Source organism: Podarcis tiliguerta (assembly GCF_965153285.1).
Source record: "Podarcis tiliguerta genome assembly, chromosome: 8".
Taxonomy (NCBI): Eukaryota; Metazoa; Chordata; class Lepidosauria; order Squamata; family Lacertidae; genus Podarcis; species Podarcis tiliguerta.
In genome coordinates, this window is record NC_139541.1 from 36,660,391 (window position 1) to 36,803,948 (window position 143,558).

Here is a 143,558-nt window from a genome sequence, read left to right on the forward strand (position 1 = left end):
TGAGGAGGAGAGGGTGAATTTCCTCTTCTTTGATTCTCCATGGCAAACCCTTCCAGCCCCCACATAAGCAGCCCCATCCAACAATATTTTCAGCCTAAAAAACACAACAGTTGTTTCCAAGGTTCCTTGCCCATCTACTCCTGTATCCTGTTCTCCCTGTGGCCAGCCAGATACCTATGGTCAAACCAGCAAGCAGAACCTGAGCACAAGAGCAACACTCTTCCACTTGTATTTCCCAGCCGCTAACATTCATAGAATCATAGAATTGTAGAGTTGGAAGGGGCCTCCAGGGGCCTCTAGTCCATGCTGCCTCTGAAAGGAGAGGCAAACCATTCATTCATCAAGACTTTAGCTATTCCACTTGACTGCGTTTAAGGTTTGGTGGCTAGGAACTGTGATCTCTTTCGACAGTGGGTTGTTTCATTGATATTGTAGGTGGATCCAGGACAAATCTGGATTTTTCTGGGCAAGGTTGACTCCACTGATGGCCCCATCCTGAAAACGCTGCTAGAACACATATCATCACTAGAACCAATCCCCCGACTGAGCTCCATCTTCTAGCCTGTACAGGGGACAGTTCACACAAACCAGCTTCCTAATGGGGATTTTTGGCTAGTCCATTATTATATACATAAATAGGTCTCTCGTGTGGGGTAGTGTTGGGTTGCCATGACAATGGTTGTCAAGATCTCTTGCAATAAATTGGTTGTAGGGTAGTGAGTAAGAGAATTGTAAATATTTCTGTGTTTAATTGGGAAGTGTTAGGAATTTTCTGTTATGAGAAAGCAGCTGCTACATCCTTGCAAGAGGTCATGTCCCCTGCAGGTTACCAATAACTCTGGAACTGATAGCAGTTTCAGGAGGGTGAGGATTTTCTTCAACACAAGCAAACACATTGTTTTAAAGGAAAAACAGGCAGATTAAATGCATTTAACATATCATCCAGGAATTTGACCTTAAGAAGTTTGGCCTTCTGAAAGCTTTGCTAGGGTTCAGCTCCAGGTCAGGAAGTAAGAGGTGGCACAGTGGTCTGATTTGGATCTCTCTTTTCGGGCTACCTGACCTACCTGTTCACCGGTGGAAGTCCACTGAGGTCATTTCCAGGTGACCTGTTTATGGAGCATTCATCCTGCTTTGTAAGCACAATGTTTATTGGTGGGTTATACAACACCCACAGGCTACTGATCATTCACTCTGGTTTGCTTGTGTTAGCATATAGAGTTTACACACAGCGGCAAAGGTTAATTGAATCCTTGCTTGCAGCACACCTTTAGCTGAAAGGAATTCCAACTGAGATTTTGTATAAAATAAGAAAGCTTGTGTACACTAAGAGGTGTACATTCTTGATAGGAAAGACTTCTGTAACTCCCAGCTAACCATCTAGATGGAGAAACAAAAAAATATGCCTGCCAATTCCTTCTCAGAAGATGGCTCCCGATGACCTCTCGCCTGGAGGTTCCGAGAAAGAATGCGAGGAGGGGCAGGAAGTTGTAAACTAGATGCAACCTAAGAGTATCACTCTAAACTTCAAAGAAATAGATGGAAGTCAGCATAGAGATAAAGTTGCAAGGGTAGTCTGGGAAGCTGGAGGTCCCCCACTCTTTTTGCCTTAACCCTTGCAACCCCTCTCAGCAAGCTGACCTGTACCTAAACTTCCAACAATTTGCAAGGAAGTTATATGATGTCGTTATCCCACACTTTCTGGTGCATCTTCCGGTGCGCTTCCCTGTCTGCATAAAATCAGTGCTTTGATGCTGGGGTTTTTGGAAGTTTCACAAGAGTGCCTAATCTACTTTAATTGCATGACCTGAATTTGCCGGTTTGCCATTGAATCCCACCCACAAAAGAGCAAAAAATCTGGAAGCTTTAACCTTTATGCTTTAATTGCTGAAAGAAAGAAAGCATCATCAACCACATTGCACTATGATTGCAAAATTCCCTGAGAGGCAGTGCACAGCATTTCACAATATACATTTCAACACCTACTTTGTGCCATTGACTTCACGCTTAAAGCATCGAACCACTTCGCAGCAACGCATATCTCTGTAACCCAGATAATGGCGATGATGAGCGTTACTCAACTGCTTCCAAGATGCAGATCCCAAATTCTGGGGGCGAGATTTGGGCAAAGCTTAACAGCTCTCAGCAACGCTGCCTACTGAGTTCAGAGAGCAGATCGAGAATAGCATCCAATGGAAACAGCTGGCAGGATTTAGGTCAGTTGAATGTAATTACCCAAGTTGGAGTGTGGCCAGGATACCTGAGCTTCTATTTCCAAGTAAATTGCCGTGGGATTCACAACACGAGGAGCTGAACTCTGCCTGGGGACAGATACTTAACCGCCCAAAGGAGACTTTAAATCCCTAATGCAGCTTGCTCAGTTGTGCTTGGTGGTTATGGAAAATCTCTCACTTGATTAAATTCAAGCGGATGACAAACACTACTGAGAAGAAAAGTCCTAGACTGAACTGTCTTATTATTGATGGTTTTGTAACATTGAAAAAATAGAAGGGTTCCCTTCAATATAGGAATGGATGCATCCGTTTGTTTCACGTTTTCTGTGTTTCTCCATTTCCCCATATTAAGGTCAGGTCTCTGCATTTCCACATCAGTTTGCAAATTATTCCTTTTTTAAAAAAAGTCCTCGTTTGTTTATTTATTTAAGACATTTCTATACTGTTTAATTATTCACATTTCTAAGCAGAGTACATAAAGCAATCCACTGAAAACGGGAGAATAAAACAATCACAGTTTATCATCAAACCAAACATAAAACCAAAATGAAAATTTATCTGCACTTTAGTTCATATTGCTCCTAAAATACTGTACACCTTTTTTATGCAATCTACACATTTTTGCAGAGCAATTATTTGTTGCATTTATGGCCTACCTTTCCTCCAGGGAGCTCAAGATGGTATACCTGGTTCCCTTCCTTCCCATTTTATCCTCCACCACAAACCTGTGAGGTAGGTTAGGCTGAGAGACTGGTCCATGATCACCCCATGAAGCTTGGTGGCTGAGTGAGGATTTGAACTCTGGTCTCCCAGGTCCTAGTCCAACACTCTAACCACTACACCATGCTGGCTCCCATGCATTTTGCATGTTATTTTCACTAATATATGCATTTCTATGCACATTTTCCCTCTAGCATATGCATTTTTGTACACATTGCTTGGTTGTAGAATTGTATTGCAAAATTCAGAGAACTGTGAATTTTGAAGGATGGCTGTGTTTCAATTTGCATACTGTTGCAGAAAGTGTGCATTTTTATGATGAGAGAATTTTTTTGTTACTCATCACTGATATGGAGTACAATCACCTCTTTTTGTGGTTTGTGGCAGTCATTTTGTGCTGGCACCCCTGGCTTCCCATTATGCTTGGAACTGCTATCCAGAACACCTATCTGCAGTTGTGGACTTTGGGCTCTCAAATGTCAGCGGTGCCATGTGTGATGCTAAAATTTGGCAAAACAACGCCCCGCCGCCGCCTCTTGCACTCTGCTCTACATCATTGTTGCAGCACACTGTGCGATGGGACACCCAGTACAGCCGAACTGGTCATCCTACTCTAATGCCACCTCTGCTTACATGATGACATCTCTATCACTTCCTTCAAATCTTTTGCCAAACCCCTCCTTTTCCATAAAGCCTTTGACCACAGAGATGAGGAGCCTGATGGCCCCAGAAGTTGCTGGGCTACAACTCCTAGATTCCTGCATTGCAGGGGGTTGGACTAGATGACCCTCGGGATCCCTTCAAATCCTACAATTCTATGACCATTCGCTATGCTGCCTGGGGCTGATGGGAGTCCAACAGCAGCATCTAGAGGGCCTCAGACTGGTGACCCCTGCGCTATGCACTACACAACACTGGATCCAGGGGTCATCCAATGAAGCTGAAAGGTGGGAGGTCCAAGACAGGCCAAAGAGAGTGCATCTCCATGCAGCCCACGTTGTTGACCTATGGAATTCACCGCCACAAGATATACCAGTGGCCAGCAACTTGGATGGCTTTTAAAAGGGAGATGAGGCACATTTGTGGAGAATCAGGTTATCAGTGACTACTAGCCACAATGGCTATATTCTCTCTCCACTCTGAATACCAAGTGTTGGGAATCGCAAGCTGGGAGAGTAGTGTTTTGCTTATCTCCTACCTGTGGGCTTCCCATAGGCATCTAGTTGGCCGCTGTGAGAACAGGATGCTCAGCTAGATGAGCCAGCTAGTGAGGGCTAGGATCCTGCTAACTCCAAGGCTCTTCCCCCATCATCTCTGTGGGAGGAGGTCTCTCCTAAGTATAATGATTTCTAGCAGGAGTAGAGAAGCTTTTTCAGCTGGAGGGCCACATTAACTTCTGGACAACCTTCCAAGGGCCACACGCCAGCAGTGGGTGGGGCTGGTAGCAAAAGTGAGTGGAGCAATGAATGCGAATGTTTCAAGAATAGTCTAGTTTCTGCACACACACATCCCTTTCCATTCTCCATCCAGGGAAGTCAGAGACATTATCAGTTCAAGGGCAAATTCCAGCCCAGCACAAAAAAACTCAAGCAGGTTATGAAGGAGTGCTGGTTAGGTGATGGTGGTGGTGGGGTGTCTGGAAAGAGTTCCAAGGGCCGGATAGAGAAACCTGGAGAGCCACATTCAGCCCCTGGGCTTGAGGTTTCCCACCCCTGATTTACTGCCACAAGACCGGTCGGCTGCCCTACATCGTCTTTGCCATTTAATAATATGGAGAGATGAGGACAGTAAACCTTTTATGGCCTGGGGGATTTATAGCTCAGACGTAAACTGTGCCATTCCAGAAGGTCACGGGAAAGTTTTTTCCTTCAATCATTCAGCCGTCGCGCTCGAATTAGTTTTGCAGCGGCTGTGCTTTCCTGCAAGGGGCGAGCATTTTGCATGGAAGGCACCAGGAGCACATGCTGGAGGAGAAAAGGCCCTTCAGAACATGCCAGAACTTGAGAATGGAACGACCAGCCAAATGCGTGACATGCCGCCACATGTTAGCAATGTATTGCAGTCGGAGAGAAAACCATTCCCAGCTTTCTTTATATATAATATTGCTGGAGCAGCTCACTTCTGGCTGACTCCAACTCCCATCATCCCCAGCCAGCAGAGGCAGTGGTCAGGGATGCTGGGAATTGTTGTGCAGCAATGTCTGGAGGGCTAAGGCTAGCATCCCCTGTGATCATTTGTATTGCAATTTCCCCAACCATTGGGAAAAGCCCTGGCTCATTGGTAGAGCATCTGCTCTGCATGCAGAAAGCCCCAGATTCAATCTCCAGGTCAGGCTGGTCCCTGTTTGTACAACATGAATGTCAGGGCTGGAGTCAGACTCAGGTCAGCATGAAAGACGCAGGGCTTTGTTGTCAGTGAAGTTAACTCTTTATTCAAGGAAATGACATGCAACTCAGCAACACTTCCCAGTAGGTCTTGTTCTTATGGAGCAGTTGCCAGAACTGGAGGTCCTTGCCTTCCAACCTTTCTATAGTTTCTCCTCTCCTGGATGTTTCCCAAGCAGTCTCAAACAGTGCCTGAGCACCTCTGGCCTCTGTTCTGCTCTGCTCATTATTCTGCGTGTTCCTGGAGACAAAGCGGGAAGGGAGCTTGTTGCAGCAGGAGAGGTAGACTCCCTGGATTTTTCAGCAGTCCCTTGACCTCCCCTCTCTTCTGCTTCTGCTTCTGCCTCAGAGTCTGAACTGCTACCTGCCACCAGCTCTTCCTGCTCACTAGACCCTGTTGCCCTTTCTGCATCTAGCTCCTCCCACCCCCCACCTCTCCTCAGTGTCCCACCACAAATCCCCAGGGTCTGAGCCTTCCTCCTCTGGGGTTTTCCTTCGGGGTTCCCCAGCCAGTGCCTCCCACCGCTCCTCTTTGTCCCTGACAATAATTGACACTAAGCTAGGGGGACCTACAGCTCTAGATGGGGAAAACTGAAAGCAGGGATGTGGGATTTTTTTAAGTCACAGGTTTTAAAATGTCTAAATAAAATAAAATTTAAATCACTCTGAAAGAAATTGGAGCACTCCAAATCATTTGCCCATGCAAGTACACAGAAAATAGATCTAGCTGAAAGCCAAGATGTGGAGATCTGAAATGATTGCTGCAATGCACCCCTAATTGTTATTCTTGCACAGTTATAAGATTATTGTGTGATCTTAGAGGGTTGTATATCCTTGGAAGGGGCTGTGAAGGGGGCGTGACTGTGAGTATCACGAAGGGACCCTGCACTCTTGAATTTGTCAGTATACGACTCCACATACACACACTGCTTTTCCAGGTGATCTGGGGGAAAGCTCCAGTAGAATTAACTGGAGCCTTGAAAAGCACACAGAAAAGCAGCCAGAGCAAATAGAATAATTACCAAGGAATTGCCATCCACCTACTTGCATGTTAAGTACCCTTGACGCTTAAGAGGAGGAAAGATTAGGAGCATCTCCATGGGGTTCCAGGGCGTTATGTCCTGCTTTGCCACCAACCATTAATCCAGCTTAATGTGTTCCCAGTCTCCAGGGTGTCGAAAAAACCGTATGTGGGTCAGGGGCTGTTATTCCATAGATTGCAAGGAGTCTTCAGTCGAAATCTGAGAATCATAGGGCAAAGTGTTAGCAGGTAGCCTTTTGCACAGGGCCCCTAATTCCTGGCATTTCTTTTCTTGTTTTAAAGAAGCTACAGCAGCATCCTAACCATGTCTAGTCACAAGTAGGGGGACAGGCTCAGTGGTAAAGGCCACGTTTTGCATACAGAAGGTCCCGGGTTCAATCCCCAGCGTCTCCAGGTAGGGTTAGGAAAGACTCCCTGTCTGAAACCCTGGACAGCCTCTGGCGGTCAGTGTAGACAATACTCAGCTTAATGGGCCAATGGTCTGATTCAGTATAGGGCAGCTCCCTATGCTAGGCCACCTCCAGGACTGAGGATTAGTGCCTTTGATGCTATCAGAAGTCACCCGCTTTAAATATTACTTGTGCCTGCAAAGGTTTTCGGGTGGTCACCCTGCTTCATTTCCAGTCTGTGCATTTCCTGCAACTTTGTGGTGAAATCCTGTAAATTTGTGGGACAACAAATGTTCTGGTTTATTTTCATTTCGCTTTTCTTGCATTACAGCCCCTCTGGGCAGCAGAAATGTGGGAAAGCATGGCAGAACAAACTAAAACAGAATAAATCCACTGCAAATGCAGTTATTGTGTCAATATCATGTTGCAAAAACCTGAAGTTCTAGTGAATCCACTGGGGTTTACACCCAAGTAAATGAGGTTAGGACTTCACCCTCAGTTATTTGCTCTGAAAGCTGGCCCAAGTTTGATTCCTTACATATACATAATGTGGTGTATTGGTTAGACTATTGGACGACCTGGGAGACCAGGGTTCAAACCCCCACTCTGCTGTGAAGCTCACTGGGTCACTGTGGGCCAGTCACTGCCTCTCAGCCTAACCTACCCCATGGGGTTGTTGGGAGAACAATCTATGCAACTTTGAGCTTCCCTGAAGGAAAAGGAGGGATATAAATGTAATAATAGATGGAATTAATGTGTGCACATTTCATGCAGAATCATAAAAAGTTGTTTTTTAAAAAAGCATCTAGGAACACCTCTGCTAGGGCAGATAATTGCAAAAGTTGAGAATGTGGCTCCTCTCCTCCAATCCTTTCACAATCATTAATGTATTCTTTTTAAAAAGAATCCCATTGGGGATGAGAACCAAAGGCTGCAAATACGCCATATAGTTAAATCGCATCTCCCCCTAAGGACTGTAGTTTACGTTCACAGAGCTGCAATTCCCAGCACCCTTAACAAACTAAACTTTTCAGGATTATTATTTTTCTTTTGGAAGGTTGGGTGAAGATGCGCTTTAAAAGTAGTGTGTACACAGCCAAGGCCTTTTCTCAGTTCATCCGATGGCCAGGCATCTGCTCAGCACCCCTGAACACCGGAGGAGTTGCACTGATGAGTTCATGGTGCACTGGCACATAGATGCTTAGCAAGAGGAATGCAGGAAGCGAAGCGTCTCAGCAGCCAGGCACGCAGGGTTCCCTCCAGCATTTAATTCCTTGAAGAAAGAAGCCCTAGAGCACACATGGCAGCCAAGTGCCCATGAAAGTTCTTGCAGGGGTAAGGCTGCCCATAGATGAGAGTAGATGTCGTTTGGCTGACTCTGAAAGGGACACATCAGTGGCCAACCCTGAAAGGCTGTTGTGTGAATGAGGTAAAGGCAGCAGTAATAATGCACTTGTGGAGAAGTCCTGGAAGACTTTGTTCTGAGTTAAACATACATAGGGTTCTGATGAAACTTTGCAAAAAGATAGTGACCCAAGGGAGGGTAAAGTCATCACTTCAATTGTCCTTCCATTGCTCCCCACTTCTTGATCGTTCCCCCTTTCCCAAGTCCCCAACCCCCACTGTCAACTTTTAGAATATAAGGTTCTCAAGGGCAGGGGTCTCTCTCCTCCTTTTCCTTGTTTTTGCTGCTTTCATTGCTTTATGCCACAGAGGACACAATTTCCACCATTTTGGATCAGTGTGACTTTTTCCACAACTCTGAAATTCCCGAGAGACACAACCGCCCTGGGGACACCTTACTGATGGAGGGCAAAGAAGGGGGAAATTGTATAACCCAGAAGAATCTCTTTCCAGAACTGCATTGATGTGGCTCCTAACTTCTTTCTCTGGTTACTACTTAAGGATTGTAAGAATTCAGACAGAGAGAGAGAGAGAGAGAGAGAGAGAGAGAGGTGTCTAAAGCTCTATGGTTTGTTTCATGAATGAGGAACAAGGGCCTGAATCCGACCCACCTGGCCTCTTGACTGGGCTCTCATACCTCTTCCCAGGCCACACACCCTTGCCCCGCACTGGCTCTGCTTGGCCCCCCAAGTGTTTCTGCCTGGCTTATATGAGACCCTGAACTTTGATAACTCTGCCTGGCTTGTATGAGACCCTAAACTCTTGCTTGTCTAAAAGGAAGGCAGGGTTGAGAGTGTGCAGAAACCAGTTACCTTTGTTTTGCCACCCACTTTTGCTGCTGGTCCTACTCACCACTGCAAGCATCCCTCAGAAAGTTGCCTTGCAGGAAATGTGGCTCTCAAGTGGAAAGGGATTCCCTATTCCTGATAAAAATCATCCTATGCATGACTACTTGGAAGTGAGTCCTATCGAATTCAACTAAACTTGTGGCACCTAAAAGACTAACAAACATAAATGTAATTTTCTTCGTCTTCCAGGTACCACAAGGTGCTTTGTTGTTTTTGCTGCAAGAGACTATCATAGGTTTGGAAATGTTTCCATTGAATTCATTGGTATTTACTCCCAGGTTGTATAAATGTGTAAATAAACCATATATCATAAAGACACCACACTCTGAGCTGTCCCTCATTCCAAAGAAAACACAAACCCTGGAACCCCCTGGAATCCTGCACCACTCAGAGATTGGGGTGGCTTGCAACACTTAAACAGAGTGGCACCTTCAAACAAATGTTGCCAATGCCATTGCATATTTTGTCTTATATGCAACAGTATCCAAAATGCAAATGCATAATTAACACACAGAGAGAGATACAAAACAGTACAATCAAAAGAGGAGATATTTTACTTCTTCCTTGTTTACTGCTATTATAGCAAACCTTTAAAAAAAATCCAATAAAAACAAAGCACTTTGTTTAAAAGAGAGGGAGAACCCATATATAGCACAGAGCCAAGCAATTTTGTTAAGGCAAATTATATTTCTTCTTGTTCCTTTAAAAGCTGAAATATAGATTTATGTCTTCTTATGACTAGAACTCAACACTTCTGGATATTTCGATTCAACATGTGATTTTGACTGGCATTGGCTTGAGTTGATCTCAGACTTGGGGAACAAAATGTACTTTAAAAACAAAAAAACACCAACCTCCTAACTTGCTTTTGTTTATCCCAAAGTAAGTCCTGCTGTGTCTTGGGGCTTTCTTCCAGGTAAATTAAGTGTGCATAGGATTGCTGCCTAAAGCTGAGGTCCGGTACACACGGGCCTAGGAATAAGTCGTCTTGAATTCAGAGGAAGTTACTTTTGAATAAACATGTTTAGGTTTGTGCTGTAAGGTTGCAATCGTTTGCAAACTTGCTTGGGAGTAAAACCCACTGAACTCAGTAGAACATGTTCCATATAGGACAGTAAAGGCTGCAATTGTATTCACCCGAACCGAAGTCTCGCTGATTTCACTAGAGCTTACTCCCCATAAAGTTTGCTTAGACTTGCTGCCTATATCTACTTTCCTGCTTAGGATTTTGTGCTGATAATGGCAAGGTTGCAAGTTTGATCCCTGTACGGGACAGCTGCATATTCCTGCATTGCAGGGGAATGGATTAGATGATCCTCAGGGTTCCTTCCAACTCTACAATTCTACTTTCCTAAGAGTAAGACCCACTGTACTCATTGGGACTTACTTCTGAGCAGACAATTGCACTGCAAGTCCCACTGAGCACAATGAGATTTACTTCCGAGTAAGTGTGCATATGATCAGACTGTGCTTAACTGACTGCATGCACTGCTCCTGGGAACACTTCTGTCCGGGAGTTGGAAGGTCAAGTGCGAATTCACTAAAAATGCATATTTCCCCCCTATGCTGCAACTGCAGGCTTCCCAGAGCAACAGCAGATCTGCCAAAATATTGAGATTGGAACACGTCAACATGCTCTGTTGTCAAGAAAGTCTCAGAGCCAATGTGTTATGGAGCCCAGTACCCATGTAGCATTTGTTAGAAGCAAAAGATAAGCAATAATAATAATAATAATAATTTCTTTTTTAAAAAAAAAAATCAAAACACCCGATAATGTAAAAAGGAGAGATCATGTATGAAGGAGATGTTTCACTGGATGGAATGAAAAATCAATGTCCACTTTGGGAGGCAGGAAGGGACTCTGAAGGTGCAGAAGACGAAGGAGGCTGGTCCTCCCACTTGGCCTCTGTTCATCTCCCGGTGTTGATTTTGAAGATACATTGTGCTTTTCCCCCCTCCCTCCCCTTCTGGATGCAGGCAGGTGGCTGTGAGAGGCACAGTGCATCCCCCCCCCCCCAAATTACTCTGCCTGAGCATCGTAATTGGCACCCCCAGCTTTCTTCAGCTCGCTCTTGATATAATCCTCATCCAGCTCCTTGTGGTCACTGATGACAAACTCTTTGGCAAAATTCTGCAAGATACAAAAGCAAAGCATGAGGCTCATCAAAGGAGGCAGTGCAAGCGTTTCAGTGATAGGAATCGTTCTGTGCCTGAGATTAGGGTAAGGGTCCCCACCCCTACCCTTAACTCAGTGGCAAGGAATGTGCATTGCAAGCAAAAGGTCCCAGGTCCAATCCCTGCCATCTCCAGGTAGAGCTAGGAGTGTCCCTTGCCTGAAACCCTGGAGAGCTGCTGCCAGTCAGTGTAGACCAGTGTAGGCCACATGAACCATTGGTCTGATCTGGTATAAGGCAGCTTCCTATTTTCCTATGATGTTGCTGGACTGCAACTCCGATACTGGGAGCATTCTCTGTAGTGGCACGATGACTGAAAAATGCTCTTCCCTGGCCGATGTGGCCTGATGGGTATCTGGTGCCAGTTAAAACTGGATCCTAGTATTTATAATTTATTTTCTTATAAATAAACTGCTTAGTTTTTTTTTAAAAAAAATCTCTTAAGCAGTTGTACAACATTTCAGGTATGCTGATTTTCACTGCCTGATTAAAACATTGTTTTATCTCCTCCCACTCTTCCTCATCTGGACCCCCAACCACCACAATGTCCTCACAGGACTTACGACACTTGTCTATATTGACTAGCAGTGACTCTCCAGGGTTTCAGACAGGGATTTCTCCCTGCCCTACCAGGAGATGCTGGTGATTGAACCTGGAACCTTCTGCATGCAAAGCAGTTGCTGTACCACTGAGCTATGGCCCTTGCCTCTTGCTGACATTGCTGCATGTCATGTGGTTTCTTGCCTACAAGCCCTGCCAAAGACCTCTGATTGGCTACCATGGGAAGCAGCATGTGGGTCTAGTTGGGACATTTGATTGGATCCAGCAGGGCTCCGTTCTCATGTTCATTGGAGCATCAGAAGCTACAAGGACACCAGGCAGGTGGTCATGTCAGTTTCCCTGGACCATCGCTCACAGCTTCTTGTGAAATCCTTCTCCTCTGTTTGATGCACAGACATTGTTTCTAGCTCCTCTTAAATTCCAGGCATGAGACACGCATTCTGAGGACAAGAGCCTCTCAGCTCGCCTCTCTGCCCCCACCTCTCTGTCCTCCCATCCTGACCTCGGCTGTGCCCCAGGAATGAATTGCCGTCTTTGTGTTTGTTCCAGAGCGTATGGGCACCACAAACAAGCATGGCCATTTATTTTAGGCCAGGAGGCCGGGACGCAGCAACAACCTGAATCGCTTCACAAAGACAACAGTGGCAGCAGGCAAAGTCTGTGCAATGAAGTGGAGAAGCCGACAGCAAATGTTCCATCTGAATTTCTCATTTGATCCATTGACTGCTGCAATGAATCAGAATTGCTAAGGGACGCCTTAATCTGGAAGTCTTGGGTTTTTTTGGGGGGGGGGCTATTAAGAACATGTGCAAATGCCACATTCTGAATTAGAAAGGGGTCTGTCCTGTGTACACAAGTACAGCTTCGCTGGACTTCCTCTATTTCCTTCATTCCGTCGAAACAACAGCTATGTAAAACAAGCTCTGGTGGCATCACCAGTAGCAAAAGCGGGTGGCATCAAGTGTGTAGAAACCTGTGGCTTTTGCATGGCTGGAATATCATCTGCTGGACAGATGATTATTGTGCCTACTTTTCTTCTGGCCTCATCCACCACTAACAAGCACCTCCTGGAAAGTTGCCTTTTGGGCTAAAAGAGGTTCCCCCATTCCTTCTCTAGGGAGATTTCCATAGGGATGGTGTGCTTTGACTATTCCAAATAAATAAATACAAGTTCTTGGGCACTCTGCAGCTCTTTGGCTGAAGTTGCTGAAGGGCCCTTAAGATACTGTATTCTGTTTTTACCACTTGTCCCATAAGTAGTTGAGTGGCAAATGGAAACAGGGCCTTGTCAGTGGTGGTGCCCTGGCTGTAGAATGTTCTCAACCAGCACTGACTCTTTAGATCTTTTCAGCACTATCTCAAGAATAGGAACATAGTATCTGCCTGATACAGAGACATTCATCTAGTTCAGTACTGCCAACACTGACTGACAGCAGCTCTCCAGGATTTCAGATGGGAGAAGGGTTTCTCCCAGCCCTACTGGGAGATGCTGGGAACCGAAACTGGGACCTTTTGCATGAAAAGTAGGTGCTCTAACCACTGAGCTACAGCCCTTCCCCTTACATGTTTATCGCTCCAGACTTTTAACAGATATTATGATGGTTTCTTGTTTTATTGCTACAGTCTGCTGTTTTGCAGCTGGTTTCACTTTAGTCATATTGTTGCTTTATTGTTACACTTGATTTTACTTTCTTTTAAATGGTTGGGGTATTTAATGCCACTGTTGTTTTTTGGAAATATATATATATTAAGTTTCTTTACCTCCCTTCACCCTTGGATCACAAGGGTGGTTTACAAACATATACTGTTAATTCCAAAATATTGGCAGCTTTGGCTGAAAGTTGCCCCTGATGTGTTTAAAAGAAATAATGACAAGTTGTCTTGTGATTATTAGCAACTGCAGCTGATTCTGGGGGAGGATGAACTCCCATCAGGAAAGGATTAGGCACACACACCACTGTTTTCCTGTTTCCGTCCAACGTCAAACAGGAGGCCGTTCCTATATCCTAGTTAACTATTAAAAGCTGCTCGCTTGTTAATTAGTTTGGACTGGAAGAACAGCCCCTGGAGCCTGCACACAGTCAGATAAAATTATCTGGGGTGTTTCCAGTCTTCTGGAATCAAAGGGCCATGACTCAGTGGTAAAGAAAGAGGGAAGCCTGGTTACCTTGCAATTTACTCAGAGGCACCAGATTTAACTTCAGATCAGATGGACCTTTGGGTGGCTGCAGGGACACAGCCAACCTGGCTCCCTCCAAATGTTCAGGACTATGGCTCCCATAATCCCTGACCACTGGGCTAGGGTTGATGGAAGTTCTCCCAGGACTGGGAGAAAGACTCCTGCCTGAGACCTGGGAGAGCTGCTGCCAGTCAGGGCAAACAACACTGAGTTATATAGATCAATGGCTTGACTCCGTGTAAGACAGCTTCCTGTGTTCATATGACAGCAAAAGATTGGCCAAGTGACACTCACTGGTTTGCCCAGAACAATCCAGGAAAGATGGAATTGTGTGCTGTCATGTTAAATATATAGTAAGGAGATCTGTCTTTTGAAATCTGAATTTATCTTTTAAAAATTGCATCCTGGGGAAAAATGCATCCAAAAAATACAAACATACAACAACAACACCACACAATAAAATGACATAAGACAATAAAATGACATAAGACAATAAAATACAATAAAACAAACTGTGTTCACTTGTAACACCAAGCCATGGTTTAGCCAACAAATTATCCTTCGGATGTAATTGACTACAAATCCCATCATCTCTGTCCGAGGCTGGTGGGAGTTATAATTCACAACATCTTGACGTCACCACATTCACTACCCATGGTTTAGCAATGTTAGAAATGTTACAGTGGGTCTGCACCTTTCTTCCTCCTCTGGTGTGGTCACAAGCTTATCATGATATATGAACTGGGAGAAGTATTAAATGAGGTTAGTGGAAGCAAGCCAACCACAGTTTGTGAGGCTGGATTGTTTTCACTAACTGTAGCTAAGATTAGCCACAGTTTAGGGTCCGGTCGTCACATTAAACTGTGGTTAATCCGAAACAGAAGTAGCAGCACTTGATCTCCTTCTCATGGACCTGGTAGAAAAGGGGGAAAGGAGGGAAGTATGCATTCCTGTGACTTAATGCTAAACCATGGTTTGCCATTATGCACATTACCAAGCCATGGTAAGAAGCAGCAGATAAAGTAACTTAAATACATTTTGGAGACTAAAGGAGAATGACCAGGAGATGTAAAATTCAACATTGTCAAATGCAAGATACTCCGAGTTGCCAGTATAGCTCTAGCCTCCTCAATTTCACTGTCAAGCCAAATGCTTCCCACAAAGCATGGAGACAGGAGAAAGGGGAAATGGATACACTTCCAGGACCTGGAGATCCAGGGGGCCCATTACTAAGTGGAGGGGGAACATCAAAGCTAATATGTAGAACATGCATGAGGATGTTCATGCAAACTTATCCTCTTACACATATGTAAATACAGGCTGCTGTGAAAGGCACACGAGTAGGGATACTACTACTACTACTACTATTATTTTTTTTTGTTAAATTTATATACCGCCCCCTTCATCCAAGGGTCACAGGGTGGTTTACGGTATAGAAACACAACAATACAATGACTAATATTAGTAATAGTTAAACTTGCCTGTACTACTTCTTTAACCAAAGTCTTGTCTGTCCCAGTTTTGGCTCTCTGCAAACCACTGACACTCTCACCGATCCATGTGATCAGGGCAAACTTGACTCTCTTGCTCATGGCATCGCCAGTGGTGAATCGGACGAAGCCAAACAACCGAATGTCATCTGGATGGGGAGAAAAAAATGAAAGAAAGGTTACAAAGCTGGTGGGGTAAAATAAGACTAGCTGAGAATGCGTAACCAAACAGCTTGCAGATGCAATGAGCCTGAACCTAGGATACCTTAAGGCAGGAACGGGGGGAGGTGACCTGTGGCCCTCCAGATGTCAGACTCCAACTCCCATCAGCCCCAGCCAACATGGCCAACAGCCTGGGATGATGGGAGCTGGAGTCCAACAGGCCGCAGATTCCCCAACCCTTCCTTAAGGATTGCCTATTGCTCTATGAATCTATCAGAGTGCTAAGCTCCTCTTTGGAGGATCTGTTTCCTGGCTCTGACACCATCTGAATACAGTACATGTTGTCAGGGACGTCTTTGCCTGGGGGTGCGAGGGGCACCCGGGCGCCGAATTCTGGGGGGTGCTAGATGCCCACCACTGAAGCCACCCAAGCTCTTAGCTATCTACCTGTTATGAAATAATAAATAATTTTGCTCAAGCTAGAAAAACAAAACACATATATACCTCGGTATTAACAAAATGTATACCTACTGTTTCACTAAAGGACTTTCGACCTTGTGCGCTCATTGACCAAAGATTCGCTGGCACCACGCCATTCACAATGGTGCACTTTAATTTCATCACTTACAGTTTGAAGTCGTTTAGAGAAATCGTTAAAAAAATAATATTTGTTTTTGCTAACTGTCAGCATTTTCTTTGACTAACTACTTAGAACCTTGCCAACAAAGGTCCATATAGTTAAAGCTATGGTTTTCCCAGTAGTGATGTATGGAAGTGAGAGCTGGACCATAAAGAAGGCTGACTGCCGAAGAATTGATGCTTTTGAATTATGGTGCTGGAGGAGACTCTTGAGAGTCCCATGGACTGCAAGAAGATCAAACCTATCCATTCTTAAGGAAATCAGCCCTGAGTGCTCACTGGAAGGACAGATCGTGAAGCTGAGACTCCAATATTTTGGCCACCTCATGAGAAGAGAAGACTCCCGGGAAAAGACCCTGATGTTGGGCAAGATGCAGGACGCAAGGAGAAGGGGATGACAGAGGATGAGATGGTTGGACAGTGTTCTCGAAGCTACCAGCATGAGTTTGAGCAAACTGCGGGAGGCCGTGGAAGACAGGAGGGCCTGGCGTGCTCTGGTCCATGGGGTCATGAAGAGTCGGACACGAATAAACAACTAAACAACAACTTAGGTCTCTACTACACATGACATAAGCATAATAAAAGTTAATTTGGGAGCTAAACTAAATTTGGGGGCGCTGGGTGGATCTTTGCACCCCGGCGGCGCATATGCTAAAGATGGCCCTGCATGATGTGTCACAAGTGGAACTGTAGCTCCGAGAGGGACATTAAGAGTTCCCAGGATTCTTTGGGTCGGTGGGAGCAACGAGCATTGAATGTGCTTTCAATGCACAATGCAGTTGTGCACTTGTGTGCAGTGTAGCCTACAAAGAGCCACATCTTTTTTCCTCTAGCCACACCTACCAGCAACATGCGGCCCCCGGAAAGCTTCCCACAAGGGAATGTGGCCCTCGGGGTGAAAATGATTCCCCACCCCTTTCCCAGAAGGTTAGAAAACCAAAGGTTTGTGCGACAGGCTCTTGCAGAAACATAATATACAGACACACTTCACATATTTGAAGGATGCTGCAGCCCTGCTACCACCTCTCAGTGCCATCATATGCAAGTCTGCTTAGCATTAAGTTCCATTGGTTTCAATGGAGCAGGACTGCAGTCTCAACCTTCTTCTTAAACTCACTCTAAATTCCTAATGGAAGCCTCTCCCCCCCCCCAACCTGCCCCAAACACCCTGTGCCAGCCTCCTCCCCACCAGCCCTTAAAGGAGTTTAATTCACTCTTCCACAGTTGGCTGGCATTTCTGCAATGCTTGCAACAAAGTATTTTTGTAAGAAAGCAACTTCCCTTTGAAGGAGGAAACGCCACTGTCATCATGCAAAAATAAAAAGCAGGCGGGGTGAGGGGAGGTAAGCCACTTTCCTTGCCAGGTAGCTGAAAATATATTGCTGAGGTCAAAAAAAAAAAAAAAAATTAAAATGGGAAGTCTCACAGATAATGCCAGGATGAGTGGACCCAATGCAGGCTGCCTTCCCACAGCAGTATTCACTTTTCAAGATGTTTACCTAACTCTGAATTTCCGTATTCTTTTTGAGCTACCAGAGAACATAATGGGCACTTCTAGCAACATAGCGAACTATAGCACAAGTTTAGCACTCATTTATGTGTTCTTTGCACACAGATTTTATTTGGGAACAAACAACAGAGAAATGAGCATTAAACTAGCATGATATGCTACTGTGTTTCTGGAATTTGGGGGAGCTCGAATTAGGGAAACATTGTGAAAATGGGGGAGACCTGCTGTGTGACTGCAGCCATAGAAGACACCCCCCACCCTAGATTCCTTTTAGAAGTTTTTTTAAAAAATATCACACAACAAACCTGCAAGGTGGGTTAGGCGTTGGTTGTGCTTTAAATGTTTGGTGTGTGTGGAACAGCCCTAAGACTCATCAACAAAAGGCACTTTTGCTACTAATGAGCAGGCATTGTTCACATCCACACACCCCTCACAGAGCTACAATTCACTTAACAAACTACAGTGGTACCTCGGGTTACATACGCTTCAGGCTACAGACTCCGCTAACCCAGAAATAGTACCTTGGGTTAAGAACTTTGCTTCAGGATGAGAACAGAAATCGTGCTGTGACAGCGTGAGGCCCCATTAGCTAAAGTGGTGCTTCAGGTTACGAACAGTTTCAGGTTAATAACGGACCTCTGGAACAAATTAAGTACTTAACCAGAGGTACCACTGTATAGTTCCCAAGATTCTTTTGCAGAAGCCATGCACTTTAAATGTATGGTGGTGATGTGACCAGGAGACTTAGAGCGCAATGTGTCTTTACTCAGAAGTAAGTCCCACTGAGTCAGTGATGCTTACTTAGTCCCTAGCAGATGTATTGAGGATTGCAGACTAGCGACATCTAAGCAGACTCTGGGGCTGCTTTGCACATGAGTAACCATGCAATTCACACCTAAAAGACACACAACTTAATCAGCTCTTCCAAAGTTCATTCCTCACTTATCAGTAGGTGGCTTTTTTCTTCTTCACCAAACTGGTTTCCTGAGTGGGCAGGTCAATTTTCAACCACCCAGAGTCACAATTTATTTCAATAAACCTGAAATATTCTAGTGCAGATGTAGCCAATGTGGTACCCGCTGGACCACAGTTTCCATAATCTCTGAACGCTGGTTATGCTGCCTGGTACAAGTTGGAGTCCAACATCTGGAGGACATCAGCTGGGCTACCCCTGTTCTAGCGCAAGGACAGATTTTTTAAAAATAGTGCCGTCTTAAGGTGGTTTACTTGGAAGTAAGTGCCACTATGTTAAATGGAGCTTACTGCCAAGTAAGAGTAGCTAAGATTGCCAGCCTGGTGATTTACAGAAGATCAGGCAAGTATTTCTCACTCTAAAATGTTAGCAAAGGCAATAACTAATACTGTACAGTACTAATAAATCTAACTGCTAAAAGAAAGGTTGGAGGAAAACCAGGAGTGGACTTTTTGTGTGAAAGCACTGAGAGGTAGTTCAGAAGTATATTGATGGTTCATTGTAAGTGTATGCACCTCCCATCCACACCAGCCTCTATTTTACACTGGTTCTGGTTGGTGGAGGGTGGGTCCTAGTAAAAACACAAATTAGCTGCCCACCTCTGATATGGTATCATCCTGTACTATTGCTTGGAAGGGCTGTACTTCTTTTTACAGGCATAAGATTATATTGTTGCAGCCTGCCCTGGGACCTCGTAGTGAAAGGCAAGTTAAGAAATCTTACTAAGAAATAAATGTTTTAAATAAAGCGTGTGCGTGCGTGCCTTTACGTTTGCGTGTTCGTGGAAACAACAACGTGCCTGAGAAGAAGGCCTTGCAATGAGAGATTTTGCATTTGACGAAGAATCAAAACCCAATTCCAGATGGCCACTGGGGAAGCAGAGGAACAAGTGAAATGGCATCTGCCTGACAGCCTAGGGAGGTGCATTTTGCAAAGGCAGAGAGAAAAGGAGGGGGTGGAGGTGGGAAATGATTTGCAGGCAGACAGGAACAGCCTGTCAATGAGAAACGCAACCACAATCATTGCCATAAGGAGGGTTCATCTTGCTGCTGCTTCTTCTTCCTTCTTTCTTTCTTACAGGCTTACCCTTTAAAGTAAACATGAAAGAGAGAGGCTGGCAGTAGAAGCAGAAGTTGGGAGAAGATTAGAAACTGAAGGGTAAACCATTAACCCTTGCATGTTTTCCTCCTGCCAAAAGCTTTCCGCTGCAGACCTTAGGAGTGGGAGAGGATCCTCATCAAGCCACACAGCCAAAGATCTTAGCTAGTCATTTCGGAGTGATTGAGGTCTGCTGGGCTTCTTGAGCATCAAGGGCACCACTAGACCCTGAGAAGACCCGAGGGCACACGTCCATGGCATGAATTTGCATACAATTTGCACAGGTTTTTTTTATATATACACAGAGACTAAGTTTAGATTGACTTTCCGAAGAAGCCCTGTAAGCAAAGCTTTTTAAAAATAAAAATAAAAAGGAGGGGAAAGTGCCAGGAGTTCCAGGGCCCACATGCCACACCTTAACAACATCCCTGACCTTCTGCTGAACTGGCCCACTTGGCTGGCAGCAGCTGAATATCCCCTAAATGGTATGGCCCAAGTTACTTGATAGACCAGCACCTCTCCCAGTACTTGCCAGTCCACCAGTTCAGTTCTGTGGAGGGAGCCCTCTTTGTGGTCACAGTCCTGGGCAGTGAAGGCTTTTTTGGTTGTGGCACCCTCTTTGTGGCAATGTATTGCTGGAGGTACAGCTCTTCACTCAGGGCTTTGGGTCACTGTGCTGGTGTGGCAGAAATCATAGAATTGTGGAGTTGGAAGGGACCCTGAGGATCATCTAGTCCAACCCCCTACAATGCAGGAATATGTAGCTGTCCCATACAGGGATTGAACCTGCAACCATGGCATTATCAGCACCACTCACCAACCAACTGAGCAATCCAGTACCTAAGGAGGTCACGAAGACCACTGATTGAATGGTCTACGAAACGCAATATATACGTGTTCTTTGATTATTATTATTATTATTATTATTATTATTATTACTCTCAGCTAGGCTGGTTTTAGTTGTGTGTATTATCTATTTTATGCTATTATTTGTGAACCATTTCACTTTTCTTTTTTCTTTTTTTCAAGAGCAGTACAGAAATGAAATAATTAACAAGCAAACTTCTGTATGGGACTCTTCTTCCAATGCCCCATCGAGTTAAAACCTTTAGTTCCCTGCTGGATCAGACCAATAGCCCATCTCGTTCAGCACTCTGTTCTCACAGTAGCCAACCAGATGCCCCTGTGGGAAGCCCATGACTAGGACATAAGTGCCTATCACTCTCTCCCATCCACGCTTCCCAGTATAGAACAGGTATTCAGAACATAATACTTTTGATAGTGCAGGCACTACACAGTAATCATGACTAATAGCCATTGATAGCCTTATCCTCCAGGAGGTTGTCCAATCTCCTTTTAATGCCATCCAATTCGTAGCCATCACAACATCCAATAGGAGCAAATGCCATAATTTAACTATGCCCTGTATGAAGAAGTATTTTCTTTTGTCTGTCTGGAATCTTCCAACATTCAGCTTCATTGAATGTCTCTAAGTCCTAGTATTAAGTAATACATGACTTAGTGCCTGCTGAAATCAATGAGTTGACTTAAGGTCAACTGAGTTAATCTGGATCCAATGCAATGAGTCTCACTCCCAGGTAGGTGAGGGAAGGTGTGGCAGGATAACTTTTTTAAAAAATGAATGAATTTTTTCAGTCATTTGAAAAGCTTTTAATCAAATGAGCCTTGCAACCAGGCCAACCTCCCACTCAAACAGAGAGCCATAACAATCTGCTATATCTCAATAAAGTTGGCCAAAAAATATGCCTTGTATAAGAATACGGCTTGAATCTGGAGATGTCAAGTGATGGCTAATCCCTGTCCTTTCTTTTCTTTTCTTTTTTAAAATGTGCCCTATAAAATCAGATCTTTTCCCACTTAGTGACCTCATTTTTAACCTCAATTATAAGTGCATTAAAGTGTTATTTTTACAAAAAGTGGATGATGGAAAGGCATTGAAGGTTATCGCAGACGTTTCTGAAATGCACCCTTCCCTAGTTTCAAAGTGGATTGATGGCTCACAGATGCCCATTATTAATGCTGCCTCTGGAGGGATGCCATCCCTCATGGACCAAAGGGAGCAGGCTCAAAAGCCTTGAATTAAATCCTTAGTTAAGGCTCAAGGAGCCCACAGAGAGCCATCCAGGCCCTGCAAGAGGAGTTCTTGAAACAGGATGGGGTTGGTTGCACACATTCTAGCCATTTCCTTTATTTTTCGGGGGAGGAGGGGGAGGGAACCCATCTGAAAGCCACCAGAAAGACAGATGCTGTGCATGAGAGGCATGGATGTAACATGCTCTGAGAAGGAGAATGTGAGAGCCATCTTCAAATATCTAAAGGGCTGTCACATGGAGCAAGCTTGTTTTCTGCTGCTCCAGAGGGTAGGACCTGAACCAATGGATTCAAAGTACAAGAAAGGAAATCCTAACTAAAGATTAGAAAGCTTGCAGGAAGAGCTGTTTGGCAGTGCTCTGGGCTACCTCAGAAGAGGGTGGACACTCCTTCACCGGAGGTTTTTAAACAGAGATTGGATGACCATCTGTCAGGGATTCTTCAGCTGTACTTCCTGCATTGTGGGGTTTGGAATAGGCATCCCTTAGGGTCCCTTCCAACTCTGCAATCCTATGAGTCTATGATTTTTCATTGTAGCACATGCTATACCTAATGGCCTGACCCAGGAGTGCCTAACTTTCAGTTTGGGGGCCTACTTTGACCACCACCCCAATTCCCTCCAAAGAAAAAAAGTGCAGTAGGTGCAGGACAGTACCCAATGATTTTTGGCTGTGCCATGGGGAACTTCCTCACTCTCTCCTCATGTATGTTTGAGTGTGTGTTGAAACTACCCTCCTGCACCATGGCAAAATTGGCATCTGTTACTCTACCCCATGGGTAGGCAAACTAAGGCACGGGGGCCGGATCCAGCCCAATTGCCCTCTCGATCCGGCCCACGGATGGTCCGGGAATCCATGTGTTTTTACATGAATAGAATGTGTGCTTTTATTTAAAATGCATCTCTGGGTTATTTGTGGGCCATAGGAATTTGTTCATTTTTTTCTTCAAAATATTGTCTGGCCCTCCACAAGATCTGAGGGACAGTGGACCGGCCCCCTGCTGAAAAAGTTTGCTGACCCCTGCTCTACCCACTTTGCCACTTGCTCCACCCACCACCAGCATGTGGCCCACGGCAGGTTATCTAGAATTGAATGTGGCCCTCGGAATGAAAACATTTCCTCACAGCAAACACACAGCATTTGGGAGGCAAATTCTCCTTGCAAGGTTGTGCTGTTTGTCTCTGTTCATGTGAACTGATGCCCCATAAGAAGGAGGTGACACCCCTTCCAAAGGTTATTGGCTGGGGAAAGGAGGGGGAAACCCAACCGCCTGCCTGAATAAACAGATGCACATGAAGCCATTCCTCAAAAGATTCATACAAAGTCATTCATTCTCTGACAAAGCCACACACATCTTTTCTGCTTTCCTGCTGAGCCATTCTGCTTCTGCTTTGTTATTCTAAATCTAAAGACAAGCAGGAACCACTGACTGCCTCCCAGATGGGGAAAAAACAGGGCCAAACACAATGTACAGCTCTGCAAATAAACAGAGGAAGTTAATAAGGAAATTGTTCAGGCTCAAGATGCAATACTTGGAGGTTGGGATAATTTTGTGGGCAAGTTTGCTTCATGGTGCAAGTGTTCCCCCCTTCTGCAAGCAATATGAAGTTCTGTGCAGACTTTGGAAAAGAGAGAACACTGGAGAGTGAACATCTCTTTTGCAATATTGGGTTGTATTCCAACTAAGTTTTGACTCAGAGTGGACCCATTGAAACTGATTGACCTCAGGTCCCTTCCAGACAACCTGTTTATTGAATATGCATTCTGATTTGTGTGCAGGGAGGTTAGACAATGTTGCATTCCATGCTTTCCAGTACAAAAAAAGGAAGCAGGTTTCTTGTGCAACACCACCCAAATCACCTATATGATTGACTATCCCACCTGAAAAAGTCACAATCTGGAAGTGCCCTACATTAAGTCTCATGCCCATGAATTTCAGTGGGTCTGCTCTGAGTACAAGCATCGTATACAACTCCATCTTCCTACAAACATGTAAGCTGAGTAGGTATTATGATACTGTAGAAGGAAGCACACAGTTGAGACATGGGGCTCCCAAGACCACATCAGCTCTGTTGCCCAACCTGCAAATCCAAATCAGTTTTCTCCCAGGCAAATCAAAGATGCTGTGACTCAGTGATCCTTACGTGTGTGTGACTCAAACAAAACAGCTCACTCCTCCTTGCAGATTGATGTGTGACTGTTACAAAATCCCTATTCTGGTGTTCACAAATGTTCTGGCTCCACCCGCGTTGTCCTTCACAAGTTGGAGGGTGGCTGCAGTGGAGAAGCCTCCTGTCACTCATGGTGTCTCCCTGCACATTTTTGAGCCCCAGTTCTTATAAAATGAGTAGGGGGAGCCTCCGCAAGTACAGGCTGTTCCCTGTTTCACCTCGCTGCCCTCCAAGTTGTGTAGGAGGACTGGAACAGCAGGTGGGGAGCAGAGCTAGCAGGCACACACCCGCTCTCTCCCCAGCACTCTGAGCCACACATGAACAGTGCATAGGGCTCTATCTAGATAAGGAATCCTCTGGACTGTCTGTTCCAATTTCACTTTCCTCTGCAAAGCAAGACGTTATTCTTTCTTTCCATTTTAGAGGTCCTGCTGCAATGTGTCTTGGTATCTAGCCAATATTGCAGGGCTGAATGTGCCCCACTAGGCCTCTTTCCCTGGTCCTCAGAAATGCCCCCAGGCCACACCCCTCGCAGCCCCCCTATGGCTTCTGCATGGTGGAATGTGTCCTTGAACTCTGATGATGTCTCTTGCTTACCTGGATGGAGGAGGAAGAGAGGTGTGTTGCATGTGCCTAGAAACCAGCCTACTAAACAATTTCCATTGGTTGATGTACTCACATTTGCTTCTGGCCCCGCCCACCCCGGCATGTGGCCCTTAGAAGGTTGCCCAAAAGGCTGTGAGGCCCTCCGTTTCACAGCCACATTTATATATAAAAAGCCCCCTGGAAGCAGGTGACCCAAAAGTTAATAGAAGTGCAATTGACATGCTCTCTAAGACTACATCCAGCTGTATTTTAAGACACAAGTCTTTCGATCTGAATTGCATGCAAAGCCACTTGTCTGAATCACTTCCCCAATATCTTGTGGACCCAACATTCCAGCTAGCTCTAAATGGTATCTGAAGGACTGCCTTCTCTTCTATACACTCTAGGTACCCTGGAGTAACTAAATAAACCAAATTAATAACACTAATATTAATACAAGTGCATCTGCGGAAGAGCAGGGGCAGGGCCTTTTCCATGTGGTGCCCTGGTCATGCAATAGCTGCCCAGAAATATTCATTTAGCATTGACCGATCTATCGTTTATATGCCAACTCAAAATTGACAAAGGACTCGTCCACACTTCCGCTTGTCCCAGCGCTTTCCTCCAGGAAAACCCGCTCTTTACTGCTGAATTGGAGGAAATGTCAATGGGGTTTTCAGCGGATTGACGTTTGCTCAGATTCAGCAGTAAAGAGCAGTTTTCCTGGAGGAAAGCAGTGGGACAAGCGGAAAACCTCTCAGGTTCTAGACACAGGACAAGCAGAAGTGTGGACAATCCACTGGTTTCTTGAGCATCTTAGAGATAATTGTGTTACCCTAATTGCTATCCCGTTGCATCTGCAATTTCTTTTACTGGATTGTGTAGCTGGATAGATTTTAGGTTTTTTGTTTTTTTAATTAAAGAAATATTATAAATATTTTATAAATAAACTATTTTATTTCTTTTATAAACAGTTCCTTATTTCTTTTATAAATAGTTTCTTGTTTATTTTATACATGTTTACTCAGAAGGAAGTTCCATTGCACCTAGTGGGCTCTGCTCCTTAGCACTGCAGCAATATGCTGGTTTTATAAGCTTACATGGAGGCGTGGTAACAGGAAGTTGGCGTATAAATGTATGAAATTATTTTTATTTTAAAAAAGTTGCAGTGTCTTTCATTTTCAGAGCTTTCTATTGCTCCAGAACCCACCACTGCCACAAAATATTCACACAGAGCTCCATGTATGCACAGATGCACAAAGAGAGGGAATGTGTGCTTAGGACTTTGGTGGTGTTCTCAACAGAGGGAGCTGCTCCATAAGCACACAAGGGATGCAAACAAAAAGGTATAACCTCCTGTAAAAAAACAACAACAGCCCAAAACGAAAAAGCCCACCATCCTCCAGCCTCTTGTAACAAAGCTTATTTCCTTCTCCTTCCCAACTCATTTTCCTTTTATGGCATGTCTTCTTAGATTGTAAGCCTGAAGGCATCACTGTGATTCATAAGATTCTGGGAGACGCACACACTCTCTCTCTTTGTGGGGGGGAGATGATCAGGGTTTTTTTTAAAAAATAATCAAATAAATAAATAAAATGGGTGGATTGCTGAATTAATTAATACAACAATTTTTGGATTCTACATTCATTGCCTTTTCATCCCCAAAAGATTGCTGGTTCTTGGGTGAAAGTTTATAACTTTAAAAAGACCAAAAAGAGAGAGAGATAGGAGGGGGTCACCAATGGAAAAAAGTAATGAAAGCTGCCATCATTAGTTTGAAGTTTTTTTTGGGGGGGGGGAGGTTTAAAACAAAACTCTATTTGCTTTACACTTTAATTGCATTATCTTTTAAGATGTTTTCCCCTACAAGAAAAAGATGCCCCTAGTAAAGAGAATTCACCATTTACACTCCAGCAATGAAAAGGAGAACATTTCCTGAAGAAAGGAAGAAATTGTTCTTGGGGGGTGGGGGAGAGGAATCCCCTCCCCAACTTAAGCCAAGGGTGAAACAAAAGAGGGATTAGCTGAATGAGATCATTCCACTGGGCTGCTTAGACATCCAGGGTGAGATCATGTAAAAAGCCAGACATTCAAACTATCTTGGAGGAATGAGACATTTGGGGGATGTAAAAACCATTTGCAATCCACAGCTCACCTCTCATTCAGCCTTTTGTATTCCTTTCCCCACCCCCAATCCTATGAGGTCATCTTCGGAAGAAAGTACCGTACATTTGCTCTCTTCTTACCTGTGCATTGCCTGATGAACTCCTCATAATCGGCTCCATGGTGCCCTGGGACGATGGTGGATCCTTCGTACTTAAACGTCACCCTTGGAGAAGTGGGAGGAGGAGAGAGCATAGTAAAATATGTGGGGGAGGTCTTTGCATTTTGACTATGAAAAAAAATTCCTACACACACACAATGGACCCCACACTGGAGACGGGGGGGGGGGGATGAGTAATGTGATTCCCAACGTCCAATCTTCCCCCATCAGTGTATAAGCGGCCTAATGCTAACCTCTGGGGCATTCATCATAACTGCATGCTTTTTGCCAGTGATTATATCCACCGGTCAAGGATATGGGCACATGGAACAAGACTGAAGTCCACGGGCGTCTGATTCAGTCTTTAAGCCAAGGGGTGTGGTACTGCTGGGTTTTAAAGCTTAAGAGATCGCTCGCCCCCCCCCCCCGCCCCCATGATACCTTTCTTTTGTCTCTCTGTTATATTTGCACTGGTCTTTCATCGTCATTATTATTTTCACCCCAAGTCTAACGCTGCGCCTTACCAGTTGACATCCGTGCCGTCGTCCCTCACGAGATTGTACGCTTCTCTGCACGCCTCTTTGTCGATTTTCGTTGCCATTTCTGTTGAGGAAAAACTTCTTTATGAAGAGTGGGGCGCGGGGTGCGGGGAGGCTCCTCTCTCACGATTCCAGGGATGGTGGGCAAATGCAAAGATGGGATCCGGACGAATAATAATATATTTATATATATTTATATTTAATAGTAATACCGATAATGCTCCCCCTCACCGATATAGGCTTAAGATACTTGAAAAGAACCCCAAGGAGACGACCCTCTCATGCAGAGCGGCTGCTCGGATCCGCTCCCAGGAGCCGATTGGTAAAAGTCCAAAGGAAAGAGAAAGGAAAAGGTTTGCTGCTGATGTAGCCGGTTGCTGCTGCTGCTGCTGCAGTTGCTCATGCGGTCCTGCTCGCACAGCTTCGCTGAAAATGATCAGTCAGAGCAGATCCTGCTTTTAACCCCTTCGCTGCCTGGCGGAGAAGAAAGGAAGAAAAAGAAAAGCTCAGCCTACGTCTGGCGCGACTCTATTGGTCCCTTTGTCACGAGGAGGCGGGGGGGGTGCCCTTTCCCTCCCACCTTCTGCTCCTTTACGAAACACCCCCTCCCTCTCTCTGAAACCGAGTGGTCTTTTCCTTACCGCCTACTCCAGCCGACTGTGTCTTTTCTGTTCTGCAAAGCATTGCTAGGATTTCTGTGCGGTGATGCAATAGGTTGGGGTGTGTGTGTGTCTGTGTTGCAAAAGACGTAGGAAGTCTTTGAAACGCGTGCATATATATATATATAATGTACGTGCGTATAATATTCACCGACTTGTCTAAGTAGACCTGATGTGTTTATGTGGGTCTATAAAATTATATCCACTGACTTGGAATTTGCCTAAGTAGACCCTGATGGTTCTTAGAGCTGTCCTTTGGATGTCGTGCAGAGGTTGCTATGGCAACTAACCAATCTCTGGCTGGAGCACAAAGTGTGACAAGAGTTGGGGGGAGAGGATATGTGCTCTGGCGCAAGCTGGGGCAGGGGTGTCCCTTGACTGTACGGGAGCCCGTTAAGCCAATCCTTAAACACATCCCCTCCCCCTAATTTTTTTCCATAATGAATTGAACGCTAGACCAGTTTTCTGTACTGTTCACACAAGGGCTGCATCCATTCAACGAAGACCCGTTGAAAGTCATATCCCTTAACTTCAGTGTGTCTACTATGAATAGCACTGAATGCGACCTTTGCACATTGTCAAGAGACAAGAAGGCTTAACAATGTTTGGAATACTGACAACAACAAAAGAACAAAAGGCTGAAGGTATGATAAATGGCTGGTAGTTCACAGGGAGAGAGAATAGGCAAATAAACAGTGCCCTTTATCAGGAGTTGAATTTATTATAATATAATTCTCACGCAGCAGCTGCAGAAGTTATCTGAAGTAGTGGGTCTTTGTTCTGGAAAGGCTGGCCTAACCCTATGCATGTTTCCCCCCAAAGGAAGTCCCACTGTGATCAACAAGCCTTTTTTCACAGGAAAGAAGAAGAAAGTTGCTAGAACAATTTCCTTACTCCAGCTTCTTGACCGCTTCCTTGCTGCGAACTTGACTGCTGTGTATCTGTGAGAGAGACCTTGGCCTGTTACTAAACTTTTTTTACTCTTGATGCCCTCCCCCAAACCTCTTGACATCAGACCTTATCCCCTGAAATGTTATATTTGTTTTTATACTAAGTCTACCAGAACCTGATGCAAAATTGGGCCTGTGGGCCACAACATTCTTAATATTTCTACAGCATCCTTCAAAGCCATAGCTTTGGATTCAGGCCAGCCGAGGTTCAAGACAAAACCAGCTCCTGGTCTGTTGTTTTCTGATAATGACATCACCTCTAGTCAGGGGAGGGGCAGAGGAGGCATGCCTTCTGTTAGCATCTCCAGTTAGTAATTGCTGTATTATTTAGTCCTGCAAAGAGATATTTATCAGTCCCAGCTATTGCCTTTAACTTAACAAAGGCTGTGTACACGCTCATGTTTGCTCTGCATCCAATGTGCCCCCGCTGCTGATTTGGGGAGCGATGTACACATGACATTAACCACAATCCACATCTATCCTGTATCCTGTTTTAGAATTGTTTAATGAAATGCTTCATGTGGATGTGTTTCCTACCTCCAAGCCAGCTTTGAATTGAAGAAAAGAAGTTTGAAGCTGCTAATGTGTATAACCAGCCAAAGTCTGACCACTGCCTCTTCTTAACACGCTTTCAGACTGTCACATTTTAGGGTGGGACTCAATCACATATCAGCAATCTCTGGTCATGCAATTACAGTCTGCAGAGAGGTCTTGCCTACAAACCTGCATCCCCCATAAGGCTGGACTTTTTGTGATATGGAAAGTGATGGGGAAAACGCACTGGAAAATTTAGGGTGACACGCAACATCAGCTAACACATGTTCTCACAAACATCATCTAATCTCCCTACCAACAAATGGGGATGAATAAACAGGTCAGCTGGAAGTGCCATTCTACAAAATCCCACTTTATAGGTATAAAGCTACAGTCCTGCGGAGGAACCAAAATATGACATTCAGACGAATACGAGTATGAGACGTCCAATCTCATAACTATACTGTTGTGACAGGAGAAAATTATTGCAGCTCTTAGTAAACTCGGAATGGAGGTGCGATTTATATAACCCTGAATGGCAGTTTGAGCCTGTGATGTGCCTGCATCATATACTGTATTAAATTAAAAGAACTTTATTGCACTTGTGTCCTGCTTGCAGGCTTCTCACAGGCCTCTGGCTGGGCACCGTAAAAACAGGATGCTGGACTAGATGGGCCATTGACTTGACCCAACAGGCTCCTCTTATGTTCTTACCTTCTAAGGCTGAGTTTTTTTAAAAAAATAATATGTGAAGTTTTCTCAGTTTACAAAGGTATGCGCAATGTCTCTTTTTTCAAGTTACGTTTTCCATAGATCAGTTTCATTTGTTGAGACATTAGGAAGAAAAGGGGTGAAGAGGTGGAGGGGGGAATGGCGAGTGGGGGTGGTGTTTCTAGTTTACTTAATGTATGTAAAGATATCCTTGAAGTATAATTCTCCCGCTTTGTTTCAGATGCAGCTATCTCCCCCTGCTGGTCTAGAATGTTTCCAGTCTCTATGATCCCAAGGCAGTACAAAGAGCAGGTAGAGAGGCATTAGGGGAACAGAAACCCAGGTGCATAATAATCTAAGCATGACGTTTGGCATCTAGGTTGCAGCAGAGATTAGGAATCAGGCCTCCCCTCCTATCTGGCTCATTGAAATTACTGCTGCCTTGTTGTTCTGCAGAAGTTTTGATACTCCTGGGTTGAGAGAACTTGGGAGACTGGGGGGCACATAAGCCACAGTGATGATAGGGAATGGATAAATGTTTTAATGTATTTTTAATTTGTTGTTGGAAGCTGCCCAGAGTGGCTGGGGAAACCCAGCCAGATGGGTGGGATAGAAATTATTAATAATAATAATAATAATAATAATAATGCCCCCCATCTTATGGAGCATCTCAAAAGGCTCCCCTGAAACCACCTGGAAAGGACCTTTAAATCACAACTGAAAGTGTGTTTGCTTATAAGCAGACCAATTAAGTTCAAGGGAGCTGTCTCCCTATTTATTTTTATTCATTTATTTACTGGCACACATTTGGATCCCAGACAGTCACCTATGCAGGTACCGACCAGATGCACACCTGCTTAGCTTCAGCTATGTGGTGGCTTCTTGTGCCTTAAGCTTGGGACCATACCCTGGGTGTGCTTGGGATGCAGCCACACAGTAGCAAAATCCTGAGCCCATTATATCAGTAGTTAGGTGCTGTTAAGCTCTCTGGGATTTAGCTCCTGCAACTTGTGCTTAGCATTACTGCTAGGCATTTGCATTTATGGTGTGTTCACATTTATGGCTTACAATGCTGGGAGGTCATTTTTGCTCTTCTACATTTAAAGCCATGTTTGTGGTGTTGTGCACATTAGAGAGGAGGTGGACAGGTCTTCGCCTGATGTGCATGACCTTTTTTTGGTTTCCCTGCCCCTGGAACTCCTATTCATGAAGGAGTCATCTGCACATGTGCAATGGCTGTCTCAAATTCACACATTTCTAAGGCTTAAGTTTTTTAGTTGTATTAAAGCTGGTTTGAGAGGCCCCCACTACCTGCACTTTCCAGAAACAAATGAAGATTTTTTTGGTCCAATAGGCTTTCCCAGCGGGATAAAACCATACCCCAATGTGATTTATGAAAAACAGTAAAAACAAACAAACCCAAGAACAATAAACACATTTAAAACAAGACTAAAACCAGAACAGGTAGACACTTGTGGTAGTCTTGTTTTAAATGTATTTATTATTCTTGGGTTTGTTTGTTTTTACTGTTTTTCACAAATCACATTGGGGTATGGTTTTATTTAATAAAACAACAACAACAACAGCAGCAACAACAACAACAACAACAATAATAATATACTGAGGATAGCTCAGTCAGCAGAGCATGAGACTCCAAATCTCAGGGTCGTGGGTTCGAGCCTGTTGGACAAAAGGATTCCTGCCCCAAAATGGGGGTTGGACTAGATGACTCTCTTGGTCACTTCCAACTCTCTAATTCTATGATTCTAATATAATAATAATCCTGGCGGCATGGGAAAGTTTTCAGCAAGCATTTGAAGGTGGAAACAGAAGGCGCCTGCCAATCTATCTTGGAAGAGCATGCCACAGGACTGCTTTATTATTATTATTATTAGTTGTTGTTGTTGTTAAAAAAAAAGTCCAAAAGCTCTTCCTTGGCTGCAAACAGACGCTCTTTTGCCTCTACCCAGGCAAAGGAAAGAGGCGCCTTCCGCTTGCTGCTGCAGCCTGAGCGGAATTTCAATGCCCGAGGGAGACCTGACCTCTTTGCTGCAGCAGCGACATCAGCTTTGCTTTCGCTCCGCGCTTTGCTCGCGCCCGATTTGGCGGAGAGGCGCAAGCCCGAGCTAGCCCCACCCTATCTGCCAACCTCCTCGTCCCTCTCTCTCTTTCTCATTGGCGCGCTCCCCTTTCAATCTGGGCCACAGTTCCTGGATGATTTAAAAGACAGAGAGAGGGAGACATGGCTGCGAGAGGAAGAGGCGAGCAATGTAGCCTTTTCTGCGGCTGCGAGAGCAGCAGCGCTCCTGAGCCCTGCGGTAAGAGCAGCAGCAGGGCCCTCGGCGCCTCCTTGGGGAGATGCTCGGGGCGAAGCATGATGGGAAACTCCCGCTGCCTCGAGCCCCTGAGCCCAGCAGCAAACCCGCCTCACCATCGGCTGCCTCCCCCTACCCCGTGATGTTAATTGACTCTCAGCGTGGTTGGGCAGATTTGGGGTGACGACAGAGCTTTGGAAGCGTGGTGGAAAATGTGTGTGTGTATATATGTGTGTGTATATATGTGTGTGTGAAGGCCGATTCCCATTGGCTGTTTTCTGGGCAGGATATGCGTGTTGCAATCCCTTCCTGGGCACTTTTAAGATTGATGTTTTGTTTTCCCCCACCCACATGTTTACTGGGTTATTCCCCCCCCCCCCCGCACTTCTTTATGCATTGGAGTTGCTGAATTTGAATTCCCCTTTCTGCCTCTTTCACCAACTTCCTTTCCCTATTTTTCTTTGGCTTTGCAGAACAGGCTCAGGTTTAGGACAAGCTAGGAGAACCCACTATTCCCTCCCCCTTTTCTGAAAGGGTCAGATTAATCAACTTTGTTAACTGTGCCCATTTACATTATGAGAGTAACCCCTATTGATATCAGAGGGACTTAGTCCCAAGTAAACAGGTCTGGGACTGCACTGTTAATTTCATAACCTAAAAGCAAACTAACACATTAGTTAAGTGAAAATGTCATCCTTAACTGCCTAGAATACTGAAATATTTGTTAAGGACATTTTCTTTTACATGTTTTGGTTTCAAATCTTCTTTTTACGCCTCTAAGGGCAATCCAAAATAGGCTTCAGTCCTATATGCAGTTACCTAGAAGGAAACCACATAGAACTGGGCTTGCTTGTTAATAGTGCAGTCCTGTATATGTGTAGAGGGACACGGGTGGCACTGTAGTCTAAACCACTGAGCCTAGCACTTGCCAATGGAAGGTCGGCGGTTCGAATCCCCGTGACGGGGTGAGCTCCCGTTGCTCGGTCCCTGTTCCTGCCAACCTAGCAGTTTGAAAGCACGCCAAAAAGTGCAAGGAGATAAATAGGTACCACTCTGGTGGGAAGGTAAATGGCATTTTCGTGCACTGCTCTGGTTTCACTAGAAGCGGCTGAGTCATGCCTGTACACTGGCTCCCTCCTCGGCCAATAAAGCGAGATGAGCACCGCAACCCCAGAGTTGTCCACGACTGGACCTAACGGTCACGGGTCCCTTTACCTTTACTCAGAAGTAAGTATTAAGTTTGATTTACTCTATGTTAAGTGGCTACAGAATTGGATACAGGATTGCAACTATTTTAGATAGATGATATAGATACACGCAGACACATACATATACATACATACATATATACATACATACATACATATATCTAAAGTCAGGATACATGACCCATTATTCCCCTTTTCTTCTTTAACCTCACAACAACCCTGTGATATAGGTTAGAATGAGAGAGAGAGACTGATTGAAGTCACTCAGTGAAATTTAGCTGAGGGGCTGTTAGATGCTGGGCTTTGAATAAACATGCCTCAGATTGGGCTGCACAGTTCTCTTGAGGAAATTAGTCTTCAGTGCAATTCTATATATATATATATTGTGCTTCGTATGTTCCAGTTTACCCATTGCCCTCTTCTCCCAAACTGATATTTTGGTTAAACTCTTATTACATGACTTACGCAAAAACAAGACTCATTGTGTTCAATGCTGTTTATTCCTATAAACAGCTTTGGATTGCAGTCTTATCTATAGCTAATTCTGTGTGTGTATGTGTGTCTAGATCTCTGGCCCCTGCTAAATTTATTCTCCTTAAAATTGTATTAGTCTCATAAAAAATTCTTTCTGTGCTAGTGGAAAGGCTGTGCCAAGATTCCAAGGAATGATGTCTTACCTTAGGCTGAATGCACCCTCCGCTCTGGCAGTTGAAATATTCTGCAAGGGGGGAAATGAATTGCCTGCCAAATAATGGCTGCATTGGAAGGTGGTGGACTGTCCTTGGTTAAAGGATTTTAAGCAGAGGCTGGATTGCTACCTATTGCAGGTGCTATAGCAGCAGATTTCTTGCATCAGCAAATGGATGGCCTAGTTGACCTTTGTGGTTCTTTCTAACTTTATGATGGGGAAACCTTTTGGGAGCCTCCTGATTATGCCTAAGCTGTCAATGAAACCTATGAGACTTTTGGTAGAATCCTATGTGTAGGAGACTACCTGCTGCATAGCAAAGGACCACAGCATTGCACTATAAACTGATTAAGCTGTTGTCCTAAGCTTGCAAAACTTTTCACATCCTTCAAAACAATTTCATTTTCACTTCTTTATTGCACTGAAGAGGATGCCTTTTTAAGATGGCATTTGCAGCCTGCAGTTTTAAACAATATTATCTGTTTAAAAAACAACATTGGAGGTAAATTTTTATCTGATTAAAAAGTGTTTCTTTATTCAATGGAGGTTTCAATCCTATACCCACATCCCATTGAACTCAGTGGGGCTTGCTCCTGGGTAGGGCCCCACCCACTTTTCAGTTGGGTCCCACCCACTATTGGAATTCCGTGTGGCCCTCAGCCCCAAAAAGGGTTTCCCAATTCCTGATCTAAGCAATTGACTAAAGTTAAAATTTGAACTCATTGACTGTATTCTAGGCCCCTGTAATTAGAGTTCATATTGCTTTCTCTTTCAAAGGTGACTGGGTTGTTAATTTGTTGTATATTTTCCACACTCATAGGATTGCAAGAAGCTGCACAATGATGGAAGGAACAAGACAAGCAAGGATTTCTCGCCCACACAAGATAAGCGAATCCTCAAAGGTCTGTGATTTTTTGCACGTATTGCTTGTTACGTTGGCAGACTGGAACTTCTCCCACAGATATGGGAGACTTGCATTTCTCTGTTTACTACCCCAGAATTAATGCCCATTTTACATGTGGAATGTAGTGGTTTTCAAATAATATATGAAAAGAACCTCTCCTGTTTTCCACATGTGCTGATGGTTGCTTTTAGAAGTTGCTTTGTTCCAAAAATGTCTAACCCTGGTTCATAGTTCTGTTGTCCATTGAGGAGACCACTGTCTCTTAGGAAGCTGCTATATATTGACTCAGACCATTCATCCATCTGGCTTACTGCAGTTATTACTGGCTGTCAGCAGCTCTCCAGGGTTTTAGACAGGGTCCTCTCCCAGCCCTACTTGGAGATGCCAGGGACATTCCGCCTGGAAAGCAGGTGCTCCCCTTATGAATTAAGACCCTTCCCAAGAGACATAGGAAGCTGCCATATTGGTCAAACCATTGGTCTGTGTACAGAGTTTTCTCCCAGTTCTACCTGGAGAAGCTGGGTATTGATCCAGGGACTTTCTGCATGCATAGCAACCACTCTGAGACGTGGCTCTCCTGAACTGCCCAGGAGAGGGGCAAACGGCCAACCTGTGACTGCAGGGCTTTGTGTGACCCCCTGCCTAATTCCAGGCATATACCAGGAAGGTGGCGGCCAGTTAAGATCATCACTACCCAGCATTTTCTCTCTCCTAAGATAACTCCATACTGTATTTGCTTTCTCTCCTCCCTCCCTCTTGATTCTCTCGTAAGAAAGAGATGGAAGTGTGGTGGTCTTCTTAAGAGATAAACAGAGAGAGTGTGAGGTGGCTCTGGAACCACTCCCTGTGTTGCCATGTTGCTCCCAAAAGATTACCTCCGAGGGAGCGTGGCCCTCTGCCAGATAAATGAATAGATTTATTACCCCTCAATTGAATAGCAATTTGACACCCATTCTCTTCCTTTCAGGTATACAAATGGGCTGACCACTCCAGCCTAGTTCTTCAGAGCTTGAACGAACAGAGGCAACGTGGTCTCTTCTGTGATGTCGTTCTGGTTGCGGACGAGCAGAGGGTCCCTGCCCATCGAAACATTTTAGCGGTCTGCAGTGACTATTTCAACTCAATGTTCACCATTGGGATGCGGGAAGCCTACCAGAAAGAGGTGGAGCTCTTTGGAGCATCCTATGTTGGCCTCAAAGCCATTGTGGACTTCTTGTATGGGAGCGAGCTCTCCCTCGATGGTGGCAACATTGATTACATTTTGGAGACTGCCCACCTGCTGCAGATCTGGAAGGTGGTTGACTTCTGTTGCGAGTACCTGGAGAACGAGGTCAACGAGGAGAACTACTTGTACCTGCAGGAGCTGGCCTCTCTCTACCACCTCAGGCGCCTGGACTTGTACATTGATTCCTTCATCTTGAGGAACTTTGGCACGCTGTCTTTCACGCCACACTTCCTGCAGAACATTTCCATCCAGAAGTTGTGCCAGTACCTGGGCAGTGACGACGTGCAGCAGGAATGTGAGCACGACTTGCTGCAGGCCGCGTTGCAGTGGCTGACGCAGTCCCCAGAGAGGGAGAGGGAGGCCTACTCCATCTTGGAAAACATCCATTTCCCCTTGATACCAAAGAGCGACCTGCTGCACCGCGTCAAGCCGGCCGTCTGCTCCCTCCTCTCAAAAGAAACCAACTGTGAGACCTTCGTCGAAGAGGCGGTCCACTACCACAACAATGTTGCGGCTCAGCCGGTCCTTCAGAACAAGCGGACCGCTCTCCGCACGAGTGAAGAAAAGCTCCTCTTCGTTGGCGGGGAGGTGTCGGAAAATTGCTTGGAGCTGAGTGATGACACATGCTTCCTGGACACCAAAACGGGGCAGTGGGTGAGGGAAACACCGCTCCCTGCCCCGCGGAGCCACCATTGCGTTGCAGTGCTCGGAGGGTTCATCTTCATTGCTGGAGGAAGCTTTTCACGTGACAATGGCGGGGATGCCGCCTCCAATCTTCTATATAGGTATGACCCTCGGTGTAACCACTGGATAAAGGTGAGGCTTCAGCTGCAATGGGCACATATATGTTCTTGTAAAATTTTATGCTTTTAGCAGAAGGTAAAAGACTTCTGTCCTTAAAACATGAAAACCAAGGAGTGCAGCCATCTGTGCAGCAATACTTATGCTGTGAACTGTGGAATCTGGTTTCCATATTGCAATATATCATGCCCCTCCAGATTCAATGGAGGCGGGGGGAGCAGTTTCTTAGCGTTCATGGTGGTGCGTAGAAGGCTGAGAAAATGAGGCACTGTTCTCTAAGAAAGGTCAGAAATTGGGGCGAGGGCTGGTGTTGGAGCTTTGATAGGCAGAGAGTGCCTTGTATGGCTTGTGAGTCTGGGTAGAGGTAGACTTTACCTGTTGCAAGCACATGCACAGAGATGTTTGTGGAGTAAGAAAATAACAAAGCAGTTTATTATAGGAAGTAAGTAACTCGAAGAGCTTGGGAGGCCCTGAGTACTGAAGATTGTGTTCCCCCTCCTAGTTAATTCAAAATACTAAACCACGAAATAAAAATATATATATTTCAAAATGGAGCAAAGCTTTCATTGTATATTAAATTAAAATAGATTCTTTCTAGAGTTTTTCAGTACAAAATTCTGAATAAATTCATCAAAGCTTTTTTTAATTTTTTTAAATACAAGTGTCAAATTCTTCCCCCTTGATGGTTCCAACAGTCTCTCCCCTGTAGCAAGTCACTTCTATTTTACTAGCTCCTTGATTTCCTGTTCTCATCAAGAGAGACGTTCGAGTGAGGATAGGGTTTGGGTGCCTCTCTGTAAATGGATACATCTGTTATTGAATTAATCAGGCTTCCTGAAGATATCTTTCTTCTGATATGGTTAGAATAGCCTAATCTAGACATGACCAACTCCTTTATCTTCCATTGTTGTGAGCCAATCTGTTTTCTAGACTATTGACTGGCCATCAAAAATATATTTGGCTGTAAGTTAATTTAGAATATGCAGGAAATGATAAAAATAAATTTAAGGAACCTCAGAAAGAGGAGGAAGGAAGTCAAGTATTGAAATGTTAAAATGACTGTAAAACTATTGAAATGAATATAACTGAAAATCATAAATAAAAAAATGATACATACATACATACATACATACATGTGTGTGTGTGTGTGTCTATATATGACTATTCAGGTATGTTGTAAGGCTTCCTTTTCTTTCACAGCTTGCTTCCATGAGGCAGCGTCGTGTAGACTTCTATCTGGCTGCCATCAAGGGCATGCTAGTGGCTGTCGGTGGAAGGAATGAAAATGGAGCACTTTCATCTGTTGAGATCTACAGCCCGGAGAAAGATACATGGACCTATGTAGCAGGCTTGCCAAGGTAACCTGGATCAGGATCTGGAGACAATCATTCATATGGGGGTGTATATGTGAACCTCAGGTCTGGGGGCCAGATCTGGCCCTCCAAGCCTCTTTTATCAATCTTCCCCAAGCCATGACCCTGCTTTGCAGTTGTCAAGTATGTGTATAGTGTCTGTGTGTTTCACCTCTTGCCATGGCCGCTAGTGGCAGGTGAGCCCTGGAAGGCTTTGCAGAAGGGAATGGGGTCTCAGGCTGAAGATTATCCCCCACCCTTGTTTTATTTTGGCTTTCACTCAATCCAGCACCTTCTGTATGTTTTTGGAGTATAACTGCCATCCTCACTGGCCGCTGGTCATGTTGGCTGGGGCTGGTGGAAGTTGGGTGTCCAACAAGGTACCAGGTTCGGGAAGGCTGTTTTACGTTGCAAAAAGAACAATGTGAGTTTCCTGGGGAAAGTTTCAAAATTAAGTAGTTTCCTTGTTGCCTCTTACTCTTTGTGGTGGCAATTCAAAGGAAAAGCTGTAAGGATCCTCAGACTGCCCAGGCGCAAAGTGGAATTTGATCTCTTGGCTTGCAGAACTCAGCAGTAACCAGGAGTCATGGCAGTGGAATCCAGCAGAGACCAGGACACTGAATCAGGTCCATGGCACGTGGCACACAGGGGAAGCAGAGCTTTTCGTCTGTATTTCCTCAAACAAAGGGGGCATTGCATAGGGGTTGTGGACAGTAGGCAGAGGCTCAGAAAGCCTCAGGTCACCTCCAGCCCCTCTAAAGGGCAAGTCGCTCACTAGGAGCTCTACTTGGTGCTGAGAGCCAGGAGCCTAGGAGAGGTGCATGGGAGGCTGAGGTTGAAAAGACTTCACTTCACCTCCAGCCTTCATAGGAGCAAGTGGGTCACTAGGAGCTCTCCTTGGTGCTGAAAGCAAATGTCCTGCCTTTCTGCATTGTGTGGGCCCCTATTCAGGACCAGAACATCATTAGTGTTGTATCCTGTAGGCTATTATTATTACCTCTCCCACCACTATTACAATAACAGTACTTTATAGTTTGGTAGGAATTCTAAAGTATTCATCTTGTTTGAAAGGGCTTCCTTCTGGACCCTGAAGGGAACCCCACAACTGATTATATCTTTCCCCCTTCCCCTTTCTTTCTGTCCTAGGTTTACTTATGGCCATGCTGGCGCAGCCCACAATGATTTGGTTTATATATCAGGAGGCCACGATTACCAAATCGGCCCCTATCGCAAAAATCTGCTCTGCTACGATTATCGCACCGACGTGTGGGAAGAGAAGAGGCCGATGATCACCGCCCGCGGCTGGCACAGCATGTGCACCTTGGAGGATGACATTTACTCCATTGGCGGCAGTGACGATTACCTCGAAACGATGACCCGCTTTGACATTTTGGCTGTGGAGTCTTACAGCCCACAGTGCAATCAGTGGACCAGAGTGGCCCCCTTGCTGCAAGCCAACAGTGAATCTGGAGTGGCCATGTGGGAAGGCAAGATCTACATCCTTGGTGGCTATAGCTGGGAGGACACTGTCTTCTCCAGAACCGTCCAGGTGTACAACAAAGAGAAGAACAGGTGGCAAAAAGGAACTGATCTTCCAAAAGCGATTGCTGGGGTTTCTGCTTGTGTGTGCGCGTTAAAACCAAGATCAGAAGATAAAAAGAAAAGGCCAAAAATGAAGCGGCATCAGAATCAAGGGAGATGACAAACTTTTGGGCAGTTCAGCCATGGAGAAAGAATGTGTACCAAACCTCTAATCATATTTTATATAGCATTGTAAACGGCTTTGGAAACTTCCATAAAACTACAACAAAGGGTTCCTCCCACCCCCTTGTCAGTTGAACTGGGTGATTTCTGATGATGAAATATCTTCATGGCTCCAGGAAAGGCAGTTGAATGTTAATGCCATATTGTTCTTGGGACTGTCATGTCATTATTGAACAAAATCCAGTAGAAGAAATGGTAAAATGTATGTAGAAAATGGTGGTTGGGAACATCTGTTTTGAAATCAAAGGAAGGAGACAGGAGTTGAGAGAAAAGCAGGTTGTCCTAAAAAAAACTGGAACGGTAATTCAAAGAGTTGTCCTTCAATTCTCACTCATCCAATGTAGCGACAAGTTGGGAGGTATGCCTTTAATTGTGGCCAATATGTGTGTTCCCTATTCAGACTGAAGTGTGAGGAAAGCATTGAAATGAGAGCGAAGTGAGGGTTACTTGTGTTTAAAAATTCAGGTGTGCCGAGTATTAAAAGCTGCATTTGTTAAAGTCTCCCAAGCTTGAATGGGACATTGTTCTGGAGTAAGTAACTGGTATATTCCAGCAACTGGGTCGGTTACCTGAAACAAGGAAACATTGCTTTTGTCTCCTGCTGCATTGAGGCCCTTGTCACTTGTCTTTGGCTTGAATGGTCCATCTGTGTCCATCAGCCAGTATGTTTATTTTATACAAATGTACTACTGTATCATTTTATAAGAACTTAAATGCTGCCATTTGGATGGAGTCTCAATGACATGGTGGGGAAGATTCCCCCTCCCACTCCAGACAATGAAAGTCTGTTTTCTAAGAGTTTTTGAAACCTTTTGTATCATTTTTTAAATGAGACACGTTTTTGCTAATACCTAGCCTGTAACTTGTCACCTGGTGTGTTAATTACTCTTAAAGCTTCCAATGCATATTTATAGTCCTGTCATTTCTGTTTGGGAGTGTGTCACACTGGGGCTTTCCCAGGTGGTGTGGATAACTTTGCTGTGAAATCTTGCCTTGGAAAAAACAATGACACACCTTTGCATTGTCAGGTGCTAAAGGTAAAGGGACCCCTGACCATTAGGTCCAGTTGTGACCAACTCTGGGGTTGCGGCGCTCATCTCACTTTATTGGCCAAGGGAGCCAGCGTACATCTTCCGGGTCATGTGGCCAGCATGACTAAGCCACTTCTGGCGAACCAGAGCAGCGCACGGAAACGCCATTTACCTTCCCACTGAAGCTGTACCTGTTTATCTACTTGCACTTGGACGTGCTTTTGAACTGCTAGGTTGGCAGGAGCAGGGACCAAGCAATGGGAACTCACCCCGTTGTGGGGATTTGAACCACCGACCCTTCTGATCGCCAAGTCCTAGGCTCTGCGGTTTAACCCACAGCTCCACTGGGGACTACAATTCTTCTAAAAAAAGACCAGTTTGCCAGCCTAACCGAAAGGTGAATGCGCTATCAAATACCTTTCTAAGTAACAGTACTTTCACAAGTCCTAATTACATAAGAGCATATGCAGAGCCTGCTGGATCAGGCCAACAACCCTTCTAGTCCAGCATCCTGTTCTCATAGTGGCCAACCAGATGCCTGTAGAAAACGTGCAAGCAGGACCACAGCGCAAGAGCATTGTCCCCTCCTGCAGCTTCCAGCAACTGGTATTCAGAAACATTATTGCCTACAACCATTGAGGCAGAGCTGAGCCATCATGGCTAGCAGCCTTCAGTAGCCTTGCCTTCCATAAATTTGTTCATTCCACTTCTAAAGTTATATAGGTTGGTGGCCATCACTGCCTCTTGTGGCAGTGAGTTCCATAGTTTAACTATGCGCTGCGAGAAGTACTCCCTTTTATCTGTCCTGAATCTCCCAACATTGGATCCCTATGAGTTCTAGTGTGAGGACAGAGGGAGAAAACTTTTTCTCCATCCACTTTTTTGAGCCCACCCAGAGTCAAATATGTCTATACCCTAAAGCAGGCGTGTCTTAACAGGTCGATAATGATCTACTGGTAGATTGTGGGGTGTTCCTGGTAGATCCTGGTTGATCTCTGGCCCCTCAGTGATCTTGTTACAAAAAAGCTTACTAAAAAAAGCTCCACAACTTTGGGTAGATCACTGCCAGTCTTTTTACAACAATGGGTAGATCACTGCCAGTTTTTTTTATACTGTGAGTAGATTGCACTCTATTGGGAGTTGGACTTCCCTGCCCTAAAGTATTGCCAGATTTCGCCTTGTTTTGCAATAGCCTCTGCCATATGTAAATCTGTGTCACTCAATTTGCTAATAGGGCTAGTCACATTCTCAGCCCCAGAGATCTCCCCATCCCTGATGCACATAACTCAAGTTACAGCTGCCTAACTTTTTATTTTTTTTAATCCAATATGGGAACCAAGATTGGCATTCCAGCTGCTGATGGAAATGAGAGGCATGGAAACAACTGTGATTGGAGTGATGGAGCCTTGGGGAACCAATCAGAGGGAGCTTCTGTGGGAGTTGTAGCAAGAAACAAATCTGAAGCCAAGCTTGTTTTTCCTTCATTGCCAGATGTCATTTCCCCGCTCCTTTAAGGAGGACTTTGCAAACACAGAACTGCTTAACTCTACAGCCAAACTCAACCAGCCCCCAGAGTTGTGGGATATCTTTTTGTCATCACCAGTAATGTATGATGGTCATGGTGCATGATTCAAAGACCTGTCCATGACATGCACAGGATATGGTTTTAATCACTGCCAAATTTGGGTGATGTGCCAATAGAGCTGATTACCATACCTATATAAATCAACATGACTACTTCACCCAGTGTTGGGAATCAAGATGGGTAGGTAGGGTTTTTCCATGGCTGCTGAACAATAAATTGAATGGCTGAAGTATTTACTTATTAAGGAAAGGATGAAGAACCAATACCATTTAGATCAGGGGTAAGTTATCTCTGAACTGCAGACATAATTAGAGCTGTGAGGCATCTGCAATGGGCTCGGAGGGCCATTTCAGTCAAACCACACCAACCTGGCTCAGCTGAAAGGTTTGCAGGCACCTGATTGAGGATGTCTGAAAAAGCCCTGTGCAAAGTGCTCCATGAGCCCCGATGATCCATCAGGTCTGATGGAGTGCTTTAAAAGGCACTTGCAGGCTATGCTTTTGCCTGCACCGTTTGCTTTCAACCATGGGAACAAAAAAGTATTGCCTGACACCGGGTGATTTATAGGTGTGCAGCCCTACCCACCTGTGAAATTTGGCCTGCAGGGTGGGCGTAGCAGATAACTATCAGGCCTGTTTAGCAGATCCAGTTGCCCCTTGCTCCATATGCTGTGGGATCCCATCAGTGTGGCCAGTGGTCAGGAAGGGAGTTGTAGTCTGAACATCTGGAGGTTGCCAGGTTTCCATTCCCGAGTTAAGGGATTCATTCCTGTTTCTCAGACCTGGAAGGGCTACTTGGAAGGAGCGACTGAAAATAAATACAAAGCATAACTTAGTGCTTCTGATTCTCTAAAGATGTGTTCACCCCATGAAAAAGCTTCATTTTAAAAACAAAAAATAAGGAATTCTGTCATTAAAAGACATACCAAGTTATCTGTAGGAGAGAGAGAAATATCTGATAACTAATTCATGTACTAGAATGAGTTTAATATAGCTGGAGTTGAATACATTTATAAACCATCTTCTAGTATAAACACTAAACATGGGCTGACTCCGATTTCTTCTCCGCTTTCCATTTGGGCATGTTTTAATTCTACAAGTTTGTGAACCAACTTCACAAACCATTTCCAAAGAAGAAGTGGTTATACCATGTAGTCATAAATTTTGAATTCATTGCCCTTTGAAGACGACACGCATGTCAGCACTGCATCAGAAGAGGCCTGCCAGATCAGAACAAAGGTTTATGTTTTGTGAGCATAACAGAAAAACGGGAATGTTTACAAGGTGCACCTACTGGTGAAAAAGAAGCTGGAGCTGGCCTAACTTTTACCAAAAATTACAAGTATATTTAGTGTTTTCCCTAGAAATTGAAATTAGGAGGGTAGGGGTGGGCAGGTGTTTGAATTTTCAGGAGGTAGCAATGAGGGAAAGATCTCTTTGATCCACTCTCTCTGTGGCTCAAACCCAACAGTCTCTTAGCAAACAAAGCCAAGTTTCAGTTACCTAAGTCTTGGTTTGCTGCTCAGGATTTTACAGTTTTTTAAAGTCACCAACTGGCACAATATATTGGATTCCTAGCAATATTTTGGGAAGGTTTGCAAGAGAGCATGCCTTGTTTCATTTAGACCATTGTCCTTCTGCTGCTGGCAACACCATGCAGCAAATTGGCGAAACCGGTGTGTCCACATATACCTGTCAATGTTCTTATTTGATACACACAAACCATTTTCTAAAGTTCAACCTGGAGTATGCCCTGCAAGTCGGGCTGTGACGCTGGACACCCGTTTGCAGATCGCTGTTAACAGGTGCCGCTTGTCAATATACACAAGAAGCAGCATCCAGTTCATTTGTCATCTTTGCCCTGGGTTTTCCTGTAGACCATCTCTCGGAAGCCTGCCAGAATTTTGTTCTCCCTCTTCCGCCTCTCCTCCTGGTTGAAAGATGCCAGGGCCCTCTTTTCATCTGCACTGTAGATCTGGTTCTCCTTCCGCAGGCGCACAGCTTCCATTCTCCGGTGCCTGCTGCCGCTCATCACGTAGCCAGACTTCTCAAATGACGCAATCTCTTCGCTGGTTAGGCCAATCTCACCTCTCCTAGGGATGCGTTTCCCAGCTTTTACGTACTCGGCCATGGCAGCGCCTTCGCCAGGGAGTAAAGCATGCCCATAGTTCAGGGGTCGGTCCTCTTGAGAGGCATGGGTAATGGGAGCTTCTGGTCCTATGAAACCCTCCCCATCTGCATTTCTTACTCTCTCAGTCCAGAGATCCCCCTCTTGCTGTTGGTCACCATCCGAGTCTTCGCTGCTGCTCAACTCCCTGCTTTTCTTACTCTTTCTTTTCTTGGACTTCTTTTTCTTATGCTTCTTTTTCCTCTTCTTGGCTTTCTTTCCCCCTTCCTCACGTGAAGCAGCCTTTCTCTTCTTCCTCTTCTTTTTCTTCCTCTGCTCCTCTTCTGAGCTGGAACCAGAGGAGCTGCTCTTTTTAGATGCACCCCCTTCGTCTTCTGCAGGGGTGTGCTCATCAGAGTCCCGGTCGGGAACTTTGGGCGAGACCCCCCAAACTTCAGGTGCTCCGAGCTCACCTATTCTCTCTCTCTCGTTCAGTCGCCTCTGCCTCAGCGACTCTTCCTGTTCCTTGCCGTAGTGCTCTGGGCCCGGCCGGGGCCCGAAGGGGTGCGGGGGCCCGGGGCGCTGACGAAACCCGCCGCTGCTGCAGCGATCGTGGGACCGGGACCGGGCGCGGGAACTCTTGCAGCGGCTGGACCTGGGCGGGGACGGGCTGGTCGAGCTGCCGCTCCGCGAGCAGGACACGGGCGCCATGGCCTCGGCGGAAGTGCCTCCGCTGCGTCGAGGGGCGGAAGCGGCGCCTCCGGATTGCCGTTTGCACACCTTTATTAATGGAGAAGGAGCCTTTCCTAGGGAGGGGCCCGCATTTTCGCCTTCTCTTCCCCCCTCAATAAAAAGGGAGGAATCCACAGATGTGAGCCACCGAGGGGACGAACAATCAATTGCAACGCAGCTTGGCCCCTCCCACAAATTATAGTGGTTTTAATACATTTCTCACTAAAGTTGTTTTTGGGGAGTTCCCTTTAATAAAGCCAGCCAGGCTGTCTCTGTTGCTAATTGCACCATTCTGGGGAGGCCTAGCCCCTGTTTTCTTTCCGAATCCTTTGTAGCTGGAGCACATGACATGACATGGTTAAGAAAATCACCTGTCAATTTAGGCACCCTGTACCACACCCGCTTTCTAACAGGCATTTAATGTTTTTCACCTGGAACAAGATATATAACCTAAAATAAATGGGTTTCCCTCCCCTAACATATCTTCCCACCCGTGCACATAGCTGTCAATTTTTCCTTTTTCTTGCAAGGAATCCTATTCAGAATAAAGGAATTTCCCTTAAAGGGGGGGGGGGGAGAGTTGACAGTTATGCCCATGCAAGGATTTGACCGGTAATAACTCTGCCCCCCCAGGACCCCTTGGAATGGGACGTCATGTTAGTTTGGTGCAGTAAAGACAAAAAACTGTAATAATAATGTAAACATGCAGACATCTGGACTGCCTTGATATTTGCCTGTGATCAATGAAGTTTCAGTTTTCCTAACTGAACAGGTAGCCTGGGAGTTTTCATTTGGCAGGCTGCCGCAGTGGTTAAGAGCGCTTTCAACCAGTACTGTTTCTTGTGTAGGTTGCACCCTTCTTGAGAACTTGAAATACTGATCTGTGCTTTATAAACTGCAGGTTTGACTACTGTTAAATACTCCCTGTGGTGCTTCCCTTGAAGACTTTTGGGAGGTTTTACCTAGTAGTGCAGGGGTTCCCCAATTGTGCTGTGTGAGCATCAATTCATGTGGTCTGCGGTGCTGCTGGGTACCTGGGTTTGAGGCCAAAGATGGGAGATGGCACATCCATTGCAGTAAAAGATTCATGTTGCCTTTTAATTGTCTATCCATTGCTTTTATTACTTACGTTGTATTCTATTGTATTACAGTTTGAATTTTATGGAATTCAAATTGCCATATAATAAACGGCAATATATAAGAAATAAAAGAAGCAGTTAAAATACAATTAAAAATCATACAGTACATTACAATTACTCAAACAGGAGAAAAATAATTATGTGGTCTGCCGAGACCTTCAGCAATTTTCAAATGGTCTGTGGGGGAAATGGCTTGGGAGGCACTGATCTTATACCAAATGCAGCCATATCTTCCCTACTATGAGGAAGACAAAGGAACTTGGGGGCCTCTTTCTTAAGCTACATAGTTGCTCTGAGAATAGGGAGCTTGAACTGAAAGAGTTCAGGGAGTTATGGAGCCTAATACCAAGCTGCTGTCCTCTCATCTGAGCCAACAGAATGGGTCTCCACTACATCCAGTGGATGAATCAATGTATAATTTGCTTTTAATTGTTTGCAAGCCTCCCTGGACCTTGGGAAAGGCAGATAAAAAAGTATATGCCTTTAAAATATTTGTTATTCCCCTTTATAAAAACATTACACAGAAATGAATGACACAACATATACAAACGATGTAAAGTACAACTAATAAGCATAAAGTAAATGTGTTTGTTGCATTTATATTTCACTTTTTGTCAGGCACCCAAAGCGGTTTACAGTTTTAAAATACTGATTTATTTGATGAGATTTGATCCGACTCTTCCTCTGAGAAGCCTAGTGTGTGATTCTCCCTCTCATTTTAACAACCCTCTGAAAGGGTAGGTGGCTCAAGATCAACCAGTATGTTTCATGGCAAGTGGGAATTTGAACCCAAGTTTCCTTCACCCACACTGGTTGTAGCAGTAGCCTGCCTGCAGCACAGAATTAGTAGAACAATGGTTGCTTTTACAGCATTTTTTTTTTTTTAGGAATTGCAATATATGTGACCACCGCGCCCCATGACAAACCAATTTCCTCCAAACACATTGGCCATTTATAGAACTAGGATCCATAAATCTGCCGCTTGCTGCACCTGTTGGATTAGTTTTGTTCGGTTGTGTGTATATATATTATTATAACTGAAGATATAATTGCAAGGTAAGAACAAGAAAAAGCACCATCCACAACTGTCAGTATTGCTTTCCTGCTCATTCATTCACATTCCGCCCACTATGTTGAAACAATCCTAACACAGCGCCTGCGCAGCACAAGCGTTTCAGCATTTCTTTGCTCATGCGTACCAAACGGAACCGCCCAATCCCGCCCCTTGATAGTGTTGCGCACGCGCGGAATATTCATTCATCTCTTCTTGATACAGCAAGCCCAAAGCGCGCTCTCGAGCTTGGCGGTCGAACTACGCACGCGCAAAATGCACTTTTATTCTTTCCCTTCCCCGCCTTGCAGGCCGCATGCGCAGAACCCTCCTCACCCCCGCCCCGCCTTTTCCCTCACATTCAGCAGCATTGATTTGCTTTTATCCCAGCGCAATACTATGGAAGAGCTGCGCATGCGTAATGTATCACCAGCCTCCCGTTTGCCTCCGCCTTGCTTTTTTTTCTTTCTTCCAACCCCCGCTTCGTTCTCTCGCGGTCGCTTGCCGAAGCAGCTGCGCGCGCGCAATAACGTGTCCGCCTGCGCCTCCCTCCCTCCCGTCAATCTCGGGCCATCCCCGAGTACGCACGCGCGCGAGGGGAAGGAACGCGAGATCCTCGACAAGAGACCTTTTTTGTCAAGGCGCGCGCGCACGACGGACACCGGAGCGCGCGGCGTGAGCCAGGATGACTAGGTGCGCTCGCGCCTTTGCGCAGGCGCAGCTGCCCGCCCCGCCTCGCGCTGCCCGCCCTCTCCTGTGTGGTGTGTGTGCGCGAAGAGAGAAGATGGCGGCGGCGGGGCCAGGCAGCGTGAGGCGTTGAGGGAGACGCTGAGCTCGCTGCTGCCGCCGCCTCCCCCGCCGAGAGGGGACGGGGGCGCCATGGCCGTCCACGGCGCGCAGGTAAACGCCTCAAGCCGAGCCCGGAGGCCACCACCTTTTATTCCCTTTCCCTGCCTGAAGGGGTTTCCCCTCCGCGCTGTGGCCCGGCCAGGCCTCGCCTCCTCCTCCTCCTCGGGGCAGGAGCACGCTGCGTGTGTGCCTGGCTTGGCAAGGGCTGGGCCTACCCGGCCGATTTCTGCAGGCTCATCGCGTCGTGTGTGTGTGTCATGGCGAGCGAGCGAGTTGTGGCGGGAGGGCTTTCTCCCCGCTAAGCCACGGGGCGCCTCTCTCTCCTCTCTGTACATGATGAAAAGGAGGGGCTGGTGGTGGTGGGGCGCGCGCGTGCTCGCGGAGGAGCACAGCCAGGCGAGGGGTTTAAAGGCAGCCATCCCATTGCACACTTTACTTGGAATTGAGCAGGAAATAAGAAATTGCGGGAGCGGCTGTGTGTGTGTGGGGGGGGGGGAGTTCTCTCTCCATTGACCTTAATGGAAGAGCACGCCTAAAATATTGTGTATGCGGGATTTTATACCCCCTCCCGAGTTTCAAGCACACATGGGTAGGGGGGTTTCATCGATACATTAGTAAGGATGAATTTGCTTGAGCGGCTTTATTCGGAGAATAAAACCCATTGGTAGGACTTCCCATTTTGTTTTGTTTTAACTCGCAGTTTAAAGCGGGAGGAGGGGTTGTGCTGTTGCAGCTTTGCAGCTTGATTCTCTGAGCAGGTTAGGGAAACTGGCCAATATTCAGTCATGAGACTTTGCTCCTGGGTAAGAGTGCGCTGGTAGGAAACCCAACAGCGTGCTTTGAGGGAGTAAGTCTCCCTAGGTTCAGCCACAGGGTTTTACCTATAGGTAAAGTGATATACTCAAGTGATATTACTCAAGAGTAAGCCTCATAGAGTGCATAGGATTGTTACAGCTTTTCAGCCAGGCACCCTTTACTTTTGTTGTTCAGGCGTAAGTTTCCCTGGGTTCAGGTATAGAAGAATTTTACTGCTAATGTTATTGGACTATAACTTCCATCTCCCTGATAACTGGCCATGCTAGCTGGGGCTGATTCCACCTTGATCCCTGAGCAGGCTTATTATTATTAGGAAGTGAATTATACTACATTCATAATAGGACTTTGGTCCTAGATTAGTGTGCATGAGGTTGTAACCTCAGTCTTTATACCTTTTTAAGTGGGTGGGTAGATTAACTTTGGAGGTAGGAAATGAAATTTTACCAGGGATGGAGGGAACAAGTGCAGAAGGTAGGGAAACACTGAAAGTAGGCATTGCTTTTTGTAGAGGAGGGGAGGGAATTGGAAAAAAAGTTCCCATGGAGTTACATCCATTCATTCACTCTTCAGTTCTCACATGCTTAACTTGGAAGTTTTAGTCCTTGCTCACAGACTGCCAGACATGCAAGAGAGTTAAAAGTATTGGACAGGTGCTAATTGCGAGTAGTTTTATACTTGTTTGTTGCACTCTGGTAGTAGGTGAATACATGGGGTATACATAGGACACACAAGTAACTGGGAAGATTTCTTTTGCTCATAGAACTTTCATCTAAAGTTCATGTAATTGAAAAAACTTGTGTTGAGGCAGGATTCTCCACCTTCAGGCCTTCCTGAAAACATTACAAGCTTCACTAAAGTAAAGTGGAGGATCTGGACACACTATGCTGGTCACTGAAGGACAAGGACATTGTTTTAGTAAAATGAATTTGTATGACTTGCATAAAGCAGCTATGTCACAGACTATGGATGAAGGTGACTCACACCCTAGAGTACCCAGTAGTCTGACCTATATATAAAAAAATACCATCTTAATATGATGGATCATGTTGACCCCTGGGATTTCAAAGAAACAAGGTTATCTCTTCAAGAGAGAGAAAATGTTACTTAAATGCCAGTATAACTTGTTTTGTATCAAATTTCTAGATTTGGGATTCATCTGATGTCTTGGTTTGTAGATGGAGTAATACAAACCCCTTCCCATTCCCAAGTTATTTTCTAGGAGACCTTTGTTTTGGGTAAGGCAGTGGCAAATACTAAGTGCTGTTTTCACAGAGAAAATTGGAGGGGAGATTAATATTGAACTTGAGGTACAATTGCAATGAATCTTTGTCTGGCTAGTTAGAAAATATAACTTGATACTTCGGGGGGGGGGAAGAGATTGGATATGAGTCTTCAAACTGAGACACATGGTGGTATCTTCTACATCATGATCTGAATTATGCTATATATGATGCCTGGTTGTTTCGATCTGGAACTGTTACTACTTTGCTGTTTGGATCTAATGCTTGACTTTGGCTCTTTAATAAATTTGTAGAGGATCTTTGGTCAGTGCCTTGAGAAATATAGTAAATGACAAGCAAAACATGACTGTAGGCATTTTGTGGTTGTATGTTACTGTTCTACTTGATTTTCCCCTAGCTTTTTGTTCTCTTCAAAGACTTCTGAAATAAAGTGCTGTTCCCCATTGTACTGTTCGGCTACTGACACCCAGAATGATTCAGTTCAGCCAGATCTCCAACTTGCTGCCTTCCATATGTTTTGAATTACAGCTTCCATCATCCCCAACCAGTATGGCCATATTGGCTGAGGCAGATGGGAGTTGGACTCCAAAACATTTGGAGGGCTTCAGTTCGGGAAGGCTGTTTTTGGTAGTGTGTCCCTGTCTGACGTGGGATATATATACAGGTTTAGTATAAGTTTTATATCCACTAGCTATTACTGTTTTTCTTTAGTGTTACCTGTATGGTTGATCTTATTAATTGGCATCTCTAAACACAAATGACACCTATAGTCTGTATACATTCTTTTTGGCTAGTCTTTTGGGCATGGCTTAACTTCTACAGTGAAGGGCCATAGTTCAGTGATAGAGCATCTGCTTTGTGTGCAGAAGGGCTTAAGATCAAACCTTGGCCTTTCCAGGGAAAATACTCTGTCTGAAATGTTGGAAAGCTGCTGTCAGTAACTGTTGACAATATGTGCTAGATGGACCATGGGTGAACCAAAGGTTAGTTCTACTCAGAGCGGACCCATTGAATTTAATGGGTCTAAGTTAATCATGCCCATTAATTTCAAATATTTTACTCTTGGTTGGGTAGAACTAATATTGGAAACAACCTCAGTGGTTTCTGTTGGTATAAAGTAGCTTACTATGTTCCTGTAGGAAGTTGCATTATAGAGCAGTCCAAACTGCATATCTGACATGCTATACAGTGGTATCTCAGGTTAAGAACTTAATTTGTTCTGGAGGTCCGTTCTTAACCTGAAACTGTTCTTAACCTGAGGTACCACTTTAGCTATTGGGGGCTTCCTGTTGCCACCATGCCACCGCCACACAATTTCTGTTCTCATCCTGAAGCAAAGTTCTAAACCCGAGGTACTATTTCTGGGTTAGTGGAGTCTGTAACCTGAAGCGTCTGTAACCTGAAGCGTCTGTAACCCGAGGTACCACTGTAGAGGGATTTGGATGAGCTTCAGCTGGTGAGTAACACCAAAGTGCTCCCGCCCAAGGGTTGGACAGACAGAAGTTAGAGCAAACACCAAAATGGCCTGATCTGGCCTCCTTGCTGCACCAGTCTGAGAGCTGGTGTAACAGAGTCATTTTTCTTCCAGGCTGGCTGGCATGAAAGGCAGGGCCGTGGCTGCAGTGTTCCATTAAGTACCACTGCTTTGGGGCAGAAATTCAGATTGATTCATCTAGCTCAATATTGCCTGCACAGACTGGCAGTGGCCCTATTGATTGGGGATCCTTCTCAGGCTATCCAATGATGCCAGATTCAACATGGGACCTTCTGCATTCAAAACAGCTGCTCTACCACTGAAGTGTGTAGATACATACTGTCCATATAGAGTCCATGTAACATTTAAGTGAAAGTAAAGAGTGTGGGTCATGGTTGGTGTGGCTATACCAGCATTTACCCTGTCAACGGTTTGTTTGTTTTTAAAAGGCAGTACCCTTCAACCCTCCCCTTAGTATTGGTGTAGATCTGGCTGTAGAGATGATATTAAACCTTTCAAAATACATAAAGAATGAGAGAAACATGCCTTAAAGTAGTCTCATTTAAAGGTTTTGAGTTTTTTTGCTAAACAGGATGTTCTGAACACCTGAAAGGAAGTGTGCATTTGCATTTCTAGCATTTTTAATATTTGGATTAAAATGCGGTCATTGGATTCAAAATTCAGAACTTTCCACAAGGCTTTAATTTCTTCTGCAATAGAAGGTGTTATAGTTGTACATTATTTTAGTAATAAGCAATTAGACTTATTTAATGCCAGAGAAACCTCATGGACATGATTCTTTGTAGTTTGTATCTGGTGCAGTGGCTAGAGTGATTGTCCTGAAAGGTAGGATAGAAATCTTTTAATAAATAGAGTGTTAGATTTGATTAGAAGAAGCCAAGGTTCACATAAATGAACAACTGCAAAGCTCAGTAGATGGCCTTAGACAAGATACAATCTCTCAGCCTAATCTGCTTCTCAGGGTTGTTGGGCATTGTGTGCAGTAATGTTCCTTGTTTGTCATAGATTTGTTCCTGGTTATAAGAAGTCAATTAGGAGAAGCTGGTGACATGTTTGCATGTGGGTATAATGGTGTCCCAACTGACTCATGAACACACTGCTCTTTGCTACTTCAAGGACTGACCAATTAGTAATAGTGATCACTTATATTGGTTTTTGGAAGTTTAAAAGCATTATCTCAGTACTTGGTAAAATGAAGCAGCTTCTAGTTTGTGTACATGGATGAATAGCTGCCGCAGTCATATACAGGAATCCCCCCACTTATGCACGGTCAACTCGTGTGCGACGATGTAGACATGTGGCACTGGGAAATAAAAATTTCAAATAAATAATTCAATTCAAACCTGAAATGGTGGGAGAGAGCTGGAAAGTTTTTGTGGCTCATGAGGAGACTCTCCCCAGAGCCTGAAGAGGACGCCAGTGAGCCAAAAGTCCAGAAAGAAAGTTTTAAAACGCTATTAAAAGAAAAGGAGTCCAAGGGTTCCAAAATGGTGTGCAGGAGCTCTCACTGCTTCCATGTTATCCTGGTCAACAGCTGTTGGGCAGGAAGCTGTATTGCAGCAGGCTCTCCACTTACGTACATTTCACTTATGCGTGTGGTGCCCAGAAGACAACCCTCTCATAAGTAGTGAGTCGCCTGTATTTGGAATTAAGGACACCATTTGGCAATGATAGCAGTGGCACAATAGACTGTAGTGTAGTAACAGGCAAGTGGTAAAAGTCAGGTCTGCAGTCTCTGACAACGGTTCTGTAAACTAGACTAGTATTACTACCATTCCCTGTATAGCAGATGGGGGTGGAATTGAATTTGAGAGCTAGTGGTTTGCAAAAGACTTCCTAGCAAATTTATGTTAGAGATGATATTTATGTAAGTTATAGGCTGCGGGTGTAGCCAACATGGTGCTTTCTAGATGTTGGAGAGTTTCTGATCAGCACTGGCCAGCATAGCTAGTATACAGGGATGGATGGCCATTGTATAGCAACATCTAGATGGCACCACATTACTTATTCTTGCTATACATTTCTTAACTTGTCTGTGTGCAGGTCCTGCAACCATGTTGAAATTACAAAATGATAGTTGCTGTAAATTGATTTCCACCTATAACCTGTCAGCTGTTCACTTGCAACATCTCTTTAAATACTGCATTAGGTTAGATTGATCCCACTGAAGTAAGTGGCAAATGTTCTTTTAATTGTTTGATCTTCAGACTTGGCTAACTTCAATTTGTTAGTTTAGAGTCTTTGATTTCAATGCGGATTCTTTGGCTTTAAATTTCCTTGACAGGCTCATTCTCAAACTACTAAGTGTACACCTTAACTTTTCTTGCTTGAATAACTTTGATAAAATAGATCACATTTTTAAAAAAGTAGTCTGCAGGATTCACTCGTTTATCTTAGTATAGCTTCTCTCTGATATTCAGGATTTTTCATTCTTAATACTTATTAGACAAATATGCCTGAACCTGAAGTCTGTTAATTACCTTGTTATGCATGTTAAAGGATCTTGTTTCACTGTGATTATTCTAGTCATTGTATAGCACAGATATGTAGGTTTTTAAGATGTTACAGTAGTACAATTTATTTTAAAAAGCAAAATATTAACATGAGCGTTTCTGGAACTAAATAAAAACACTCATCATTTGTTAGAGTATGCTGTTCTGTATATAGTAATTTTTCTATATTTTAAGGCTAGGGGGCATCAAGTAGACACTGCTACGAAGGCTACTGATTTTCTTGGAGTTTAGACCAGTATTCCTGAAAATGGGGCCCCTCACCCTTTTAGAGTGTTTAGAAACTTGGCGGGGGAGGGGGGGGAGACAATTCCAGCCACTCAAGCATTTTTGCAGTAGCATACAAATGGCAGAAAATGACAGGAGAGCAGTGGCTGTCAGAAATGTACATAGAAATTTATTTCGGAGTTCAGTATGCAAAAGCAAAGCAGTTAAATCCTAACATTTGGATTTAGGATAACATATACCTACCTAGTAAATAAGTTAGCAAAAGTGGAAAGGCAAGATACATGTTTAATAAATAACCTACCTGCTCAAAACATTTTGGTAAGTCAAATAAACAACCATCATTTTATAAAATGTAGTCTTACAGTTGACAAAAATTTATGTCCTTGCTGTTACTCAGTGTAGATGTGTTTTCAAGCTTGTGCATTGTGATTGTAAATGTGTACTTGGAAATATGTTCTGGTACCTCTAGTTTCAGTGAAACCTAACTCCCACATAGTTGTGTTAGGATTGCAGCCAAAGTTGAAAGGCCATAGTATGCCCTCAAGTATTCCTTTACCTGTAGCATCTGTCCAGAAACCTTGGCTTCTGCATACTAGCCTGAGACATTGCACATCAAGTCTTGTTATGGAAAGTGGCTGGGCAACAACAAAAACCACCCCAGCTTGACTTTATCTTCTTGCTTCTGGCAGTTCTTTGGTTGCAGTAGCTTTCAGGGGCTAAATCACTTGACTTTGAAATACTATTGCTAACTTCATTGGCGTGGGCTTGCAGCAGAATGAAATAACAGGCTGGACTTGATCACTTTAGAGTATATGGGGAGATGCAGTTTTGGAATACTCCCCTGTGAGCATCCTGCAGGTGGAAAACTGGAACTTTAGCGGGAGGATTCAAACCTCTTTGCTTGCTGTGGTGGTTTCCTGTTTTCTGGGAATTAAATGTTAAGGAATATTTCAGTAATGTGATTCTGTATCTGCAGCCTTTAGTGGTGCAGCCCATTCTACCACCATATTCTGTTGCATATACAGACCAGCCCTCAGATTCTGCTGCCTTGATTCTAGAACAGAGTTTGAATATCTTCCTCATCACCTTCATTTAACACTGAAGGTGGTGTTTTAGTTTGAAAGGCAAACATGCCATTGCTCTAGGTTTATTATAGTAACATAGCTGTCCAAGGTTTCAAAGATCTTTCTTTACACCAAGAAAACTTCTGTACTGTGATACCACATGTTTCATTATATGCAAAATACATTGGATATGCAATCTTTTGTTGCTTTTGTTTAAAACATGCTTTCTTCTTGAAATTACGTTTAGATGGGCAGTATTGTACAAATTGTGGTAGCCTTGAAAGCTGTTGTGAAATTACTGGAATGACATAAGAGAAGAGAAATAATTTCTGCCTGTTTTGTTCTGTGCAAATCAATTGGGTAGAATAATTTTAGTGCTCTTCAGCATTACAGATGTAAAATTTCTGGGAATTTTGAATCCTCACTGGAGGATACAATTTTTTACCCTGAGGGATTTGGGGAGAAGGGTTTTTTTTTTTTTTAATGGAAGAAAAATCATTTTGAAAGCTTTCTTTACGTAGGGGAATATTTACAAAAGTTGAACTTCAAATATAAATTCCAGGTAGGGGGTACTTTGTGACCAAGAGTTGTTAATATGAAAGATATGAGAGTGTAGAAAATTGGGTGAATGAATTAATGTATATGAAGCTAAGCTAGATGTAAAAAAACACACTGTCATGGAATGCTGGGTGGGAAATCAAACAGAACTATTGTGTAAAAAAAATGGGAAAGAAGTGTAATTGTAAAACTCAGAAACTCAAAAATAAAAATATTAGAAGCTTTCTTTACTTATCAAAAGTCACTTTGTTACTTTAAGAACATGAAATGCCTTATGTATAACTTGGTTTAGCATTTATCTGGTATATTAAATATATAGTTTATTCAGACAAGCTGCTGAACTGTAAGGAGTCTATCTTCTCTTACGGTTTTGCAAGTTTATGAAGAGCAGGAAAACCCCCAATAAGATGAGCCATCAATATAATAATTAAACAAACTATTATTTATTCTTAAAATTATTATGTCTCCTCCAGTCCTACACAGTGTCAAGCAGACATAAAGCACTAATTTGTTTATAAAAAGAGTCAAGAAAAAGGGTGGTGGAAACAAAACTCACTAAATGAAATGTATTCAGTTGCTTTTTATTCATATTTATCATGGACTTCTAAAAATTGAAAGTTTACCCAGGTGGAAACACATGTCTACCCTTTCCCATGTCAGTTTATTTCTTAATTTGGTATACAGTATTTCCAAACATATACCAGTTTCTTTCACATGCTTCAGAATATGGAGGAATCTGAAGTAGGTAAGAAGCAAGAGCTGGAGGCTTTGTTGTGCAAAGGCTTTGCCACCATGTTGCAAGAGGGATATGTTTGGCAGGATCCCAGACTACATTTCTTGGCCAAATACCTGAAGAAGTTTTGTACTTTGCAGTATTTGAAAGTACCTTTCCAGCATCAGGTCCTAAGTGTGCTGCTTTTTTTGTAATCCATTCAAATATGGAAGTAGTGATACCATCACAAGATTTTTAAAATGTTTATTATTATTATTATTATTATTATTTCAATTTCTATACAGCTTAATATATTTGTAAAATATCTCTTAAGCAGTGTACTGGAAACTGAAACAACAACAGAGAACTTTAACAAAATATTGCAAAATTACACAGTTACATATAAAAATGATACATTGATCCACCCAGGGTCAAACAAACTCAGCTCACCCACAAAAGTTTCACAATGAGAAAAGATCTTGGAAACAGTGGACCCTAATCTTTCTTTCTGGACTTGCTTTTTATGGGCTGGCTCAAGGTGGATGGCACCTCTTCAAGCTGCACACAGCTGTGTCCCATTCAGCTGCACTCTCTGCACCCAGTTCCTGGTACAGCAGGTTTATTGAGTTTCCCAGGGGGTCCAAAGAATGGGTAGAGGGGCCCCCTTCACTCACAACTCTTCCTTCACCCTCTGTCCTCTCCTCTTCTAGCATTTTTACTGTCCCATAGCAGGACATGCTTTTTATGGGCAGACACCAAGGGTGGTACTTCCTCAGGCTTCCCACAGCTGTGTCTCATTCATCTTCTGTCTCCTCCTCCTCCTCTGCCTCCTCCTTCATCTTCTTAGAAACTGACTGGCTGCTGTTACATATGCATGGATCACACCCAAGATGGTCTCCAAAGTCACTTGCATTTCTCTTTTGAATTTTGGGTCCAATGTATTTGCAGCAGCATGAATTGGATGGCAACAAAATTATGTTGTTCTGTACTTTCAGTCCTTTGAGGCTTAGCGACAAGAAAAAATAGGTCTACTTTGGCTTCCCCCCTCACAAAAAGCTCAACAACTTATGCTTGCCCCCGTTAAAAATGCTCAACAACTTCAGGTCCCCCTCCCCAAAATGGTTAGATCACTGCCAGCCCCCCCCCCCCCGGGAGTAGATCACAGTCTCTTGGGAGTTGGATGTCCCTGCTTTAGAAGAAAGATTGGGGGGACGGACCCTCCCAGGCCTTCATGTCTCTGTACCTGCTAACTTAAGTTGATTCTAATTCTTCTCTGAATCTTTGTGTCAGCCATATTTTAGAATTCCCATTTAACATTTTTGCATGAACAGAATGTGCTTTCTTTCTGCAAATTGCCATATTGCAAGAACTCTTCCATATGAACCTAATAATATAGGCAACCTACACAGTTCAGTTTCAGTTTACTGCCATAAACATTCTACATGCTGTTGTCTGCTTTGTACAGGTCTGTTTGTAGTAGAACTTGCTGGCCTTGAGCCACTGGATTATAGTCATTTGTCAGTTTAATGCTGCTTCAGCAAAGTAGATATTGAGTTTGAAAGAACTGCATTGCTAGAGCTGCAGTTTTTTTCTGTTCAGTTGAAATGCTTTATATATAACCATTTAACATACCGCTCAGGATTAAGGAACTTTGTGTGGAACAATGGTGCTTCATGGCAGGAGAGCTTCTAGCAATTCTAAAACGTGTATAATTGAGACTAGAAATTCCTGCTTTTCCTGTGCGTTATTCACGTTCTTCAAAAGAAGCAGCTTGTGAAAAGTGTGTACTGTGTAGTGATAGTGAACTTTAGTGTACAGTGTCTAGTAATAAATGTGCACATTGCTTTGGCTCTGTGCAGTTCTCTCTTTGGGAAAGATGGGACTAATATATAGAAACATTTTTCTGAAGTGCCTTCTCTGTGTGTTATAGGGTTACTGTCTGTTTTGTACATTGCACATATTAAATTGTGGGGCATCTTTGCCAAGGTGAAGTCAGGAAGGCCCTTGCAAATGCACATCAGGAACTGTAAGTTCACTGGTGAGACGATAAGAACCTTATTAGGTCACTCAGTATCTGATTAAGTTGAAGGTGGCCTGTGTTTGATCAGGATAGAACAAGAGTTGAGTGTTGTATTGGAAAAGTTAACATGGCCAGTAGTATTGAGAGTTCTTCAGATGCCGTAACTAGATAGATTGTCATACAGTACCACATGTAGGAGTGTGTTTTTGAAAATAAGTGCAGGAATGTCTTGGACACAACCCACTGGGATTTCTCTTCACACTGTAGCATTTTGTTACATCACACTGCTGTTTTAAATTTGCTAATTTGGCTTGACACTTTTTTTAGCTGATAATTATTTGGTAGAAAGCCTTTATTATGCCCCAGAAACCACTAATCTCTCAACCCTTTCCCTCAATAATTGTCAAATAGGTAAAATGTGTTTTTGACTTCTTGTTCTGGTAGTGGCTGCCACAAACCCTCTTCATCAACCTTGAGAGTTCCCTAGCAGGATTTGCAGGTTTTGGAATGCAGATGCTATCTGGGTATGGAGTAAAGTTTCATTGGACAAGTAGACTACTCCCTGCCTTTTTTTCCACCCTCAAATCATCCTGATTTGATTGTCACACTGAGACAGTAGACACAGCTTTTGAGACTATTGCATTATACATGTGTTCTGTTTGTGATTGGAACAGCTACTTTCACACCCCAGATTGGATGGTGATGTGGTAGTCAGGGTGGTAATCCCAGAGTGTCTCTCTCTGTTTGTATGTGACTGATTTAAGTGTCAAATCAAACTTTTCATAATAACTTTTAGGATTTGAAATGTAAATATTTTTAAAATGTCTTCAGGTGTCCATGTTATCATAGTTTCTCTAGAATTAGACCAAAATTCATAGGTGCATGTCGGAGTGGAAAGGGCTAGTCTGGCTACTGCCTAGCTTCTCATGTTAGTCTCGGCATTCTGGGTTCTGAACAAGACGACTGGGCTTCTGGAGAGAGAAATTGGCTGCGTATGCATATGTACTTGAATACAGAGGTGGTAAATTAGACTGCAGGTGGAAAATAATGTTGCTAAATATTTCCTCATGTAAAAAAACGAAAAGAGAAAAGAAAAGAAACGAAACTTCATACTAGATGGAAAACTAGCATGTTGGGAGAAAAGGCTCCATTCCAGTGCTGTGCTAATTTTGCTACTTGTAGAAAAATAAGGGGTCACTACTAATTGGTACCCTCTTGCACTCTGAAGGGTTTCAGTCAATTTTTCTACTTCAGTAGTCTACCACTTCATTCTCTTGAATGGTCTCATTCAGAATAGGGCATTATTGAAGGTGGTGAAATGAGAAGGGTAGTGTTTAGTTGGGATTGTCAGTACCAGGGGAAGGTTGTGATGATATACAAGGTAAGCTTGGCTGGAATATGAAATTGCTGCATTAACTTTAGATTAGCTGTGGTTGGTTGGTATATCCTTTGTCTCACAGCATATTTTCATGGCACCAACTATCATCTCTGAATGAGGTGAAGCACTTGACTGTTGGGGCATCCAGCAAAAAATTAACTCACTGGGATGAGTGTATTTTAGTTTGTGGTGTGGTCACAGTGCTTTGGTCCTGAATAAACAAGTGATTTGCTGGCAGCAGCACCAAGGAGGCAACAACCAAAGCAATATCCAGGGCTAGTCCAAGTTCAGGGTCCAGACTAGCAGAGTTCACAACAAGGTTGAGATGAGAGGCAAGGTCAGAGCACTTCAAGGTCTGGTTTGACACAGGGCACAGAACTGCTACATAGAATGTATCTAGTCCCTTCTCTCCAGAGGTTTCCTTGAGAGGAAAATCTTACGCTTAAGGAGCTTTTACTCCTGAGGAGTCCTTGCCTGCAATCCGACACTTTTCCAGATAGACTAGGCTTCCACCTGGCATTTAAGGCATTGTCTTTCCCTTGGGCTTCAGACTGTTCAGTCTCAGCTTCGTCTCAGGGTCCTGGCTTTTTGCCACCGGGTGCAGACTGACTGGGGCTTGGTGTAAGAACAAGGCCTCCTGGGTCTCTTCTGATGATGGTACATAACACAAGTGTCTGTTGAGTTGGCATTGCATCTCTGTTTTGAATCTCTTTTTGAGAAGTTCATGGATACACTTGTCACAGACCTGAGATGATAATGCTTCATTTGACACACTTTCTTGGTGGCTGTAGTATATCAGGCACTTCGCATATTGATTTAAGCCTCTGAGAGAAAAATGTGGTGGGAACAAGTTTTATTTGTGTAACAGCGTTTTAAGCTGCATGACTGCATTTCATTCTTTGCATGACTTCATCTAAAATGTTTCTAACAAGTTATCATTCAGTATGTTTTTGTGCAAGCAGCTATTTTTACTTTGGTGTGAAATTGTGTGTGTTGAATTGTTTCATTGAAATGAGTGTTACTCCTTGATTAGTGTTGAGAAATCCACTGAAATATGAGAAAGGATTCCAGTATACTTCAGTTGTGGCTTACTTTGAGGTGTTACATAGTTGATATCAAGCAGCTGCTTAGATGGTCCTTAACAGATTAACAAAACTTTAACCAAGTTCCAAAAGCAGTTTTCACTTCAGGGCTATAGCCGAAGCAGAATTGGTATTAGAGGCTGCAGCATCATTGCCATTAAAATTGTCACATTTAGTTTTTGAGCTTTTAAAATCATAAGAGCAGTATCCCTTGAAGTATTTCCAGTAGCAGAAAGATTTTTCTTTTGCACAACAAAACGTCCCCTTGCCCCGCCATCTGCGCCAGAGAGTTGTGGGAATCCCCAACATAGATTTTTTTTTGGGGGGGGGAGTTATGTTGTTCAGCTAATAGTCCTTTGTAGTAACTAAACTACTTCGCAGGATGCTGACCAAAGCTCCTACTACATTGGTGTTTCCAGGACCCTTCATATATGTTCACACCATTAGTGGCATATCTCCATCTGTTTGTTAGAAGCTCCATTTGTAAAATTGCTTGAATGGAATCCCCAGACTGCAGTTTTTCTCCACTGATTGAAAAAGTGAAGATGCTTGAACGCCAGGATGGCACCTGACAGCTCTACCATCTGGAGGTGCATGCCTAGGGTTCATTGGATTTGGACTGTTTTTCACATGATAATACCCCATCCTGTATAATTCCATTAGTTATATTTTATCTACAAAATCAGAATGAATTTCAGGAACTAAAATGCTTTTTCTGTGCAGGAGCAGTCACCAATCAGAAAAAGAGGCGGGAAATAGGCCAGTATCTATATGGTCTGTCCATGGATCAAGTGACTTTTCTTTTTTTAGTTCTCAAAGGTCTTAACCTAGCTCAAGGTTGTCATCTGAACTATCCACATGTTTAACTGAGAATCAATCACAGTCAGTCCATCATTTGAAAAATAAGACTTTAGAGCTGTCTTGCCCCAAAATGGCAACTAGACATTCCGTTTTGGAACTGCAACCTTCATTTAAGGAGCCATTTGGTGCCTAGCTTATATATCTTGCGTTTCTAACACTAATTACATATGTAACCTTTACAATAGCTGTACACAAGACACGGATATTTAAGCAAAAGCATAGGCATAATTGGTTTAATCTTTCAAAATTTAAATGCTGGGGCCTTCAGTTAACCAGCTACTTGCAGTTTTAGAAGTTGTGGTTGGATAATTGTCAGCTTCTTGTATAAATTAGAGGTCACACAAATTTCCAATGAAGTGGTTTCTCAGGATTCTTTTTGACAAAGGCCATTGAAATTTCCAGCGAACATATGCACAACAGCTAAGTTGTTGCCATGATCAACTTCAGTTAATCTAATTAAATACAATATGTTTTACTTTTTAGTACATCTTTGGGGAATTCAGCCCCGATGAATTTAATCAGTTCTTTGTGACTCCTCGTTGCTCTGTTGAGGTAAGAACTATTTTAAATTTATTTACCTGTACAGTCATACCTCTTGTTATGTTTGCTTCATGATACGTTTTTTCATGTTGCGTCCTGCGGCAACCCGGAAGTACCAGAAAGGGTTACTTCTGGGTTTTGCCACTCGTGCATACGCAGACACCCAAAATGACGCCATCCACATGCGCAGAAGCGGCGAATCGCGACCCACGCAGACGCGGGTTGCGTTCCTTTCTGGTTGCGAACGGGCTCCGGAACGGATCCCGTTCTCAACCAGAGGTACCACTGTATGTGTGAAATGTTGAAATCTATTGTATGTTGAAAGCATAGGAGAAAGTTAGTTTAGTATAGATCAGTGAGTACCCTATAATACTGCCACACGGTTTTGCTTCACTTCAAATTTTGAATGTTGTTACAGTTGTCAGTAGCCCCCACCCCACCCCATAAATCCAATGTGTTTATTTTATCAGTCAGCCTGGTAAAAGACTGCTGTGTATATCAAATTGTAAAGAAGCAACTGTTAATTAAAGGGCACCCTAAACGACTAAACAACAACATGCCAACTTAAATGTCAATCATCATTAAGGGCACAGGAGAATATGTGTACAAGAGAGGAAGGGTGGTTGGTGGTGGGTTCAGATTGTTCCATTCAGTGCAGACATAAGTTAACTTTGGTGAAGTCTTCTTTCCCCACCACCAATGCAACCATTTGTTTTATTTTCTGTACAGCTTCCACCCTACAATGAAACCATTTCATGTGGCCTTAAGTCCACAGGAGAGCTCCATGATGGTAAGAAGCCATTCCTTCTTCACAACTGTTTCCCCAATCCTTTTGAAGTCCAATGTGTTGCAGGTTCGTTTCTTCTGTTCAGCTTTGGGGGTTTGGGTTAGTTTGCTACTTAAATGTACTAACCCAGTTAAACTTATAGCAATCCATATTTTATGGTTTCTTTAGCTAACAGTAAACCCTCACTCCCAACTGATGGCTTTGAAAAAGTTCTTTTAAAAGAATCCAGTGGTTTTGAGGCCTTGTTGGAACAGTGCTGTTAGTTGTTGATTATTAGGGACTTGTAAATGTTAAAACTTCAGCACTTCTCAATATTGAAATCTGTTTTTCTTTAAGAAAGAGAATGACTTGGACAGGGCTGGAAAAGTAAGCATGACTGATCACTGATCTGTTGAGACATGAATGTATATTGCCTGTACTGAAAGTTTCATTAGATGAAGTTTCTTCCTGGGCACAATTCAGACTTCGTACTGGTTTTAATCTTTACAGGGTAGTCTTATGTATGTTTACTTGGAAGCAAGTGCTACTGAGTTCAATAGGGGTTACTCCCAGAAGAGTGTAAATGAGAGGGCAGCCTTAAATCCCTAAATGTTTTAGTCCCACATAGACCAGCCCAGTTATTAAGATAATCATTAGTGGCCTAGGTGTCACCACCTGCTAAGGGGGTTTGTTTGGGGATGGTACTTCAACTTGGTACCCGTTGTTTCCCAAATTTGACATCTTTTAGGGGCCAAATTAAAGTATTATATTTTCCTAGGGTTTCAGCAGTTTTTAACATTGGCCTTCAGCTTCTTTTAAAGCAACTGCTGCTGCTTTGATTACTGATTGTTTTTACTGTATTATGTATGTTAGCCACCCTTAGAGTAGTTATTGAAAATATTTTCACCCTTCATTTCAGAATTTTTTTTGCCATTTTTTGGATGCTGGTATCAGATGTTTACGTTGCTTAGTTGCAGTGACCTTTGAAATTCCTTGTCTTAGAGATGGGACTATGATAGTTTTGCAGAAGGTGTTTTTGTTTTTCTTGGTCAAAGTCACAAAATTCTACTCTTAGTGCCAGCCATGTGAAATATAGAGCCTTGAACATCCTATTGTTGAAAATCTTTTGACATTCCAATCTATGCTGACATAGTATTGGAAAAATAATTAAGCTATTTTCATATTTTCAGTCTGCACAATTTATATTTGATTAGGAATGTTTTTAACATTTATGATGAAAAGGAATAACTTGAGGTGAAGACAAGTGATTGCAAACCTATCTTGTATCTGCCCCCACTTCCCAAGAAAAAAAGCAACACTTTAATAGAAGTTTATTTTTCTCTCCTAGGGGAAGAGTATCAGAGAATTGAATTTGGTGTTAATGAGGTTATTGAGGCAGATTCATCTGTGCTGAATAACAATGACTACAGTATTTCAAGTACTCTGAATCCTCAGGCACCGGAATTCATTCTTGGTTGTGCACCTTCCCAGAAGACGCCTAGTGATATACTCAACGAAGCCAACTATAACTCCATAGACTGCCAATTCACTGATTCTTCTCTCGCTTTGGATAGCAGTTCTAATGCTGAAAATGATAATTTACCTGGGAGCCTTGGGCAAAGGGAACGCAAAAAGAAGAAAAAAAGACCCCCTGGATATTACAGTTACTTGGAAGATGTTAGTGATGGCATTGTTCCTGCCGAGGCTTTGGTAAACGGGCATGCAAGTTCATCAGGACTTAATAGCATAAGCACAGAGGATGTAGACCTTACAGGCGACGCGCCATCGGTCACTCCAAGGACTTGTAACAGCCCTGAAAATTCTGTGGACTTCACTAGCGAAGCCGTGTCTGATGATTCGGTTTCTAGTGCTCTAGATGCTACAAGGACTGCAGGGCAGCCTGAAGTATGCAGTGTTACTAATTTGGAACAGTCTTGTGTCCCCTCCGAAACTGGGAGGGACAGCCCATTAAGGACAGCTGTTGTACAGCCATATGCTGGTACTGATACTACTGAAAACCTTGGTGTTACAAATGGACAAACACTTGAATCCTCTAGTGAGGGCACAGCTGCCAATGGGGTAGACTTGCATCCTGTGGAAAGCACCGACTCAGACCAAACTAAGCCTGAGGATGCTTTGCCTACTACTGAGGCAACCACCCCTGTTTCAGGAGCCGTTTCTGTTAATCAGCCTGCAAAATCATGGGCAAGCCTCTTTCACAATTCCAAACCTTCTGTTTCCATGCCTATGGCTTATGTTGAGACTAAGTATACCCCTCCTGCCACATCTCCTGTGGTCCCTGAGAAACAGGTTGAAGTCAAAGAGGGGCCTGTTCCAGTTTCTGAGGATCCTGTAGCCATAAGGATTGCAGGTATCATTAATGTGCTTCAAGCTTGAGCTACAAAGAGTGTAGGAAGGTTTGAAGGAGTGGAAAGTTTGAGTGAACCTAAATGTCCTAATGCTTTAGTAGCACAATAGTAAGAAAATTATTAACTCTGTGTTAGAGTGACACCTCTTGTTTAGTGTAATGGCTTCTAGCTTTTTGTTAATGTACTATCTGGTTAAACACACAACTGTGGATTGATGCTTACTTCCTTTTCAGTGTACAAGTAACAGTGAACTCTTGATTTGATGTGCACACACACAAAAGGATGAGTTTGTTTAGGCTGGAGCAATTTTGTTCTCTCTTCTAGAGCTAACCTTTCGCTGCTGCTGTGAGAGCCTATGTGTGTGACTCAGTTTGGAAAGTTTTGCCAGCTCAGCACTGAGAGCTTGCTATGTTAGGGGGTCTTTGTTCTTTTTAATAACTCCTTCCACCCAGGACCTCTTTTGGGAGGGCTGAACACTGCTCGTTTATTGCTAGGGAATATTTGAATACAACTACTCGCCTTCACTCATACATTTATCTGTCTCACCACAAATAAAAACACACATTTTACTGGCTCATGGCAGCCTTTGAGCCACCAGACTAACACTGACTTTGAATGTATAAGCAGTCTTAACAGTGGCCACTAGGACTTAGCCTGTGATCTGTGCTGTGAGCGCCACATTGCTTTGTAATATCTGATACATAGCCAGAATATGCAAGCACACGTAGCTTGACATTCTGCTCATTGTACACAATGTGAAAGTATTCTTTAAAACTGACAAATACCCTGTAACATGATAACGGGGCACAGAATGGTGCTGAAAGTTGCTGATTCTTCAGAAACGTATAACTGTATCATCTGCATGCATTCAAAGCACAAGCGACCACTAACGTGTGCCGTTTTCAACCCCAGAAGGGGGTGGAGTGGGGCTGTGGGGCTACGTGCAGTGCCGTGGAATGGCACACAAATGGGGAGTTGCCTGAAATCAGAGTTGCATCCCCATAGGCAACTAGATTGCATGAAGAGTTAACTTGTGTTGCAGACAGAACTTTTTTATATATAATACAGAAAAATAATACTCTTGACTATAGAAAGGCTTGTATAACTTCTTGGTCTTGATATAATTTCTTTATATTCCTTTATTTCTAAATATATATATTTTTTCTTTACTAGCAAGCCATTTTCTGCATGTCTAATCCCCCAGAGTGGTAGTTCTTGTCACATTTGATTTCAAGTCTAGGTTTATTAATCTCTTTGACCTAAATTTCAATAGAAACATTCAAAAGTGTAAATGCATGCAACATTGTTGGATGGTGTGCTTATAATGATTTACTTCATACAAGTTGGCAATATGTTCATTTTTTAAAGATCACCAGTGTTTATTTGGTTTGACTTTTTAAAAAAACAATCACTAGTGTTTATTTGACTTTTCATTAAATAGTAGTAACCTCATCAGTAGCATTATTCTACCTGGGTTATTAGAACCTTTGGTGGTGGTGGGAACAAGACCTATCTATATATAATGTCAATAAAAGTGTAATATGTGGCATTAAAAAAAATATAAGCTTGTTGGGGTGGCTCCATTCTATTTAGTCATTGGTGTTTGTATCTGCAAAGAAAAAGTATCTTGCAAGAAATAACTTGTTTCTGTAGCAGAGCATTTTATTAAGAGTTCCTGTTGCTAGTGTTGATTACATAAACAGGGTTGGTTGAATGTCAATCAGGATCTAGCTCTTAGAACTTTATGCTGCCATGTAAGCCCAGCCCTGCTTAAGTTCCTAATGCAGATGAGGTCAAGCACTTCAGAACAGGCTTAGAGTAATACTGTCTACTGCTTCATTTTACACCCTGGTCTTCTCTTGTAATGCACTTAATGCTTGTTGCTGTAACAGCAAATGAGATGTTTTTGCACGTCCCTTGATTGTATATGAGATTAGAATTCAAAAATGGATGTTGCAAGAAGCTTTATACAGAGTATAACTAAGCAAGCATTGGAACTATAAGAGTAACTCTTAAGCGGGGAAATCAGAACTGTTGTACAGGTGACACAAGTCATTAGTGGACAACTGATGGTACATGCATGTTGGAGTGGTTCCAGGTGAAGTTTTATACCTGTACTTTGCCTCACCTTGCCTGCAAATCTATGGGAGGATAAATACTGGTAAGCATGATAAGACATAACCAAATGTCTTGCAACAAGAAAACAATGTGTGTAAATTCATTTCATTGGCCACAAGGGGATGCTAAAATACTGTTTGATTTTCCTCCACTACATGTGTAATAGGCAGTATATTTGTTCAGTTGGAAGTGGATTTGCTGACATTTTTGGATGTGTTCTTCATTTAACAGAATTACTGGAAAATGTAAAACTAATACATAAACCAGTATCTTTGCAACCACGAGGGCTGATCAATAAAGGAAACTGGTGTTATATCAACGCTGTATCCTTGCATTGGAAAAATATTACCTGAGTTAATTAACTGCTTCTGTTTCTCATACTGAAAACAAAATAGATCCTGTTATCAGACTTTAAATTTAAAGGTTCAAAATGGGAATGGGGTATATTTCAAGTGAGCAGTATCATTATGGCTGCTGAATGGCTTTCTTGTGCCATACAGAATTTTAAGTTCATTTTTGTTCTCCTCTCTTTTCACACAAAGACGTGGGTGTGCTAAATGCTGTCTTTATTAACTGACTCCTTAATGCAGTTCTATAGACACTGCAAGCTTTGGTTGCTTGCCCTCCTATGTATCACCTAATGAAGTCCATTCCAATGTATTCGAAATCACAACGGCCGTGTACTTCAACACCAATGATAGATAGTTTGTAAGTAAATTGCAAGACAATCACAATGTTTGAATTAGAATTGTAAGTCGGTAGACATTCTTATCTTCTTTTTAAAAATAATACTAATTAAAGGTTGGAAACATTCAATGATACTAGGTATTTGGTAGCTTAATTGTCCCTTCACAGAGCAGTATAAGGATAATATTTGGAGCAAACCTAAATTAATATCTAATTGCCATATTGTTTGATTTTCAAATTATGCTGCCATAGTTACAACTCCCTCTCTTCCCCATTCTGTGATTTGGGAATATTTCAATTTATCAAAGTTAAAATACACTCCCATTTCTAAATCAAAGCCCTGATCTTTGGTGAATCTCTCATTCAATGGCTGGGTTTGGACTACCTTTCCTGATTTCATAAATTAGATCCTGATTCACTATCCTAGTTAAGCCAGACTTCTCCAGTTAGGTATAACAGGGAGCTTTGGTTTAAACTAAAGCTAGCACATGAAGGGAAGCAAGGGCCAAGGATGGAGCATGTGGCCCCCATGTGCATTGCCAGCTTCATAAACTGTGGGAAAGATTGTCCGAACCTAGCCAGTGGATTGCATTCAGAAACAGTTTAACATTGCCATTGTGAATTGGGGCTCCATCTCCTTCAGCTAACGTGAGTCAACTTTCCCCATCGTGGCTCTCCCTCCAGACGTTTTGGATATAACTACCACCAGATGGGAGTTGTGTGGAAAACATCTGGATGGTGCCAGGTTGAAAAATGCCACTCCAAGTAGTGTGTATGCTTAGTTTACCTACCACATGGAACAAAAACTTGTCCATCTCAGCGCCAGAGATAAAAATATTGAAATAGTTGCTTTTAGTGCATCAGCTGAGGAAGAGGACCAGTAAAATAAATGTATGTTGACACTCAAATGAGATGAAGAGAGGTAAATTACCCATTTTTATCTTGAAACAAACAAGTTAATAATTTTATCTTATGTGAGCCTTTCCAGTATTAGACTTGATCAGATGTTTGTGGCTAGTTGTATCTAGTAACATTTGTTGTCTCTGTAGCTAACACCGATTTCCTTTTGTTCTACTTCAGTGTCCGCCTAATGAATGAGTTTACAAATATGCCAGTCCCGCCTAAGGCAAAACAAGGTGGGTAGAAAATAATCACCTGCTAACTGTCTGGTGACATATTGGTAGAGTGGAGGAGTTCAATGCTGTCTTTGTATGATACAGCTGAGGTTCTTACATTTCTGCAGTACAAATTGGCTTTCACCAAGAGGCTTGTGTGATGTCAGGTAAAAAGAACCTTTCTGTTTAAAAGGCATACAACATTTTTGCAGCATCTTTTTTTCAGCTCTTAGGACCTTACATAAAATATGATCTTGTTTCAGAAAGAGAGTGTTCCTTCTGTACTCTTAAGATTGGTTTGTTTTTAAGGTGGCAACAAACCTCTTGCATCAGTTTTGGAGGTGTTGGGAAACTGGCTGTATTCAGACACAATCCTTAGGTTTGATGTATCAGCACAAATAAATTGTATTTCATGGTTGCATGAAGTCAATTGCTGTCATTCTCTCCATGCTGATCCAGTGCCTCAGTTTCTTTTGTATAGCTCTCTTAATCTTTGCATCACTGACCTGTAGGTTTTTTATCTAAATTCAGTTCTCGGTAATTTGATGATGTAAGTAGCCACCTATGAGAACTTTAGTAGTTGCCTTGCCTGCTTTTCAGTGTTGTGTGATTGTGGTTAAGCCACAGACAAACCTCCACAGCATAGTGTTGCTAAAAGAACAGGGGCAGTGATTACTTCATTATTTGTTGAAAATGTAGCATTGAATCTGTCCCACCTTGTATTGAAATTCTGGCCTTTTGTAACAGTTAAGTTGTTGATCTTTGTCAAATTGCTCTGTCTTTCCCCTTTTTGTTTTGGCAGCTTTAGGTGATAAAATTGCAAGAGACATCAGGCCTGGAGCTGCCTTTGAACCTACATACATTTATAGATTGCTGACAGTTATCAAGTCAAGTCTGTCGGAAAAGGTGAGATTAGATCTTTTGAGCTGTTTCTTATCCTGTATTATGTAAGCAGCTGTAGAAAAATAGTGTTCCATTTTATTACGGCCCTAATAGGTTTAATTTCATTCTTCAGCAGTGGTGGCTTATCCTTGGTTGCATCTGGAACACCCAAATAGTGCCAGACATGCTAAGGGAGCCAGAGTTAAAAGAATAGTAGGCTTGTTTAAAAAAATGAGTTATATGTGTTGGGTGTCAATATAAAATGTGAGATAATGATAACTTGTGGTAAGAATACTGAAGGCTTCCTCTTCAAACCTTGAGGCCTAAAGAATTAGTCTTCACATGCAGTTCTAGTATTTATATGATGTGTTTACATTCAAATGCAGACATATTGTACGGATGTTTCCATAACTCTGGAATCAAGAGTACAAAGGAGACCCAAGGATATAACACAAAATTTGTAGTTAAGGTTTTATCCAAAGCTAGGATTAGCAAACCCAATGTTTCCTTCATACAGCTTCCAAATGTGCCAGAATAAATGCTTCATTGATGAGTGGTACTTTTTATCAAAATCAGTTGCATTCAGACATCTTGTCATTTGAAGTGAGAGCTATTGAAAGGAAGTTCCTTGGACTGATGAAAAACCATGTCAGAGTACTTTTTTCTATGCATAGGTTCTTACACCAAATTCTCAAACTTTAAACTCTCCCGAGTTTTAAAAAGCAGTTTGGAGTACAGTGGGGAGTAGTACTGCTTTGGAAACTTAATTTAACTTCAGTGCACTGAGTAATGTACTTGTGCCTTTGGATCACTCCCAAGAGCCTAAATAGGAAAATGTTGGAGAATGAGTGGCTATACTAAAACACCTTTTTCTTCAGGGCAGACAAGAAGATGCTGAAGAGTATCTGGGATTTATTCTAAATGGCCTACATGAGGAAATGCTGATTCTGAAGAAGTTGCTATCTCCTCACAGTGAAAGTAAGTTTTCTTATAATGCTAATTAATATGTATATTTATATATAGCATATTTGTATATGGACTGTGTGCAGACATAATGCTTATTTATGGTTTGTTTTATTCAACTATGCCATGAAGTATGTAAACATAGTTAATGATTTGACCTTAAGCCATTTTGTGAATCAATAGTTTGAAGTAGGTTTGCAAACCGTGGTTTACATTAACTGTAATTAACCATTACATCTGCATTGCAAACCAAAGCTAAAACAGTTTTCTCACTTCTCCAGCCACTGTGTCCAAAGTTGCCAAGTGGTTCTCACTGATGTCTCCCTACTTTCCCTCCCTCTCTCCCTTCCTCTCTGAGACTTCTGGGTTAAAGAAACAAACTATGGTGTGCCCTAAACATTCTTAAGTCTTACGCCTGCACTGTGCTATAGTTTTATGTTTTGAAAGAATGGAGGTAGAACTACTCATATAACTGCAATAGTTGCCTGAGCAGGTAGAGGAATGAAACTTGCTTTTAATGATAAAGTTGGCATAAAGCAGTGTTTCCTTCTAGACAGAAATTATCTACTCTTGAGTATCACTTACCATATAATAATAATATATATATCCAGGAACAGAAAACATACATTTCCTCCTCCCTCCAGAACTTGCCGTTTCCAATGGTCCGGAGACCCAGCCTGTAAATGAAGAGGAAGAACAGGAGGAGCAAGGCGAAGGAAGTGAGGATGAATGGGAGCAGGTTGGACCACGCAACAAATCCTCTGTCACTCGGCAAGCAGATTTTGTCCAGACACCAATTACAGATATATTTGGTGGTCACATAAGGTACAATAAATTGTAATTAGTGTTAATAGAATGTCAGGATCATGTTTATGGGTGAGGGGAAATAGACAAAATCAGTGTATGCCACCATAAGTACAGTCGAACCTCTACTTACCACCACCTTTTTTTACGGTCATTCCAAGTCACGACCGCGGCAAACCCGGAAGTAACCGGCGGGTTTGCTGCTGTTTGCGCATGTGCAGAAGCGGCCATCACCGTTCGCACATGTGCAGAAGCATGCCGTCTCCGCCTGTGCACAACGGCGCCTCTCCCAGTGCCCCTTTTCGACCACCAGACAGACCTCCAGAACGGATTATGGTCGCAATAGAGGTTCCACTGTAGAAGCTTAGTGTTCATAAATATAAAATGTGTTGTGCATTAAGGTACACCCCAAAAGTTGATATAGAGAGATTCCTATAAGCTGGTGCTGCCCCAAAGAACGTACCTTCATTTCCATTCCTTGGTGACAGGAACTCGGAAGAGCCAGCCCTACATATTTCTGAGACGACTTCTTTGTATGTTTAATCTGGTAACAATTATTAATGGCGAGCACATCGTCCTCTGTTGACATCCAAAGGAAGCAAGATGAAACTGAGGGATTCCTGTTTTCTTCTTCTTGCTGAATGGGAGAACCACAAATCTCTAATCCCACATGTGTAGTCTGCTTTCTGCCACGCCTGTCCTACTCACTATACAAAGTAGGTCACCGCAGAAACAAGATCCCACGTTAGGATGTTGGAAAGCTTTCTCTTGTGAGGCCAGCAGCGGAGATAGGAATGGTCTAATAGTAGTCTACCAAACATAAGCTCTAGAAATAGTTGTATTTTCCATCCCACACAAAAATGTAGATTAGTATGTCTATATTTGTAGACATATGTATGTAGTATGTAGATCCTCCCCCATCGTGTTTTTGGCTCTTCATTGCCTTCATGAGTACCTTGTTTCTTGCAAAGAAATAATAAGAATGCATTAAAATCCAAATCTGCATATATCTAAACTTTTCATGCCAAAATGTACTTATAATTATCATGCTTCACTCATGTATGTGCCTTTGTGTGGACTTTGCCCTTAAGAGCAGTAGTTGAAAAGTGCTGTGCTGTGGTGGATTTTTAGTATAGAAAAAAGAACTAAAAATTGTGGCAGGGGACACGAGAGAGGTTTATAAATTACGTTTGGTCTCAAGAAAGTAATTAATTGGCAGTAGATTTAGAGTGGTTAGAATGAAGTACTTCATCCAGGTTCCAGAATTCATTGGCACAAGATGTGGCGATGGCCACTAGTTTAATGGCTTTAGAGGAGGATTACACAAGTTCATGGAGAAAATACCTGTCAATGACTCCTATAGTCACGATCGCTTTGTTGAATTTTGGTGTTCACTAAACACCCGTTTCTGGTAGGACGTGGAGCGCAGCCCCCCACCCCAGTGAATTCAATGACCAGGCAGAATTACTTTGAATTGGGCTTGAAAATTAAAAACTCAGCACATAATAGCATGGATGTAATATGCTCCAATAAATGTGGCTGCAGCCCTCTGCAATAGCTGTAGTTTCTGAACATGTTTCAGAGGCAACTCCACAAATTCAGGTGTATTTTTTTTTATTTTCAGAAAAAAACCTGCATGGTAGCAATTTCAGAAAGTCAAGATAATTTTCATCATTGCATTATTTCTGGTATTGCTAGTACATGCTTATGTTTTGTTTTTAAAAGAACTGAAAGAAAACATTTAGAAGTTGTGGATGCACTGATAAAGATAAGACAGCCAGCGGGAGAGATTGATAGAGATTTTCCATTCTTCTGTTAGTCCATAATGTATAAGCTAGAAAAACTTGGTTGTTGTGGTGGATGTTGATGTGTTGGTCAGTCTTGATAGTTTCAGGGTGGATATAGTGAAAATATATATTGATGGAAAAGAGTTACAAGGTTGTATGTAGTTAATGTTCTTTTTGTTTAAGAAATTAATGAAACTGTTTCATCTTTCTAAGACGGTATTGTGATGGTGATTCTTCATTGCTCTTACTTGATAAGTTAGCTTAGTTAATAAAGTTATTTCCCAAATTATTTTAGCCAGTATATTAAGGTGAATGGTTTGTTTGTTTTCTGTAATCAAGCCATGTAGATCTTTGCACAGGTCAGAAGAATTCTGAGTAGCTGTTGGTCATTATTCCAGACTTCTGATTTAAATTCCCAGGATAAAGGGAAACTTTAATCGTTGAATATCTATAGCTGGTATAAATTTGTAGCTGGATATACCCTCACTTAAACAAATAAAATTTTGAGGCCAGTCTTTATTCCTGGTGGGCAGCAGTTTAAAGAAAGAATGAGAGTGTGCCATGCTCCTGGACTCTTCACCAAGCATTGCGGTTTTATTGGTGTTTTTGTGTGTTGTGGAAAAATACCGCTGCAAAATGCTAACCTGAAATATTATCTGGATTAAGTGTGGTCTCATTCTGACTTGAAGAAGCCTCTGAATAAACAGCATGTTAGTTCTTGATGAGAAAGGTATCCCAAATGTGGCTCTCATGTAATGGGTGGGGCAAGTTGTCTCTTACAAACATCAACCTTGCCATTATGAGGGCTTCACATCGTCCAAGAAAGACCTTATTCTTTCCTTAAAATAAAGATGCTACTGTATAAAGAGGTGAGTGGGTGCCAGTATTAAAGAGAACCTGGGGTTATGTGTGAACCAAAGTAACAATTTTATTTAGCTTTTCACATTCAGTATTCATGAATAAGCTTAAGCAAGTTGAATACAATTGTTTTAAGAATCTGGATGTGTTGGTATCTTTCAGTGGGCTGTAAATTTGAAAAATAATTGGACATGAGAAAGGAAGTCCTGTATGTAGCTATTTCCCATTCAATCCTAATAATGCTTTTAAAGAAGAGGAGGAGAAAGGAAAGTATTGTGCTTAAGCTAGGAGGATGGGTCAGTAACTGAAAGAAGTACTATTCTTTCCTCCCCATCCCTTGCAGGGGATGCATCTTTAAACTGTATTTCATTTCTGCATAAAACCTGACATATTCAATTTCTGGATACTGAATCTGGTCATTACTTTAACCATATGTCTTTATATCTGTCAAAATCTGGCAGGACTTTGTAACACAAGAGCCTCATTTTAAGCCTGCCTACTGAGTTTGGCCATGAGACATTTTTATATGGGTTTCAGGAAGATATATGTGAAGGTATGTGTTGGCAGTCTCGCCGTCAGTCATTCCAGAATTAATTTTTGAACAGTTTTCACAAGTGCAACTTCTAACTCGTTTCTTTAGATCAGTGGTTTACCAACAAAGTTCGAAGGAGTCTGCCACTCTGCAGCCATTTTTTACTCTGCAGTTGGATATCCAGTCTGATAAGATACGCACAGTTCAAGATGCTCTGGAAAGCTTGGTGGCAAGAGAGTCTGTTCAGGGTTATACCACAAAAACCAAGCAGGAGGTAAGTTATTTAACGACTGGGTAGGTACACTTTTGAAGTCAAACATTACCATTAAGCATTATGTGGGTGTTTAATATTGTCTGTGTTGACTGACAGCAATTCTCAAAGATTTCAGGAAGAAGTCCTTAATCCTGTTACCTGATATCCTTTCAACTGGTAATGCTAGGTACTGGACCTGGGACCCTGTGCAGTCAAGAAACATTCTGTCCCATTGAGCACATTCATAAGACAAGTGCAAAATGTGTTATGCATCCATAAAGCCTAGAGTCTCACATCTGTGGCTGATTGAACACAGCCGTATCGGGACAAACTAATGGGGCAGTAGAAGAGAACCAGGAACCAGACAACAACTCCAGTCTACTTTGTGCTTCTTCCCTTTTATATGTTAGCTGGGTTGTTTGTGACTGGTCTTTATTATGTCTGTGTAGCATAAATATTGCTATGCTGCTTCATTTTAAAAGCTTATTCAGTGAACTGCTTTTTGCAACCAAAGTGATTTCCCCCCAGTCTGTTCCTAATGAGAGTCTTGTGGAATTTAGTGCTCTAGAATGACCTAGTGCTTAGCTCATTTATGTAATTAATTTGCATACTTTCTCAATTTATCTTGCATTCCAAAGAACCCCAAGCAATGTACAAAACAGAAATAAAAGAGACTATTAATAATTGAATATAAACCTGTGAATTTTGGAACAATGCAATGTAATTTTAACAGTGACCATGCCAAGATTACTTTTCTGGGAAGGCCTGTTGGAATTAAAATGTCTTCAGTAGATGCTGAAATCACAAATATTATTGTATTAAAATGGTTTCTTTTACATTTTTTTGTGATGTCAAGCCATGCAGATGAGTAAAAATGCAGTGCTTTTGTCCTGATTTTTTCAATAGTTAATAGAACGATGTGCCTAGTTGTATTTTTCCACTGCTGTGCTCTCGTCGTCAGATGATGCTTTGATAGAATCAGAGATGGGTTATTTAACTAGCCTTAATGTAGGAAGCACACACCATCTTTGTAAACAGAGTGGTTCTCTACAAGATAGAAAAAGTGGGCTTTACCACAGTGCTTAGGCATTGGGAGGAGAGGGCAACAACCTGAAAAAAGGGTGAGAAGCATGTTGCCCTGAAATTATGTGTAGGCAAACGCAGCCCGTCTGGATTTTATGTCTGACATGATGTGTGGGAGTGAAAGTGGCAGAACATCTCTTTGGTTGTCTGAGAGACCTCCTTGTATGGGAGGAAAACTTGCAGTGCAAACTTCTCAGGGCTTGCCACACAAATTTTGTTTGGCCAGCCACTCACTTCTTGGTTTTGGTACATATATGGTTTTAGTCTCCTCTTTACTTGACAACCCAAATGTTCAATTATGGCTTCTAGAAGAAATGGGTGTTCACTTGAGGTGCTAGTCTGGTCTGGTTTATATTTTAGTGTCTAGTCTGGGAAGAGTGCAAACATCTCGTATTGCATTTTAAAAAAATAGTTTTCTCTAACATATTTATGAATAAAATCTCCTTTTGCACTTTGCACCAGTCATTAACAAAAGCTGATTAAATATGTGATCATTAGCTCATAGGAGTAGTGTGCAGAACTGGAGTCGAAGAGCTGAACTGAAAATAAATTTTGAACCAAAATTTGTCCACCAAATGCTTTCTGCAGTGAAAGCCTTCATGCCTATGAAAGTAGATATATATAGGCAGGTGACTTTAAATGTTGTACATAGCCAGAAACATTATTCTGCCCCCCTTGGGGTGGAAATCCCTCATCTGTTAGTCTGGCAGTGCCTAAAAATGGAAGGAAGAGGTGTTTGTGTGTGTATTAAACTGATTTCAGTAATTTCCACTTCTGGTTCTGAGGAAATAAGCTTAATTAGTGACTAGCAGAGATTTGAGGTCCAACTAAAATTCTGCTTTCACCATGCTAGGTGGAGATCAGTCGAAGAGTGACACTTGAAGAACTCCCGCCAGTCCTTGTCCTACACCTCAAACGATTTGTCTATGAGAAAACGGGGGGGTGCCAGAAGCTCATAAAAAATATTGAATATCCTGTTGACCTGGAAATAAGTAAAGGTAAATCTTCTGAACAAAGCATCTGGGTTTTTTGTTTGTTTGTTTGTTTGTTTGTTTTACAGAAAGCGATTATTGTTGTTTATGCTTTTGGGGTCGGGGCGGACCTGTTTAGGGATTTCAGGATCAGTATATATCTTCAGGACTGGTTAAGCAGCCCAGATTGAGCTGAGTTTAATGCCAAATATCATCTCCAGTGTCATTTTCAGTATATTTCTTTATCTTAAAAAGCTTGCTGTACATTAGTTCCACATTCTTCATAAATCAGCACATGACTATTTCTTCCTCAGAATTTAATCACCAAAATCTTGCAGCACTTGGGTGGACTTCAGTGTACTGCTAAGGTTCCATCCGCTTAAGAATTCTTGCTTGTGCAATTGAATGTTTTGCTCCCTCAGTCTTTTCAGGATGTTTCCCCAGCCCCCTGGGACAGATTTGGGGTGGATGTGGGGCACATGGAGCTGGAGGGGTGGCATCCTGTTAGGCAAGCAGAAATCCTTGTGCTGACAGGACATGGTACCAGAATACTGCTGTTTTTCTCAAACTTATGCTATTTTAACAATTTTGCTATCTTTTTCTCTCATTCCAAGGTTTGGAATGCTGTGATTTAACTCCTTGAAATAACAATCTCTGAAGTTACTTAATCTCACATCCTAATGTATAAACATTTCTTTTAAAAAAATAAAATAAAGACCTAAAAATAGAGATCTTCGCACCAATGTACTATAAAACTTATTGCTTGCCATTTACTCTTGTGTGTCATACCCAAATCTTGGCCAGATATCCGACAAAAGGAAGCCCTCTTATTGGCAAAGATCAGTGAGAAGCTTATATCTCCTCAGGGAGGATGGCCATACATCCTGAGCCGTCGCAGTGGAATAGAAGAGCTATTGTTGACAGGCTCAGCTTTCAGTAGTTCTTTTGTTCCTTGCAGTGGGTGCATGCTCTCTGGTTCGTTAAATGTGGGTAAGAGAGAGGCGGAAGTAATCTGATAATACTAAAGACAGTAATTCACTTGAAATTCTGTTCGCTTTTTCAGAGCTGCTGTCTCCGGGGGTCAAAAGTAAGATATTTAAAGGCCAAAGAACCTACCGGCTCTTTGCAGGTATGTGCTCATTTATCTCAAATGTAATTAATTTTGTCACAAGGGCTCTTGCTGTTTTAAAATATTGGCAGTCCTCTCAGATCAAGCGTATGCACTGCTAAAATTAATTCTTTTTTAAAAAGTTCCCTGTTGTGTGCCTTAATCCAAGAATGCCAGTTCAGCAAAGATGATATTCTGCAACCACTCCATATTATTCAAATTAAGAAAGTTATTCAGTGTTACTCCACATTACAGTGGTACCTCAGGTTAAGTACTTAATTCGTTCCGGAGGTCCGTTCTTAACCTGAAACTGTTCTTAACCTGAAGCACCACTTTAGCTAATGGGGCCCCCCTCTGCTGGCGCGCCGCCGGAGCACGATTTCTGTTCTCATCCTGAAGCAAAGTTCTTAACCCGAGGTACTATTTCTGGGATGCCGGAGTCTGTAACCTGAAGCGTATGTAACCCGAGGTACCACTGTACTCAGATCTGTCAGTTGATGGCAGCCAAATGTGCAGTCAAACCTTGTGGAATTTAGTACTTGAGACAGTACTGACTGTGATTGCGACTGTGGATTGAGAGATAGTTGCTCGCAAAGTATTGAAATTGGGGAGGGAAGTAACCTGCTGCTTTCAAAAAGCTTGCATTTAGTTGTTGGTTGTTTTGCTGCACCATTTTAGTGATTGCAGAAGTTCAGCAAACAAACCAATCTCTCCCAAGCAGTCTAAACTAAAAGAGTCAGAGTTTTATCTCTCCCCCATTTTTAATATTCTCCAAAATTACTGAATGAATTTCAGGTGACTCCTGTTTTCTCAAGCCCTCTGGCAAGTAAGTTTGGGAGAGAGATGGAGTTTTCTTATACTTCAGTTGAGGTTTGAAGAGCATAAAAAAATCAGTATCTCCCATTATTTCTGACGTTTTGTGCCAGCCCAATTGAGGGCACTCCTTGCTTCTTCCTTAAGCCCCTTTCTTATGCCCAAGGGTTCTGGTCTTTGTGTGGCAAGGTGTAATCATCTGGCTAATAAAGCAAACTGATATTTGTGGAACTCCATCCCTCCACATAAGTTGACAAACATTTGGACAAGCCAGTATCCATTGAAACTTGTTAATATTGCTTCCTTCCCTGTTGTCTTATTAGTTGTTTGGTTTTGGTTTTTTGACAGTTGTCTACCATCACGGAAACAGTGCAACTGGTGGACATTACACTACAGACGTCTTCCAGATTGGTCTCAATGGCTGGTTGCGCATAGATGACCAGGCTGTCAAAGTGATTAATCAGTACCAGGTGGTGAAGCCGTCTGCTGAGCGCACAGCCTACCTCCTGTACTACCGCCGAGTTGATCTGCTTTGAAAACTTCCCGTTTTTCTGCTGTGTTTGCCAGATTACCTGCTTTCTAGAACGCCAACTCTCTCTAACCCTTATTTCTCTTCCTCCCCTCAATGAATTCTTTTCCTTCTCTCTTCCTTTCCCTTGCAACTATGGGATAGAGTGAAAGAGAAGACTACCTTTTTGAGGTTTGTGAACAGCCTAGTTGGTGTTGGCTTGTTGACTTTGCTGAATGAAGTCATTAGGGTTTGAAAGACTCAGTCTCACGAATCACACACAAAGTATTTCTTCTTTTTTTGCGCTAATGCTGAATCCTAAGAGATTATTAAAACGGGGGATTTGCAACTGATTCCCACTTTCTAATTGCATAGTAGAAGCAGCCCTGCACCAGCAACAGAACTTGTAGATTTCTGTGAAAATGTTTTATCTTTACTTAAATAAAAAAACTAAAAAAAAAAATCCTCTCTAATCCTCCCCCACTAGTTTTTTGATAAATGGTAAAAATGAGCCAGTGTCTATCAAGGAAAAAATGGTCCTCCTTTAAAAGAAAATACTCTACAAAAAAAGTATAATATACAGAGTTGCCGGTTCCTGATAGGGAAAAATACACATTTTAATAATTGTGCGATGAGAAACTGCTTAAGTACACATTGCAGATCAAAATACTTTTGAGTTAAAATGTTAGTCTATATAGATGGGTGATTGTAACTTTATTGCTATTAAGAGATTTCAAAACTGCATTTATGCTTCTGTGTACATGGGATTTTAAAACAAAAAATGGGCAAAATAATGAAAGTTGATATTTTTTTCAGTCTGCTTTGTTTAATTTTGCTGTCCGCTCTCCTATAATGTTGAGTTCCTAAGTGTACACAGTCTAGTGATATCTAGGAGTATAAAGTTGTCGCCCATCAATAAAAAAAAGTCACAAAGTTGATTTAAAGCTCTGAGAGTGTTCTTTGACCACGGGGCTCAGCTGAAAGCAACAGAGACATTCAAATGAACAGGAAAAGCTGCGAAGCCAAGTCTCCTGGTGGGGTGCCAAAGACAAAACTGAGAAATACTAGTTTTGTACTTCCTGACCGGCTTCACTTTCATCTCCAATCAAATGGCTTTAAAGGGACATTAGACAAATCAATTTGGTGTAGTTCTGTCAAGGGGTATTAGACCCAGTAAACTAAATGGATGTTCAAAAGCTGTATGCCTGGGGGGTAGTTTTGGGAGGGTTGCCTTTGGGGCATCTGTGAAATATCTGGATAGGATGCTAGACTAGATCAACCTTTGGTCTGATCCAGCAGGGCTCAGACCACTTGTCTAAAGTCTCACAATCCAAGCTTGCAAATGACATTTCAACTTGATTGCCTTTTGAATTGGAATGTTCGTAAGGCAACAACACAAAAAGCTTTTGTAAACTACCAAAGTTAACCATTTGTTCTTTCAGGCTGTCCATGTGCCACACAAATGGGTACAGTAGGTAAAAGTTCTGTAAGCCAGTAACATCGAAGGCCACTTATGAAGTTCGGCATTTGTGAAGTTCTTCCATTTTAAGAAGTTTTTTATTTCCTCCTCTCCCAACACAGACCATCAACAGTTGACAACTTGAAATCTATTCTGACTTCAGAGCAAATGGCATCTGCTTTCGTTGCAGTGGCTGTTGGCTCTTGGGAGTTTTTAGCAGTGGGGAGAGTTGTTTGTCCCACAATGCCAGCCTGTCATCTCTATTGTTCCATACACATGTCACTTTCATCCAGCCCCCCCTTCCTTCCGTATGACACATTACTCAACTTGTACTTAGGATAATTCTGGCCTACAATAATTAGCAAGCACAGTATGATTTCTGGGGAGGGCACCAGGGCCACGTCAAGAGTTCTGCACTCCCAAGCAGTATTAACTCACCTCTTCATTGATTTTATATTTCAAATCCTTTTGCTAGAAGGGAGTTAAGAAATCTGTGAGCTTCAGTAGCTCTTCCTGTTGTAAATTCTTAGAATATTTATTTTCCCTATACTACCCAGAGGAAAATGTAAACTTGAAGACCTGGGTGGAGGGCAATGTCTGCTATAAATTATCTTGAAGGTGTTGCAAAGGCAGGGGATTCCCTTTGTATTGCTTCATGGGACATACTCCTGTGGCCCCCGGTTACTAAATTTCTCATACTTTTGTGCCTTCATACCTCTCTCTATTCAGTTACTCCATTTCCACTCAAAATAGTGTGCAATAAAATGCACAAGTTTATAAAAATATGCCTTCTGTGTTAGTTGTAATTTCAAATTTTAATATTTTTTATTTGAAGAATAGCTACGTAAACCATGTAGAGGTTAGAATTGATTAAGCATTATATACATTTTGTTAAATGAACAAACCATGGCCTTTATGATTCTGTACATTTCAGAAACAAAAATAGCAGACTAGCAGCTTGGAGATCTGTTAACACCAGAACACCTCTGGCATCTTTTGCTATTCCGAGAATAATCTCTCTCAAAAAATTTGGCACAGTCAGCCTATTTTGAAAAGGTAGCACATCTTATCTGCCTTGTATGCAGAAGGTCGGTTAGTCCTGGCATCTCCAGCAATTCGGTTAAACGCGTTGTAAACTTAAAAGTTCCCTTGGCAAAAAATGGGACTCCACAGTGCCATGTGGTGTCCTAGTGCTATAACGCATATAAAACTACAAATGTAGCTGAGCCAAGGTAGGGTTGGGAAAGACCAGAGTTTGTCAACCTAGTCCCTACTGCCCACTAGAGGGCATTTCAGGATTTTAGGTGGGTGTTAGGGGGTTCTACGGCACAAGCTGAATCCTCCTGTCAAACACTGCTGGGCTGTAAGGAAATTTTACCATCAAGAAAGATACATTAGTGGGCGGCAGGTCTAAAAAGGTTGACTATCCCTGGGAAAGACGCTTGCCTGAAACACCGGAGAAGCTGTTGCTGGTCAATGTTGACAATGCTGAGCTAGATAGACCAATAGTTTGACTCAGCATAAAGCAGTGACCTATGTACATATCTCTGTCCTTGATCCATCCTATATTGCCTATGTTTACTCCCATCTTGTAAGCCCTAATTTTGTCTGTATCTTAACTGGATCAAAATGTAGAATGGCTTCCTGCATGGAAAAACTCTTGTGTCCAAGTCCTACTTGGAGTAAATACCTTTTAAGTTAATGAACATTGGTTAATTGTGTCCATTAGTTCAAAGAATCTCCTCTGAATAGGACTAACATTGAATGCAACCCTCCTTTTTGGGTTGGCTTTCTGTGTTACTTTGTTGTGGTCCTAATCCTAGATCATTATCTTAAGTTTTACCTCTCATTGGAATCCAATTCAGCACTTTATCTCTCATTTGAATTTTAGCTACTGCTATCCTTAAAATAGTAGAAACAGGACATCAAAATATTTGAAAGCCATCCCATTTAGCCTTGCTCCAAGATGAAATGTGTTGCAAAACTACTGAAAGTCTCTTATCTTTAGGTCAGATTTTTCTAGAGGAAAGGATTTCAAATGTGGACTGTGGCTACAGAGAATGCCTTTGTTTAAGGGTGAACAGCAGCTACTGCCATCAGGCTATTCAGTGCTCTTGGAGTAGCTTACAAAAAATACTATTGCAATTTTTAAAAGCCATGGGCCATAAAATCCATAATTAAATAGGACTTTTCCTATAGCCGTACATACATCTGGAAAGGATCTAAAAGTTCATTTAGTCTCAATCCCTTCCAGTGCAGAAAAAACACACGATTGCAGCAGAACACTAGATTAAAATACTAGCACAAAAAAGTAAGAGCCAGAGGAGTATAGTGGTTAGAGTGCTGGACCTAGGACCTGGGATCAGGGTTCAAATCCTCACTCAGTCATCAAACTCACTGGGTAATCTTGGGCCAGTCACACTCAGCCTAACCTATCTCACAAGGTTGTGCAAATAAAAATGAGGACTTGAAGAACCATGTATGCCTACTTGAACTCCTTGGAGGAAAGATGGGATAGAAGTGTCATAAATAAGAATAAAACACTAGTATTAAATATTTCACAAAGTCCTTGGCAAATGAGGGTTTTCTTGGTATGAAAAAGAGAAAAAGTTTGGAAAAAGTTAAAGATATCATCTACCACTGCTGAAAAAGCCTCGTCTTCATCACTCACTTCCTCTCTAAGATTGGTGGGACCCAGAGAAAAGGCAGATATTGACACCTAGATAGCTTCAGTGGGAATAGGTTGTTTTTGAAGTAGCCTGGTCTCAAGCCACTGATGACTGTGAAAACCAACCTAAATTGTATCCCAAAAAGTTGGGTAGAGCATGTAGCTGTTAAGAACCCACAAGATAGGCTGTGCTTGGCCCTATTGTACTTTCTCAACACTGAAGGACTTGCTGTCAGAGGAGGCAGCACTTGGCTAGATGGGCCAATGGTCTCATTTGGCATCAATGCAACTTCACATGGAAGAGCAAGCCTTATGGCTTTATAGATTTGAAAATGATGCTCTGACAGTCACTAAGTGGAAGTTTAGAAGCTAGAGTGTTAGCACACCACTGGGGCCAAGTCTGCAAGGATTGAAGTACATGTAACAGCTTCCTCAACCTCGGCCCTCCAGATGTTTTGAGACTACAATTCCCATCATCCCTGACCACTGGTCCTGCTTTTTGATGTTCCAAAAGCATGAACTTGTCTTCATATGTTAGGAAGACTTGGGTTAAGCCTTCAGAGCCCACCACCAAGAGTATTTACAGCTTTGGTATATCTACAGTCACACCTAGGAAGACCTGCTTGATCGGTCTGAAGTATCCAAACAAAACCCCTGTGTTGCAAAGAGAACGTCAACAATGTCTAGGCAACACGATGACCATATACATACATAATAGACAATCTTTATAGAATTCCTTTAAATCATAAAAAGTTCAAAATGAAATTTTTAGTCTCAAAGTCTCTGAAAATCTTTAAATGAAGCGAGGTACCAAACTTTGTACGGTGGAAGACAAGCTGTGAAGCTTTGTGTATTCAACAATCATGTCCAACACTGAACAGCAATTCCTGATATTGACTACTGTTTCGTAGAATTCTTCATCAGCGTGGTGGATGGATATAGAATGCTTCACTTATTTCGAATGAATATATATAAATGAAAATATCAAATTCTGTGGAACAGTGCTCATGTAATAAAGTAGTCCCTTTTAGTTTTTCACAAACTAAATAATCCCAAATTATGCAATCCTTCCTCATAGAGGAGTTGCCCCAGTCTCTGGATTATTTTAGATGCTGTTTTTGTCACTTTCCAGATCTGCCATATCCTTTGTGAAATGTGATGACTAGAATTATTAACACAGTACTCCAAGGATGACATCACCATAGATTTGGGGAAAAACATTAAAATATTGGTATTTTTATTTCAGGACCTTTTCCCTAATGATCGCTAGCATGGAACTGAGCTTGCTGCTGCACACTGAGTCAACAGTTTCATTCTCCACCATAATCCCTATATCCTGTCAGGAACCTTATATATTTCCTCCCATCATCTGTATATATTTCCTGTCAGGTCAGACTCTAGCTAAAGAAACCTTGACCATTTATTTGGACTTGTGTCTATTAGTTGTTGTGTTTTATGGTCATTTCCAAAGGACAGCTCCTTCTGAAATATTGCCCAACAATTATCTTGTTCTTTTTACTTTACCTTTATGAGAAAGTTGTACACCTTTGCTAAGAAATGACAAGTATGGGCCTCTTCTTCTGCAATACGTGCCCTTCTAATTGCATGTATGTTTTTAATGATCCTCTTGGATTTTAATTGCTATGTTTACTTTTACGAGGAATCTCTAGTGCAGACTGTAAAGGAGACATTATCTAAAGAGGGCTCCTTTATGATGCATTAGATTGGAAGGAAATTGTGAAAGAGGGAAGGAATTGCGTGGTTTACAAATGAAACATCCTGTCTAAAGTGAAAACTTGAGAGCGTGGTTTTGTGTATTGACGTTTGTTAACTAATTGGATTTGGGTTCTATCACTTTTGAATGGGCCACATTAACTGAGAACTGAAACAAGATACCATGCTGGCACAAAGCAAAGATAACTTAAGAACTTTCTTAACAGAATACTTCTGCCATGTAATCCTATGAAAAACAAGTGTTGAAATCCTGTCAGGACTGAGTGGCTTAATTGGGTTTTTCATCAAGGATCATGCAATATGCCCCGGTTGCCAAGTAGCAACATTCAGGCACTTACAGGAACTAACCAGCTCCATTGAGTAATGCACAACATCGTTATCATCTAACCACAATTTTGATTTTAGTGTGGGCTTCATGGCACCACATTCTTTGCTTTGGAACAAACTGTGTGTTGTCTTAAAAGAACTCTGTAACTGACTGCCTGTGCAAAAGATGGGGAAAGTATTGTATTACAGTTATTCTTCGGTGTCAGGGAAAGGCTGTAGCTCAGCAGTAGAGCATCTGCTTTGCATGCAGAAGGTCCTAGGTTCAATCCCTGGCATCTTTAGGAGTATAACACAAGCCAGTCAGTGAAGGCTATACTGAGCTAGATGGACCCAATGGCCTGACTCAGTATATGACAGCTCCCAGTGTTCCTGTCTAGATTTCAGGCCAAGAATAACTGGTTTGACTCACTATTAAAGTCTGGGTTTTGTAATATGGAGACCCCAAATGAGAATGCCCCCCCCCCCCGCTGTGGTGAGATTCCAGGTGTGCCTTATTTCTGAGAAAGGGCATAGTACAGGGATCACCATAAAATGGCTTCTCTCTGTGTGTGGCATAGCACAAAATGGTGGTGATAGGGGTGTAGCGTAACAACATGGCTGCTGCCTTTAAAAGACCAGAGAAAAAGGACCACAAAATGATGCTGGCATGCCACCCCAACAATGAATAAAGGTGCCTGCACCAACCATCGCCATGTTTGCTCACAGAGAAAAGCTCTTTGCACCTCTCTTCTGTCCAGAATGGGAGGGAGGTTGGTGTCCCATCTTATTATTATTTAGACCACTTTTATACTGCTTGATATATATTTAAAAATCTCTTAAGTGATGAATGGGAAACTAAAACACCAAATACCAAATGTTACAGAAATGCAGCATTACCTGTTCAAATATTACAATATACAACTTCCTAATAAATATATAAACAGACAGTATTTCCTTCTGCTTCTGATCTCCCCTCTCAGCATCCTGGATCTCTCGCTTGTGCTGAGGGTAGAGAGAATTTAGCTATGTTTTTCAGGAATGTAAAAACAGTGCTCACTGGAAAGCTTTAAACGGTAAGAGACAAGAGGTTTGGTGGGTCTCCTGTGTTGTTGGCACCTGTCTGTCTTGAAAGACAAAGGAGTGCTACTCTAGGGCCTGCTGTGCCTGCGGAGACTGGAAGCTCGTAACTGCTGCCTCCCGCATTGTTTTTGCTGTGTTAGGTGCAAGCCTGGACAGTGTATATTGGCTGCCCAGACAACAAGACTCCCCTCTCAGCCTCGCTGATGTGGTCCAAAGGAAAGCAGGTAGGGTTTACTCCTTAGCCCTTTCTTCTGAAGATGTCCCACAAGGCAGCGGGTATGGACTTTTCCTTGAGGTTTACTCCAGAAGCCTTTCTCACTTATGAGTATAGCTGGCAAGGCAGCAGATGTTTATGATCAGAGTTTTTCTTCTCCTAGATGGGCTACTTTCCCAGGTTGATGAGCCCCATCTGCCCCTCATTTCCCTCTATGGCATGTGCAGAAACCGCCTTCTTGACCATTGGCCCTACTATTGGTCTCATCTGACCAGTCTGATGGAGCCTGCCTTTGCATGCAGGGAAAATCCCTCACTCACTGAGGATTTGAGGCCCATCGGCTACCCTCACCTACATTTAGCCAGTCAAAGCTGTTTCCTGGGATGTGGCTGCTGTCACATGCTGACAGCTTCAAGGAGACACAGGTGAGAGCTGAGTGTAGGGTGGGGACCAAAGGTGGATAAACTATTCCAAAAGGAGCGCAACCTGTCCCCCACCAGAGGTGCTACCCGTCCCTTAATACCTCATACAATCAATATACTCCTACGTAGAGTTCTGGATAAAGGAAGAATCAGCCCCCACCCTTGTCATAGTCTGATGGTTGCATTTTGGACCGTGTGAAATGTCTTGACTTTTCAAGGGCAGCCCCTATTTAGGATGCATTGTAGTAGTCCAGATTTGATATCACTAGAGCATGAACTCCTGTAGTCATGTTTATCTTCTGCAGGAAAGACTACACAGATCACATTCATCATTTTTGAAAGAATTTCAATGCTTACTTATTTCATTTAATAAACACTTTATAGAAGTATTTATAGATCACCCTCGCAGAAAATACCAGGGTAGGGTGCTATACGACAATTGGTATATATAAAAGCCTTTAACACAGAACAAAGGAATCATTAAAGTAACAGACTAATCAGAATGTTTTTATAGCTGCAAAGGCCTGCCAGCATAAAAAAAAAGTCTGCAGGCGACTCCTGGAAATCAAAAGTGAGGCTCCTACCAGATCTCTGCTGGAAGAGCATTCCACAGCATGGGAGCTGCAACACTAAATGTCTGGCTTCTAGCTGAGGCCAGTTGGGCCTCTACAGTATGGTACACAATGAGCAGAGCTCCTTTGGAAATTCGCAATGATTGAGCCGAATACTTAGCCCTGTCTATGAAGCCAGGTATGCGGGTGGCACTGTGGTCTAAACCACTGAGCCTTTTGGGCTTGCCGATCAGAAGGTTGGCGGTTTGAATCCCCATGGCGGGGTGAGCTCCCATTGCTCAGTCCCAGCTCCTGCCAACCTAGCAGTTCAAAAGCACACCAAAAAGTGCAAGTAGATAAATAGGTACTGCTCCAGCAGGAAGGTAAATGGTGTTTCCGTGCGCTGCTCTGGTTTCAGTGTTCCGTTGTGCCAGAAGTGGCTTAGTTATGCTAGCCACATGACCTGGAAAAACTGTCTGCGGACAAACACCGGCTCCCTCAGCCTGTGAAGCGAGATGAGCACAGCAACCCCAGAGTCGCCTACGACTGGACTTAACTGTCAGGAGTACTTGACCTTTACCTTTTTTAATGAAACCACTAGGCCCACAGTTACTCCACATTTTTAAAGCAGTATGATGCCACTTCAAACAACTCTGGTTTCTCCCAAAGAATTATGGGAGCCATAATTTTGTAAAAGGTGCCAAAAGTTGTTAGGAGACCCCTGTTTCCCTCCCAGAGCTACAATTCCCAGGGTGGCTTAACAGTTAATCCATCTTCACAGGAAACTCTGGAAGTTGTAGTTCTGTGAGGAGAATAGGGGTCTCAGCACTCTTAACAAACTAGTGACCTGAATTCTTTGGGGGAAGCCATGACTGTTTAAAGTGGTATCATAATGCTTTAAATATATGGTATGGATGAGATCCTGGTGGTTTTCTAGGTGAGGCTGTGAGAAAGTGACCTAGGTCTGAAATCCTACCCAATGCACTTACTGCTCTGGATTTCTGTCAGCCTCTCAGCAGCCATGTTTTACATTAGAGCTTAAGAAATGCCTGCCACACTAGTCCAGTGTCCTGTGGGAAGTTCAAAAAGCAGGAGCTAAGCGCAACACTTCTCTATCCACCTATGACTCCTAGCACCTAGTATTCAATAACCATTGATAGCTTTATCCTCCTTGAATTTGTCCAATCTTCTTTTAAAGCCATGCAAGTTGGAGGCCATCACTGTCTCCAGTGGCAGTGAGTTCCATAGTTAACTATATACTGTGCAAAGAAGTCTTTTATTTTGTCCATCCTGAATCTTCCAACATTCAACTTCAATGACTGTCACTGGATGCAACAGCATGCATGACTCTGGATTATACATGCTGCTCTTGAAAATACTCCCCCCACCCCACCCCTGTCCCTATTTCCTTCTTATTGAAGAGTGAGCTTTCCTGGGTTTTAAAAAGTTCTATTAGCTGGTTCTTTTGGGGGAGCCTCCCTTGATGTGTACACACTCTCCTAATCCAAAATCCCCCGCCCTTGTCCCTTTTGCTAAGGTCTCACATCAAAGCTTTGTGTGGCTTTAGAGCTCTGTCCAAAAAGTGGATTAGGGAGCAAAATTTATGGCGTATTAATTATGTGTCTGCCAGTAACTGATTTATTTTTCCTTTAAAAAAATAATAACGGAAAACACCTTAGTTCTCTTTTTGGCCAACCATCTTCTGACTCAGCTTTTTTGGTAAAGAAATCCATTGAATGGTTTTTGGAATCAACAGAACTCTGTAGTGGTTCAGTGGCTCACATTCAGGAGACCTGACCTTCAGTCTTGGAACTTGCTTAATTTCCACGTTGCACATTGAAAAAGGGGGTTCCTTTACTCACTGCACAGCAAAGTAATATAGCAACTCCCCCCCCCGCCCCCCTCTACTGACCTGTCATCTCCAACCACTTGCAAAACGTGGAAGGGTGGGTGATCAGTGGGGCAGGGGATCATTAACCTCTCTTGTCCACAATTTTTCCACACTGATCCACTGACATCACAGCTCAGCAGTGGAATTTAGGAACATAGGCAGCTGTCTTATACCATATCAGGCCCATCTAGGCCAGGATTGTCTGCACTGACTGGCAGTAGCTCACCAGGAATTCAGTCAGGAGTCTCTTTGCAACCCTACGTGGAGATGCCTTTGGGGATTGAAACTGGGACCTTCTGAGCCCTTCCCCTTCAGTGGTGGCTATGGCTTTGGCAATCAGTTTAGCCTGTGTGCTGCTGTTCACCTTCCCTATTTATCCCATGAAAAGTATCTGAAGCGAGACCTTATGCACAGAGCAAAACGCTCACCAAATATATGTGTTTCCGGAGGGGTGGTCAGGTGAGTTTATTGTGAAAACAATGAAGTAAGAACCTTAAAGCTTAGCATAAGCTTCTGTCGACTCCATAGAATGCATAATATAATCTTCAGTTGCAAGAACAGACCCACATAGCTGAACTGAAAACTGTGAGGTCTTAAGGAACAAGTGCAAACAGTGATAATTACATTATTAATCCTGTGACCATTGTCAAAAAGCATTTGTATTGCCAGTACAGACATCCTGGCATTGGTGAGTCAATTAACTCCTGCTTTGTGATGAAAATCCATTGTCCCAGTTCAATCCAGAAGTGATAGACACATGTTGGTGAATTGTAATGCACTCATTTTATGTTCCAGTCTTCCTGTGAAGTCCCTTTGTTCCAGAATGACCACTTTAATGTCCACTAGATTGTCCTGGGAGGATGCAATGATCTCCCATAGGTTTTTGGATTTTTCCATTTCTGATGGCAGATTTGTGTCTATTGTTTTTTTCCCCTGTAGCAAATGTCCTGTTTGTCCAACTTAGAATACAAAAGGGCACTGATTTGCTTGTTTATTAAAGTGTTTCTGTACCACCATATCATAAAATATCAACCCTAAAATATAAAACACTGTTAAAAATGATACAGAGAAGCATTAGAGTGACTGCTAAAAAATTAACAATTAAACTGCTACAAAGACTTGTCAGCGTAAAAATGTATTCCAAAGACACCTAAAAGTCAAAAGCAAGGGTGCCTCTGTTCCATAGCATGGAACCTGCGACAGGAAGTGCTGAGGCTTTTGTGACACCTCTGTGACATACATGACATTGGAAGATCAGTTGTTGCCTTTGGTAGACAACTGGGAGTCTGACACCTCTGCTAATCTACTGCAAATCATCCAGAGATAGTAGTTCCCAGTCTCCCTTCTGCCCATCTCTTCTCTACATCATAGAACATACTGTCGATTTAAATAATTTGCTGCCAAGAGTTGTGATAGCCTGTAGTTTAGAATGGTATCAAAGGGGTATCACAGACAAATTCATGGAGAAGACGTCTGCAGATGACCATTAGTCATGACGATCCCTAATGGATCTTCCATGGCCAGAGGCAATGTATTACTGAATACCAGTTGTTGGAGAACAACAGCACAAAGGAGTGATGGCTTTCATACGCTGATTGTGGAGGTAATGGTTAACCACTGTAGGAAGCAGGTTGCCAGACTGGATGGGCCTTCCAGATATTGCTGCTTCTATCAGCCCCAGCAAGGAGGGCCAAAGACTGAGATAGATGAACCATTCTCTCTGATCCAACAGGGGTCTTCTTCCATTCTTGACCAGTCTAGTACACTTTTTGAAGGTCCCAAATCCACCACTGGGAAAGACCTTTATTATGAGTTCATGTCTCCAAAATAGTGAGCCACCTTGTGAGTTCTTCATAAGAACACAGAGAGAGTCTGATGCATCAAACCAATGGCTCATTTAGTTCAGCATCCTGTTCTCTAGAACGCTTCGTCATTTGTCCTGGAAATCATGAAAGCTTGCTCACTATTTCCTGACCTTTTGTTTGGTCCTAATAAAAGTACTTTGTTTTTTTTCTTCCAATAATTTTTTATTGTTTTCAGTAAACATACATTTACAACACGTTTATAGCATATATGCACCACATAATTATCTTTAGCTCTGCCGAGCTTTGGACTTCCCTCCACCCCTTCTGTAAGTATCATATCTTTTCTAACCTTACGTAGTTGTTTAATTAGCTTATTTTTCCACCCATTGTGAGAGTTATTCCAACCCAGCCAGTGTCTTTAATGCTTTACAATTGTCTTTTATATACATCAAATATTTACTCCAGTTTTCTTGAAACTTCTGTTCATCCTGATCTCGTATTCTTCCTGTTAATCTGGCCAGCTCTGCATAAGTTGTCATCTTAACCTGCCTAATAAAACCTGGTCCTAATAAAAGTACTTTGGACTAGCCAAGCTGCTATCAATCAATCAATCAATCAATCAAATATTTCAATGTGTAGTCTCACAATCTTTTTCTAGACATACTGTCTTGGAATATGAATGACGGTGAAACAATTGATCCTTTTCGATAACGTAATAATAAATATCGTTTTTCCTCAAGTGGGACAGCTCTTGAGTATAACATCAGAGCTCCCCCTAATGTTCTTCAGGCAACAGGAAGCTGCCTCTTTGGAAACATGGTCTATGAACATGCCAACTTCTTGGGCTCAGTTTTTTTCTGATTACTTTTTGCAACATACGCTCCTCTCATGGCTTATGACACTTACATGTTTCTGGAAGGTTTGTGGCAACTTACGCAGTGGCTTGGCCTGTTTATCTCAAATGAGTCAATCTGGGAGGGAGAAAAGAATGTGGGTTGTGGTCTCACTGGCACTGCATTCTGCAGCGTGCCCAGGTACTCTGAAAGAAATGGACAAGAGATTCAGAGGCTGATGCAAAACAACAACAACCACCTAATCAGGACTCAAATCACTTCCACATTGATTATTTATAGAGCAAACATCCTGATCTGTTTGCACAAAGTTTGCAGGACGTTTAGGCTACACTTGCTATTTAATGAGCATTCATATTCTGATTTGTTTGTAGGAAGCTGATAAGCTGTATCAAGCAATTATTATTCCACACCTTCCTGATCACACAAAAATATGGGTGGGAGTGGGAGTATGTTTGTTGCACAAGAGTATGGAATTAACCTCCCTCCCTTCGCGTTTCTAAACTGCTTGCTATTTTAAAGTCTCTGAGAAGAAGACAAACATACATCTAAAAAGCAATCAAGTACAGTGGTACCTCGGGTTAAGTACTTAATTTTTCTGGAGGTCGGTTCTTAACCTGAAACTGTTCTTAACCTGAAGCGCCACTTTAGCTAATGGGGCCTCCCGCTGCTGCCGCACTGCCAGAGCACGATTTCTGTTCTCATCCTGAAGCAAAGTTCTTAACCTGAGGTACTATTTCTGGGATGCCGGAGTCTGTAACCTGAAGCATATGTAACCCAAGGTACCACTGTATTGTAAAAGGAGAGATTTAAAGCATTTAAAATAGTATTTTAAAAACAGGTGAAAACAGAATTTCAGTAATAACAGCATCTGATCTCATCCACAACAGGGAAATCCTGTGGAAAAATAAATATCTTTATAAGACACCTGAAACAACAGATGGATGGTGTTTCACAATGGGCAATAGGGAAGGCATTCCACAGTGCTTTGTGAATTTCTGTATTGTGTTTTGGCTATTGAATGAGCAGTTACTCTGATTTCTTTGTGAGAAAGTTAGACAAACAGTGCATCAAAGCAATAAAAGGTAAAGGTAAAGGACCCCTGACAGTTAAGTCCAGTCACAGACGACTCTGGGGTTGCAGTTCTCATCTCGCTTTACAGGCCAAGGGAACTGGTGTTTGTCCGCAGACAGTTTTTCTGGGTCATGTGACCAGCGTGACTAAGCCGCTTCTGTTGCAATGGAACACTGAATCCAGAGCAGCGCACGGAAACACTGTTTACCTTCCCACCGGAGCAGTACCTATTTATCTACTTGCACTTTTGGCATGCTTTTGAACTGCTAGGTGGGCAGGAGCTGAGACCGAGCAATGGAAGCTCACCCCGCCATGGGGATTCAAACCTCTGACCTTCCGATTGGCAAGCCCAAGAGGCTCAGTGGTTTAGACCACAGCGCCTTCATGATGGCTATGTTCTGTTTCCATTGTCAGGGACAGTATCCTTCTGAATACCAGCTGCTGGGAATCACAGGTGGGCAGAGCGCTGTTGTGGCCAGGTCCTGATGTGGGCTTCCCAGAGGTGGCCCAATCCAGCAGGCTCTTCTTGTGTTTTTGTATTCATGCTTTGCAATGCATTTCCCCATCACTTCACTTCCTGCGGTTTTCTGTGCAAGAGCTCCCAATCAACTGTAATTGCATAAACTGAACTGATTGCATCACATCTAAAAAAACAGTGACAGGCTGGAAATGTCCTAAGCCAATGGGAGCAAATGCTCAATGAACAGATTGTCTGGAAGTGACCTTGACTGCAGATGGAATAGCTCATTACATCTCAGCTAAGTACACCAGTGAGGTTGCAAAGGCAAGAGGTATGGGAATGGCCACAGCTCAGTGACAGAGCATCTCTGTCGCATGCAGAAGGTCCCTGGTTCAATCCCCCATAGCATCTCAATGCAGGGAGAGCTGGGAAAGTCTCCTCTGAAAGAGAGCTGCTGCCAGCCAGTGCACTTAACATCTGAGCTAGCTGGACCAATGGTCTAGTTTGGTATAAGGCAGCGTCTCATGTTCCTATGCTCCTTCACCCCGTCAACCTCTCGCAGCTTCGGAAAGGAGACTCTCAGCAGCGCCGCCAGTCAGCCTGCTTGGGAAACCGCGTTTCGGAGCTGAGGGCAGCCATAGCAGCATCTCAGAGCCGGAGGGAAGCAGCGCCTGCAGAAACGCCATGCGCATTTGTAGGGAGGAGGCGCGCGGCCAATGCTGCAGCCACTCCGGCCAAAGAGGTCAGTCCGTGCCTTCCTCTGAAAGTGAAGGCGGGGCAGGCAGATCGGGGGTCTACCGGCAGATCTCAGGATGCGTTTCAGCAGGGATTTGTGTCCCCCAATTTCTTCCCTGCCGGAATGAAGATAGTTTGGACTAGCCAGAAGTAGATTAAAATAAAAATAAAATTTCTGGAGAACTCAGAACTGTGAGCTCCCACAGCCAGTTTTGCTGCTTAAAACAAATTCCTGGAATCCGAGCGCTTTTGCGCCTGGGTCCGCGTGATGGATGGATCTGGGGATTCTAGTAAAACACGCTCAAAGTAAACACCACAAGTCCGATGCTCGCTCGCTCGCTCCCGGTCTAAGGTCCCTCCCTCGCCCCCTTATCTCGCCAATCCACTTTCTCAGGCAGGAGGAGACGTCTAGCCAGCTTGCCCATTTCACTCTGGTTACCAAAATGGATTGCTCCTGTCTACGCTTCTCCCTGGCGCTGTTTGTTGGGGCAAGTGCAACACTTTTGGAGAAAGGATTGCAGTGAAAAAAATCTGGCAGCAATTATTCAGCTGCCCTAACCTTCTCCTTTTAACGTCACATGTTAGGGAAGATTGCGGGGATGGGAAAGAGAGGAGAGGCGGTTTTCTGTTTTTTGGTGGAGGGAGTTTCAGTCAAATCTGTTGAACTTCCCCTTCAGTGCAAAGCCCCTTCTCTCCTGCATAGGCTCAGATGCTGCTAAGGAAGCGCATCTTCCAGGGAAAGAGAAATGATTCACTCGTATCTTGTCATAAGGGGTGGGAAGTGAGGGGGGGGGAGGAGGAGGAGGAGGAGGAGGAGGAGGAGGAGGAGGAGGAAAGACAGGATGGTATAAAGGAGGAGACCAGACATTGCTCTGCCAGAGTTGCTCTGAGGTCCTGGGAGAGAGAAGGAGTACACACTCTTCTTCCCGCTTCTCGTCTGCCCGCCTCTCCTGATACTTGAAATAAGAGACTTCGCCACCCGCAGGTTCCAGAGGAGTAAATATAACAAAGAGGGTCTCTTTCCCCCTCCTCCTTCATATTTTGCAAAGGTGAGTGCCGATTTTCTTCCTTAACAAAAAGCATTTTTATTTTTTTACAATCGGTGTTCTTGCCCCTAGAGAATCCAGAGGGCGTAGCATTTTAAGTGAGAATTCTAAGCCTGATCCTTAGAGATCAGTCTCAGGGGCTCTGGAGATTTATAGCCAGTGAATTCCGACTCCTTCCCCTCATCTGCTTCCTCTCAGAGGGATGGTGTAGTTTTGTCCATTTTTGCTCTGTGATTTTATTTTTGTGTCTTCTTTTTGTGTGTAATGCTTTTATTTGCTTGCATTTTCAGCCTGCTCTTTGGATTACACCCAACTTAAGTTAGAGCTAGGCCCATTGAAATGACTGGACACCAATAACTTGGGTCCATTAATTTCAATGGGTCTACTCCCAAGAGGACTTGCTTTTTTAAAATTTGCATTTATGTCCCACATTTTCTTCCAAGGAGCTCAAGGTGGTATACATGGTTCTTCCACTCCTCTCTTATTCCCCACAACAAACCCTGTGAGGTTGAGCTTCATGACTAAGTGGAGATTTGAACCCTGGTCTCCCAAGGTCTAAGTCAAATGCTCTAACCACTGCACCATACTGGCTCTAGATACATCCTTTGAGAATTTCTTTATTTTTAAAGAAAGTGGCATACAAGTGCAATTATTATTATTAGATGCAGCTGAAATTAAGTTGTATTTCCACTTTGTTTTATAGCTGTGTATATTTTTTTAATGAAAAGGTGCCTGAGTTTATTTATTAAATGGAACTCACATGCATCCACATCCATCCATGCCAGCTCTATGAAACTGAAAGAGTGTGACTGACAGGCTCATATCTGTCCACTTACGACTTGAACCCAGTCCAAAAGCCAACCTTGTGTCTGCTAGGCTATATACATGCTCCCTCACAAGGCTGAGTCCTTGGTATGTCTGTCTCCTGAACCAGATCATTTTTGCTCAATGTTTTATGGAACACAGCAGAGCATCTGCTGCAATCTTCACCTCTCCTCATCTTATGCATGGATAACCTTTGTTCCATGTGTTGCCTGCTAGTAAATGCTTCAGTGAAGATGGCTAAAGAATCTACATTGTGCTTGATTGTAGGCTTGCTGCAATCAATGCACCTAAAATTAGTCATGCCCATTAACTTCAATGGGTCTACTCTGAGTAGGGCCAGCATTGCATACAACCTACTTTCTCTTCCTCCCACATTAGCTCATTTAAAAACTGCTGACTTGAGTGCCAATAGACCCAAGATGTAGTAATTTGAATAATTGTTGGAAAATATTGGATAGTTTTATTTATTTATTCTGACATTTAAACCCCATCTTTCCTCCCAGGAGTTAAGATAGTCGACATAGTTCTTCCCCTCTCCCATTTCTTCCTCACAACACCCCTCTGAGGTAGGTTAGGCAGAGAAACAGTGACTGGACCAATATTCCTAGATGACTGAGGATTTGAACTTAGATCTCCCAGGTCCTAATACACCACACTGGTTCTCAGCAATAATGCATTTAACTGTCTAGATATTGGATGAGTTGTTGTTTCAGGAATGGAGGGAACCTGTGGCTGCACAGATGTTGCTGGACTCCAGCTCCCTTTATGATAGGATCATACAACATAATCTTACACTGAGTCAGATCATTGGTCCATCTAACTCAGTAGTGTCTACACTGGCTGGCAGCAGCTCTCCAGGGTTTCAGGCAGGAGGTCTCTCCCAGCCCTACCTGGAGATGCCATTGGGGGAAAGAGCCTGAGACCTTCTGCATGCAAGACAGAGGCTTTTCCACTGAGCTATGAATCTTCTGGGCTGGTGCTGATGAAGGGTAAAGTCCAACACTGTCTGCCTTAAACAAGCTGCTACTTGTGTGAAATAGCAAGCTGCTTACAAGTTATATTAAAGCAGCACCATTCATTCTAAAGCTGGCACATCCTAACAGGCTTGCTTCCATCTATTCAGCCCTTCTGAAACTCCTCACAGATGGCAGTCTTCAGCAGATTCACACGACTTAGGCTGCTATCCTGTAAATACTTACCTGAGAGTAAGTTCCATTAAACGGTGCTTCTGAGTAGACATGCATAGGACTGCTCTGTACTAATCCAGGGCTATGCATGTTTACACAAGCCTAAATCCTACTCTGTTTGGTGGGGCTTGCTTACTCCTGGAACAACATGTACAGGATTGCAGCTATCGTTGGTTAAAATATATTTTTGCGGGAACATAGCTGATGCTGAAGAACAACTAGAGAACATGTTGTTCGTTTTGGTTAATGGTGTAAGAATTGCTAAATGCAAAAAGGAAAAAACAATATCCTTAACTAGTCAGCTCTTCAGTGGGTTGCTATGTACTCTTAAGAATCAGAAGGGTTGACTATTTCAGCCAGGGTAGAATGAATAGGCTTCTATGGCCTATCCTATGGGTTGATTTCAACATGGGACAAATCTGTGTGTTGAGAATGTGAGTTCAGCATGGGCTGCTGTGGCTGCTGGAAGGATTAACCCCATCTCCCAGTTGAGAATTAACCATTATCTGTTTACTGAGCTGCACAGTTCAAATACCTATCAAGTTTTTAAACAGATCTGTAATATGGAGACAGGGGTCCCCAACCTTTCTGGAGGGAGATTGGGGGCACATTTCAGAATCTGTCAATGTACCCATTTCACAGAAGACAAACTGACAATGCACAGAAACCCCTCCTCAAAGAGCAGGCAAAACATCTACATTCCCTCCCCAATAAAATACAGACACAGGGACACAAGAAGCTGCCTTATACCAAGTTAGGTGACTGGTCCACCTAGCTCAGTATTACACTGACTGGCAGTATCTACACTGACTGGCAGTGGCTCTCCCAGGTTTCAGACTGGAGTCTCTCCTGACCCTACCTGGAGATGCCATTGATGATTAAACCTGGGACCTTCTGCATGCAAAGCAAGTGCTCTACCACTGAGCTATAGTCCTTTCTCCAAATCCCAGTCCTCAGGAAATCTCTTTGCAAAACCCCAAAGCGATGCTCTGAGCTTAGCACTTGGCCAAGCATCCATCTGATAGTTTCACCTGTTGAATGCTGTGCTCATGCACGGATCCACCATGCCTTATTTTCTAAGAAGGCAGTTTGCTCTTGGGAATCGGAGCTGATGGGTCTCTGTGCAAGAAGTGCGGCAGAACAGGGGCTTCTTTTATTGGCCAATCCTGCCTCAAGCCAGGGGTGTGGGGTGACTCTGCTTTTGTTCCCAGATCAAATATCGCTTCAGCTGATCATAGCAAAGGTTTCCCTTTTGTTCCATCCCTCCAGATTCTTTTTCCACATGAGGCTTCTCCTGGGTCTGCACCAGGAGGCATTTTTTCTGCCGACTCATGGCTTTCTGATCCATCCCAGATGTTGACGCGGCATCCGTAGCCTAAGCCCCACGGATTGAAAAGGAGGCCATGCTCCTACAGTTTCCTCCTTCCTCCTCCCCACTCCCACCCTCTTGCTTAAAACAAAAGCAAAGTTTATTCAGCTGCCTAGATGGCAGCAAGATCCTTTCAAAAGAACTTCAGGCACATACCAAAAACTTCCAACACAAACACAGTTTTGTTTGGGCAATTTTCTTTTTGGAACGCATCTCAAATGCTGTGAGCCCACGAGAGTTTGATTTGAGGGGTCGGTGGTGGTATAGAAAGCCCTAAATAATTGGGAGCCCAGGTATACCAGAGAAAGGGCCTCTTCCAGGCATACCCTACCCAATTATTAAGAGCCTTCTGGTGATCCCCTGCTTGCTATCTCAGCTGGTTTGTATGTATGTTGCTCTTCTTTTATCCCAGGGGAAGAACCTTTGTATTTAGCCTTTGGGGCCATCCTTCTTTGCTGACTCTGCTACTTTTGCTTTCTTGCACTCCATTGTCTCCTGCCAGCAACAACAGCGAACGAACGCTGCTCCTGCTCTGCTTTTGTTTCTGATTTAAGCGTGGTTCCCAGGAGTGCAGTGGCCAATTCAGAAGCACAGGTAGATACCTTCATGACAGCCACCGTCAAGTCCCCTCACACCCTTCCAAGATTATGCAGCTTTCTAAGATTCTACAACAATATTATCATTATACAATATTAATAATTAGGGGTGCTTTGCAACAATCAGTGCAGAACCTCCATGTGTTGCCGTTCAGCTATTATTTTCTGTACACATACATGGGCAAATGACTTGGAGCAATCCAGCATCTTCTCTTGGAGTTACACGTTTTCCATGAAATTCCCTTGTTTGGATCAGAAGCGGCACACCATTCTTTTGAAATGGAAGCACCTTCTGTTCTCAGTGTTCCTAAATACTTAGCTTTGGCTCAAAAGGCTCCCATTTCATGCTGACTGGACGCTGGAGACAGGGACCCTGCTGCAGAAACCCTGGACCACGACCCCACTGATGCTGCCAGGCTGTCACTATTCTTAGGTGGGATTCAACCACATACTGGCAAATACAGGTTGCACCATTGCCAGTCAGTGAGGACATTACTGAGCTAGACAGACCAATGCAGACTCCTTAGAAATGTAAGAAGAGCCTTGCTGTCATGGTAGCCCATCTAGTCCAGCATCCTGTTCTCATAACATCCAACTGGGAATATCACAGGCAGGTCACGAGTGGCATCAGTCTTCTCCCTGCATGTTATTCCTGGTGACTGGCATTCAGAGCCATACTGCCTCCAATAGTGTCGGCAGAACCAAGCATTATCCTCCATGAATTGGCCTGATCCTCCTTTAAAGGCATCCAAGCTGTTGGGCATCCCTTGGGAATGAAGCACAGCAAATCTTGGAGGAATGTGGTGTTCATGGACCCACCACCTGATGAGAAGTCTGGTCTGTCAGGCTTCTCCCTTAACCCCCCTCCCCACTTTAGCGCAAGGAATGGGGAACCTCTTCCTGACCCACCAGGCACCTGACCCAATGCTGCAGTGAAAGGCATGGTTTAGATTCAGGGATGGGGGATGAGCAGCTTAGCCATTGTGCTACATAATTGATTGATTGAGAGAGAGAGACAGGGGATCCTGCTGTGGCTTAATGATCTCGAGTCTTCCAAAGTGAATAGCGGGTCATTCCTCTGCTTCCCTGCACAGGGGCACCTTGAAAATCATAAGCTGGGAGAGAACTCTGCTTCTGCTCCCCTTTATCACAAGACAGAAGAGCAGCGGCCAAGCTCCCAGCTGGAGGCCAATGCTAGACAGTGCTGTTAGCTTAAGCTGCATAAAGAGCAGACAGTTCCCTTCGAGGTCAGGATGGGATAAGGAGGGGAGAGCAATTAAAGTGTTTGCCTGTCCCCACATCTGGATTGTGTGTGACACAGCAGGACTTTTCTCTCTGAACGTATTTATATGGGGCTGCATCCAGTGTTGCCTTTCAGCTTGCATGGCAGACTTCCACTGGCGCGATGGGATTCCCCCCCCATCTAAATTCTCCCCCACAGTCCCACCACCATACACCCTCAAAATTTTCTCCAGATGGTTGGAGAACCTTTTGAAGCAGATTTTTTGGGGTGTGGGTTTGTGTGCATGAAGAGAAGGGGGACAGGAAATCCCACTGGGCAAGAGGAGTGTCGCCCATGCAGTGCTGGATAGCATTGGCTAGGTTTATGACGCTCTTCCTCCAGGTTGCTCTGGGCAGCATTCATAGGGTCCACCAAGCAGGGATGGAAGGGTCAGTCTAAGCTCACCCCATTTCGTTTCTTCTTCTACCTTGATCTCTTTAATCCGGTTTTGTGCAGATTTCTTTGAAAGAATGCATGAAAAGATTGCATTTAATTTGGACACACTATTTGTACACATTTCCTTCAAATGCACATTTTCCAATGTTTTCCAGTGCAGTTTCCCCATAAAACACTTGCTTGAAATGCATTCGAACTATAAAACATGCATTTTTATAAAAAATGTGCAACCTGCATTGCAAAATTCAAAGGGGTACAAAATTCAGAACTGCAGTTTCAATTAAGTTCAGGACTGTCACATTGAAGTCTGCTGCAAAAGGAAGGCCAAACAACATTTAAGGGTGTGCCTACTCCACTCTTTAAAAAATAAAATAAAAAAAATCTCTGCAATAACCTGGTGAGGAAGGTTAGCCTAAGAGATAGGGACCAGCACAGGTCATGGAGTGAGAGGGATTCAGACTCAAGTCTCCCTATTCCTTTCTGAAGGCGGAGTGCTGGACTCGAGAGAAGGTTGTGGTCTGATCCAGCAAGCAATATAAAAGGTGCCCTGCTGGCCTATCCAGTCCAGCATCTTGCTTTTCACTTTGGCCAATTAGATGTCTTTGGGAAACCCCCTAGCAGGGCATGAATGCAATAGCCATCTCTTGCTGTTGCTGTTTTTGGCAACAGGTGTTCAGACCAATACTGCTTCTCAACAATAGGGATTCCATACAGCAGAGCTGGAGCAGAGCGATAATGATTTTGTTCATGCTTCTGTGCTTTTGGGGAGTTAAAAGCTGGTCAGGAGGCTGAAGTTAGAGCTAGATTAGGGAGAATTGCTCAGAAGCAGGATCTAGGCCAGGCATAGGCAAACTCGGCCCTCCAGATGTTTTGGGACTACAACTCCCACCATCCCTGACCACTGGTCCTGTTAGCTAGGGATGATGGGAGTTGTAGTCCCAAAACATCTGGAGGGCCGAGTTTGCCTATGCCTGATCTAGGCTCAGCAGAGGAAGCTTGGGATCTTTCTTCTTAAACCAGATTCCATTCCACAACCTTGGGTTGATCCTCTGAGCCTTTGGATTCTGGAGAATGTCAAGGAATGTGAGACTGGCCGACGAGTCAATGCTTGCTTGGCGCGTAATTTCATTATTTCATTTTAAATCATGTCATTGCTGAAATTCCTGGTTCTGGCCACTGTCAGTGACAGGATACTGGATGACTTGAGAGGGGAAAGAGAACTTGTGGACGTTTTGGCCAGTCTCTTTGGCCAGTGTTTACCTCTCTTCTTCCACAGATTTTTATCAGTCTTGAACCAGCTCCTCCTTTTAGAGAAGCACTTTCTGCATCTTGTAAATTACTCACGCAGGACACTGCAAGTCACTCAGCACTCTCAACCGGAGAGAGGATTGTCTCAGTGTATTCTTTTCATAATCCCTCTGAGAGCTGGTTCTGACACATGATGGTTGCCATCTGGAGGCTGCTTTAAATTGGTCCACGTGGTGGTTGTCATCACGTGGAGAGCTGCTTGCTCTAAAACAGCTATCCTAGGTCTTAGACAGTGAGATGGTTCCCAGAAGCTCTGCTGAGAGTTCTTAACGTAGGGACCTACAGCCCTCCAGATGTTGTTGGAGACCATGAACATCTGCAGGGCTGCCAGTTTGCTGCTTTTGTTATAAGTGAACTGGATACCTTTATTGGGGGGGGGGGACAAAGCTCAATAGCAGAGCACCAGCTTTGAATGCAGAAAGCCACAGCTTCAACCCCTGGAATCTACAATTTGAAGGGGATAATTTAGCCAGGTGATAGAGTAGAATTATTTCTAAGACCCTGGAGAGCTGCTGGCAGAGAAGACAATGGGCAAATAGTCTGACCAGATAAGGCATCTCCTGCAATCTCAATAATGCAAAAGGTGTGCTCGGCCACTGGACTTTGACACCTGTCCCCCAAAATTAACTGCAGTGGGTCCCTAAATCTGATAGATGGCAGGAAAGGATTTTTGGTGGGTGTAAAGGAACACAGGAAGCTGACACCGTTGTGTGCACTGACTGACGGCAGCTATCCAGGGTTTCAAATGGGGAACATTCCCAGTCCTAACTGCATGCAAACTATAGTTGCTCTACCACAGAGGTATTCCCCACACTAGATGCATGGTTTATGTAAACTGGGAGGTTGCTCCCTACCTGTTCTAAATGGGTTCACACTCTCCTGAAAGGGTGAACCACGTAACTTGGAGCAAGCTCAAGCTTTGAAGCTGTGCTTAGGAAAATGGTTTTGGGCGGTCACTCTCCTATATTGTTGGGCCTCCGCCAGGCTTATCTGGTTCTAACAGGTACACAGATGCATGCTGGGCTGCTGCCCTTTAAATCCCCACAATTCCCTTTTAAATTAGTGCTGCTCCAGAACATTGTGGGAAACTAAATTGGTGGCCTCCATTGAGGCAGGTGTTGCTTGTATGATCCATTATTATCTGGTATTTCCATTCAGAGACGAATAATACCTCTGGGAACAAAGAGACAGCGGTCACATTCACATCACATATTTATACAAATATGGATCCACTTTAAACAGTCATGACTTCCCCCAAATAATTATGGGAACTGTAGTTTGCTGTTCAGAGCTCTCTTCCCAGAGCTGCAGTTCCCAGAGTTCCCTGTGAAGAAAGATTGATTGTTAATTCCCTCTGGGAATTGCAGCTCTGGGATGGGAATAGGAGTCTCCTAACAGCTCTCAGCACCCTTAATAAACATATAATTTTTTGATGGGTGGGGGAAGCCATGACTGTTCAAAGTGGTTTTAAATGTGCTTCAAATGTATGGTGTGGATGATTGCAAGGACAATACCCTGTCTGTTAACATGGTAAGGTCTAGCTGCTGGAAGGATTTAAAGAAAATTGGCTGAGGTGTCTGATCCTGCAGGCTCTCCACCCTCAGTGTGCCTACATAAAGCAGCTAGTTTGATGCCTCTTGTGTGTGTGTGTGTGTGTGAGAGAGAGAGAGAGGGAGCGCCAACAAACATTACATCAGATTGGCACATTGCTCCCTCTGTAACTTTACTGCAGAGAGAGCAAGCGAGCAAAGGCCTGGCCCTGTTTGGGAAAGAGAGTCAAGACGGCCTGCGAGGTCTGATGGGGCGGGGGGGGGGGGAATGGACGCGGCTTATGGTAACCATCTGCTTCCCTACCTAAAAAGCTGTCCGCCTTGAGCAATGGGCCAGGCTAAAAGGCCACATTGTGGACGCTTTACAGAAGAGCATCTATTTATAACCCCCTCAGAGAAGCCTCTGAAAGTAGGAATTGTTCCCCTGAAGTGGGTCAGACTGTCTACAAAAGTAACAGCTTGAGGTTAGCCACACCAAGCCAGCCTCTTGCTTGAGTGGGGTTTTGCAGGAGGGTGTGTGTGTCAGTTGGGCGACGAGGACAGGGCCAAATAATGCTGGAAAGAGAATGAGGTTAAGGCAATATTTGCCCTGAAAAAAGTGAACTCATCGGCCAGGAAGCTAACGGGCACATAGTTTGAGAAAGGAGAGGGGGTGGCTGCCTTAGGTTTATCAGTGACTGTTGGATGGGGAGAGAATGAATGGTGGGGAAGATGCTTTAGATGCACAGAGCTTAGAAGGCAGGGGCCCCTCTAAAGGGAGCTTGTTTCAAAGAGATTTCCTCTTCAGGGGAAGAAAATCTCAATCTCCCTCTCCCTCCCTCCCTCCCTCTCTCTCTTTCTTCAGCTAGAATTGCCTAAAAAGAAATGTTTCTTGCTAAAGTTTCCCTCAACTATACAGAAGTGTCAGCCTCCAGATGCTTGGATTTTAATGTTTAATGTTTTTATGACAAACACTATACTTGGAATGTTGCACTTCTGTGAGTTTTGCCACATGGTTCTCCCACCAGACAATGTGTACGAAAATGCATATATTTGGGGGAAATGTGCATAAAATGCATAGGTTTGTGAAAATCTGAGGCAAAAATGCTTCCCTTTTGGGGAAAATGCATACAAACATATGGGGGGGGGGGAGAGAATCACACTACGATGCTGACAAATTTCCATGACGGTTTTTCTCCTTATATACACAAAAGTCACACTCTGCAGTTCATGTGGTCGTGGAGAGGCTGGGAACTGCTCCCCCCACTCTGTGAAACAAGTTTAATGAAGGGAAGGAGGTGCTTGATACAGTGGTTTAGCAAGTAACTGTCTGGAGTGCCTCCCATCTTCTTTAAATGGGGGTGGGGTTTGGGGTGAGCTGTGGGGGGAGAGGTGAGGGGGTAAGTGAGGTGTAAAGGGAGGGTTGGTCAGGTGCAAAGGGAGGGCAAACAGGTTTTTGGGGTTGGCAGGCAGAGCAAGCAGGAGTGGCAGCCCCCAGGTTGTTGATTTTTAAATATGCAGATTGCTGTGGGAATGTGAACTGAATTTAAGGCCGGAAGAGTGAGAAACAAAGAGAAACTGAAATTGACAGTTCGATTCGTCCCAACTTCAGTTATTATATATGATTATATGTACATATATGATTATATGATCTATGTATATGATGATATATTTCACAATATATCATATAGTGTGTTATAAGAACATAGTGCATAAACAAACAAAAAGAACCATGTAATCAAAGCATAGCCGAATAAACATGCGTGCTTAAACATCAGGCGTGGCGATGAAAATATTTTATCAGGAGCCTGGAATGTTGGAAATTTTAGCAGGGAAAGTACATCTCTGCATGATGGCATTATGGCTTTGGGTAGAAAGTCTAGCTGAAAAGTGTTTGTTCATGTGTGAAATGTATGGGTAGCATCTCACTGTGAGGGAATCTGATTGTGCGTACGTGTTGCATCAAAGCCATTCTCCATCAGTGTTATCACTGATTTAGGGCACATCCAGGCATCCTTTTGTGTCTTGGCACTTTCCCTGGGGAAACCCACATTGTATCACTGAATCGGAGCAAATGGCAATCCACAGAAAACCTGGTTGCTTTGATTCAGCAGTAAAACACAGGTTTTCTGGGGAACTCACTGGGACAAAAACCTCTCAGACATGGAGCATTAAAGCCCGGACTACTGCCAAGAAACATGGTGCAAAAGGAAGTCTGGATGAGCCCTTAGTGTAGGCTTGCTTTCCAATGGCCAGCTCTTTCCATTCCAGCTGCCTTGAAGAAGGAATGTCACAAGGTCTTTGTATGCAGTGTTGGCTGCAGCTCAGTGGTAGAGAAGTTGATTTGCATGCAGACTGTTCCAGGTTCAAAACTAAGGCAGATGCTTATGTGCTCTCTAAGTCACTGTTTAAATGTTCAACATCTCAGATCCATCAGGGCTCATCTTACATTGTTGCAGCTAAATATCTTTTTTGCCCAACTCCATTCCCAGACCTCACTGATACCATTCTAGAGCCAGTCCAGCACCCTTGTACATGTCTTTCCCCAGCAAAGTGACATATAAGTAATAGAGTAAATAGGAGAAAATCCTGATGCTTCCTTTGCAAAATGGATCTTTCATTTGCTCTGATATTGCTGGTGACAGATTTTGGGAGCTGGCAGAGGGTCCTGCGTCTGTTTTTCTGCCAGGCAGAAACAGCTCATAGCTCATGGCTGACCTCTTCAGCCTGGCTCTTTGGGAATGTCTGCTGTCCTTTTCCATTTAAGATGGGATTCTTCTTCCATGATAATATTTGGCAGGACCACTTCTCCTGTCTGGGCTGGTGTGGAAATCAACAGGGATTGGGGCTATTGAAGAGATTATACAGGGTATAGATTGTAAGGGCATCTACTTTACAGGCAGAAGGTTCCAGGTTCAATCCCTGGCATCTCCAGGTAGGACTGGGAGTGATCCCTATCTGAAACCCTAAGACTCACTGCCAGTCAGTGTAGACAATACTACCAATGTCTAGGACAGCCTTTCTCAACCCCAGATGTTGTTGAACTACAACTCCCATCACCCCTAGCTAGCAAGGCCAGAGCTCAGGGATGATGGGAGTTGTAATCCAACCACATCTGGGGACCCACAGGTTGAGAACATCTGGTTAGGCAGAGTGAAGCATCCACCTCTGGTAGCAGATGCTTGGTGCAAGGGGTAGTAAAATCTCAGAGGACAGAGTTTGTGTACCATGCAGCCTGCCTTTCACCTAAACTAGCTTGCTGCCCTCAATTACAGTAAAGGATGCTGTCATCAGTCTGGAAGTTAGAGCCCGTTGCTAGCACAGTTGGCTCCTGAATATGTCATGGGAAGGTGCCATCTACTCCTTCACCTCAGACATCAAAATGTCTTGGGTCAGCCCTGTCTGAGAGGAGAGGCACTGATGTGGGAATGAACCAAGTAATGGATTGCTCTCATGTCGAATGAGAATTCTGCCATTACCCCACCCCAAAACATAAATGACCTGCTCTGCTGAGGCCCCCATTCCATGCAGCTAATGTCAGAATGGGCAGCTAAATCTTATCGCAATAATAATAATAACAATAATTGGAAAAATGTAAGCTTTCCGTTTCATTTAATGGAGAAAAACATGACAGCTTGAAGGACCCCATTTTATAAATTGGGGTAGAGAAACTTTTTCTTTTCTTCTTTTCCAATTATTTTTTATTGAGTTTCAAAGATGTTAACAATTTAACACAAATTTAAAATAATTTTTATAACTTGATTTCCCACCCTTCCTCCTTTATGTTTCCATCCCCACCCTTTCCTGCTGCATTATATAACATACTTTTATCTGTTACATTTTCCCTTCATTACAACTAATTATTCATTAGGTTAAGGAAACTTTTTCAAGCCACATTCTCTTCTGAGGGAGACATGCCAATGGTGGGCAGGGTCAGAGCCAAAAGTGGACAGAGCAGTGGATGTGAATTTTACCTTTTCTCCAGGACAGTAGTCCTAAATTCTTCACACTCTCACACCCTCCATTCAAGCGAGCAAGAAACATCAAAGTTCAAGGGCATGTTTCAGCCAGCCAGAAACATAAAAGGGTGTGTGAAATGGGGATGGTGAGGGGTGTGGCTAGGAAGAGGGTGTGGCTTGGGTAGTGTCATGAAGGCCAGACAGAGAAGCCTAGAAGCCCAAGAGCTTGCCCAGTGTTAGGCTGAGAATAACTAAACTTTCTTCATTTCCCCTCTTCATTTTCTAGATCTGTTGCACAGACCAGAAGACATCCCTTTGAGGAGTGTTTCTTCTCTCATCCCAAATCCACTGAGCAGAACATGGCCAGAAGCCCCACTCCGACTTGGACTGTCGTACCATTTGGGCTACTCTTCCTAGTCCATGGAATCCATTGCTTTTTCTTGCCCAATGCTACCGAGCTGGAAAGCATCCTCAGTAAATACCAGGAGGAGGAGCCCCACTCAAGGACCAAGAGAGCCATTTCTCGATCGGACAAAGAAGAGATTCTAATGCTTCACAATAAACTGAGAGGTCAAGTCTACCCTTCAGCATCCAACATGGAATACATGGTGAGTTCAAAATGATAAGTGAGGCTTAGCTCTGCCTCAGAATTTCCCTTCCACTCCTGCTCCTTTGTGTGCCAGACCCAGAAAAAACATTTCCAATATGTAACATAGGGTTAGGGAGGAATTTGTTTGGACCACCTTTTGCAGGGGACAGGTGCAGCTGAAATATGCCCTTCACCAGATTTTGCAAAGCTGGTGTGATGCTCAAAAACTACAAACCCCCACCCCCCAAATATGTATTTTACATATGTCACAGGTGATGCATTGGAAAGCACTGAAAAGTGGGTATTTTGGGCAAGAAAGTGCATGCAAAATTTGTATATGTTAAATGCAGACTTTTCCTGTGTTCTTAAAAAAAGAAAGGAAAAAGCATGGAAGATAAGAGTGTGACATGTGAATGTGGAGAAACTGGCCCACTGAAGAGAAGTAACATTTTTATGTGTTGCTCTGTCCACTTTTGTCTCTGGTCCTGGCCATCTATAGCATGTGGTTCCCAGAAGGTTGCTCAGAAGGAAGTGTGGCCCTCAAGCTGTGGCCCAGCTTCATAACGGACACCTTGACTTAGGATGGGAGGGAAGCATCACATTTTGGGTGCCATCCCTGTATTGACTGTATCTCCATTCTTTAGCCTGGCCCTGGAGACTAACCTATTTTTGGTCTCATCTAGGCCATATGCCTGTTAACAAATTCCCGTAACAAGGAGTTTCTCCTTTAAGTGGTTTCCTGAAGCAAATTCAGCTCAGATTGCAGCTTCTTGAGTCATTGCAGCTGGAAAGGAACTGTTAGTAGGTCAGGTCAACCCAGGGCTACCCTCTGCATAGTTTGGTTATTCACTCAACCTCTCTTCCTAGAAAAAAAAGAAGGCTCTTTTGCCAGGGCTCTGTCATGGCCTCGCCTGGCCAAGCTGTGAAACTCAGGGTGGAGCTATGCTGATGAGGAGGGTGGGTCTACACTTGGTGCTAAATGCCTCCCAATGAATTCTGGATGAGAAAGTAAAGCTAGACGGGCTGTGAATATGGACCTGTTGAGCCCAGTTCCCTCCCTAGAGGGTCCCTGAATAACACAGAGGGCCAGTGTGTAGTAGCAGCCAGAGTGCTGGACTTCAGATAAGGAGGCCTGGGTCCAAATTCCTGCTCAACCATGAAGTCCACTGGGTGGCCTTGGGCCCATCAAGATGGGCGTCCCTGATTCAGAAATGACATATTCTGGAAGAATGCCATGTGTCTCAGCCGGCTTGTTTGAATGTCCGCTATTGAAAGTGATGATGCATAGAACATAGAAAGCTGCTTTATAGGGCCCAGACCATTGGCCCATCAAGTTCAGTATCATCTGTACTGACTGGCAGACGCTGACTAGGGTTTCATGCTGGAGTCTTTCCCAGCCCTGCCTGGAGACGCTGGGGATCAAATCGGGGACCTTCCACATGCAAAACAGGTGCTCTACCACTGAGCCAAAGCCCTTTGATACACATCTAAGGCTATATACACCCAAGGTGCATTGCTCCTCACTCACCCTCCTCTCCCTCCCAGAGGCAATTTAGGTGGCACAAGACCATTTCTCATGTTTCCCTCATAAGAACCAGAGGTGAGTTTCTCACCTTCTGGGGAGAAAAGGAAGCACTGTTGTTTTCTTCAAAAATAGCACCTTAAAAATTAGATGTGGTGAAAACAGGAAAACAAATATTTTTAGCCCAGCAGCTTTCCAAGTCTTTTACTATTTGTCATCCAGGTTTTGTCAGTGAAAGAGGAATGTATAAATCCTTTCCAAGAAATTCTATTACACACAGACAGACAGACACACACACACACACACACCCCTTAACACATTTATGTGGAAACCCTAAGACTTTGGAATGCGTTTGACATAAGTCCAGTTTTCCACAGACTAATGAGTCAGAATGTGAATAAGCGTCCATGTGCCCTACCTTATAGAGAGCAGTTCTCTCTTTGAAGGTGTCCTCTGTTGGCAGGAGGAGACTCCTCTGTTTGATTGTCCTGTCTGCTCCATGCCTGGTTTAAGGTATATATTTTAAGATTTTATATATGGATGTTTTATGATGGCCTATATTTGTAATGCCTAATAAAGGTTTGGTGATGTAAGGTGGTTTAAGGTAAACAACACTTAAGAGGGGAGAGCAGGTGGGTCTTGATGTTGCCCACCAATAATTTGCAGCACCTTGGCAACAGTCAACAAGAGCAGGCACACTGGCCACAGTCTTCCTTGCTATGTTGCAAAGTCTCCTGTATGTATTTAAATAACTAATTCTTTTAGTTAATTTTAAAGCACTTATAAGCCACTTAATCTTTTTATAATAAGCGGCATACAATGTGAAACAAAGAAACAATATCATTAAAACAAAAGTACAACCTAAAACCAGCAAAACAGCAACATAAAAGCATATAAAAAATGAAAAATAAAATAGGAATTGAGGGATTTATTTCTTTTGCATCTAAATGTATAAATTAGCGTATGCCAATATTATGCAGTTTGGCACCTTCTTCATTCTACTGTAATGGGTTTTCTCTCTTTGGGGGTGGTGTTGATGTATAAAGGACTACCCTAATTAGGAAGCCAAATTCTGTGATACTACAACAAAGAAGGCTGGTGTGCAGGAGTGGGAAAGATTTCTTTTGCTCCATGAAGGCTCAGATCCTCCAAAAGATCTGCTTTGTGGGCTAAATTTGAGAGATGAGTGGGGTTGCCCACTTGTCAAAACTCCTTGTGCTTCAATCTGAAAAGGAGAGGGAAAGAGACTTTCATCTGTTCCCTTTTAAGCTCTAGATCTCTGCAGCCAAGCGCTTCAAGGCAGTCTCCGCACTTCACCCATCTCCCCACTTAAAGCAAAGGGCTTTAACTTCTGAGATTAAATCCTGCCGTCTGGGCTGCAGGATCCTGTTCCCTGCTGGAAGCAGGTGCTGTGGCTGATACAGGATTAATAAATACACTGTCTTCCTACACATCAGCCAGTGTCAGCTGATGGGCGAGTGGGCACGATTTATTGCGGCAAAAGCAATTCAAGTGTTTCATGGAACCTGATGGGAAACATGGTCCAAAAACATCTGGAGGGCCACATGTTACCCATCCCTGGATTACCTTTCAGTCGCTTGGCATGGCTCTGCTAGAGTCTTGCACACACACACACACAATGATAATCTTTGCAATGAAAGCTAAGATCCTCAGGATGTTAAATTGGGTGTGATCTCTTGCTCTCCGTAATTTGGTGGCCAGGTGCACAAAAGACATGGTGTCCCCGTCGTGTGCAGTCTCCAGCTGCAAATCTATTTAGAATCACAGCTTCAGTTACGGCTGGGCAGACAGCAGGCGGTTCCAATGCTTATGAGGGCAGAAATGGCTCTGCTGCTTCTCTGAAAGTAAACACGCAGCTGAGACGTATTTTCCTTGGCTTTTGGGTTCCTTGCAGCTCAGCATTGCAGCAGCAGCAGCAGAAGACTCTTCAGGCTAATGTCTATTTACTCATCCAGCATGGTTACAGCTTTATGTTTTGCTTTCGCTCGGTGTGCTTGTCTCATGTGTTCCCCGCCCCCCCTTTTTCCTGGGGGCCATGAAGCCTATAAAAGAGTCTCACAGACCAGGCAGAAAGGCCAACTCTAAACGACTCTCCTGGGGCTGGCTCATAATCCGCCTTTCATCGAGTCATATTTACCTAATAGGACTTGGAAATCATCAGCGTTCACCTCTGGAATACAAACGGAGCTTTGAAGTCCTTTGTGTTTCAGTGCAAGCAACACACAAGCCAGTGAGTCCTTGGTGCTTTTTTCCCCTTTCAGTCCAGGAGCTCCTCCGGAGAGGGGATTAGCAATCGCAAATGATTTTATTTTCTGCACGCCCATAGCAAATGCTTCCAACTAGAGCTGGTGCTAATTTGAAGCGTGTTGCAAGAACATGTGTTCTTGGCTCGAGTTTAACAAATCCCCCTCCCCAACTCCTCACCATGCTTTGGCTCAGAAAAGCTACACGATCTAAGCATGGGATGTACTTAAATGACCCAAACACAACGCAGGGTTGCCAGAAAGCCAGGTACTTTTACCTTGTCTTGGCATAGGCTTGGTTTACATTTATGTTGAACCAATGATTCGATGCTGCACTGCCAATTTTATATGCCTGTGAAACACCTCTTTTCTTTTAAAGAAGAAAACAGTCTCAGTAAAGCCGAACTCAGTGCTAAGTCCCAATTAGCACTCTAGCACAAGCATGATGATGATGATGATGATGCTTATAGCACAGGATTGGGGAGCCTGTGGTGCTCTGGTTGTTGTAGGGCTCCTAGCCAGCATGGCCAGCAGTCAGGGATGATGGGAGCTTTAGCAGTGCACTGGTTTCCTCATCATCCCTGTGTTATCATAAAAGTCAGTTCCCTTGGGGGGGGGGAGGCACCAACCTTCCCATAATTTCCATTGTAGTCACCATATGATGTCCATAACTATTTCATTATTTCTCCGCAATTACAATTTATTTCCACTAAAAAAGAAAAAGAAATAATGGGATGGATTTTTTGGGGGGCCAGCAATTCCTCCCTAATGCAATGCATTTCTGTAAGTCACCTTCACAAAGAGTCAATGGTGGGCAGAATCAGAGCCAGCGACTGGCAGAGCCAACTGATTCCAGTTTTGTTCCAACCTGCTTCCTGCCGAGTTTTACAAGGAGCAGTGCTGAGACGGAGGAGGGGGAAGCTAACAGGCAGTACCACCTCTGGACTGGTTGTTACGTAAGACGGCTGGGCAGGTGGATGCAAACTGAGGGTGGACTGAGGTTGGTGGGTCAGTGCCCCATTCACCCCAAAGCACCAGCCTTCACTGGTTCCAGTTCTTTCCCAATCTTTCTGTTGTTCAGGCTGCAAGTGCTAGTCTTCCTGCATGACCTCTAAACAGTTAAAGCAACCTTTTCCCACAAACTGGACAGGATGCCCAATATGGAAATAACATCATGGTATAAGCACTTCTTCTTTTCCTGGAATGCAAGGATGCTCTGCAACATTCCTTATTGAGACACACTCAATGTGTTGCTTCTTTGGGTTTAATTCTGAGGCTTGGTTGGAAAATGCCACCATTTTCATTTTGCCTCCTCTAATGCCTTTCTGTCTTTCTTCCACATAGAGATGGGACGATGAGCTGGAGAGATCGGCTGAGTCCTGGGCCCATGAATGCATTTGGGATCATGGGCCTGCCACTCTCCTAAGGTCTATTGGTCAAAATCTGGCTGTTCACTGGGGCAGGTAAGATGTGTTAATTGTCTTATGGTGTCTGTGCTTGCTGCCCTGAGCTCCTTTGGGAGAAAGGGTGGGATAAGAATTTAACTATGAACAGAGATAATGAATGAATCTAAGATGGCTACCAAGCCAAGCAAGGCACAGTTTTATACATATCTACTCATGAGCAAGCCCCATTGAATTCAATGTGATTTACTAGTACGTAGTTAAGTGGTTGTAGTATAGAAGCCTTTAGACCACGCCCATATGGCAAATTTACAAGTGTGTGGGCAGTTCAAAAGCACGTCAAAGTGCAAGTAGATAAATAGGTACCGCTACAGCGGGAAGGTAAACGGCATTTCCGTGTGCTGCTCTGGTTCACCAGAAGCGGCTTAGTCATGCTGGCCACATGACCCAGAAGCTGTACGCCGGCTCCCTCAGCCAATAAAGCGAGATGAGCGCTGCAACCCCAGATTCGGCCACGACTGGACCTAATGGTCAGGGGTCCCTTTACCTTTAGGCAGGGGGAAATGCCATAGGAAGGTTTATTCTAAATACACGTCTTCTCTCCACACACTCTTCCTATCAATAGAGCCTCTGCATGTGTTGAGCTTCACTCATCAATGGAAACATGTTTAGTTTCCCACTGCCAATGTGCAGCTTTTAGATGCCCCCCTCCTGGTCTGTGCCAGTGGCTCAACCATGCAACAGGGAGCAGCATTTAAATGTCTCTGATATGTATCCTGGTCTAAATGCCCGGACCATTCATACTCCAGGATTGCAGAGGTATTGTTGGCACACACATTTCCTATGTGTTTGTGTGTTTTTTTTTAAATTACTCTGTGCTGCATGAATTTTCTCCATTAGGAAGAGTGCTGGTGATGTGTTGCACGCAGGGAAATGGTCCAAAAAGAAGCAGAAAGTCAGTAGCAAGACAGAAGCCAGGGCAGAATCTTCTGTAACCTACAGAAATCCATATTTGGTGACGGAACACGACGTCCAAATGGCTAAGCTCCTTAATCCTTAGTGTCAACCCATGTCCTGTTAGGCTCTGTACTCCCCACTTTGGGTTCATTCCCTGATTGTGAGCACATAACGTGGACTAAGCGGGAGCGTACTTTCCATAATCCCAGTTGAAGGCTTCATCCTAACACTGCACTGGGCAGGGTAAGAAATCATGCTTGTTGATGCAGCCGAATGTTTTTGCCAGCTCCTAATTTGAAGAGCTGGCTGCCAACTGGAGAGTGGGCTGAGCTCCACTCCCTACTTTCAATTCAGGGTTTATATCTTTCACTTCCCACACAGCCTAATGGTGAAGTTGTTATTTATTTTGCTACACCTGCAGCCTGGTTAAAAGAGAGAGTCCCTGAGTTTCTGAAGAGATTTTACTTTCTCTTCACTAATGTCCCCAGAGAATGAGAGGGCTCCTAAAAAGAAACAGCGTGGGAGATTTCATGCTCAGAACTTTATAATGCAACTCACTTTGAATCCCATTTTTAAGGGGGGGGGGGATTCCATTCTGCTCAGTTGCTAAAAGTCACCAGTCCCAACCTGCCCACACTTATACAATTCTGGAGTCAGTCCAGGGCTCATCTCCACTTCTTTTCCCAGCAAAGTGGCATATAAAAAAACCTTGTGGAGAAATTCTCAGTGCATCTCTTGCAAGATGGGAAACAGGAGGCTAGGCTAGACTGGCCCTGGTCTGATCCAGCTGGGCTTTTCTTCTGTTGTGGATTCTTGGCAGTGCAGGAAAGGTACTCTGCCATAAATACTCAAGAGAGGCAATGGTATTCTCTGTCAAATTAAGAACACAAGAAGAGCCTGTAGGACCAGGCCAATGGCCCATCTTGTCTAGCATCCTATTCTAATGGTAGCCACCCAGATGCCTGTGGGAAACCAGCAAGCAGGACCTGAACACAAGAGCACTCATGCAACATGCAGCAACTAGTATTCAGAAGCATGAGTGCCTCTGACTGTGGAGGCTGAGCATAGCCATCATGGCTGGTAACCATTGATTGCCTTCTCCACAAATTTGTCATCTCCTCTTTGAAAGCCTTCCAAGTTGGAGGCCACCACTGCCTCCTGTGGGAGTGAGTGCCATAGTTTAACTAGGTGCTGCAGGAATAAAAAGTAAGGGACCCCTGACAGTTAAGTCCAACTCTGGGGTTGCGGCACTCATCTCGCTTTACAGGCCGAGCGAGCCGGCGTTTGTCCACAGACAGTTTTTCCAGGTCATGTGGCCAGCATGACTAAGCCACTTTTGGTGAAACCAGAGCAGCGCACAGAAACGCCATTTACTTTCCTGCCGGAGCAGTACCTATTTATCTACTTGCACTTTTGGCATGCTTTTGAACTGCTAGGTGGGCAGGCGTTGGGACCGAGCAACAGGAGCTCACCCCGTCGCAGGGATTCAAACCGCTGACTTTCTGATTGGCAAGCCCAAGAGGCTCAGTGGTTTAGACCACAGCGCCACCTGCATCCCTTGCTGCAGGAATAGGCGCTGCCTTTTATCTGCGCCGAATCTTCCACCAGAACTGGAATATATCTTTCTTTTCCTTAGGTATCGCTCTCCAGCTTTCCATGTCCAGTCTTGGTACGATGAAGTGAAAGATTATACCTATCCCTATCCCCACGAATGTAATCCCTGGTGTCCAGAGAGATGTTCAGGACCGATGTGCACCCACTACACACAGGTAAGGGAAGCGGGACGGGGCTTCTGTTGGAACTTGCTGCTTCTTGTTGCAAGTCTGCCAGATGTGGGCAGATGTGAAAATGCTAGGGGACTGATCTCATGCGGCAAGTGTTGACATCCTTTGTGCCCTTGTGCCCATTTGCAGGTGGTCTGGGCAACGACAAATAAGGTTGGCTGTGCTGTGAACGTCTGCAAAAGGATGGATGTGTGGGGCCAAATCTGGGAGAATGCTGTCTACCTGGTCTGCAACTACTCTCCTAAGTAAGGAATTGGGAACGGGGTTATAGATTCCTTTCTGTTCTCCTTTAAAGGGGAATCTAACAAATTTGGGTTTTCTGAAACAACATGTGAACTGAAGCACAGCAATCCTTTGAAATTCACACTTTTCTGAATGTTGCAATGCAATTCTCCAGCCAAGTAATATGCACAAAAGGAGGGTAAAGACTGCATATATTAGTGAAAATAATATGTAAAAATGCAATTGATTAGGTGCCAAAATGTGTACATTATGAGGGGGTGATGAATTTTCATGAGGACTTTTGTTTTCAAACAAACCACAAACAGATGTGGATATATGGAGAGCTGAACTAAAGGCTGGAAAGATGAGAATTTGATAGGCACTGATTCACCTGTCCCTATAAGGGATGCAAGTTGAAGTAATTGCAGTTTTGTGCATATTTTGTCTCAGTTGGCAGCAACTGGGCAGGCTATTTCCACCTGTCTTTCTGGTTATGAGTAATGCCAAAGCTCAATGAGTCAGTTAGGGACAGTGGCACTGCTAGTGACATAAAAGACAGGGGATTGTATCCAATGTAACGCTAAGTTAAAGTCACTTAGTGGTATACTTATCTGCTGGCCAAATGTGTTGCACCAGCAGAACATTGTTGTGCAAGCAGATAATCAGATTGCTGGTAACGTTGTTGCACAACAGATTGCACAATCCATTGCTAGAGCAACTGTTACATTCAATTTATCTGTTGCACAATATTTAAAGTCACCTGTCTGCTGGAGCAAGAGCCCTCATGCTTGCAAACACTGGAGAACACTGGAGACATCCCCATAGTGTAAAGACCAATGTTGAACACCAGGCTGGGTTGAGGAAATGTAATCAGTTTTGGACCCCACCAGTGCTTCCATCACTTAAGAATATAAGAGGAGTCTGCTGGATTAGACCAATAGCCTGCCTACTCCAGCATCACAGTGGCTGGTCAAATGCCTATGGGAAGCCTGCAAGACAAACATGAGCACAACAGCACTCTGCTCACCTGTGATTCCCACCAACTGGCACCCAGAAGCATAATACCCCTGACAGTGGAGGTAGAACAGAGGCATCCTTAATCCGAACCTTGAACAGGCCCACTTGTGGGCATGTTTGTATCAAAATGGCAGCTCCTGCTCCTTTGAATGTTTTGAGAAGTGTGTTTCTGGACAGGCGTGGCTCAAACGTAGGTCTCTCACCTCTCCTGAAGACAAATTTGGTGCTGAGTGATTTCTGCCCAGTAAGGATGAGTGGGTTAGCATGAAGGAAACATTGTGTGAGTCTGATGTTCCCAGACACTGGCAATTTGTCTGGCTCACACATCACAGCTAGTATTTTGGATCTCTTGGAAGACTCTTCGGAAGCTCTCCAGGACGGGGAATGGAACATGTTCCTGAGTGGGGAAGACCTGAACATCCGTGCTAAGTTCCTCCAGCCACCTGAATGTCCTGTGAGGAAAGAAATGGAGGCAGCCTTGACTAACAGCTTTGTGGAACTAGCGAGGGGGAGCCAGTGGCAAAAGCCCGTCAGTGACTGGCTGGTTGTGAGGTATATAAAAAGGCAGCTTCACTTCTGAACTCTGCCAAGTAATCGCTAGAGTGCTGCTCAACTATACATTTGTGGAAGGGGGTAATCTTTTCCCATATTTACAGTAATCTATCAATGAGTAAGTACAGTAAGGACATTCAGTTCTTCCGTAGCTCCACGGTGCTTAGAGGCCTCAGGAGGGTAAAGATCCAGGCAACTGGCCTGGAACAGTCCAGTGAAGCAACTGCATATGTTAAAGTGTGGAACAGAGGACACTTGAGAGAGGAGGAATTAAGGAACTTTCAAAATGTGTGCTCACTTTTCAGAGGCAACTGGATCGGAGAAGCACCTTATAAAAACGGCAGGCCGTGTTCTGAATGCCCGCCTAGCTATGGAGGAAGGTGCCAGAATAATCTCTGTTACAAAGGTACGTGGTTAAGCGGTTTGCAAGATGTCAAGAGAATTGGCATATGTGGGACGCGGGTGGCGCTGTGGGTAAAACCTCAGTGCCTAGGGCTTGCCGATTGCATGGTCGGCGGTTCGAATCCCCGCGGCGGGATGAGCTCCCGTCTTTCGGTCCCAGCTCCTGCCCACCTAGCAGTTCGAAAGCACCCCTAAGTGCAAGTAGATAAATAGGTACCGCTTTATAGCGGGAAGGTAAACGGCATTTCCGTGTGCTGCGCTGGTGCTGGCTCACCAGAGCAGCTTCGTCACGCTGGCCACGTGACCCAGAAGTGTCTCCAGACAGCGCTGGCCCCCGGCCTCTTAAGTGAGATGGGCGCACAACCCTAGAGTCAGACACAACTGGCCCGTACGGGCCGGGGTACCTTTACCTTTTACTTTAATGCATATGCATAGATACAAATGTAGAACTGTATTTCCCCCTTAAGGCTGTGACCAAAGGGAGGGGGATCTGTGTGCTTGCTCAGTTTGCTGTGCAGCTGCTTGCTGTTGATGGGTTAGCTTCAAGAAATGTTTCTGAATTCCATTCGCTGAGAGCCATGGATGAGGAGGGGCAGAGCTCTGAGCTTGTGCTCAGGTTTCTCACAGGCATCTGGTGAGCCACTGTGAGAAGACGATGCTGGACTAGATGGGCTGTATCAATGTTAGTCCTACTCAGAGTAGACACACTGAAATGATTGGATGCAACCAACTCAGGCTCATCAATTTCAGTCGGACTACTTTGAATAGAACTTTGCCAGTAGCAACACAATGAACATCAAGGTTACTGATGTGCAGTGGGTTGGTTTCTACACCCAACTCGCATACCCTACTCTAGTCCCCATCTAGGAAAGCATGAGTCACAATCAGATATCCAGGGCACATTGCTGGCCAGGCAAAAATACTCCCAGAGGGTGTAAAGCGGGGCCAATAGAGATTGTGGCCTTGGAAGAGAAATGGGCATGCCTTGAGGACATCTCATGGGCTGGACAGAGAGGCATAGAGGTCTCCATTTGATGCCTGCCCCCAGGTGTGAAGTTCCCTATGCCTGGGCTAATCAGATAGTAATTCTTACATTTGTACAGATCTTGTTTGTTACTTCATACTCCAGTCAAAGCCACACTGTAAATATAAAACACATGGCTTTCCCCCAAAGAATCTTGGGATCTGTAGTGCACTCTCCACAGAGGTGCTGTGGTGGTGTGGATGTGACCTTTAGAAGAGAAGGATCCACTTTTCCCTTCTGTTTGCTTTGCCTTTTAAGCTTTCAGGCAGAAGTGAACTTCTGGGCAATGCAGCCAACCCCCCTAAGTAAATTAAAGGGAGCAGTCACCTCCACCACCTGCCCCACTGACCTTAAATATTAACAAGATGCTTTTTCTTTCAATCTGCTGGGGTGAAAAAAGATGACGGTTACGTCCAAAAACCAGAGACCGAGGAGACCAACGAAGTGGAGACGCCCCAGGTGTCGGACAGCAAACCTGTGTGGAAGCCCAAAGCCACAAAACCTGTGAAAGAAAAGCCAACCGCTGTGTCTTACATGAGTAAGAGAGCATTACTGTCTCCCTCTCCTAAGTTTCAAGATGCTCCTGCAAGGGAATTTTGGGTCACCTGTAGCTTTTTAAAGAGAGAACCCCCTTAAAGCTTCTAGACCAAGACTGGGGAAGTTGTGGCCCTGCAGATCTTGTTGGACTCCAACACCCATCACCAGCATAGCCAATGGTCATGGATGATGGGAGTTGTAGTCTAGCAATGGCTTAAAGGCTTCATCTGCACAAGTGTGACCATGTGGATATCTGTTACAGTACTTGCCCTGCTGATGGTTCTATATTTTCTCTTCCCCCCTCCAGCACAAGTGATCAAGTGTGACACCAAAATGAGGGATAAATGCAAAGGATCGACATGTAACAGGTAATCACCCCCTCCCTCTCTTTCCTTTCCCCACCTTGCTGGGAAAGCAGAGGCCTCACCCTTGGCAAAGTCGCAGTATATTTTCAAAGCAAAAGATGGGCTGTGCTCTGTTTGTTGTGACACGGATCCAGTGGCTGTGTAGAAGCCCCTTGTCTATGAAGCCAGCCTTTCAGGGCCCATTCATGCAAACGACGCAGCCAAATTCAGCCAAGATTAAGGGGCCGCAGTTGATTTCGTGCAAGTGCCTGCGATGTGTAACCCGCAGTTCCCAAAGTGGCCGACACTGTTTGGCTAATGTTGGCACTGACCTTTCAGCACCCTCGCTCCAGCAATGTTTACTTATCTCAGCTGGACCATCAATTGCCTCCACCCACCAAGCCTGCGTGTGATGGTTTTAGTTTAAGTACAGTACAGTTTATCACTTGGGGTTTTTTTGTGGGGGGGGGGGAACGGGGGCGGGGAGAGTAGCATGCCAAATCCAAACCAAACATTGGTATTAAAGAGAGGGTTGTTTGAAAATGTAGAGTGGGGATGGTGTTCCGTTTTTATGCATTGCTTTTTTTTGTTATTGTTTCTCCTTAAAAACGTGGGTAGTTCAAATGAGGTTAGTAAAGCTGCACAACATTTTATTTGCAAATCAGTGGAGTCTGAGTACTTGCTTTTGCAACATAGCCCACACTCAGTCTAGATCTATTGCAATTTTCTTTTGCTCCTGAAAAGTGCTTCTTGAAAAACTGGTTTTGTTCCAAAAATAAAAACTCATTGCAGGTAGGCCTTACCATGGGTCCATTTAAATCACTGGTCAGTAAGACTTGATTTAAATCATTTTTTTTTTTTTACAGAAAGACTCATTCTTGCTGGTGTAATCTTAATATTTACAACCAGATGAATGTTTCATTTTTGGAAAAATTAATTTTCAAAGTAGTTTTTACAGTTATATCAAAAATTACTGATTTGGTTATATTATTAGAAATACAAATACAGGTAATTATGAAATTATTATTTATATTTGGACAACTTTTCTGCTGTACTTTATTGGAAGGAGAAAAATAATTATTACCTTAATAACAATTTGAACAACTTATTTAACTAAAACAATAGCATTATAGCATATGTATCTGTCAGAGCTGGCTCCAGGTCCCAGCTCACAGAGGACCAACGCTCACCGGTAGTAATGTACAAAAGTCTTTATTGAAGTACAGTTTCCATTTTCAAACCGCAGCGCCCCAGCTCTACGTCTAGGGTTAGATCGGCGAAGCTCCATCTGAATCTCCGCCCCCTGTACACCAGTTTAAGATTCTAGCCTTACTCCACCTCTTCCGTCTCTCCTTTCTCCTCTGGGTCCTGCTACCCCCCGGGGTCCCTTCCTTCCTGGACTCTTCTGATGCTGACGTTGACCCCCCTGACTCCTCCCGCTCTTTTCGGCGGGCTTTGGGACCTGGCTCCCTATCCGGGCTGCCAACTGCGCCGCCCTCCTGTACATTTGAACTTGGCGCGCGCGCCCAGCCTTCAACCTTCCTCTCGACCGTTTCCTCGCTTCCCGATGGAGGCGTGGCCAATCCTGCCTCATGTCCTCCCGCTGTCAGTGCGCCGCCTGATCCCGATGCCTGGGACTCCTCCCCCCTACTGCACTCTGGTGTGGACGCTGGTCCTGATTTCCAACTGCTGCTCTCTGAGTCCCCCCTGGCCCCTTCTTCCTGGGGTGTCCCCCTAGGCACCCCCCTTGCCCTGACCATGGGAGCCCCTTTCTGTGAATCTTCCGATTCGCTGGAAAGACTCAGAGACCTCGGACCGCTGTCATCGCTAACATTTCCTTCGGACTCCTCCCCCTCGCTCTCTATTTCCTCCCTTTCCTGTGCCTCTGCTCCTGAACCCCTGACAGTATCCATGTTTGTTAACTGATATGGTTAAATGATTAAAAAACAAACAAACTTAGACTGAATTTCAGCACACATGAAAACTTAAAAACAAATTCTTATTTCCTGATGAATAGCCTTTGGACTATAACGTAACTTAAATAGAAAACTATCTTTAGAAAGATTTTTCCTCCAAAAGCATTTTATTTTAGAAACCCGATTTAAATAAAATCCAAATTTTTGATTTTTTAAAATAAAAAAATCATTGATTTTTATCCACCCTGGTCTGTTCACATCCCCTGTCCACTGTATGTTGATGAAGCTTGCAAAAGCCACTTTGATGGTGGTGTTGTTTTGCGGGGGCAGGGGACAGATTTGATTATCTGACTCGGTGGTCTTCCCCATTTGTCTACCTCCATGGAACTTTGTCCATCAGCTCTATATACCTAAAAGTTCTAAAGACAGAGTGAGCTTGCAGTCTGATCCAGGTCATGATCCTCTTGGAATCCTAGTTTTGTGGGTTCCGCCTCTATCCCTAATCAAGACCCACAAGTCAAAGCTGGTAACAGGTGCATATCCATTCCTAGCATGCATTGCACCCACAACATGACCCCATTTCAGGGGAAGTTTTTATTTGTTTGGGGTTCAAAGAAGGAGGAAAAATGAATGGAGGGAGGAACAAGAGAGAGACAGAGAAGAATGGGCAAGTCAGAATGTGTGATAAAAATAAAAAGTGGCTTCTCTGTTTCAGGCTGGGTCTACAGATAGTTCCAAAAAGCTTGAAGACTATTTCATGGCTAACTATACTCATTTTTTTTGCTAGATACCTGTGTCCTGCTGGCTGCTTGAACAATAATGCAAAAGTGTTCGGAACCTTCACCTATGAAAGCGTAAGTAATAAAGTAATAAGCAGAGATATTTGCAAGTCCCAAGAAATGGAGGGTAATGATGTGCCTTAGTGACCTGTATGATGATAGAACCACCAAGCATACTCGCCCTGGATAAAAGCCAAGCACACAATCACAGCCTTGTGTTCTGTGTAGGTGGCTTTCAGTTCAACAGGGCCACTCCCATCATACAGTGTTTAATTAGTTCTTACCTGTTAAAAATAAATAAATGCATGATGTCTGGCTTCCAAAACTGGGATGTCTGCAGAATGAAGAAGCTCCAGATTCTGTTGGAGCTCGAAATTCTGCTAGACATCATGCATCACTAGCTAGGCCTTACCCTGGCTCTATCTAGACAGATACTGCTCTAGATTACTCCTGATAGGTCACATTACTCTTGGCTTTGTCTCTAATAACAGCAAACATTTTATATATGAAATATATGAGCCACACCCTTCAACATAAACTTCCAGGGCAATGTACAGTTTAAAGACTATTATTGTAATACTAAAACTAAAATTAAAAGATCAACAATAAAACCAAAGCACAGAAACAGTAGCATTCATTTAGTGATCAGCAAATAAAATCAACAATTTTTACATTCCACCCCTTGAAGTCCAGGTTTCCCTTGTACTCGTTCCAATCCGTGTGTGTGTGTGTGTTAGTATTTTGAAAATCAATGTTGTCAGCTATGCTCCATATTAATTGTGGCTTGCTGGCTATGAATGGCAAATGCCACTAGATCAATTCAGGATTTTGAGACAGCTCTGTGGGCATCTGTTACACGATTGCTGCCATAGGGACATGACACAACACAAAATGGCTTTCAGATCTAAAAGAGCAGAAAAAGAGGGCCACAAATTGATGCAATCATTGGAAAAAAGCATCTTCATCAATCACCACTACACTCACTCATAGAGAGAAACTCTTTCAGCCTCTCCTCTCTGTTCAGAACTAAAGGGAGGGAGGGTGTTCTGGAATCTGATGGCACATGGGCATGTTTAAGGGGATGTATTCAATGTGGGAGAAGCTGAGCCAGGACAAACAGAAACTGAGCAGGAAGAACAAACAGTCTCCCATACATTACAGATTTTTTTGGGGGGAGAATATTTATTGAGGCCTTTTCCAGGTGCCATAGGTGGGTACTGGAGGGCACTGTGGCACCCAGAGGCACTGCATTGATGACCCCTGCTCTGGATTAATGACAGACTGCTACCAAAAATGCAAGCTATTCCATCAGCCAGGAAGAGTCTTACAAATAAACTCTGTTAACTGTAAAAATAATGTTCCTTGCAGTCATCCAGTATATGTCGGGCTGCCATCCATTCTGGGGTGCTGGATAACAGAGGAGGCCTGGTAGACATCACCAGGAAAGGCAGAGCAGATTTCTTTGTGAAGTCTTCAAGAAATGGCATCCAATCATCAAGGTAATTTACCACGGGGGAAAATCTGAGCAGTAAGTATTCTGGGTGATGGTTTTGGTGGGATCAGATTTTAACTTGGGCCTGCTGCACTCACCAGTTGGTTTCTGCATTTACTGAGCTGCCTGGAAGGCTCTGTAGTCAAGGGCATATGGACACCACAAGATTGATCCAGCCAGATCTAGCCCAGGATAGTGTTTACTTACAATGACTCTGGGAAGCCTGCAGGTAGGGCTTGAAAGAAGAAGCCTCCCCTTTATTCTGTTGCCCATGGGCAAATATTTGGAGGTATATTGCCACTGAATGTGGAGGTTCTGCTTAGATCCAATGGCTCATAGCCTTATCTTCTATGGATTTGTTTATCTCCCCTTTAAAGTATCTAAGCAATTGGGGGTGAATTCCATTGTGTTTTCTGCAAAAAAAACTACAGTGGTACCTCGGGTTAAGAACTTAATTCGTTCTGGAGGTCCGTTCTTAACCTGAAACTGTTCTTAACCTAAGGTACCACTTTAGCTAATATGACCTCCCACTGCCGCCACACCGCCACATGATTTCTGTTCTCGCCCTGAAGCAAAGTTCTTAACCCGAGGTACTATTTCTGGGTTAGCAGAGTCTGTAACCTGAAGTGTCTGTTACCTGAGGTACCATTGTACTTTCATCTGCCCATCCAAAATGTCCTGTCATTCAGTTTCACAGGAAGATTTTGAGTTCTAGTATTAAGAGAGGGAATAAATCAGGATCTGTAGATGTGAAAGTCTAACTCCAGGTTCAGCAGTGATGCGCTTTAAGGAAATGTTGAGTCATGGCTATGTGTGTGACTTCCATTATCTTCTGATTGGTCCCTTCTCCACCTATGAAATGGAGTTCCTGACATACTATTCTTAATCTGAGAAACCTGAAGTTCCAAACTTCAGACTCCTTTAGGGGTGGCCAAATGATCACAGAAAAATGGCCTGTTTACTCTTCTGCCTTTAACTGCAGTATAATTCAGGAAAATAAATAAATGCTGTTGAGTATTTTCATGGCATTAAATACACAAACACACACTCCTGCTGGTGGCTGCAGGTCAACTTGTGATAAGCCCAGCAGCAGGGGCTTGTTTAACAGTTACAAATTCTGGAATTTATGCATGCTTACTCTGATATCTAACAGATGCTGGTCCTCCTATAATGGTGCATGGAGATTTGATTTATTCAGTGGATATCTTTTAGTTAGAAACAGCCAGTTAATACTTTTTATTTTCTGTCTTTTGCATTTCACAGCAAATTCAAACCTTCTAATTCCTTCATTGTTTCGAAAGTCACAGGTAAGCTTTCTTTATAGGGAGCCTATAATAGCTGAGAAGATACTATGCCATTCAGGGGTTTGTTAGGCATGGAAAAGCTTCCTAGAACTGTACATTATACTAGAACTGGCCTTTGGTTTACATCAAGGATGTGGGGGATGGGATCTGGCAGACAGGTCAGGCTGCTCTCTCCCCTACCTCTTGTGGGCCAGGTTTGACAGGTGGACTTGTGGGGGCAGAACAGGGGATCTTGCAGAGGGCTTGGCAAAGCCACTCTGTAAAACAGCACTCAAAAGACAGCTTCTCTTGATCCAACAATCAACTTATTGTCAGGTGTTGCTGAACCCATTTCAAAGCTCCACTCAAGAATGCCACTTGGCAGATGATAATTCCCTCACAGAGTTGTAGTCCCCAGAGTTCTCTGTGAAGAGGAAATTACTGTTAAACTTGGGGGTTGCCATATTTCTGAAAGAGGAAATCTAGACACAAAGGCTGTTGAGCCCAGGCACTGTTTCCTATTGCCATATTCTGGCTATGTCTGGGAAATTCCAGACGTATGGCAACCCTAGTTAAACCCCTCTGTGAATTGCAGCACAGTGTGGGGACCAGGGGCGTTTCTATTAACTCACAGCACCCTTCACAAACTACAGCTCCCAGAGTTCTTTGGGGGAAGCCATGGCTGTACTATCATAGTCCTTTAGATGAATGCTGTGAAAGTAGCCACAATCTCTTCCATTATAATGATTTTCTGATGGCATCTGGCTGTTACTCATCTCTAAAATGAGATTAGGAGTGACCTACTTTGCAGAGGTGTTGCAAAGACTTACAGAAAACATGGTGAAGAACATTATAATTAAAAATTGTTGTCTAGGTGAAATAATAATGAAAATAATAATACTAACGAACATTGCTAGTTGCATTGTCAATCTGTGACAAGAAACAGCAAAGGAGCTGCTTTCAAAATCCCGGTTTTGCTTAGGTTGGTCCAAAATGTGTCCTGCAATTTACTTTGAACTGAAACAATCTCTTCCTCTTGGCTTCCCCCGCCACCCCAGCCATCAAGATGTGTGTCTCTTTCATGTGCCTGTAAAAACAATATTCATAATTATGACAAGAGCAAAGCATGAAAGCTCCAAGAAAAAAACACACACACACAAACACTCAAAGGCTAACTCTGGCATTGTCCTGAAACAGACCCATTTTCCGTCCAGTTACAGTTCTGATCCAGGCTAAACACAGCTTTGTGTGTGTGTGTGCCAGACCCCTGTTCGCCTGAACAAAGGCATTAGAAAGTTAGAGATGAAAAAAAAAGGGGGGGGGGAGGGACTTTCAAAAGCAATGCTATCAAAAGCCTTTTAAAGTTAGGATGCGACTTATAATCTGCCAGGAACAGACTGCAGACCGGACAGGACACTTACAAGGAAGAATGAGGCCACTTAAAAAAACAAAAAAAACACCCTTGGATTTCTTCCCTCCTTTTAAATGAAGGAATCTTTTTGCAGTTTAGCCGATCTCCAAGATAAAGACTCTCAAAAATGTCTCCTTTGTGTAAAACTGTTTGAAGAGAAGGGACTTGGATGTGCAGGGCTGGCATCTTTCAGCACTCTGCCTTCCAGCTGATTCCAGGACCCTAACGCCCATTAAAGCACCAGCTGTCCTCCCTGGATGGCCCCTGAATTTTTTTTGCTTCTGATCCTCAACAGTATCAGATATCTGGAGTTAGCCTCCCTTTTAAATTTCCCACCATGCCCTTGGAGTTTGCGTCACTCTGGGGTCACCAAGGGAAATGTAAAGGGCGGCTGGACCCGGCTGGTTCACAGCAGCCAAGACAGGTTAGCTGACAGAAGGGGTCCACCAGAGGATGCTTAATGGTCCTCCATTACTAGTGATCCAGGGACAGCATGGGACGTTTCATTTATCACCGACTGGCTAGCAGTTCCTGACATCAACAGAGGCTGCTTTCCAATCAGCAACTGCAAGGCTTTCAAGGGGATGACTGAGCCACTCAGGAGCTCCTGCTCAGGATGCATATTTCCTCTCTCTGCTTGATCCCGCTGCAGCAGCACCAGAGGACCCTTTTGCTCAAGGACTTCTCACCCTTGGAACTGGTCCTCTTAATATGCAATGGGTGGTGTGTGCATGGGGAGTCTGTCTTAAGTGCTTCCTTCCATCCCATGGACCTCACAACTTGACTTTGTGTTCATTTCCACAGTGCAGACTCTGGATTGTTACACCACAGTAGCGGAGCTTTGCCAGTTCAAGAAGCCAGCCACTCATTGCCCAAGGTAAATGCTGGAGTTATCCTTGGGGGGTATGAGTGGCCCAGGACTTCCCCCTGCATGAGTCGCCATTGCAATGAAAGGGAAATTCATTTGTTTATTTTACTCATATAAAGTATTTATATGCCGCACTCTTGCAAAACATCAGGGTAGTGTTCAGCAACGCAGAAACATTAAAAGCACTATGATGCAATCATAAAAATGAACAGCCACTTTTAGGACATTTTAAACAATGGTATAAGCCTGTCAGCTTAAAAGAATATTCAAGAGACACCTGGAAGTCAACAGCAAGACTGGTGAAAGCAGAGAGAAGGCTGGAAAAATTCACAGCAAACAGCAGTAGCTGGTGGGATGGTTCTCTGGTGGGGACAATCAGCACCACAGAGAGGAGAAACAGCTCCCTCACTGGGAGGTAAGTGAGTAGCAGGGGCTTTTCATTCAGTTCCTGATTGACTAGCAGCTCCCAATGTGGTAATATCATCTGAAGCTGCTAGCCGGTCTGTAGCCACAGAGCTTGGAAGGTGCTGACTGAGCCAATCCTGCCTCCCTGTTGCCTCTCACCAGTCAGTGGTAAGGATTTCTCTTCCCCATCTAGCCCAGTAACTGCAAAAAAAGTAGCTGGTGACTCCCAGGAGCGAATTCCTTCACCAGCTGACAATGACTCTTGGTTTGATCCAGCAAGGCTGTTCAAATATATATATATATGTGCCAGGCAAATTTTGTAGGGTGGTGGGAGACAGAATCCGGAGCTTCCTGCCTAAAAGCTCATTGTTGTAACATAAGGGGTAGTGAAGCTGGCTCTGTAGGGAAAGAACTATTCTCCTACAGTGCCCTCCTTATATTGCTGGGCCACAACTCTCTCATCATCCCTGACCATTGGCCAGGCTTTCTGTGGCTCACAGGAGGTAGAGTCCAAAAACCTCCTAGGTGGAGTCCAAAAACTCATTGGCTATCTATGGTGCTAGATGCTCATTTCAATGCATTGCCTTTCAGGTCTTACTGCCCAGCTTACTGCAAAGATGAGCCATCCTATTGGGCACCGGTGTATGGCACCAACATTTATGCAGATGTAAGTAACCTTCTTTTCATCCTGCTTGGCAAAATGGACTGTACATACACAGTGGAGCTGTTGTGGCATTTTCGGCTTCTGTAGTTTTATGAATGACAGGGCACCTTCCACCGATCGTGAAAGTGAGCCCGCTTACGAGTGCTGTATATCACATCCAGAGTGCAAGCCAGGCTGTGTCATTGAGAAATCTGAAGGCTTTCCTGAAGAGAGGCAGATAAAGCTGGATGAGGTTTATTCCTTCCATTTATTACCCAAACAATCTCAAAGTGGCTTACCAATAAATAAATACATAAAGGTGTTTTAACACATTGAGCTAAGACATGGCTGCAAACCTGCTTTCCATGTGATAAATGTAAGGTGGAGGCAGACTCATAGTTTATAGGCAAGTGACAGAATTTGTAGTTCACCGGCAGCCAGCGGATTGCCAGAAGAGAATTCTCAGCACTTTGGGAAACCTACGGTTCCCAGGATTTTTTGAGTAAGTGGACAAAAATCATGATATAGTCAATGTTAGAAGAGTGGCATCCTCTGTATGCTAACAGCATTGAGCTGGAACAGCATTGAACAGCATTGAGCAGGCCCATGCTGACTGGGCCTGAGAGGAGTTGTAGTTCAAAGCACCCAGAGGCCATTCATTTGGTGAAGTTTGGCATAGGGACATTACAGAGCAGGCCTGTAATTCTTATGATTCCTTGAGCAGATAGAAAAACCATGAGATACTCTATACCAGAAGGTGAACATCCTCTGCATGTCTATAGCACAGAGGCTTAACACACCAGGAGTTCTTAGGACTCAGGAGAAGGAGCCAAAAACATTTATTCCCTGTTGAATTAGGGATGTGTTCAAGAACAACATCCATCTTGTTTGGAGACCAAATCTTTGCTCTCCAAAATTGTTGGCTGGCAACAGAGCCTGACAGTGTTTAATCAACGTGTGGGTTGGCAGTGGAATAAAGTTACTACTGCACAGCTAGAATGGTCCAAATTATTTGATGATTTTGTTCCTACTGTAGAGCTTCTTGAGTTGCGTTTTTAAAAAGGAGAAAAACCCAAACAAAAACTTACAGTTGTTTCCCTGCAAGGGATAAAGCTCATTTTGGACACTGTGTGGCCTTAGCATAAGATCAATTTCTTTGTATGAACTGGTTTCTTTTAAACTCCTCTTTAGATCCTAAGTTAGCACTCTTCTGCCAGATCTTCAGCAATGGGTTGAATGGAAGCATGGCTTCCCACCCAAATATGATTGCTCAACTGCCTTGGCTTTGGCAGTTATGAGTAGTGGACTTAATTGGGTATAAGGTAGAAGGAGAGGATGGAAGGCTCATCAGGGAAGGTTTGTGCTAAAGAAATATATGCCAGTGTGTATAGTTATCACTTGATGCCTACAGGATGAACTGATGATTACACACAGTTTGGTCATGGTCTCATTCTGCCTTATGGGAGGGTTGGCTCTGGGATTTCCATTGCACTTCCAACACATAAAGATTGGCACTCAAGTGGTTGAGTTGATCTCTCTCTCTCTCTCTCTCTCTCTCTCTCTCTCTCTCTCTCTCTCTCCCCGATAAAGAATGAATGAATAATACTAATTTACTTGAATTCTTTTTTAGACAGCCTTTCATTAATAAACTAAAAGTGGTTTACAATAACTAGAAAAATAGGACAGAATCTACACATACAGAACCAAGAATTGTTAAAACAAGTATCAAAGGCCAGGGAATGCCCGGGCAAGAAGACTTGTTTTCAATAACTATTGGAAATTCTTCACTGTTGACATACCCCCTAACTGTCCCATTTTAAGTGGGACATCCCCAAATCACAGAAAGCAACCCCAACTTCTGTTGCATCCTGGAATGTCCCAGTTTTTGGTCCAGTACTCTGGTGCGAGTCCTCGTGTCAGACTACTGGAGCAAAAGACAACTTACTCTAGCGTGAATCAGCAAGGACGGGCCAAAACTGAAGGTCCTGTGATTTTGGGGGATGAAAATGTTGCAGGGTATGAGTTGATGCCTTCTGTATCTCAGAGGGGAGACCATTCCACAGACTGCGTGGCACCATAGACAAAACTCTCTCTCATTATTACTACTGCTATTTCCACCACATGAGTAGTTAACCTGGCACTCTCCCACTGTTTTTGGACTCTAACTCCCAACAGCCCCAGCCAGCACAGCCTGGGGTCAAAGGTGATGGGATTTGTAGCCCAGCAACTCCTGGAGGGCACCACATTGACTACACTATATTACTACTGCTTAGAAGCATGCAGTGATCAAAGCATGCAGAGACCGTGTGTGAACTGGTCCCTGTTCTTTATATGGCAGGTGACTTTTTGCAAAATGGAGACCAAGCAGATTTCTATATTGGTCCTTAAATTTTGCCCTTTACACATCATTTAGCTCAGGGGTCAGCAATGTGTGGCCCATGGGCCAGATGCGTCCCACAAAGATCATTTTACCGGCCCATGAGCTGCCCGCAAACTGAGCCGCCCGCTTGGCAAGTCCCCCATGCACTGCACTAAAGTGGCACGGCGCAGCGCAGGGACTCACCGAGTGGCAGCAGAAATGGAATCTGTGCACACGCAGATACCAGAAACCGCTTCTGTGCATGTCCGACGCTGACAATCGCTTCTGCGCGGATGTGATTTTCAGCATCTGGGCATGCACAAAAGCAATTTTCGGTGCCATGGACATGCGCAGACATGATTTCCAGCATTGCGCTGCACCAGTCTGGCTCACGGATGATCTCCATGGGAATGATCCGGCCCATGGCTGGTAAAGCTTGCCAACCCCTAATTTAGCTCATTTGCTTGAGTACATGTGTATCCAAAATGAACTCTGATCATGGCACAGGGCTATAGGGAAGTAGGAACCAGTCTTTGCAGAGGATTTTGGACTCGAGGCATTTTTCCCCTCTGCAGCCCCATAAAGACTGAAGCTTTTTTTGGTTCCCCCTCCCCCTGAGACCTGTTTGGTGTGCTTTCCTCCATGGGGATAAAGAACACTTAATTCTGGCCTGTGTGACTTGAATTAAAAAAAAAAAAGACAAGCTCACTTTTTTCCCATAGAAACCAGCATACTATTTTAGCTGGCTCAGGACTGAAGCCTTGGGAAAGGTATGTTTGCAGGGAAAGAGGTCACGGCAGCTCTGGAAACGCTCTTGAGAGCTCAAGGAGCCAGAGTGCTTGTAATCAGTGGCAAAATAATGAGACCACAAATGTGCCGGAGGCGCACTCCAGGCTTGGATGAACTGAGGAAGCAAACAGTCGAAAGTAGTGGAAGCTTATCATCAAAGCCAGATGGGCCATCAAAACCCTGCATAAAAGTGGTTTCCCGAGTTAGAATGCCATTCTGCCACCCTGCAGAGAGCAAGGGATGGTGCTCAGCTGTTTCTAAAACAGACCAAGGGGAAGGGGAAGAAAAAGAAATGAAAACCATATTGAAATACAAGCTTACAACAGCCAAGTGTCGGCAGAATGTAGAGTGGGATCTGATTTGCAACAAGGGTTTCTGATTCCCGGTTGTTTGACAATAGTGACAATGCCAAGGCTCCCCACTCTACTGAACAAGCAGGTTGCTGAAATTAATAACTTTGGGAGGAGCATGGGAACAGGAGCAGATTTATATTCTATTATTCACTCATAAAGTTGATAGTGACTTTAAAGAATAGTAAAATGCAACACAGCAGACAGCAGTTGGAAGGGTGTGGCATTTTGTATTGCCAACAAAGAGAAAATGCAACCCCTCCATAAGATTAAAAAGGAGACATATTTGCATAAAAATTGCATGCAAACTTAGAATTAACAGGCTGCATGCTTGATTGTATGTCTCCCTGCTATGTACAAGGCTGGAAAAAAGAAAGTCAGAATCTCTCTGTTCCTTTCTAGTGAACCTATATGCAGCTTTTGTTCAGTAAGCTCAGTAAAGTGTTATCAGGATTTCTTTTCTCTCTTGCCTCTATTTCTGTTGGTTAAGTGGTTTTGCTGAAATGGTGCACACTGGGTTTTTGTTCCTCCTGCAGCACTGTGCCCAAAAAATCATTTCCCCCCCTATTCTCCATCAATTTACAAGTAAAGAAGTTATCAAATGCATGGTGTGGATGCATTCCAGGCTAGGGATAGAGAAATTGAGGCTGCTTGGCCATCGTTTTATATTATAATTGCTGTTTTTTAAGGAAGGGAGGAGATTCCTTCCTGTGCTGGGGCTTATCCTCTTTAAACAATTTTGCAACTTGGTAGTGAAGATAAGAAACTCTTGCTGGGAGCAAGCGAAAGGCAACACCAGGGGGTGGAAGGGGGTGGAAGGGGTGTGCCTTGACCACACCGGAGGTGAATTTCGGAAGGCAGAACAGCCCGGAAAGGAAGGCTTTGGAAAGAACTATTGGAAAGGGAGGTTTCTGTAGTGCATAGCTGCAGAATAATAGCCTGCCTGACTTCCTTGAGGACAGGGTGATATATTTTTTTTAATGTCCCAGTTTTAGATGCTTTGTGGCTGCATACTCAGGCAAATTCAAAGCATATCTGCTTCAGCTGTGTTCCTCCACTCTCCTTGACCATATATAGGAGCCCCCAAATCAAGCTGGCAAACAGGATGGGCAGAGCTGCCAGCACAGAGGCAGTGATAAATGTTAAAAGGGATGAAAGAGAACCTGCCTTTTATGGCTTGGGTGGGAGAGAAGGAGGGGAGACCTTGATCTCCAGTGTGTGTGTGTGTGTGTGTGTGTGTGTGCTTTAGCTCTTTGTTCCTCTGTAGCTGCCTATCCACAAATCCTTTTGAATCCAAAGACTGGCTTTCCCTACAGCTTTGGTGTTCCGTGCTATTTCCCTCTTTCCCATATACCGTATTTTTTGCTCTATAAGACGCATCAGACCACAAGAGGCACATAGATTTTGGAGGAGGAAGACAAGAAAAAAATATTCTGAATCTTAAGAAGCCAGAACAGCAAGAGGGATCACTGCACAGTGAAAGCAGCAATCCCTCTTGCTGTTCTGGCTTCTGGGATAGCTGCGCAGCCTGCATTCACTCCATAAGACGCACACACATTTCCCCTTACTTTTTAGGAGGGAAATCTTCTTATAGAGCAAAAAAATACGGTAGCTTTTAAGATGCAGTGATCCATCAATGGCTGTTGCGATTCTCTCAAGTAAGGCTTGACATTTTGGTAAACTTTAATGTGATCTGGAATTAACCTGGTATAAAGGTATACATGGGCCTGTATTTTATTTTATTTTTAAAAATTAATGCTGCTTTTTGAAAGGTGCCGGGGTGGACATTGCTGTCACGGTTGATAATGAGGGAATTGAGGATTAATTTTGGACCAGGATGCTGAGCGCTGGGGCTGGTGTTGAATGCCCTGTGCCCTCACAGGCCTAGCGATAACAAAATGATAACCTGGAACTGTGTTTGTGTGAATAATGTCCCAGCTAATATCCAACATGGGTTGAGTTCCATGCGATGCCTCTGAGCCTCTGGGCCCCTTTGTAAGTGACTGTGGTTGTTCTATGACCTTTCAGAATTCCAGTATCTGCAAGGCTGCTGTGCATGCAGGGGTCATTGGGGACAACGCTGGTGGGTACGTGGACGTGATGCCTGTGGAGAAGAAGAAATCCTACAGTGGCTCTTCAAAGAATGGGATCCAATCTGCAAGGTAAGGCAGTCACTCCTCTCCTGATTGGGCTCTTTATGAAATGGTTCTTCTGTTGTCTTCCTTATTCTGCAACCTAAGAACTGAAGGAAAGCCCTGCTGGTCCATCTAACCCAGCATCTTACAGTGTCCAGTCAGATGCCTACAGGACATCCACAAACAGGAAACAATAGCAAGTCTCACATTTGTTCCACACAATTGCTACTGAGAGAGAGAGAGAGAGAGAGAGAGAGAGAGAGAGAGAGAGGGAGAGGTAGCATATGAGCATGTGGACTCCATATGGCCACCATGACAAGTAGATCATAGATTTGGACCTTGAGGACCATCTAGTCCAAACCCTATGCATTGCAGGAATATGCAGCTGTTCCGTACAGAACATCTTGGCATTATCAGTACCATGCTACCATCTGAGCTATCCAGACTAATAGTCACTGGCAAGACTTTATCTCTATGAGTTTGTCCTTTCCTCCACATCTGATTTACTGAGCAGCACCACATCTTCTGACAACAAATTTCATAAATCAGTGATTGGCTGCATGACAAAGTATTCAGTAAGGAATTGATTCACAGTATTGTTCTTGAGAGTGATTAAGGGGGATAAAGAAAGGTGGTGTTCAGACATGTTCCATGTTTCCGCTTTGTCTGAGAAGAGAACTAGTAAGAGCAAGTATTTACAGAAATTTGGAGGGATTCATCACCCTGTTCTGATACTTCCTTTTACAATAGTGAAGGTCCTTCGGCATGGATAGGAATCATAGGAAGCTGCCTCATGCTCTGAGCATCCGGCTCAGTGTTATATAGTCATACTGCCTGTGTTTCTCCAGGATTTCCAGTGGGATTCTTTCCTAGACTTACCTGGAAACAGCAGGGAACCTTCTGCATGCAAAACATGGCCTTTACCACTGAGCTATGGCCTGTCCCTGGTGATCCTCAGATGTCTGGGGAGAGCATCTTCTTTGCAAGCAGAAGGTCCCAGGTTCAATCCACAGCATCTTCAGCTATGACTGTGAGAGAACCCTGCCCAAAATCCTTGAAAGCAGCTGCCAGTCAGACAACACTGAGCTGGATGGATCAATGGTCTGACTTCGTATGTTCTTATGTTGTTGGACTCTATTCCCATCAGCCTAAGCCAGTGCAACCAATAGGCAAGGATGACGGGTGTTGTAGTCCAATGTTATCTGAAGAGCCACAAGTTCCCCATCCTTGTTCAATGGAATGCAAGTGATGTCCCTTCACACCATTAGAAGAATTTTCCTTCTAGAAAGCATATAACAAGGCAGTGAAACACTGACTGGCTTTTCTAATTGGTTTTGGGGTTTTTACACTGACCCTGTAGGATGCTAAGCACACCTCTATGAGTTAGTTTGTGGGGAGGCCCCTAAATCTCAGATGACATCAAGCAGCCAGGCATGGTGCCTCATCATTCTTGCCTTAGATCCCATGGGGGTTTCTGGGAAAGTACATCTTGGATAGCTCCCTCCCTGCTCTTCTCATTCCTGCGTAAGCTTCACTATGTTGCTCCCTCAGGAGGAAAAAGGCTTTTGGGAATATCCCAAGATAGCTCACACTGGGACTTCTGTAAAAGCCAAAACTCTCAGGGTTGTGACTGGTTCCAAGACTGTTGCTTTTTTCTCCCTTTGATGGAAGCGAAAAGGGAGGGCGAGTCAGCAGGGCAACTTTTGAATTCTCTGAGCATGGTGAGGAAGAATCGTGTCTCTGTGAAGGGAATAAGAGATCTCCTTGCAGCTCTCAGCACCCTTAACAAACTACAGTTCCCAGGGTCATTTTCAATATAAATCATTAAAAAATCCACTGTGGATGTGGATGGGAGGAAGTAGCCTACCTACTAAAGCAAGCAACCCTATACAGTCATACTTCGGGTTACAGACGCTTCAGGTTGCGCGTTTTTGGGTTCCGGATGCACCGAAACCCGGAAGCACCGGAACTGGTTACTTCTGGGTTTCGGTGCTTGCGCATGTGCAGAAGTGCTGAATCGCCACCCGTGCATGTGCCTCCCGCACAGATCATGTTCGCAACCCAAGCGTCCACTGTAAATAACAAATTTGTCTGCATCAGCCAGCCACCATCTGAATTTTGAAATTGGTTTCCGGGTTTCAAACACTGAATAAAATCCCCATTGCCTTTAAATGAGTTTGAACAGAGGAATTAGCAAAGAAACATTGACTGCTATTCCCCACTGCCAACCTAAAGAGCCAAGCTTTTCAGATGCGGCCTGCTGGGTTTACTTTGAATCTTATCACCTCTCTTGTAGCCATTGGAGAGTCACCTGAGACTCCCCCCCCCCGTCTTTTCAGGGTGGGGGAATCCATATAAAGAATTTCCTATTGGCTGTGAGATGGGGGGGCGGGGAGGACTGGACAAAAGTGTGGAGGATAAATGGATTCTTGGCCATCATAGATAAGACCAGAATATCCCTACTTAGAAGCTGTTCAGAAGACCAGATACTGGAGATAAGGTCCCCAGGAGGCTTCCTATGAAGAAAATATGACAGGGTCAGACCTGTTTATCATTTTATGCAATTTTCCAACTATTTAAAACAATCAAAAGAAGATGTAGGGGCTTCCCCCCACTCCTGTAATGGAAAAACTGCTTATGCCTTCCCTTTGTCTTATTTCTGGTTTCCAGCTTAAAGACACAGACAGAAGGAAACGCCTTCCGAATCTTTGCCGTGAAGCAATAAATTTCCAAGAAGCGGAACCCCGTCTTTTGGGAGGAGGAGGAGGAGGAGGTGCTATTCGTAGATGATGGGAAGCCCACACATGATGGTGGTCGGTCCTGGCATGCAGTACGACAAAGTCCTCTTGGTCAAAACTCTTTCAGGGACGACAAAGACTGCTGCCGGAATCACATTCTGACTTAACTATCCACATCCCATTGGTGTCAGCTCAGTGTCTTATTATTATTAATATTACTTTCAAATATTTAGGGTCAGATTTTGAGAGCGGAGTGTTCAACACCTTATTTCCTGGTGCACAGCTTATATTGCTCAAAGACAAGAGTTTTGCACTTCATGGAATGAACCTGCCGCTTAAGGGGGAATGTTAGCTTGAATAACTATGGAGGCCTTGCTATGTGTGTGATAGTTTGTATGTGTGATTGGGTGTGTTGGAGTGCAAGAGACAGAGAAAGAGAATCCAAGTCTATCTGGATTCTTTTCTTGGGTCAACAACAGGTCCATTAAATGCAGTGCTGAAACAATATGTGGTAGACTGTTCTGTGGATAGTGCAAAAGACACACCTAGCTGTCGGAAAAACAAAGCTGCCTTTCAAAAGAGCACCATCTCCGTAAACCGGGAATTTCTCTCAAACAAAGGGGAAAAATGTGGAATAGCTGGGTTTGCTGGCCAAACAATTGCAGGAAGTTAGGAAGGCTAGGGGTGTTAAAAATAAATCAAGGAACTAGAGCCCCTGTCCAGGCACATTTTGATTGGTAGTACATTAGACAGCATCGTTTTATTTACAATTACCTACAATTTATTTTATTCAGCAGAGCTGGTCATATCTTAATTATGCAGTGATCTCTAGAAGGTGATCTTTATTTTGTTAGAAACTTACAGAGCGTTTGCTTTGCCCCTGTTTTTGTACAGATGTGGGGCTTTATTTTATTATTATTATTATATATATTATGTATGTTGGGGTTAACCACAACATATATTTTAGAGAACTAATAGATCTGGTTTGTTTCCTTGTATTCAGTAAGTATATATTTAGATCCCATGCAGATCTCAACTGTCTCCATGATGAATGGAGTTGTAACATTCACCCAGGTATTTCAAGGGTTGGATTTTAATCATTTATCATTCTCACCCCCCTGTTAAAACCTTTTAAAATCCAGCCCAATCCACAGCTGGGATCCAAAGAGTTTGCTTTTGTCTGTCTGCTGGGAATTTGGACACAGCAGTTCCTCTAATGTCCAGGCTCTGAGTATCATAGAGAGCTTGAATTTTTATTTTATTTTATTTTATTTTAAGGAATTCATTCCGGTTCCAGTTCATTCCCTGCAAAGAGGAACAAATTCCATTCTGATTCAATTAACATATTTATAATAATTCATAATTCCTTCACGTAGTCCCAGGTGCTATTCTTTTCCTCTATCTCTCTAGACACCAGAATTTTAAAAAAAACTGCTCTGGAGAGGTATAAAATAGAAGAAAACAACAAAACACACACACACACAGTGCAATGTGGGAAAAAATTAATTCACATTTGGTTCACCTGGAAATTATAGGAACTGCTTTCCGGTGTAGTTCAGAGATAGCTGGATTAATTCAGTGAAGTAGTTCATTCCGAGCACTAATGTGATCACTTATGTAACCAAAATGACACCATCCATATATAACAGAAGTATCAGTGGTTCTGGAGGGAACCCCAAAGTCTGCATTGGTTCAATATATCTTTAGGTTAAAAAAAAGTAGAAAAGAGGCCATGAGAGCTGGTCATGCTCATTTGCCATGGAATGCTGACTAAGAGCGGGTGGGTCAGAAAACATGGATGAGGGGAAATGGAATGGAGCAGTAGAAATCTTGAACAGTGTCCCACGCCACAACATTTTATTGCAGGACACTCTGAATATTGGCGTCTCATCTCATGCCATATCACATTCTGCCAAAGATTATAATCTGAACATTTACTTTCTATTTATTTAGAGTGAATCTTTACAGGAAGCAATAGTTGTTTCTTTGCTTTTTTAAAAAATAGTGACGCAGATGATTAGAGAAGTCAGTGCCTTGGTGAGCTTTGGGATCCTGGACTGCAAGGAATGCTTGTCAGCTGTGGTGCTAATTAGGGATAAACAGAATTACATCCCACCCCCATATCTGCCCCAGGAATTGTCCCCCACAAACTGATTTAATATTCCAAAAAGTCTTTTGAACAAAGGAGGGGGGATGTAACGCACAGACATTGTTATTTTATCCAAAGTATACCAGTGGGTGCATTCAGATATAGAACAACTACAACAAAGAATAGCCTTTCCATTCCTGGGTTCATGATTGCCTATTTTGGATGCGTGATCTGAATAGATCTCTTCTCTGTAGGCTGCAAGGGCCTGCAGGGTTGGTTTTTGTATATTTGCTTTTTTTCTATGAAAAATGATGTATTTTTTACTATTTCCTTTGTAAAAAAAAAAGGTTTACTGTAAATGACTTTGTTTTAGCTTTGCATGGTCTTCTCGATGGGTCTAGGATTTCAGACTGATTCTCTAGCACCGTAGCAAAGTATCTCTACAGCAAAACAGACTGTTTTCCGGCTGTTTTGGTTTATGACATTTGTGGAAATAAAACTCTTGAGAATTAAATGAGACCATTTAGCACAGAGCTTGTTTGTTTCATATCTTGTCTTGTTGGGTTTGTTTCAAGGCTTTTGCAGAATTGTCACACAGAACAAAATCAACTCATCTTCTTATTTTATATATCAGGGGTGTCAGCCCCCAGGCCTGGGGAATGAATTCAGTTCTCCAGACCCCTCAGTCTTGCCCTCAGAACTCTTCCCCAGACCGCATCCTTCACTGCCTCTGCTTTCTGCCTTCCTTGAGAGTTTTTGTCATGCTGGAATATGTCCTCTAATTCTAGTGACAACCCTTGCTTGCAGGGTACAGAGGGGAGTGGTAGAAACTAGCTTACAGTATAAAAGGAACATTTCCATGTGTTGCTCCACCCAATTTTGCCTCTGGCCCCACCCACCACTGGTATGTGCCCCCCCAAGTTCACCCAGAATGAAATGCAGCCATCAGGCTGAAAAATAGTTTCTTCTTCCTGACATACAGTATTCTTATCTATTCACTTTTTGGGGGCAACAGGGCATATATACTTGTGATTCAAATTCCAGGGAGGGTGTCCTCGCAGTTAAGAAATGAACACACACGCGCATTCAGGCAGGTAGTGAGCTGTAGCAATCTCCTCTTAGAGATACAGAAACATGTAGCATAGCAAGGACGTTTTGGACTAATGGAGCCTGAAGTATCTAGTTGTTTTGTAGCATTGTTAAGACTAAGCCACACTGTTTTTGATACTTGTAGCCAGCTTTGCTTTGTCTGGTCAAGCAAGGAATGAATTTTCACTTGTTTTGATCATAAGAGCCTCGGTTCATCTGAAAATTTCATGTAGTCCAACAGGAAAGAAAGCTATCCCAGTAAAAATGTATTGCCTTAGTTCAGGTGGCTGGGGCTGACTGGAACTGTAGTTCAAAACATTGGATTAGCAAAGGTTTCTCTGGCTGTTTTATTTCCTAGCTGCAGTGTCCTAACATGAACTCCTTATTATATCCGGATCTTCCAGTTTAACAGATTTATAGATTGCCTTGTTTATATCAAGTGGCAAGCTTGCCAACATTAAAAAAAATAAAATATGTGATTTCAGTAAATAAATGAAGGGTTTTTCTGTGGTCTTTTTAGCAGAATGTAGCATTCAGCTATGGCAGAATTGCTGGCAAAGCTTTTGCCTTGCACCCCTTGCTTTGCTCTGTGATCCATACTTTAAAATTAGCACCAGGGGAAATTCACAGAGAGGTTTGTGCATGC

The 143,558-nt window shown here is 43.6% G+C and overlaps 5 protein-coding genes across 6 annotated transcripts; 3 read left to right on the forward strand and 2 right to left on the reverse strand.

Annotated features, from left to right (window-relative positions):
- Positions 1–9,552: 9,552 nt before the first annotated feature.
- Positions 9,553–28,226, reverse strand: COTL1 (coactosin like F-actin binding protein 1). Its single transcript, XM_083451990.1, has 6 exons — positions 28,118–28,226; positions 27,708–27,950; positions 27,462–27,540; positions 26,921–27,003; positions 15,417–15,574; positions 9,553–11,152 (listed from the first exon to the last, which is right to left on the reverse strand). Exons 3-6 carry the CDS (start codon positions 27,536–27,538, stop codon positions 11,042–11,044), a joined length of 429 nt encoding a protein of 142 aa, XP_083308116.1. The 5' UTR covers positions 27,539–27,540; positions 27,708–27,950; positions 28,118–28,226; the 3' UTR covers positions 9,553–11,041.
- A 4,302-nt stretch (positions 28,227–32,528) lies between these two features.
- On the forward strand, positions 32,529–41,494 carry KLHL36 (kelch like family member 36). The gene is made up of 5 exons (XM_083452007.1): positions 32,529–32,648; positions 35,362–35,443; positions 36,413–37,486; positions 38,672–38,829; positions 39,970–41,494. Exons 2-5 carry the CDS (start codon positions 35,381–35,383, stop codon positions 40,523–40,525), a joined length of 1,851 nt encoding a protein of 616 aa, XP_083308133.1. The 5' UTR covers positions 32,529–32,648; positions 35,362–35,380; the 3' UTR covers positions 40,526–41,494.
- Positions 41,495–44,168: 2,674 nt separating this feature from the next.
- LOC310682823 (NF-kappa-B-activating protein-like) lies at positions 44,169–46,211 on the reverse strand. Its single transcript, XM_083452008.1, has one exon. It carries the CDS (start codon positions 46,018–46,020, stop codon positions 45,046–45,048), a length of 975 nt encoding a protein of 324 aa, XP_083308134.1. The 5' UTR covers positions 46,021–46,211; the 3' UTR covers positions 44,169–45,045.
- Positions 46,212–48,603: 2,392 nt separating this feature from the next.
- On the forward strand, positions 48,604–82,140 carry USP10 (ubiquitin specific peptidase 10). 2 transcript variants are annotated; one of them, XM_083453217.1, is made up of 14 exons: positions 48,604–49,131; positions 63,529–63,597; positions 64,315–64,438; positions 65,700–66,722; positions 69,070–69,161; positions 69,437–69,546; positions 70,606–70,661; positions 71,443–71,546; positions 72,401–72,500; positions 73,130–73,310; positions 76,575–76,740; positions 78,656–78,800; positions 79,837–79,902; positions 81,043–82,140. In XM_083453217.1, the coding sequence occupies exons 1-14, from the start codon at positions 49,111–49,113 to the stop codon at positions 81,228–81,230; spliced, it is 2,445 nt and encodes an 814-aa protein (XP_083309343.1). In that variant the 5' UTR covers positions 48,604–49,110; the 3' UTR covers positions 81,231–82,140. The 2 variants fall into 2 exon arrangements, with proteins under 2 accessions (XP_083309343.1, XP_083309344.1); XM_083453218.1 differs by having other exon boundaries at positions 48,653–49,131; positions 64,315–64,375.
- A 14,745-nt stretch (positions 82,141–96,885) lies between these two features.
- Positions 96,886–142,354, forward strand: CRISPLD2 (cysteine rich secretory protein LCCL domain containing 2). The gene is made up of 15 exons (XM_083454634.1): positions 96,886–97,501; positions 110,236–110,557; positions 115,669–115,787; positions 118,321–118,453; positions 118,598–118,713; positions 120,565–120,665; positions 122,086–122,223; positions 122,530–122,590; positions 125,270–125,336; positions 126,630–126,760; positions 128,017–128,060; positions 130,252–130,324; positions 131,312–131,387; positions 136,890–137,023; positions 139,667–142,354. The coding sequence occupies exons 2-15, from the start codon at positions 110,309–110,311 to the stop codon at positions 139,719–139,721; spliced, it is 1,497 nt and encodes a 498-aa protein (XP_083310760.1). The 5' UTR covers positions 96,886–97,501; positions 110,236–110,308; the 3' UTR covers positions 139,722–142,354.
- Positions 142,355–143,558: the final 1,204 nt, after the last annotated feature.

Coding starts and splice junctions, on each gene's coding strand:
- USP10 (XM_083453217.1), top strand. CDS start 49,111: ATGGCCGTCCACGGCGCGCAG. Junction 63,598..64,314: donor CTCCTCGTTGCTCTGTTGAG/GTAAGAACTATT, acceptor TTTTCTGTACAG/CTTCCACCCTACAATGAAAC. Junction 71,547..72,400: donor AGTCAAGTCTGTCGGAAAAG/GTGAGATTAGAT, acceptor CTTTTTCTTCAG/GGCAGACAAGAAGATGCTGA.
- KLHL36 (XM_083452007.1), top strand. CDS start 35,381: ATGATGGAAGGAACAAGACAAGCAAGGATTTCTCGCCCACACAAGATA. Junction 35,444..36,412: donor AGATAAGCGAATCCTCAAAG/GTCTGTGATTTT, acceptor TCTTCCTTTCAG/GTATACAAATGGGCTGACCA. Junction 37,487..38,671: donor GGTGTAACCACTGGATAAAG/GTGAGGCTTCAG, acceptor TTTCTTTCACAG/CTTGCTTCCATGAGGCAGCG.
- LOC310682823 (XM_083452008.1), bottom strand. CDS start 46,020: ATGGCGCCCGTGTCCTGCTCGCGGAGCGGCAGCTCGACCAGCCCGTCC.
- CRISPLD2 (XM_083454634.1), top strand. CDS start 110,309: ATGGCCAGAAGCCCCACTCCGACTTGGACTGTCGTACCATTTGGGCTA. Junction 128,061..130,251: donor CATTGTTTCGAAAGTCACAG/GTAAGCTTTCTT, acceptor TCATTTCCACAG/TGCAGACTCTGGATTGTTAC. Junction 137,024..139,666: donor AATGGGATCCAATCTGCAAG/GTAAGGCAGTCA, acceptor TCTGGTTTCCAG/CTTAAAGACACAGACAGAAG.
- COTL1 (XM_083451990.1), bottom strand. CDS start 27,538: ATGGCAACGAAAATCGACAAAGAGGCGTGCAGAGAAGCGTACAATCTC. Junction 27,004..27,461: donor GACGGCACGGATGTCAACTG/GTAAGGCGCAGC, acceptor CACTTCTCCAAG/GGTGACGTTTAAGTACGAAG. Junction 11,153..15,416: donor TGGTTAAAGAAGTAGTACAG/GCAAGTTTAACT, acceptor TGTATCTTGCAG/AATTTTGCCAAAGAGTTTGT.